Source organism: Crotalus tigris, unplaced genomic scaffold (genome assembly GCF_016545835.1).
Source record: "Crotalus tigris isolate CLP2741 ecotype Arizona unplaced genomic scaffold, ASM1654583v1 scf7180000023599.357617, whole genome shotgun sequence".
Taxonomy (NCBI): domain Eukaryota; kingdom Metazoa; phylum Chordata; class Lepidosauria; order Squamata; family Viperidae; genus Crotalus; species Crotalus tigris.
The window spans coordinates 78,681-222,859 of NW_024100069.1; the positions used below are offsets into that span (position 1 = coordinate 78,681).

Genomic DNA, 144,179 nt, shown 5'->3' on the forward strand with positions numbered 1-144,179 from the left:
CCAGCCAGTAAATTCTTTACTATATCTAAAATTCAGTTCATTAATAATTTGGGATATGCGCTCACCTTAATGGGAACTTGAACAGAACGCATGCTGTGCGAGGCAGTTGGGCTGAGGAAAAGGAAGGGAAAACTTAATATGCTTGTCAGTTGTAGAGATATTAGTTGCGCATCCCACTTTGCCTTCTAGTGAAATGTGCAAATAGAAATATTTCCATATAATTACCTCCTGCCCCCTTTTAGTCAACATCCTCGGTTTGCTAAACAAGGTACCCTTTCAAATTTCAATTCCCATTTCCCTCCGCCCTCCCCACACACCAGTTTTACATTTTGCAACATGATTTTTATTATTTATTTATGCCAGTTCTATTCTCAAATCCACTTTTTAAAAATCCTTTCCATTTCTGGATTTGTATTCCATACTAATGAGGATACTAGACAAAGCAGGCCTCTTAATAACATCTAGTATATAGAGACAGGATGCCTGTGCAGACAGAGGTGGACGGTGTGCTGAATGGGCAGTTCCAAATTTCCAAAGAATTCCTAAAAGCTGGATTTAATGTGCTTCTGATATACCTAGTAGCACCTGGGAGCAAGTTAAGCAAAGATTTCCCCTGCTTCCATTAATTAAGTTGTACGGTATATTCCTGGTTCCATGTCGCTTCTATGTATTTTACTGTTACTCTGTTCTGTTGTATACGATATAATTTGTTCTTAAGCCTTGTCGTATGAACCCCTGAGAACTTGCTGGCAGGCCAGCAGATATCTCTATTAAAAGACAAAAATAAAATAAAAAAAACATTGTGAATTCTGCAACAAATCACTAGTTAGTGCAGTCAAAGCTGGTAAAGGCCCCCAAACCTTTTCTAAAGGAGGGGAAAGATAAGTTGCTATGGGTTCCATGCACAGAGGGGATCCTCTCTCCAAAATATGGTTCAGAATCTGAAAAGGCTAGCTAATTCATTTGTGTTGAAAGCAGCAGAATGAATCTGTTAACCTGAAATAGAAAGAGCTGCTGCAATATTTATTTATTTATTTTATTTATTTATGAGACTTATATACTGCTTTAAGTGCAAGCATTCTCTAAGCGGTGTACACCAGTAAGCAATGTATATATATATTTACATTGCCCCCAACAATCTGGGTCCTCATTTTACCTACCCCAGAAGGATGGAAGGCTGAGTCAACCTTGAGCCGGTGAGATTTGAACCGCTGACCTGCTGAACACAGTCAGCTAAAGTGGCCTGCAGTACTACACTCTAACTGCTGCGCCACCTCGGCTCCTATATTTTTCATCTTCCCACAGGTTTTTGTTTATTGAGCTGGCTGGTGCCGTCAATGGATAAAAACCAGTAGAGGAGGGGGGGAAAAGTCACTGGCATATAGTGGGAAGAAAATATGGGTATGTGTAGAACAAGATTTTAAATGGACATTTTGTCCCCAGAGACTCTGGAGCTTCCTCACAGTGGCAGGGTTCCTCAACTCTTTTGGTAGCAAGGTTTTCCTGCGAAACCTGCAACAGTTCAAGATTGTGCAAAATCTTATGTGCTTTGCAGATTATTCTCTTAATGGGAGAGTCAGATGATCGATAAGGATGGGAACTGGTCAGTTTTGTCTAATGTTTAAGGCACCGACCTAGAGGTGAGTTCTAGCTCTGCTTAGGCCTGAAAGTCAGCTGAGTGACTTAGTCTATGTCACTTCCCCTCAGCTCACCTCATCTCACAGGGTGATTGATGTGGGGAGGAGCAGGGAGTATTAGGTATGTTCTCTGACTTGAATTATTTATAAAAAATGATAAAGGTTGGATACAAGAAATCCAATTTTTAAAAAATTGCCTCTTAGCCACTTCTGGCTAATGTGGACATCCCCTTCTACCCAGCTCTCCAAAACATCTTCCTTTCCTTTTTCCTCTAGATCGGTGTTTTTCAAACTCAGCCATTTAAGACTGTGAACTTAAAGGCCAGCTGGAAGAATTCTGGGAGTTGAAGTCCACTCAAAGTCTGCTGAACAGGTGATTGTCGGGCAAAGGTATCTGCAGGGTAGTCCCAAAAAGTCAAGATGGATATTAAAATCATGTGACTGAAATCCTGCCCTACTGTATATATACATAAAAAGAGGCAGGGTTTTGATTGCATGATTATGGCCACCCTCTGAAATTTTTGATCTCCTCCCTGTAGATCAGTGGTTCTCAACCTTTTTAATGCCGCGACCCCCAACCGGTCGTAAGTCGAGGACTACTCAACCAGTCGTAAGTCGAGGACTACTCAACCAGTCGTAAGTCGAGGACTACTCAACTGGTGCAGCACCGTTTGCAGAATGGGACTTTTGGCAGGCTCAGCAGGGCAGAGACAGCCTGGACAATTCCTATTGGCTTCTAAAAGCCAATAGAATTAGACTCTATTCAAGGGAGTCTATTCTATTGGCTTTCAAAAGCCAATAGAATAAAAGGAAGTAGCACAGCTAAGGAAAAGGGGGAAAAAATGGCGGACTGCATTGTTTGGCGACCCCCGTGAAATGGTCGTTCGACCCCAAATGGGTTCCCGACCCACAGGTTGAGAACCGCTGCTGTAGATACTCCTAGTATCAGCCATGGGATGCTGCCTGGACAGCAATTGGGGCAGCAAATTGGATGCCGCCCTAATGTTCTGCCCACTCAAGGAAGGATGGAGAATATGTTAGGGCAGCAGTTTGGAAAAGCCTATGATACCATCTCATATTAAGATAAATTATTTGAGAAAAAAAACCAAATGCAGTACCGCTTAAATAAAGACTTGCACTTTACAGAACTCCTGCCTGATAGTAAATTGTTACGAAGACCATTTAAAACCACCCCAAAGGCAGCATGGCTGGCTAATCATATTTTTTTTTCAAAGATAATTTTTATTAAATTTTTAAAATTTTACAAAAACAAAAACAAAACAATCTTCCCCCCCACCTCCCCAACCCTCCCATTCTCACCCCCGATCTTCCCAGAGCTGAATATAGGCTTAATTAAAATTTGACCAAAAAATCTTAAGAAAAAAATATAAACCATAAATGAGTCTAGCATTAGTTAAAAATCTAAATACATTAATTAGAAAAGTTATAAAATAATTAACAATAGTGTATATATATAAAAAAACAAACAAAAAATAAATGTTTAACAAAGAAAAGAATAGAGGAAGAGAAAAAAAAGGGAAAAAAGAAGAACAGAAAAAAGAAAAAAAAGAGAAAAAAAGAAATAAAATATTCCATTTTAAATATAAATTATTAAAAAACTAAATAATATTTTTTATATCCAACTTATGTTGTATAAAATCTATCCATTTTTTCCATACCGCAACATACTTCTCTTGCGATTGATCCTTCAAGAAAGCCGAAATCTTTGCCATTTCCGCCAGGTAAGAAACTTTGAGAAACCACTCTTGCAAAGTAGGCAAAGATTCCTTCTTCCAACATTGCCCTACTAACAACCTTGTGGCTAATCATATTTTGAAATAAGTGGAATAGGACTCAGTATTATGTCTCCTCCAATTCTGTAAGGAAAACTAAGTCTGGAGTCTGAAATTATCTAACTATAATACCTAACTATTCCTTTCTTCCTTTCTGCCTGTGTGTGTGTGTGTGTTCGTGTGTGTGTTCGTGTGTGTGTGTGTTAGCCTGGAGGGGGTGGCACATAAATACAAATCAATAGTTCTAGGATTATAGGTTGTCTACTCTACCACATTCTGGTTTATCTATGCTTCAAGATTTCAGGAACTGATCACAGTCAAGCTACCACATCAGCTAACCACTGGACAGCAATAACCACTAGACAGCAACAAACAGCTACAAGTCTCTTTGTTGTCTTGCCATCATCTGGTGGTCAACTGGTTGCCTGCTAATCCAGAACGGGACAGTGCCAAAGTCCAACAATTTGCATCACAATTTCCTGGCACCAAAGCAAGGAAAAGGCTGGAACTATGCATTGTGTGAGGAATCATTGCCTTTCTGGCTCCAGGAAGTGGGTGAGCCTCCAGGCCTGCTAGGAAATGCCTTGTTTTTCAACCACAACAGTCTGTAGCCTACAGCAGTGTTTCCCAAACTTGACAATTTTAAGGCATGTGGACTTCAACTCCCAGAATTCCACAGCCAGCATTGCTGGCTGTGGAATTCTGGGAGTTGAAGTCCTCATGCCTTAAAATTGTCAAGTTTGGGAAACACTGGCCTACAGGATAGACTCTCAAACACCAGACCGACTTTCTGAATTGGACTAAATTGTCCAATTGAATCGGAAGCAGGCAGGTTAATTGGATGATTCAGCAATCCATTTTCCAAAATCAATTTGAAAAATGGACATCTCTGAAAAACCAAACCAAATCAATCTGTTTTGACGATAGGAATTGAAGCGTCAATTCTGATTTTCAGAATGGAACTTGGACTGCTCCGAGTCACCTTGAACTGTGAGATGGGCGGCAAATAAATGTAATAAAAATAAATAAACTGAATGATGAAATGATCCAAATGGATGATGGAGTAAAGCCCACTGAAGTCAAACTGTCCGTCGCCTTGTTTTTAGTGCAATTTCTCCCTGTGGAAAGGCCTCTCCTAAGTGTTTGGCCCTAGGTTATTCCATTACCCCTAGCAAAGTTTAATACTAGCTCAGTCTGACTAACATGGAAAGCCAGGAAGGTGGCCTTGAAAGGAATATTGAAAATCCAATTCATAAACAAAAAGGAAAAAAGTATTTGTTGTGTCCTGGCAAAGGAAAATAGTAGAGACTCGGGCTGACACTGCCTAGACTTCGTGGGTATAAGAGGGAAAGATGGAAAAGCACCGACTGACTTGCAAGATTGTGTTGTTAGAGTCTAGCTCAGTGGTTCTCAACCTTTTTAATGCCGCGACCCCCAACTGGTTGTAAGTCGAGGACTACTCAACCGGTCGTAAGTTGAGGACTACTCAACTGGTGCAGCACCGTTTGCAGAATGGGACTTTTGGCGGGCTCAGCAGGGCAGAGACCGCCTGGACAATTCCTATTGGCTTTTGAAAGCCAATAGAATTAGACTCTATTCAAGAGAGTCTATTCTATTGGCTTTCCAAAGCCAATAGAATAAAAGGGAGTAGCATAGCTAAGGAAAAGGGGAAAAAATGGCGGACTGCGTTGTTTGGCGACCCCCGTGAAATGGTCGTTCGACCCCAAATGGGGTCCCGACCCACTGGTTGAGAACCACTGGTCTAGCTCCATAAAATAAGAGTTCTAACTTTCCTCTGGAGTCAATCTTCTGCTCTGATCTATCTCGTAGGACTTGAAATTGTTCCTTCTACAAGCTTTGGAAATTCATAACTCAGTTTAGCCTGACTGGACAAGCAAGGTTAATGCCTGAAGTATCACCTTTACTGTAACTCACAGTGCTCATTGTGTTAAAAAAAAAAAATGCCACCCTTTGGCCTAATGCAAACTTGATTTCACCCTTACAACCGATGCCCAGTTCTGGTAGGATGAAAGCATGAAGAGAAGCAGCTGGATTCTCCAAGAGCACCTTTTTTCTTTCTCTCTGAGAGATTTGGGTAAGGCTTTCCCCCTCCCCCCTTTATAAATCATTTTATTTTAGTCTCCTCCAACACATTTCTCCAAAGCTGCTTTAGGCTGAGTGCCTTTTAGTCTCCCTTAGCGCTCCTATTTAAACATATGACAATGTTTTTAAAAGCATGCGGATGAGAAGTTGGGCAGGAGGCTTAGTCAGAGCAAATTGGAGATATATTGCACTTGTTACTCACTTACCACCCGACTCAACAGCACAATATATGCGACAGATTAAGATTTCCACTAAAATCTCTCTCTCTTTCTCACTCTGGGTATAAATTACAAAAAAAAAAGTCTTTGCAAAGTGCCGAATCTATTAGTTTAGAACCTTCTGCTTTAGTCTGAAGAAAGTGGCTTTGCACTCCATGAAGTGTGTTAATGCATAGCTAGAAGCCTTCTTATCCTTTTTGCTTTCGCCAGTTCCAATCAGCGGAATGGATTATACTTTTAATAATCTGACATTAGTATTAAAAGTGATATTTAAAGCATTAGTCTGTGTAACTGGTACAGAGTGTCGGGGCGGCTGCTCCCATTTTCTCAGGGGACACAACATATGTTTATGAAACAATGCATTAGCAGCGTCCATCCAGATTCACCAGAAAGATCAACAGAGGACCTGGATTACTTTGCTTCCCCTCCACTCCCAGATAGTAGTGACAAGGGCAAGATCTGAACATTATGAAACTGATTTTGGAAGTCTGGATTAAAGAGGTCCAGGGATGGGATAGGAATACAGGGAGGCTCTTTTATCACTCGTGGACTTCAATTCCCAGAATTCCTGAGCCAGCCATGCTGAGGGGAAAGGGAGAGGTTTCCATGCTTAGCCATGCTGGCTCAGGAATTCTGGGAGTTGAAGTCCACAAGTCATAAAAGAGCCAAGGTTGCCTACCCCTGATTTAGACCGATGTTCTCATTCCTTTCAGCTTTTGTGAATTTATGTATTTTATATACAGTGGTACCTCCATCCTCAGTAATTCATTCTGGAAGACATGACGAATACCAAAACTGATGAGTACCAAGAAAACCATGTGACTTACGATAGGACCCGCTATTTTGGCTGAAGAAATAGCAAGTTACGAGAAAGCCAATGTCAGCAAGTTCTTTCTTGCGCATCAACTATTGGGAGAAAGATGAATGCCAGGACAAGATTTCTGCTTCAAAATGCGTAGAATACTGAATTTGATGAGTTTTGAAGCAGTCGAGTGCTGAAGTATGACTGCATAGTCTAATTTTGAAATAAAACTTTACCAAGGCTATTTCAACACAAACACAGTAAAGGATGATGAACTTGAATAAAGAACTCTGTGATACAAAGCTTAAACGAAACATGGTAAAAGTAGGATGAAAACTAATTAACTCATGGTTAATTGTTCTTAAAAGATCTCAGGAAATCAAAGGAACTTTACATTCTACTCCAGCCCCCAAAAGGATATTATCGGTGCAGAACTATCTTTCTAGAGAGAATATATAGAGACTGAGCTCACCAAGATTTTATTTTCTAAAGGTTGGGGGTACTGAAGAACAATTCCTAATGATGGCCTCAAGGAATACCCTTCTGAAATGCACCATTCACAGCAGTGAACATAAGAAGTCAAAGTGCAATCACAACAATGTAATTAAAAACAAACAAACAAGCGACTGGCACAGAAGAATTTAACCAAGAATAGACAAAAAACAACCAAGCTTGAAAAATCACTTATCACAGACTTCATATTGCACATTCCCCCTCCCCCCCCGATATTATCAGGGTGGTATTAGAAAATTGGCTAAATTAGTTTTCTGAGCCTCTCAGTTCCAATATTAGAGAGGCACAATTGAAGAACAACACATTTTATATATGCTCACCAAGTCTCTCCATCATTTGTCTTGAGTAGAGATTTTCAACTTTGGCAATTTTAATATTTGTGGTCTTCAACTTCCAGAATTCTCTAGCCAGCTTGCTATCTGGGGAATTCTGGGAGCTGAAATCCACACATCTTAAAGTTGCTAAGTCTGAAAAACACTGAGCTTGTCACAACATACATTTTCATGGAGCAAGAACTGTTAGCTGCATAGAAAGGCATGCTAAGTAGTCACTGGAACGTTTTTAAATGTTGATCTAAGAAAGACAACACAAACAGGCCTGTCACATTTGCACTGATGGAGAAATTGTGCTAAAATATCTTAGGGCAAGAGAAGTGAAAATGGAATAGTTTTATTTTGCATATAAAAAGCAGCCCTCCTTTCTTTAGAACAGCAAGTCTTCATCTTGGCAACTTTAAGAAGTGTGGATTTCTGCATGCTGCTTGGGGAATTCTGGGAGTTGAAGTCCATACTTCTTAAAGTTGTTAAGGAACAAAATGTGTTAAATGCTAACCAGTCTTTTATTTCTGTCACACTGAAAATACAGAAAAAAAAGCAATATTAAGTATTTGCAAAGTGCTGTCACTCGGATATGGTGGAGGAAAGCTGTGGGTTTGGTCACCTCACTTAAGCCTCTCATCTGAAAACGGAAACACTTATATTTGGGGTTGCATTTGACTTTTTTTTCTTTTGATTACAATGTGCTAAATAAACAACAATATACCTTTTGCTAGTGGGGGGGAAATAAAGCCTTAGTAAGGCCACACCTGGAATACTGCATCCAGTTTTGGTCACCTTGTTATGTCCTGAGCCTTGCAAGCGGGCTCGGGGCGTTGCAGGCGGTCCTAGGCAGGTGCAAGCTGCCCGGGACCAGACAGGCTGTTGCCAGTGCTTGTGCGCATGCACAAGTGCTGGCGCGCGAAAAGTAACACATTGACCTGGGAAAGTCCTATAAAAGGAGGCTGTGAGGTGTGGGCTTTTGCCACCATATTCCAATGTAAGCTGAACTGAAGAATAAAGGTTTCCTGAGAACTACAACTGCTTCTCGTGTCTTACCATTTCGCGACGGACTCAACACTGGCGACGAGGATGGGATTGCCTTACGGAAAAGAGAAGGTGTAAGCTTACCCGAGTGAGTCCAGAGCGGCAGGAACGGCGTTGACTCGGCAGCTACCTGCCAATCCAGCGTGCATTCGGGGGTAGGCTGGCTGGTAGACCCTTCCTGATACGAAATGGCGAAGATTGGAAGGCTTTCGGAATTCGACGTCTCACACCCAGAGAGGTGGGAGTCCTACGCAGTCAGGGTGGAAAACTACCTCAAAGTGAACCAGGTGAGGGAAGAGAGCTTGAAGGCTGCCACCCTGCTGTGTGTTTGCGGTCAAGACGCATTCGAAATCACTGAGAACCTCGCAGCACCTGTTCCTTTAGAGTCTGTCAGCTATGCAGATCTCAAAAAGTTACTGAAGGAGCACTTCCAACCTAAGATGTCCATCATTGCGTGGCGCCACACCTTCGAGCAGAGGGATCAACGACCCGGAGAATCGGCCAAGGAGTACATCGCCGCACTGAGGAAAGCCGCCAAACATTGCGAGTTCAAGGACCTCAAAGAATGACTGAGGGACCGATTTGTGTGCGGGCTAAGGCATCGAGAGTTGCAACAGAGACTTTTCACCAAGGAGGACTTGTCTTTCCAAGATGCCTTGAGAGAGGTCACCGCAGAAGAAGCAGCGGGCGGCGCCATCAGAAACAGTCCAGATGCTGCATCCGTGCACCAGGAAGAAGTCCAAAGAAACTCCGAGGAGGATCCGGACAAGGAAGTGGACCGTCTCCACCCCACAAAGGAAGGAAAACCAAGAGGAAGGTCTTCAGCTCTCCCCAAGTGCATCGGTTGTGGAGGTCGCCACAAGAGAGCCGACTGCAAGTTCCGCTCCGCTATCTGCCGGGCGTGCGGAAAACAAGGACACATTGCAGCTGTGTGCCTGGGCCGTCAGAAGGTACAACCTCAGGAAGAATTGCGCCTGAAAGGTACCAGGGTCCCCAGCCAGAATAGGGTGGGGTTTTGTGCTTCGCAAAGAAGCATCTACAGGACAGGCACACACAAGCCCATTAAGAAAAAGCTGTCACTTAAGGTGAAGCTACAAGGGGTTCCATTAACTATGGAACTGGACACGGGGTCTGCACTTTCGATCATTTCTATGCACACATTTAGGAAGATTTGTTCCGGCAGCGGAACCCAGGCCAAGTTGAGGCCTTCTGACATTGTGCTAACGGATTTTCAAAACTCCAGAGTGTGTGTTAAGGGGGAGGCCACCCTTAACGTACAGTATAAGGATTTTGAGGGTCCACTAGACCTACTAGTAGTAGAGGGTGAACGAACGAGTCTCATAGGACTCGAGTGGTTTGAGGCCTTGGGGATACACGTCACAGGGCTCAATAGCCTACAAACACTCGACCTACAGGAAGTCTGCAAAGAATTTGCAGACGTTTTCAGCCCCCAGCTGGGCACATACAAAGGACCCCCTGTGTCATTAAAGTTAGACCCCACGGTCACTCCCATTAGAATTAAAGCAAGAAGGGTCCCTTTTGCTTTAAAGAGTAAAATTGACACTGAGTTGGACAAACTGATCCAACAAGGAATTCTAGAACCTGTTGACTCCAGTCCATGGGAGACCCCCATTGTCACGCCTCTTAAGGCAAATGGGGACATTCGCATCTGTGCTGATTACAAATGCACTCTAAATAAGGCATGGCAGCAACATGCCTATCCTGTTCCTGTGGTCAGTCATATCCTGGCCTCCCTCAAGGGGGGGCGCGTTTTTGCAAAGCTTGACCTAGCTCAAGCATATCAACAGCTGCCTGTTGATGATGACGTTGCTATAGCTCAGACTATTGTGACCCACAGAGGGGCTTTCAAGGTAAAGAGACTTCAATTTGGAGTAAATGTCGCTCCTGGGATTTTCCAAAGCGTAATGGAAAACACACTACGGGGTATAGCAGGGGTTTGCCCCTATTTTGATGATGTCTTAATTGCAGGAGACTCCATACACATTCTAACTGAAAGGCTAAGGGCTGTCCTGTTAAGGTTCAGGAAAACGGGACTCAAACTCAAGAAGGACAAATGTAAAATTGGGGTACCTTCTACTGAGTTTCTGGGGTTCAAAATTGATGCTGCTGGGATTCATCCTGCTGAATCCAAACTAAAAGCCATTATGCAAGCCCTAGGCCAAAGTCTAAGGCCGAACTGCAGGCTTTTCTGGGCCTTCTGAATTTCTACAATTCCTTTCTTCCACATAAGGCTAGTGTATCTGAGCCTCTTCACAGGCTATTAGATAAACAGGCAGTGTGGCAGTGGTCACAAACACATGAGGCTAGTTTCAATGAGGTCAAGGCCTTGCTCACTTCTAACAGTGTACTTGCACACTTCAATGAGTGCCTTCCTGTGTGCATTGCTTGTGGTGCTTCCCCTTATGGGGTGGGTGCTGTACTGAGCCACCTCAGGGCTGATGGAACTCAGGTTCCTGTTGCATATTACTCCAGGACATTGTCTGCAGCTGAGCACAACTATGCTCAAATAGACAGGGAGGCCTTAGCTGTTGTTGCTGGAATTAAAAAATTCCATGATTTTTTATATGGTAGGCAATTCACGGTCTTCATTGACCATAAGCCTTTGCTGGACTGTTTACCACACGTAAACAAACTCCCCAAATCATCTCTCCCAGGATGCTCAGGTGGTCTATCTTCTTGTCTGCATATGATTTTTCCCTACTTCACAAGCCTGGGAAGGAAATGGGCCATGCTGATGGCCTCAGTAGATTACCCCTGCCGGTAATAGAGGCTGACCCCGCGCCAGCCATCAATATTCTCTCCATTCAAGCCTTGCCCGAGTCCCCCCTGAATGCCAGGGATGTAGCCGCTGAATCAGGCACAGATCACACACTTTCACGTGTCCTTTCTTGGGTTTTGTCTGGATGGCCTGAGCACTGTCCTAGTCCTGAGTTTCAGAGTTTCTGGTCTAAAAGGAACAAGTTGTCCACCTCTCAGGGTTGTCTGCTTTGGGGAAGCAGGGTTGTCATTCCCACCTCAATGAGGACTAGGGTCTTAGATTCCCTCCACGAGGGTCATCCTGGCATTGTTCGTACGAAGGCTCTTGCACACAGCCACTTGTGGTGGCCAGGGATAGACAAAGACATTGAAGCTAAGGTGCATGCTTGCCACCTTTGTCAACGTTCACGCCCTGAAATGCCCCAAGCTCCTGTGCATAGATGGGAGGAAACACAGTCTCCATGGTCTAGGGTGCACATTGACTACGCTGGGCCCTTTCAGGGTCAATTCTTCTTGGTCCTCGTTGACAGCCATTCAAAATGGCTTGAGGTTGTACCTGTCTCTTCCACCACCACTGCAAAGACTATTCAGGTACTGAGGGGGATTTTTGCTGCATATGGGCTCCCAGACGTCATTGTGTCTGACAACGGCCCTCAATTCACTTCCTCCGAATTCCAAGCTTTCTTGCAGGCTAACATGATTCGTCATGCCACTTCTGCACCTTTCCACCCATCCACCAACGGTATGGCTGAACACATGGTTCGCATCACCAAGGACGCCTTGAAGAGGCTCACCTACAGGGACTGGCATCACAGGTTGGCTGACTTCCTCCTTTCTTATCGCACCACACCGTCCACTTCTACAGGGAGAAGCCCAGATGAACTTCGTTGGGGGCGCAAACTGACTACCAAGCTTGACCGGTTGCATCCGGACAGACTGCCTCCTTCTGTCTCACACCCCAGGACACCTAGGCAACTACTTGTGGGTGCCCCGGTTTGGACTCATAATTACGGGCCTGGTCATACATGGGTCCCCACATCTATATCCAGGGTCACAGGTCCTCTATCCTACGAGGTATTCCTGGACAACGGTCGTGTCCTGCGTCGGCACATTGACCAACTTTGCCCTAGACGGGACCTTCCCGCTGAGACTCCTGGGTCTTTTCCGGGGGGGAGGGGGAGCCCTTTGGGCAAAGGGAGGGGCATGGAATGCTGCCCTGTACCAATGAGGGAGCCACAAACGGCCCGTCCCAAAATTCCGCAATTGCTCCCAACAGGAAGTCATGGAGCCCAACTAGAACTCAGGCATCAATGCCTACTCCAGCCAGGGAGTCACCCCGGGGGCATGATCACTTTTCACCCGCATCACTCAGTACTCCAGTCAGAGAGAATACCTAGGAGCATCCCAACAATCCATTCCCTGCAAGAGAGCTGGCACACACTCCTCCTAGTTAGCCTGACTTCAACCCTGTCCTTAGAAGGGGGCAAACACACAGGGAGGTGGTCGAGGAACCAAATCCCGACTACAACACCTCTGACTACACTCAGGGGACAACTGAGTTTTGGGACAGTACTGAACCCACACAAGCCCGGACACAGAACGGGATTCAGGGGATAGACAGCCTCCTGACAGGTCTTGGACAGACCTAGGAGGTTCTACAGAAACGCCCAACAGTGACAGTCACTTAAAAGGGCCAGAGAGCCTACAGCTAGGCGGGACAACCAGGTCATACACTGAAAGAAGCCCTGGCCTGACGAGCCCGGTGGGCAAGCAAGCAGGCCAGGCATTGGAGCACAGTCCTTGGGAATCACCAAGGCATAATGGAGGGAACAGGCACACGTCACCCCTCAGTCAGGGAGTACTTAGCAAGCACCCAGAGCTTAGGAGGTCACAGAGAGCAAGGAAATCTCCTAAGTACTTAGAGGATTACATAACACTATTGGCTAAACAGAGGCAGTAGAAGGGTAGAAACACTGAGGCAATGGAAACGGGGGAACTCCGAACATGGAGGGGAGCAGAGCATTGTACTAAGAGTGGGTTGTGTATTATTTGGCATTGGTCGTAGTTTTAGCCCGGGGGGAAGGGGTGTTATGTCCTGAGCCTTGCAAGCGGGCTAGGGGCGTTGCAGGCGGTCCCGGGCAGGTGCAAGCTGCCCGGGACCAGACAGGCTGTCGCCAGTGCTTGTGCGCATGCGCAAGTGCTGGCGCGCGAAAAGTAACACATTGACTCGGGAAAGTCCTATAAAAGGAGGCTGCGAGGTGTGGGCTTTTGCCGCCATATTCCAATGTAAGCTGAACTGAAGAATAAAGGTTTCCTGGGAACTACAACTGCTTCTTGTGTCTTACCATTTCGCGACGGACTCAACACACCTCATTACAAAAAAGATGTTGAGACTTTGGGAAAAAGTGCAAAGAAGAGCAACTAAGATGATTAAAGGCCTGGAGACAAAAACATATGAAGAATGAATGGTTGCAGGAATTGGGTATGGCCAGTCTAGAGAAAAGATGGACTAGGGGTGACATGATAGCAGTATTCCAGTATTTGAGGGGCTATCACAAAGAAGAAGGGGTCAACTTATTTTCAAAAGCACCAGAAGGCAAGACAAGAAACAATGGAAGGAAACTAATCAACGAGAAAAGCAACCTGGAATTAAGAAGAAACTTCTTGACAGTTAGAACCATTAACCAGTGGAGCAGCTTGCCTTCAAAAATCATGGGCGGTTTTTAAGAAAAGACTGGACAGTCAGTCTAGGTATAGGGCAGTGATGGTGAACCTTTTAGAGACTGAGTGCCCAAACTGCAACCCAAAACTCACTTATGTATCATCGGGTGCCAGGTGGGTGTGGCCCATGGGTAGGTGTGGCCAATTGGGTGGGCATGGCCTATTGGGTCGGCGTGGCTGCAGTGGTAATGGCAGACTGAGTGGGACTAAAAAGTTCAATCAATCAATTCCAACTTTGCGAGATCTTTTTTTCCCCCTGAGAAGTTGAAATTGATTGAACCTTTTTTTTTTTTGCACATGGAGGCAGAGGCCTAAAGTGAAAAGGTTTTATAAAACCCAGCTGAAGGCCTAGAACTGGGATGATGGCACAAATGCCCACAAAGAGGGCTCTTTGTGCCACCTGTGGCATGCTTGCCATAGATTCGCCACCACAGGTATAGGGTCTTCTGCTTGAGCAGGGGGTTGGACTAGAAGACCTCCAAGGTCTCTTCCAGCTCTATTCTGATTGGGAAAATACCCAGTTTTATCCATTCTCAAGCTATCGCTTGCATACTCAAATGCACGGAAAGGGCACACCTGTTGCACTACCTTGATGTTCCCCAAGAATCCTGAGAAGTATAGTCAGTAAAATGTAAGAAACCCTTGGAAGCTATCCCAGATCTGCCCAGTAAATACCGAAGAGCTATTAAACCTATTTAATTTGGAATATCTTTTGTCTAGTTTTCGAACTGCTGCTGCCTGCCACTGACATTCCACCCTGAAGTGTGGCCTTGAGTGTTTTCCTATTATCCTTATCACGTGAGGGACAAAAGAAAGGGTTTGACAGAAGCTTAGGCCTAATTGGATGGTATTTCTGTATTTTCTTATGTAAAACTGGTTCTGGTCCATTGTTTTTATTTATTTGCAATAACTGTGCTCATTGGAGTTTGTAATGACAACGCCATGGGTGAAAAGAATTTGCTTTAGGCATTATTCTCTCTCTCTCAGTGTTATCTCTAAACTGGGTCTCAGGAGAAAAGCTGCAACAGACTCCGGCTGGAAAGACACCTTGCTGAGTACACACAGCTGCAGTTGTTTGGGGAGATGCCTTCCCCAGCTGGGTTTGAAATTGCTTTACAAATATCTTGTTTACTTCACCCCCACCTCCATTCCACCTGGTGCACTTGCTAATGCAGGCGAGAAAAAAGCAGAGATAAACACTCTTGGCATAACATCAGGGCTTAGGATGTCTGTCTTATCACCTGGGAAGTTCACCTTTTGGAATTTTCTTCTGGCACAAGGCGAAGTGAGAATAAAATGGCGCTCCATATCCAAAGGTGCATTATCCTCATCTCTAGTATTGGGCTATCCTTGAAAACATGATGCTACAATAGTTTAAGGGATACAAGAAATGCTTTATGGCAGCCAGATCTTTCTTCTTTTATGTGTTCATAACTCCTAAAATCTTCTCCGAGTTGTTATTAGTACTATTACTATTATTTCAATATATGTAGCCACTTATCTTAAGTATGTTACAGGTAGTCCTTGACTTACGACCACAATTGAGCCCCAAATTTCTGTTGCTACGTGAGACAGTTGTTAAGTGAATCACTGCAGTTGTTAAGTTAGTAACTCTATTAAGTGAATTTGGCTTGCCCCTTGACTTTGCTTGCCAGAAGGTCACAAAAGGGGATTACATGACCCTGGGACACGCAAAGGTCATAAATATGAGTCAGTGGCCAAGCGCCTGAATTTTGATCATCTGACCATGGGGATGCTGCAATGGTTGTAAGTGTGAAAAGTGGTCATAAGTCACTTTTTTCAGTGCTGTTGCAACTTTTAACGGTCAGTTGTAAATTGAGGATTACCTGTACTCTGGGTGGATTATGACAGCTAAAACACAAGCAAAATGGCAATCAAAATATAATATAAAAACAGATAATGCCTTTATTTTGCTGAATGGCTGAGGAATTCTGGGACTTTCCAAAGTTGTCAAGTTTGAAAAACACAGCTGTATGGTAGAATAACAAAATATTGAATGCCACCAGAGTGACCCTGTAACTCTCCTATAACAAGGAAGATCAAAGGGGCATATGTGTATATTGACTTTCCTTCTCTCGTATTCCATTTTACAGTACCAGGACTGGATTGTCAGTGTTCATTTAGTGCAGTGTTTCTCAACCTTGTGGACTTTAAAATGTATGGACTTCACAAGGTGGAGAAAGACTGCTTTAGGGGCTCATACAGTCCTTCACCAACATTGCCTCCACATTCTCTCATATAATCCCTACATGGCTTCAGTGGTTCCCCATACCTTATCAGCAACAGATAAGATTTGGAATGATATATTTCCCATGGCTGTTGCAAGGATGTAATGACAATTACTACTACTCTTGTCTATATGAAATGCTTCAGAATGATTCCCTAATATTTATTGTATTAATATTAGTCATATTAATAGGATGAATTAAAAAAATCAAAGCCGTTGAAGAGGAGTGATTATGGTGGCCACAATCGCAACTTGATAGACTCTATCAGATAGAGGATGATCCTTTGGTTTAAGAGCAATCTAGCCCTAATCCCATTTAAACATAAAGAGGCATCAGAAAAGAAAATTGATCTGGAAGTTACCCATCAAGAGTTTGCTTTATTTATGTATACAGCAATCTATGTAATGCTCACTTCAAAGACTCTAGGCCAGACATGTCAAACTCACGATGTCACGTGACATCGTGCAACGTATCGGGAGAGTTTTGCCATTGCCGGGAATGGGGTGGGCACAGCTTCCACATGATGCATCTGGCCCACGGGCCGGCAGTTTGACACCCCTGCTGTAGGCATACAATAACCACAAACAGGAAGACTATCTACAGACAAAGAATTAAAATCCCAATCAAAATCCTATAATAATTCATTAAAACAAAATTTGGGATAGAATAAGTCAACCTAACACCACCATTAGCAAGCAAATGTTTCCAGAAAGTTTGTGGGTGGGGGTGGGGGTGGGGTAGAAACAGCAGAAGGCCTATCATTCCACAATGTGAAGCAATCTATTAGGAGGACCCATAGCTATGTAGGCCTCCATCCCCTTCATATTGCATGGATTGGGGACGCCCAGGAAAAACACATCAGAAGGGCAACACCTCACTGGAACAGATGGTTCTGTAGGAAAATCAGCCCTACAAGGCAGTCCAGACCAGGAAACCAAAACTAAGAATACTATCTGCATTATAAGGTGCAGTCATAGAATTCTGCAAGTCTGAAAGCACTTCTCCCCTCCCCTGGCTTTAGGTTCTAGAGAACTTGGGAAGGTCAATTTTGAGGTGCTTTCTCTACCCCCATTCCTGCTTTAGATTCAAATTTCTCTTATCAAATGGGTTTCTAGGTTGTGGCACTTCTTCCTGTTTCTCAAAATTATTCTTACAGCCCTTTAAAACAACCCAGAGACTAAGCCTGCAGAACTAAAGCAGTTGGACCTGGAAACCTATGGACAACCTATTTAATTGGTGTAATAACCGGCATTGCACTAAAGCATTACACTGGTGTAATACTATAACAACAAATCAATTATATGTGCTAGCAAGTAGGATGCTACAGTGGGTTCCATGAGTAGTTTCTGAGTCATATTTAAGAATAGCACACATGTCTTGCATTAGTTTCATTCTCTCAAACTTGGCAACTTTTGGTAAGTGAAGTCCATACATCTTAAAGTAAAGTTCGAGAAACACTGGTCTGATTGCATGGAATAATTAGTGCATCATAATTGGTGCATCAGTCAAAGCTATCCCTGGATTCTATTTACACCTATTTGCTTGAGATGGACCCATGAGTCCAGGCAAGCCCCCAAGTTGCAACTCCATTGTTTTGTGGAAGAGGGAGCTATCAATTGTCTCTGAACAGTTTGGGATTAGGATCCCTTGGAAATAATCTTTCCTGTTTTAATAAGATGGACCATTTCCCCACTTATACAATACTAATGATTTTCATATGTTCATCTCTACATATAAATGAGTATTTGCAATATTTATGCAAATATGCCAGATTTCCTTTGGGAGTTGTAATGCATCTTTCTCCCCCTTTTTGTAGTTAATTGATCATCCTACCAGACATGTTTTTTTTTTACTTACTTTCCAGTTCAACTCTGCTGATTTACCACTAGAGGGTACTCAAATGCTGCAAATTGTAAATTGTTGCAGGAGAAGAAAAAAAAGCTAAAGATTAAAGGCACCTCTTAGGAGCACCCATCTGCACAGAGGACGATGAAGGTGGGAAATCTTAGTTTAGACTCAGCCTTTATTTTTGCAAAGGTTGCTGTAACCAGAGAAAAATATGAAACACTATCATACTCACAATAAATTATACCACTCATACTAATTCGTCAGCACAGTGGAAAAATGGGAATAAAATTAAATATAAAGGACACAAACTAATGACCACAGATACAACAGCCAGCCTTAGAATTGATAGTGGAGACATCAAACTGGTGGGTAGCTTCTTCCATCAACAGTAAAGGAACAAGCAAGCAAGAAATATGCCACTGAGTAGCACTCAGTAGCGTGGCCACGAAGGCCTTGGAAAAGATTCAAATTTTGTGAGCTCTCTAGATTTAGAAAGATTGGAATTGTGCAAGCCATGGAATTCCCTGGGACACTCTATGGAAGCCAAAATTGGATTTTGAAGAAGCAGGCTAGGAAGAATATTAATGCTTTTGGACTTTCAATGTTGGAGAAGATTCCTGAGAAGACCATGGATAACCAAGAAAATAAACAATAGGATCATTAAATAAATCAACCCACTTGAGGCACAAATGACCAAGCTCAAATTATCCTACTTTGGACATATTATGCAAAGACCTAACTCTCTGGAAAAAGATCAAATCCTGGGAAAGACGGAAGAAAAGAAAACATGAGGACAACCAGCAGCAAGCTAGATGGACACATCGTGGCGATGATGCACCATTGAAAGTCTTGAAGAAACAATTAGATCATCATGGGGTTCTATCTATGTGGTCATTAGGAGCTGAAAATGACTTGATGGCACATAATCACACTAATCATATCATATAGCAGTAAACTGAAACACCACCAAAAGCAGTATCAGTAGATCTCATTTCAAGAAGTGATGGGCTTATGTCCATTTCAAAGAAATAAGACCTTCAGTCAAACTACAGTATAAAATAAATCTCTAGCTGTAAATTCAAAACTGGTAGAAAATGATAGAGGCATGCCTTGACGAGTCCAGAAAAATCTTTTAATTTATACCTTATGCAGAGATATAAGAGTTGCCAAGTTTTTAATCAATTTTTGTCATGTGCCTCTAATGAAAGCTCAATCTCAAATATTAGTAGGGTGCATTCATAACATTTACCTCCATGACTTGAAAAGCTGTTTGAAAGGGTGATTTTTTAAAAAAATATATTATTTCTGAGCATGTGACAATTCTACTAAAAGGTTCAGGGAAAATAAATTGTTTGTTGGATGGTTCCAGTGACATCACAGAGCATTAGAAATTTGTATTTTTCAACTTTAATGTGACCATTTAGCAAAGTTGTGCAAAAATGAAGTATGTAAAATGTTTTAAGATAGTCGACATATATTAAAACCTATTAAACAACAATAAGAACATTTTAAATAGCCAGAAGGCAAAATTAAATGAATGCAGTTATTTCCCCAAATATCTCTGATTAAGTGTAACCCAGTGATGGCGAACCTTTTAGAGACCGAGTGCCCAAACTGCAACCCCAAACCCACTTATACATCGTCGGGTGCTGGGTGGGTGTGGCCCATTGGGTGGGCGTGGCTGCGGTGGTAACAGCAGACTGGGTGGGTCTAAAAAGTTCAATCAACCAATTGCAACTTTGCAAGATCTTTTTTTTTTCCCATGAGAAGTTGAAATTGATTGATTGATCCTTTTTTTTTTTGTACACAGTGGCAGAGACCTAAAGCGAAAATATTTTATAAAACCCAGCTGAAAGCCTAGGACTGGGGCGATGGCGCACGTGCCCACAGAGAGGGCTCTGAGTGCCGCCTCTGGCACCTGTGCCATAGGTTCGCCACCACTGGTGTAACCCATTTAGCTGCTTTATCTACCCTAATACTTTCAGCTATGTTCCAAATATTTTTGTTACAGTCCCATGATTTTGCTGTCTCCTACTGTCACCTGTCAAGACTTCTTACAATGCAACTGAAAATCCTCTGTAAGTTTATGCTATGGCAGTTAGAACTGAAGTGGCAACTTCAGATGATCATTAGAGGGCAGTAAATATATTTGGAAAACTTCCTTAGTTGCTCCCCCTAGAGGTCCTTAGGTACCATTAATATGTATTTGCTTGGTTTTTCTATTCCATAAGTCTTTATTTTTTTATTTTTAAAAAGCATGGATTTTTGCTCAAATATGGACTTCATGCATGTGGTTGAATTCCATATATACACACATACATATACCTCATCTTTTGTCCTTACCCTATTTATGAGCCAGCCTCCCCCATAATAACTCAAAGCTGCTAGGTAACCCTGTAAAGCAGGTCAAGCTGAGAAAGATTGACTTAGTTAAGACTATCTGCATATTGCTTGTAGATTTTCCATGTCTAAAATCATTGGCCATTAACCAGTTATTTAACTACCTTATTACCTAAATTGTCTACAGCAATTTACTTGTTTGCAGTTTAGCCTTTTCGGTGAATATGTGGACTTACGACCACAATTGAGCCCAAAATTTATGTTGCTAAGTGAGACATTTGTTAAGTGAGTTTTACCCCATTTTACAACTTTTCTTGCAGCAGTTATTAAGTGAATCATTGCCGTTATTAAGTTAGTAATATAGTTAAGTGAATCTGGCTTCCCCATTGACTTTGCTTGTCAGAAGGTCACAGAAGGAGATCACATGACACTGCAATTGTCATAAATATGAACCAATTCCCTAGCACCCAAATTTTGATTACGTGACCATGGGAATGCTGCAATGATCATAAGTGTGAAAAATGGTCTTAAGTCAGTTTTTTTCAGTGCCGTTGTAACTTTGAACTAAATGTTGTAAGTTGAGGATTACCCGTACAGCCTAAATTGGAAGCAAGCAATGTACAATAGATCTTAGAAGCCTAATGTGTCCAGAAGTGATCTACCATCCAAAGATACAAGAAGTATTTTCAAGTTTATGCAGTATAGAATTTGCATGATTGTGATCTGTTGACAATGAATTTGGGAATAGCTCCCATTTTTTTCCTCTGACTACTCTTGATCTTAAAATGTGAGTGGAGAGGACTTGGGTTTGCTAAATGATATACATCCAATCCATTAAAACAGTAGGTTTGGAGGTGTCTGCAGAATGTGGTGAAAACTGTCAAGATGGCCATTGGTACAATCCATTTTTCATTTATTTTTCACATTTTTGAACTACTCATCTCACTCAGAGGGGAACTCAATCAGTCAAAGCTCAGCCTATTTTTATGTACACTGCTCTGCAGATATCCCTGATGGGACAGAGAGAGGGAGTTTAAGCATTTATCAAGAACTTCTTCAAGGCTCCAGTCTCTTTTGGTGCAATAAAGGAATCTCTTGATTTTCTCTTGTGGCTGGCTAATCAAGAGAGAATAGAATAGAATAGAATAGAATAGAATAGAATAGAATAGAATAGAATAGAATAGAATAGAATGGGACTTTGGAAGTCTTCTAGTCCAGCCCCCTGCTCAAGCAGGAGGACCTACCGTATATGCCGGCGTATAAGGTGACCCGGCGTATAAGATGACCCCCGTCTTCGGCGCCGAGTAGCATGCCTAGAACGTCGTCTTATACGCCAGAAACTACCAGTATTTCCGGCGTATAAGACGACTCAGCGTATAAGACGACCCCCGTCTTCGGCGCTGATTTTAACCCTTGCGAAAGTCATCTTATACGCCAGCATATACGGTATATCATCTCAGACAAGTGACTGTCTAGCCTCTTCTTAAAACTCTCCAGTGATGGAGCACCCACGATTTCTGGAGGCAAGCTGTTCCACTGGTTAATTGTGCTCACTATCAGGAAGTTTCTCCTTAATTCCAGGTTGCTTCTCTCTTTGGTCAATTTCCAACCATTGATTCTTGTCCTGCCCTCTGGTGCTTTGGAGAATAGCTTGACCCCCTCTTCTTGGTGGCAGCCCCTCAAATACTGGAATACTGCTATCATGTCTCCCCTATTTCTTCTTTTGACTAGCCAAACCCAAATCCTGCAGCCGTTCATCATATGTTTTAGTCTCTAGGCCTTTAATCATCTTAGTTACTCTTCTCTGAATTTTTTCCAAACTCTCAAGGTGTGGTCTTACTAGTGAGTTTTATAAAGCGGTACTAATACTTCGTGTGATCTTGATTCTATGCCTGTTTATACAATCCAGGATTGTATTAGCTTTTTTGGCTGCTGCTGCACACTGCTGGCTCATAGTCAACTGATTGTCCACTAGAACTCCAAGGTCCCTCTCACAGTTACTGTTTTAAGCCAGGCCTCATGATTTTCCCTGCATAAATGTAAAACTTTGCTTTTCTCCACACTGAAACTTATTTTGTTCAATAGGGCTTATTGTTCAAGTTTGTCAAGATCTTTTTGGATTCTGAGTTTGTCTTCCGCGGTATTGGCTACTTCTGCCAGTTTGCTGTCATCTGCAAATTTGATGAGTTCTCCTTCAATTCCCTCATCTAAATAATTGATGAAGATATTGAAGAGTACTGGGCCTAAGACGGAACCTTGTGGTACCCCACTGCTTACTTCTCTCCATGTGGATGTAGTGCCATTGAGGACTACTTGTTGAGTACGGTTTGCCAGCCAGCTACAGATCCATCTGGTGGTGGTGTTGTCTATTCCACCTTTTTCTAGCTTACCAAGGAGTAGGTTGTGGTCTACTTTATCAAATGCCTTATTGAAGTCTAAGTATACTACGTCCACAGCATTTTGCTGGTCTACTAGTTTAGTTACTTTATGTGTCCCCCTCAACCAATGAATGACTGTCTGAGGGTAGTCACGGTGAATAAAGATCCAACAGCATCTCTTTCCTGTCTTCTCACTTCATGGTTGGTCTGGAATGGTCCAAGCCACCACTTCACAGCAAAGCAGAGATCATCCTCTAAACAACCTTTTCTTCCAGATTCTAGGAGGTGAAAATTGACTTAGCATAATTGTTGACCCATCTACAATATTATGCCTTTGTTAGGTAAGGCTGGCTGAGAACTATGGATTGGTTGGAAGTAACAAGTTGGTATTAAAACTAATATTTATTTATGTATCACCCAGGAACTCAAACTGGGAATTCAATGTCAATTCAATTCTTCCACAATACCTACTGGGCTTCAGAGACAAGCTGCATTCAATTCTGGAGTCAATTTACCCACCAAAATTAGTAGCATCTGACATCCCACTTTCTCTTTAAATTAAAAGCCATCGTTCCTAAATATGACCAGATGTGCACTTCCGTGGGAAAATACCTTTGGATTTAAATTTTTTTTGACTGGATTTATTATTTCTGTCTATATAGCAGATGAGGGACTCTTTTGCAGCATCACCTTTCAGCCCATATAATGCAATTAAGACTTTTGCAAGAAACAGAAAAGCACTAAGCAATATACTTTGCAGCTGGCTGTTACAGCAAACATGAATAGGTCAAGAACTGTACCACGCTCACCATTCACATACAGTGAGGCGGATGTGTGTAAGTAAGAGTATAAAATTATGCGAATTTCAAGGTTTTTCTACACACTTCTTTCCGTTGCAAAAGCTGTGCGCCTTAAGAACCGGAACTGAATGGGTCACGGAACTTCCTAATAATCCAATTCGGGTTTGAAACAAGATCTTCGAAATAATAAGTCCAACTTTGCGCCTACGTAACGCGTGAAGTGCTCCAGATTTGAAGGTTACAGTGTTGCGTTCCAACGTGTCGACTTCCAACGGGGTTTCGACAAACTGCACGGAAAACAAGATACTTTTAGTCTTATCAAAAGTATTACCTTTTATATAAGATCTGGGTAGGAGGGTGGGGGGGCTACCAACCCAGCCCTCCAATATTCTGCAGCGCTGACCTTCCCCAACCGGGGGAGCGCCTCATGCATAGGCCAGAACGTTTGGACGCAACCACCGTGGAAAGAGAAGGTGCCTCTCTCAGTCCCCGATCTGGGAAATGAAACAATCCAGCATGGCCCCGCCCACTCCCCGCCAAACCCGGAAGTGGTGCCCGCCCGGGGGAGCGGCGTGCGTGAGCGTGTTCTTGCTGCTCCATGGGGGCGTTGAGTGGGGCTGGCGCGATGGGAGCGGCTGTGGCGGCCTTTTACGTGACAGCTGCGCCCCACTCCGCGCTCGGGGGAGATTCTGGTAAAGTATCAAGATCCGGCCTCATGTCCTGCCTGTTTTTTCGCGGATATCCCCCGCCCCTAAGTTGTACTGCATGTTTTTGCATATTCTAATTTATGATAATAATGCAACCCATTGGTTGGAAACCCAAATCGGCTTTTGTGATGCATCTGTTCTAGCAATGAGGTAGTTTGGGATTTTTTTTTAAAAAAAAATAGCACTTGACTTGTTTAAAAAAATAAACATGGATTACTTTTGTAGCAGAATTTTAATCTTTTGGGATACAGTGGACCCATGTTGTGGATTGGGGAGAATCTGAAAATTCAGTTGTCCTTTCTTTCGGATAATCAGCACGTGAAGTTTTTTTACGGGGATGAAATGAAATGTGGACCTCCATGCATTTAATAACTGTCCAAACTTAAATGCTTTGAGTAGATAACTTGGGAGTTATATGAATAAAATGGAAGTGGGGGGAAGTATATTGAAAAGTTTAAATTTCAGCATGTCAGATTTGTGGTGATCTGTTCCTGTAGTCCTAGATGGCATCACACATTAGATTTACATTTGTGCCACTCAATGTTTCTGGGACACGATAATAAAATACCAGAAAAGACTCTGTTTATTTATTGGATGCAGACTTCATGAATGTGATGCAAAAGGAAATTCATTCTTCTTCTTAAACAGCTACGCACAGGGTGCTGCTTTTCCTCTGATGGAGATACAGATGTTTAAAATCATAAAAATATGATTCTGCTATTTATCCCCTACACACAAATGTTATTGTTGTGCACATAGCAGCATCTGGAATGCACCCAAAACAAGTTTTTTATTGGGGAGTATGCAAAAATATTGATTGATATTTGCAGTCCAACCATTCTGTGACATCTGTGGACTATCTTAATGAATAATAATAATACTCGCATGGCAAGATTATAATGGAAAAACCTTCCAGTGTGAGCCAATCTAATGCAAATAAGATGAAGCAGTGGTGGTATTATTAAATAGTTGTGTGTGATTATTAGAATGATGCTTGACTGGCATACTTCTGAAAATGCTCTGGGTGAGAGAGTGCAATTTGCTTATAATATGATAGTGATTTCCCCACAATAGTTGAGAGATTAAGATGTTTCTTTAGGATTGGAGAGACATGGGTTCAAGTCTGTTCTTAGTCGTGGAAGTTCTCTGGTTGACTTCAGGCTAGTTGCTGTGTCTCATCCTACCCGACACTAACCCTAGACACAGAACTTGTGGGGGGGGGGTGAGGAAGAGGAAGGAATGTTATATATGGCATGTTGAGAGCTATACTGAGAAAAAGTAGGATATAATTCAAGGGAGGGAGGAGGGAGGGAAGGAGGGAGGGAGGGAGGGAGGGAGGAAGGAAGGAAGGAAGGAAGGAAGGAAGGAAGGAAGGAAGGAAGGAAGGAAGGAAAGGAAGGGAGGCAGGGAGGGAGGAAGGGAAAGGAAAGGAATCTCTTCTCATAGAGTTTTTCTGTCTACACCATTCACCATTGTCCTTTGCTTGTTGTCTTTTAAATGAGCTGGAATCCAGTTTAAGCCACCATGAAGGATGAGAACATCCAGAGGGCTTTGTTATAGCAGGCTAGACTACCAAACAAGGAAGCTAACTCAGACAAAATGATTAAAAAGCAGCAGAATAACATCAGCAAAATTAAAAATCAATTTGCCCATTGTTCGGAATTAAAAAATAGATTTGTATAGCAGTGGTTAAAATACTGTAAAAGAAAAGCAATACAAAATTGGAAACTCTAGCAAAGTTGTCTCCCACCCTTAATTCTAAGTAGCAGCATTCATTTAAAAGGAGATTTATTTTTTTAAAAAAAATAGCATATTAAAGATTAATGACATTTTCAAGAAACATAGGAATAGGTATTAAGTGGTGCAGCAATTGGAATTAATTCTTTCATACAGCATCCTCCAGATATGTTGCAGAACCTTTCCCCAATTTTCTGGTATGCTTTTGGAGGGTGTACAAGCTGTTGTAGAGGAAGAAAAAGCCCTTTTCCATTAGCAGCATCTGTTTTGTTCGTGGCTAGGGACATGCGGACTGTTAAATATAATCTTATGAGTAAATCTGTATTGAACATGAAAAGGAATATGACTCAGGAAATGCTCTGTAGAGCTTTGACAGTTTTAAGCTAGGGACAGGCAAGCTGCTACGCTCCAGATATTTTGGACACAAATCCCATAATCTCTAACCAGCATGACCAATGGTCGGGGGGGGGGGGAATGGATATGTGTCCTCCAGATCTTTTTGTTTATATGCCCTATATACCCCTATGTGTTTGAAGGTGTTCTCTCCTTGAAAAGCTTTCCAATCAAGACCCATAAAAAAGAGCTGGAATCTTGCGAGTTGTCTCTTAATTTGCAAGCAGGATGTGCAGCAAAACATACAGGTTACTTATAAGTAGGCTATCTTTCTTGTTATAGAATTGATAATATAATGATAATAATGTACCTTTACCAAGGCACAGCACAAAATAAGCAACCCCTCCCCAAATAATGACAAATTGCTCCAATAAAATTTGCTTAGAACTCTGTAAGCAAATATTATCGTTCCAGCAGTATACTTAAAACAGTTGCCTGGGATAAGACTGAGTGTTTCTACATCCATAATTATTTAAAATGGGTGTTAATCTGGACCTGGCAGTGAAATAAGAGTAGATTAGAACAACCAAGACCTACATGAACCTGCTAATCAAATAAAAAAGGTCTTTAACTCTCTATTAAATGCCGTCAGATCTCCCCAAAGGGAAAGGGAGTTGATCCCAGTTTTATGGGGCCAGATCCCTCAAGAAATTGAAGGTGTGCATCTCTACATATGACTCAATATGCAAATTTTATGCAATTGAAATCCTCTTTTATGCCTCTCTTCCCTGTTACTTAACAGTGTAGAAATAGCACTGTATTTTGATTCTTCCCCTGAGCCAATGAAGTAGATTATGATGTTTTGGCTGTGTCTGAGGAGTTACTGATTGATTGTACCAATCCTGCATAACCGTAAAGACCAGAATAATCCTAATAGAGAAAAGTCCTGAAGAACCGCATTGCCTGGTTCCTTCAACAACAGAACAGATTTGGTCTAGAGAAGGGAAAAAAGGACTTGGAGAGAGGGCAGCTGCTGTCTAAAATATTAACACCATGGGAAGTTTTGATATATTATGGGACATTAGACACTAGATGAATTATCAGGCAGGCTGAGCAAGGACATTGGCATTTAAGCCTGTCAACCTGATTTCAAGAAATAATGTAAAGGGGTCAGGGCTGTGGTGGAAAAACTGACAATGACCAGAGAGATCCAATAAAACTGGTGTATTAAGCTAGCAGAAGAATACCATGACCAGCCAAGGCAGGAGTCCTGATGTTAGAGAGCATTGATCCTATATAGGTTCTGTCACATTAGATTATATTCTAAAGGTATTGTAAAGTAATTGCAGTGCTTTTTTTTGTGAAAAATAAAAAAATAAAAAAAAGGTGCCGGAACTCACACACGTCATACAACCTGCCTTGCCTACCCTATAAGGTTCCATCCCAAAAAGGTGCCGGAACTCCGTTCTGGGCGTTCTATGACAAAAAAAGCCCTGAGTAATTGAATACTTATTTTGCAATTATCAAGGCAAGGAAGTAGATGGTGTCATCTTTGGAACATGGGGCTTCTTGCTTAGAGAAGAGGAATCACAACATATAGGCAATAACTTATCAAAGGCACTGATCAAGTTAAATTAGGCTTTTATGCGGTGAGTCTCCATATTCTATAAACATGGGAAACCCTGAACGAGATTATCACTTTTATCCTTGAGTAAATCGGCACAAGTGGAAAACATTTGACATACATCTCAAAGCCTCCTTTATACACACAGAGGATAATACGTAGCAAAAAATGGGGTTTTTGCTAGTATAAAGATGGCAGTTTAACCTTGCTTATATATGAAGTGAGAAGGCTGCATAGCACAGCAAGCAATTTTATTTCAGTCTTCTAAATTCTTACAAAATTATTGTAGGGGGCTGGACTAGAAGACCTCCAAAATACCTTCCAACCTTATTCTTCTATGTTCTATTGCTTCTAATGCTACCATAGGACCTGCCTGCGTTATTACTTTTTTCCTGCTCATAGTTTATCTGTGACTGAATATTTTATCTGTTTCAAATTTCTGACCTTCTTCAATGGATAATTCTTATCAGAAGTTCATGGATTTTATGTTAGCTTGCCTGAGTAATTTATAAATAGTTAATATAGCTGCCCTAAATGGTTGCCTATAGAGTGAAACCTGATCTCTAATCCCTAAAATATTTTTCTATACAGGAAAACCTCTGGGCTCTGTGTAGGCTACACATGATTTTACACAATTAAAATGGAATATGTATATACTGTAGAGCAGAGGTCTCCAACCTTTCCAGACTTGAGGACCGGAAGGAAGGAGAGCAGCTTCAAAATTGGTGTGCATGCATGTGCACGGGGCCATGAGCACTAGCAGTTCATGCATGTGGCATGCGCTGGTGCTCTGCGCATGCACAAGCAGCCATGAACCTCCCACAGCGGCTAGCGGCCCATTCACACATGCACAAACGGGTCACGCAAACCACCTGGGCTAGTGGCGCATGCACAAATGGGGCTGTGGGTGCTTGGTGAGGGGGGGAAATGCACGCCCATGCGAGCGCGCACCAGCCAGCCATTTCTGTGGCCTGCTGGTCAAGAGCCCACGGTCTAGGACCGGGCGGCGGACCATAGATTGGGGACCCCTGCTGTAGAGAGTTGCACCCAGTAGTTTTCCTCTTTTCTTTGGAAAAATACTCAGCTCCCCAGAAATCATTGACTGGGGGGTGGGGGGGGGAGGAGAATGGGATAGGAAAATACTTCATTAGTTTGCCTTCTGAGCATTTTGCAACGTGTCCCATTCTCAGTGATGGTCATTTTAAAAGAATGACCACATATTGATATCATATGATTTCATATTCCCTTTAAAAGTTTCTATGCTCTTGAACCAATTTGGTACTGAATTTAATCTGACTTCATTGTCTTTTTGTATCTATTTGTGACCTATCCCAGTTCAGAGAGCAATGTGATCTATTTTATTTCATTATTTATGAATCAAATTGATATAGAAACTCATTTTGCGGAAAGTGACTCTGGTGATGCACAACAGTCACCCATGATCTGTGTGTGAACTCTGCATTTACTTGTGATTTTTTTTTCTTCCAGTATTTTAAATATATATAAGATAAGATAACCTTTATTGTCATTTTTTTTACTGTGGGCATAACGGCACACATCAAAAATGAAATTTAGTTGCCTGCTCTCAAAGTGAAACACATACATGACACACCCAAACATACTGTATACAACATATGTACAGACCCACACCCCTACATATACATAACAAATAAATATGAAATACTGTCCATCTTGAATATATAACGGAAGGAGGAAGCTTGAGAGTTTACAAGGTTAATGCTGTATGGAATGAAACTATGGCTGAATCTGTTACAGCTAATGCTTTACTTCACATTGCAATTTACTTATTTCCCCTGTATTTTCATTATGCTTCTTATATGTTGCTTCAAGTTTTTTAAATAAGAAATGGAAGTAAAGAAATAGAGCAAACAATAATAAAACAACTTTGAAAGTTGGGCATCTGCCATGGCATGAACTTGTTAAGTAGCATTAGGCATAACGCAGCCTCCTGCCTTCAGCTTCTGAGCTGTGAAATGGGGCTAGGAAACTAGGTTCTGCAAGGGGCCATGCTCCATCCCCACAGGATTCATTTGGTAGAGTTGATGCAACATGATCTGCTCTGCAAAGCAGAGGGAGGGGGGGTGTTCATCTGAAGCTTGGTCTTTAAGCTGGCTTCTAGAGGTACCTGGAAACCACTTGGATTGGAAGGGTGGGTGTTGCACCTTCCCTGCTTTGCAATTTTGTTTTGTTCAAAGCCTCATTGAAGTGAAGGGTCCCTTTGAATCTCCCAATAGTATAGTACTTCTGAGAAAAAAATGGTGAACTGAAGATGGCTCCACAAAAAGTAGATCTGATGACTGCAGTGGAATGAAAAATGGCTCTTTAGTAATTCCTCCCCAGACAAGGAGAGGACTTGAAATAGCCCATAAATTCTCCATATGGTTGCTTCTTGTAAGAAGATCTCAAGGCAGCAGTCTCCAACAGGTTTAAAGCTCTGGAAGATGAGGGAATAACCATCTTGTCAGTAGTCAGTGTTGTAGTCAGTGCCTTTGAAAGGACTTTCTTTTTTAATTGGTTTTGGAAATGGATTGACAGGTTTTACAGCATCAGTTGAGTTTCCTTCAATCCTTAGCAATAGGAGTATTAACTACAAGTTTAAGAATTTAAGAGGGTTTTTTGATGGGGGGGATAAACAAAAAGGGGTGAATAAAACTTTGATTTTAGGAAGTTAGAAACGGACTAAGGATGCAGATAAATTTGAAATGAGATTTTGGAATTCATTATAAAAAATCATTCCCATGGGAAAATGTTTTTGTTTAGATTTTTCTTTTTAAAAACATAAATAGATAAGACTTTAAAAATGGGACACTAGAGGTAACTAGAAGGAACTAAAAATTACAATTAAAGGAGAAGAACATGCAAACTTAATTTATAATTACAAAATGAAGCAAAACATTTTAACATTGGACATATTGGAGAGTATGCCTTTTTGAACAATGGTTCCAGAAGTTATTGTATGCCTTTATAGCTAGACTGTGCCTAAAAATGTTATGGAAGAGGAACAAGTTCTATCTGACATGATTGAGACTGAGCTGAAAGGTGATTTAAAAATAACAGGCTACAAAAATGACATATGAAAAGATGTTATTTGGACATGCAAAAGAAACTGGCTGATGTTTAAGTAATAAAAAAGATTATACAAACAACATACCAAGAGTGTGACTTGGATAATTTTTTTCTGTTGGATTCACAAAAGAGGTTTGTTAAAGTTTCAAAGAATTTTGTGAGAAGGAACAAAGAAGAAATGAAAAGAAATCTATGACATTACTTGATGACACTAAAAATGAAGACTGTTAGAAGTAAAAGGAAGGAATATAAAACTGGTTTATTTGATCAAATAAACCAGTTTTATATTCCTTCCTTTTACTTCTAATAGTCTTCATTTTTAGTGTCATCAAGTAATGTCATAGATTTCTTGCCTAAAATACACATTTTGTTATCTCTGGTAATCCTTAATGGACTTTTGCTGACATCAGGATTGAAATGATGAGGCTTTATGGATGAGTTTATGGATGAAGGATGGGGTATAGGAAAAATAGATCATATGTTGAATTTTAAAAGACAGTGATAAATTACTAAAATTATTTGCACTTGAAGATGGGAAGTTATTTCTTTATATATCTCTTTTTCTTTATTGTTCTTTTTCTTTTCTATTTCTATTTCTTTTTCCTTTTTTTCTTTTTTCCACCTTTTCCTTTTTTTTAGTATTAGTTTTTATTATTGTAAGGACAATTCTTGATAAAATTACTATAAAAGATATCTCCCAGCAGTATGACTGATATGTCTTTGTATAAGTAGGTTGCAATTAGCGCCTGTTCAAATGTAGTTAGTCCTTGCTTAGCGACCTCAATTGGGACCGTCAATTTCATTGCTAAGGGATGTAGTCACCAAAGGAAATATCATGTGTCTGACATACTTACAACATCACTTTGCATTTGGTCGTTTAACAAGTCATTGTTAATCAAAACATTAGGTGACTATAACTCACAGTTGTATTGCTGGCTTCTTCACTCTGGTTGTTTGAAGCTGGTTGGAAGTCTATAAATGGCAACCACATGATCTTGGGATGCTGCAAAGATCACAAATGCCTGCTGGTTGCAAAGCTGTGGCTCACACCCTTTGGAATAGTCTTCACCCTCAGGTGAGATCTGCCCCCACCCTCAGGGCCTTCCAAAAGAGCTTGAAATCTTGGCTTTGTCAATTGGGTTGTGGCCTCGACGGAGGCATCCCATTTTGGAGGTGGCTTGTAGACTAGTACAAGATCTCGCTTTCACTCGGTCTATATATTAGCTTTTTACCCATTTTAATATTAATTTTTAATGTTTTAGCTTTTAACGTCTAATGTTTTACTCCTATAATTGTTTTATTCTGCTATTTATGGTTATTGTAAACTACCCTGAGTTGCTTGGCAGAGAGATGGGCAGCATAAATGTTTAATAAATAAATAAGTCTTGGTCACATGACTATTGGGATGTTGCAACAGTCCTAAGTGTGAGGACTGGACACAAGGTTACTTTTTCAGTGCTGTCATAACTTCAGATAGTCACTAAACAAGGAAATTGTTAAGCAAGGTCTTCTTGTAATGCAATATTCAGTTTAGTGTGATTGTAAATTGATACCAAGTTGCATTTAATCAAAGCCAAAATTCACTTAATTCAATGCTAGTACCTGCACAGTTGAGGCTAGTGCATATAGAGTTGCAGTTTCTATCTGCAAAATGGAGAAAAAGAAGATCCCATCAAAAGAAAACAGTACAAGTTTTAAAACTTATTATGTTCAACCAAAAAGTTGATGATATTGAACTCTATGATCATGGTCATAGCAGTGCTAAAATAGGACTAGATGTTGGAATGCCTAAATATATAGAAGATTGTTTTTTGCTCTCTATAACTATTCTACGACTTTGTTAACCATACATTTAAATTTTATGTTCTTTGTAGAATAGAATAGAATAGAATAGAATAGAATAGAATAGAATATTGGGCAAGTGTGATTAAACATACAAGGAATTTGTCTCTAGTGCATAAGCTCTCAGTGTACATGCAAAACAAAAAAGTAATAATCATAACGAAGGATAATCATAATGATATGAATAGAAAAGGTAGTGAAACAGATGAGAAAGATAAAAGTGATATAGCCTTACTACATGGGTAATAGACTTGACAGAATGTGGAAAAAGAAGTGTTTATTATAACATTTCATTAGTATACATATAACAATTTAAGTTAAAAAAATTCAGTGCCCATTTCCATTGAACTGAAACCAGTTATCATATTTTCCATAGAAATGTCACTTCGAATAGCACAAATTCAAATAATGTGACCATTTTGTATAATTTATGAACTGTATTAATTGAGAACAATTAATAAAGATTGCAAAAATTATCCCTGAATCTTTGGATTCAGTCCTTAAGGATAACAATTTTGTTGTTTTGTGTGGAAACATCAAATTTTGAAAAAAATCTGCTATTTTGGTTAGGCTTTTCTTTAAAAAAAAAAACAACCCACAGAGAGAAGAGTAAATGGCCCTCAAAGGAGGGGAAAAACTCTGTCTCTCCCCGGAAGTTCTTTGCAAAAATGTAACCAAATTTACCTTGGACCATCTGACTTGCATGTTTTGAAGATGCAGTATGCTGAAGAGGATATTAATGAAGCTGAACTGTAACACGTTTGTATTATGTTTGTTTGTTTTTCAAAATGATCAGTGGAAAATTCAGTAGGGCTGCTGATGAGTAAAAGCCTGAAGGCTGGGGAAATTGTAACAGTATAAAATTTGCAAGGTACTTGGGAATAAATATATATCCTTAGTAGGATAATTGTCCTGTTCTAAAATAGAAGTCCACACTGATTTAAAAAAAAACAGTATCAAGAATCCATATACATAGTCGAAGGCTGAGCTGTGAAATCAAATTTTCTCTGTTATTTTGTCTTTTTCATGTGGCCTCTGTCCTTAATTACTCCAAATTTAAAGAATGATGTTGATGTTGTTGTTTTTTGTTGTTGTTATTCATCATTAACAGCTACAACTCACCTTCGCTTTTCTGCTGGTAGGAGAGTCAAGAAAACACGACAAAAGAATACTTTGTGCATTGACATCAGAGGGGAAAGAAAATACTCCTGGAAAATTTCATGCTGCTAAATCTCCACAGATTTACACTTTTATGCAGTCAAATTAATGCAAAACCCCCAACGTAAGGGTTTGCAGTTTGAAAATTTGGGAGGAGTGTCATTCCATAATAGTAATTATTGGTTTTATATTATTTTTTCACAGGGGAACTGATCACAGCTGCCTATGAGCTTGGAGTGAGTATTAGTTGTATTGTTTAATCAATGCTCTCATTAACAGTTTTAGGAATTAAGGAAGTTTAATTAAGCATGGAGTTAAAGTAGATTAATATATTTTCAAACCACAGTTTTTCTAACTTATAAGTATGGCACACGACAATTTACTCCAAGTTTTAAATCCAATTAAACTAAATTATAAAGTAAAGGCTTTACTGTATATACAGTAGCTGGCTTATTATCAATCCAAATTTTGTATAAGCTGGAGAGAATAAAAATAAATCGGGTTAACAATTTTAATAAGTTTTATTATTCAATAAACTTTATTAAGGCGCATGATCCCCTTTAGGCAAAACCTTAAGGACTGTCATCATGGTGGTAATCCGATAGCAGTGTGGTCTTTCAACTTGCTAACCAATAAAATAGTTCAGCATCTGTTTTTTCCCTCTTTTCTCTCTTTTATAATTGTATAATAAAAAGAAACCCAGCATTTTGAATGGCCGGAATACATGCTGAATCCAGACTTCAAGCCATTTAGGGGATAATAGTAATACATGTCTTCACTTTTTAAAGTGATCTGCTCTATCTATATTTTGTGCATCCACATACGTTAAGGCAAATGTTTTGCTGTATTTAAAGTTAGCACTTACAGAAGAGTGTGTTTGTGTATGAGAGAGAGAAAGGGGGGGAGGAAGGGAGGGGGAGGGAGGAAGGGGGAGGGAGGGAGAAGAGTAGCTTTTTAAGGCATAGTACTCTAACTGTTTATGATTAAGCTAATAAGAAAGCCATTTCTCCATTAAATGGCCATTGTGACATCTCAAAACAGAAGTCTTTTGTTGTTCACAGGTTGCTCATCCTCCGGGCTACCCCCTCTTCACTCTTCTGGCTAAACTGGCCATTGAGCTTTTTCCCTGTGGTTCTGCTGCATATCGCGTTAATCTCTTCTGCGCATTGTTGGGGGCAGCTGCAGCATCGCTTTTGTTTTATACAGTTGTCAGGTACAGTAGATCCCTCTCTCTCTCTCTCTCTCTCTCTCTCTCTCTCTCTCTCTCTCTCTCTCTCTCTCTATCTATCTATCTATATATATATATATATATATATATATATTCATATTCTGCAGATTATCATCTTTATGATAAATAAAATCTACCGAGTGAAATATCTTCAAGGTATACTAGAAAGGATATTTTTCTGTGATATAATATTGCAATTAGATGTAAAAGTTCATAATAATTTGATGGCTTTCGCATCTAGTGGGCCATTAAACTAGTTGCTCCTACGGCATTGGCTCCAGACTATTAATTGATTCAACTGCCTACCGTTTACAGAATTTCAGTTGGCCATTTAACATTGAACTTACTGGAAAAAAAGAAAAAGAAAAAAAATACAAAACACCCAGAGCACAAAACTGCCAAACTAATTTATTTCAGGAGAGTGATAACATTGTTCTCTCTTATTATCATACATCAGTGACCAGGTTTATCTAACCAGAAGTAACAAAGTTTGTCATTAAAGAAAGATGCAGATGGCTTTAAAATATTAAACAATACAAGTGTCAACTGTACTGACAAACTGTTTAATTGTTAGTATTACAAAATGGAGGCAGATGCCTCTTGATGATCTTTATTCTGTCTATTTTACCTGTGTTGGGTACCATAAGCAAGAAATAGTGCCGATTGAACTTCACGGAATTAAAGAATTGTGGTGTGAAAAGAAAACCATATATTGCAACTATGTAGCTGTGTGAGCAGGATTGTTGGACATTGTTAACAAAATCTGCCTTTTTCTGCATTGGATGCTGTGTTCTAAGCATGCAAAAATGAGAATATAAAGAATAACTGGTACTTTGTTACTTTTGCCCATCCTTTTGTCTTCCTATCCTCACAATGAGAAGGTTTCTCTGCATACTATTAACAATTTTTGATAAGGATAGCTTTCTCCAGAGTTTGAAGACCTGGCTTATGCTCCTTTCATTTGTATTTGCACCTGTGAGAGATGATTCTCTATGCTTTAATTCAGCAGATCAGATGCAGGGATGATTTTTCCCCTTGTAGATGAGGATGACCTGTGGCATATAGACAGACAAAACTAAAGTTGTTCAAGTTGAGCTCAAATGCCTGGTGACTTTGTGGCTATAGTCACGTGTCTTCCAGGCAGACTTGTTCACAGGCTTCAACTGCATTGCCTGACTATGAATTGTATAGCAGCCCTGCAAACTACAGTTGTGCTCTTATGCCCCTTATTTCAAATGGGGAAACTGAGGCTGGGAGAGACTGCCTTGCCTACTGAATTCTTTGGGAGACGATATTCAAATGGAGGACTATATGACTTTTCAGTGTAATTATCTGTGTGCATTCTGGGACCATATGGATAAACCCAATCATAGTAATCCTGTCTATCCAAAAGTGATTTTTCTTCTCATTTGATTATGGATTGGTTAGGAAAGACGGATAAAATTGAACCCGTGTACAAAGGTTGGGTATTCACATGCAAACCCCAAGTGAGAGAGATTGTCATGTAGAAGAAGAAGCTCCTAATCCTTTGTGATTAACCCATGAAAAGTATGTTTTATTTGATATAGTGAACATTTTAGAACATTTAGTTAGGGGTCTACCAATGAGTTGAGGGCAGTGCCCTTCAATGTTTAGGATACTCCCAAAATTCCACTCCAATCACTTTACTTGTCCCATAATGGAGAACTGGATTGTTTTGCAGATGTTAAAGATTATTACCACGTAAAAGTTATTCTGAAAGCATTCAAAATACAGGAAGCTCCATTGCTTCCCCTTCCTCCCCCTACTCTGTAATGTTGGAAATATTTACTTTTATATAAATACACTGGTCTTAATTAAGGGATTGTAGAAACCTCTTGGGCAGACTTTCTAATCTTATTTAGAAAATACAGTTAATCGTTGCAATAATCCCATTTTATGGGTTGGGAACTGAGGCTGACAGATACTGTGTTGCCCAAGGCCAGTCTGCAAAAAATAAAATGTTTTTGGCCAATTAACGTTACCACTGTCGATATGCCAACACGCTGGGTCACCCTGGCTGTTATAATAGGTTTCTATATTTTTATGAAAAGATGAAAATAATGCCCCATCAATGCTTTGGAATATTTTGAGAGGAGTTAAATTTCTCAATTATTAGGAGGAAAAATATGTATAATAATAATAAAAAAATCCCATGGTGCAAAAGAGATAAGCAGGAATTTCTCAGGAAGGTGAATGCCACCTCTAAATAGAGGAATGGGAAGAGTTAGGAGTCTTTGAATGTTCCTTATTACATACGTCCTTTTCAGTTGAATAAGGATTAGCATCTCCCGTAATGTTAATTTGAAATCCAAACCTGTCCTGTACTTTGCCAAGCACTCTTGTGATCTTTGTTAAAATTAATGCAGGTTGAGCGGGGAAGAAGGCTCGGTGAATTATTTTCTGATTTTCTTTCCTTGGCTGGGTTAAATGCTTTCCATATTGCCTGCAGGGAGAACTCTCTTCAGTCCCTTATTTGCTTAAGTACACTTCCTTAAGATTTTATGAATAGGACTTCCCCTATCAGATAATTCATCCTTAACTAATTTTCAGTGTACTGTAGTGCAAAGAAAGAGGGTTAAAAATAATAAAAGGCCCAAAGCTTTTGAAGGAAAATATTTAAAGCAGAAACTCTCAAGGCAACGATGTTTTTTGTCAGTTAGTAACAGCATTGAGCATATATGTTAGGGAAGAATAAATAATGGCTCACATTCCATTAGTGGGCGTGATGATGGAGAAATCGCATTGAACTCATTTAAATTAATCTTTAATGCTTTCCAACTAATACTGCTTCTTGAAGCAATCCACCTTTGTCCTTCACCTTTTTTAAGTTCACAGGCTGAAACCTTGCAAAGGAATGGCATTGGGAGGGGGTAATTTTTGTTGCATTTCAGTTGGTTCTTGGGAGGTGAAGAAACAGGCAAATTAACTGGTTTTTTTTAAAAAAAAAAATAATGGCATTAATATTTAGTTGTACTTGCATTCTGAATGCAAAGCTGTACAAAATTAGATGCATACTTTAAAGTTGTAGAAGAACATGCTACTTTCCCTCCCTCCCTTCCTTCTGCCAATAACGAAGATAGGTTATTATGCTTAGGTTTAGAGTCCCTCATTTTGGGGTGGCACCATTTGGCTGGCCTGGCTTTGTGTTATGCTCCATCTGTGTGGGTGTATATGTGAGAGAGAGGGGGGAGAGGGAGGGAGGGGGTGGGAGAGAGACTTTTTAAAACCTTCAGAACTAAATATTTGTGCATGCATTTCTGATTTGAGGGCTGGAAATATACCCTTCCAGCAATGTTTGCTGGCTGTACTCTGAATTTCAGTGGTTTATAGATCATGCCAACTCTATGTGCTGCTGCAAAGGAATTTGCATTCACACTATAGATGCTTAAATATTGCTAATATATTTTCAGATTTGGTTGTCAAATCTGCCTTGAGATGGCAGCTGCTGTTTGCATGCACATTGCGATAATCTCTTCTTAAATAACTAAAAATTCAAAGGACCTTCAGGTTCCTTTGGAATGGCTCAACCAGTTTGTTTTCAATGTCTGAAGAGTTGCTTCCTTTCCTCTCTACTTTAATGATTTAGACAGATCATTTTAACTGGAAAAATTCACTGGGGTCTAAATATCCTGGGGCAAACTTATAGACTTCAGACATTCCTAACCTTTACATGAGGTAAATCCCCAAAAAAGACTTGAAAGGGTTCCCCCCCCCCTTGGGGAGATAGGTTGGGTGAGAAAAAAAACCTATCCATTCTGTATCCCGATAGATGCTGTGAATACGGATGGTCTCTCATTTTTTTTTAAGATGCCAAATAATAAAAGGATGCATCCTTCAGGAACAATGCAGTTCAAGTGGGAAATCTGTTGTCTCATCAAGCAATACAACCCCTTGCCATTTCTATGGCAATTTGTGGAGAGGGTGGCCTATTGATTCAGTGGAAGAAGACATTATACAGTGTCACTTTGGGTTGTTACAATTTCATTTGTTGGGTGACCTGAACTTAACCTTCTAAAAACCTTTTCTTCTTTGTACATAACACCGGCCTTGGGGGTTTTCTGCGCCAACAGTGGAGTACAGTGAACAATTACAGTTGTGATTGTTGTGGGTTTTGTTTCTTAAACAAACCACCCCTCCCGACGTACACGTTTTCTTCATTTATACGCTATGTAAATCAGTTCTTGTAATAGAGTTTGTTCCTTTTATTGGCATCTGTTTGGAGTCATCTCTTAAGTTTCATGTTGTTTGCAGAGCACGATAGTTTCATTTTAATGTTTAATTGGGCGACACTCTTGTCGTTTAATTCATTCCTGCTTAGGAGGACATTGTTCTACACGTGGATTAGTGCTAAGTGAATTCTGACACTTTGTTCTTCTAATCAGAATTTCAGTTCTGCCAGGTAGCAAAGCTTTTTTTTCTCCTCCCCTCCTATTTGATGTTTGCAGTTTTTGAAGCCTCCCAATTTTCTTCTATATTTATCTGAAATTGATGATTTTCAAAAGATACTTTTAATCCCCCCCTTTAAAGTTTAATATTTTAATTTCGAATGTGGGAGAATGTTCTGTATTGCTCAGTTTTAAAACTGGATATTTCTTCTCTTCTGTCCTTTGCTTCCCTAAAAATTGGTTGCTTGTAAAAACACGGTTTATATGGCACTGATTTAAGTAGATGCATTGATTATTTTTTTCTTTGTGACAAAGCAGGAAATAAAATTTAAACATTGTTTTGTGTGTTGTGGTTTTAGAAGTTTTGACAAAGCGATGGAGTGTTAATGAAATCTGCAAGTCTTATTTTGCTGACAAAAATGTCATATTTTTATGTAAGAGACATTTTGATTGCTTTCTCTTAGATGGGGAGGATGTGGCTGCTAATTTGTGTTATCACTTTTAGCAGACGAGAAATAGACATTATAACTCAAATAGCAAAAAAAAAAAGTCTTGCCAGCATTTTTCAGAATTAAGTTGTCATTGTTTAATAAATCTCTTGTTAAGGATTTGCAGTTATAGCGGTATATTTAGCATTTTCCAGGGATGCTGAGAAATAGCATTTTCATTCATTCCATGTACATTTGGAATTGCATAACAGATATTAGGTCATCAGAACATTTTCATGTTTGCTTACCAGCATGAAAGGAAGGATACAAGCATAAATTGGAAGTATACGTAACTTTTTGCTGTAACTCAAACTCTGTTATGAAATTCTCTATATTGAAAAAAATGCAGTTGTGTGCTAATATAAAGAGATGGAAAAACAATTTTAAGAAAGCTTGTCTGGCTTTTGTTTTAATTTTTAGTTTCTATTTCTTGCAAAAAGAGTGGAAGACTGAAGACTGAAAATGAAATTTGCTTCATATAATAGCAAGGATTTACAGGGGCAGAATTGATTCTTTTGCCTGTTCACACACACATAGCTGAAATCTGAAGCAAAAGGAATCATAAGCACTCTATTGTGTGCATGTATGTGAATGAAGAAGAATGGAGAAACTCTTAATCTTTAAAGTTTAAAGTTAAGGCAGAACAAAATACGTTATAATTCAGTGTGACTTTAAAGCATTGGCTTTGCACTGTGTTCACTTATTAAATGAAAGTTTGCTTCTCGTTGGGTGCATTCACACATCACTCTAAGCCAAAATAGGTTTTGTACATTTGTAATTAACTGAGTTGTATAAACCCAACCATTGGCATGTAATCAATGAGATATTGTTAAGAAATCATAACTGAGCATATTGTTTGGACCCTGTTGTTACATCTTTGGTTAATTATTTGGCAGGAAGATTCTCATAGGATGAACTTACAATTTATTCTTTTCTGTAACAGTAACAGAGTTGGAAGGGACCTTGGAGATCATCTGATCCAACCCCCTTCTCTTGTAGGAGACCTATGCTATTTCTGATAAATGGCTGTCCAGTCTCTTCTTAAAATTCTCCAGTGATAGGATACCCACAACCTCTAAAGGCAATTTATTCCACTGGTTAATTGTTCTCAGTGTTAGGAATTTTCTCCTTAGTCAGTTCTAGGTTATTTTTTAACCTTAGGAAATTTCAGGTGAGGCTTTATTCTACCATTAGCATTTCTGACTATAGGACTATGGTCTCCCTTTCTTCCTGCTTAGCAGAGAGTTTGTTAGTCAGTGGGCTGGATGAGGCCTCTGTGCCATGCATCTCCCAATTTCCAAGGAAATTGGGAGATGCATGGCACAGAGGCCTCATCTTACTGTGAGGCAAAGTGATTTGTTTACTGTGAGGCAAAGTGATTTGCTTACTGTGAGGCAAAGTGATTGGTCAGGTTTTCAACTGTCCCAGGTGTGTGAGTTTGCACTTCTATTTACCAATACAATTGTCTTCCTTTAGCAAACATGTTAGGGGCCGCAACTTGGTTGGTAAGTGAACAATTGCTAAGAGAAGCCACAAGTTTGCTTCTGATCTTACTTCAACATTCCCTTGCTTTACAGACCTGTGAAGGTCGTAAATGTGAGGCCTGGACACAAAGTTACTTTTTTTGTCATTGTTGTAACTGCAAATGGTCATTAAATGAGGTACTTGCTAAACAAGGATCACCTGTAAGGAGAAGATGAAATCTTTACTCATAAGCAGAGAATTTATTCCTTTCAAAGGTTGCATTTGTGGCCATTATCCCATACCATCAGAAGCAGAAAGCTAAAAATGATGTATCTGAAAAAATTGTAGCATCTTCCAAAGGTTTATTTGGAAACATTTTTTCAGAGATTATTCTAGATAATTATTCTAGATAAAGGTCTTAAGTTTAACAAAGCAAGGATGTGGAATAAAAGACTATAAAAAGCTCTTGTATTAATTTGTCTTTTAGGTGACTATCTACCATGACCTTTTGGCTAATTGATCTCTCTCTCTCTCCCACATTCACACACACACACACACACACAGAGAGAGAGAGAGAGAGAGGGAGGGAGGGAGGGAGGGAAGGAGGGAGGGAGATTTTTGCAACAAATTTGCATTGAATTAGACTTAATAGTTACATTAAATAAATCTTACCCCCACCCATCTTAATTTGCATTTACGGGACTTAAAAAACAGACACAATTTAGGTTTGAGGATATGAGCCTCATTTTGAAAGTGGGCAAGTGGAGGGGAAGGAAAGGGGGAAAAAACCTTATTCCCTTTCTCTCCTTAAAATAAAATTAAAAAAGAAAGACTGAAGAGCCCTTTCATGACAGCTAGTCAGAGTTAGAATTAGTTCAAGGAAATGTTAATAAAGCACTGCCTAGTCTAATCCTCTTGATATCACCAGGTATCCTCCTGTTCATGGGTTAATTGCTTTAAAAGCGGAGGCAGTATTCTGAACGGTGGGCTGCTTCACCTTTTCACAGCTGTTCCCATTGAGTGACAACTAAATCCCATGTGTAAGATGAGGAAGAGCTCAGTCTCCAATTGGGAGAAAATTTATGTAAACCACAATCCCTTCAGAATGTGTGGAAGTCATAGACTTTCTTGATTTACTCTGCTTTTCCCAGAAAGCTCCATTGTTCCCTTCCCTAAGTCCCATCAACCCTTTGTAGCAGAATATCACAGCCTCCGCAGATAGCTTGAAATATATAAATGCTATCATAGCTCTGATTAATAGCACCGCTTATGAGTCAGGTCTGATAACGGAGCTGCTCTCCACTCAATTTCAGATACCGCTAATGGAATCTGTCTTCTGCAATTGTAATGTGAGAAGGTCTAATTTGCTATGGAGCTTGGATCTGTCAGCAGTAGGGGATTGTGGGGTCAGGAGGGAGCTGCCAGGTTTTTGCCCTGAAGCTTGTATCTCTAGCTTTCAATGGAGCAGTCCCCTGCCTGCCAGGGAGCTGATAGGCCCTCTGTGGGGTTTATGCCACTTCTCACAATAGGCCAGGGCTTCCGAGCTCCACTTCATAATTGTGAAGCGAGCTCATATTTCCACAGCTACTCTGCTGCATAATTTCTAATAAGTTGCTGGGGTTTTTTTTTTAACAAATGTCAGATTATGAAAAGTTTCCTCAATTATCGGGAAAAAACCCCACCCCCACTTATAAAACATTTAAATTGCTAAATCTGTTTCCTGCCAAGTTCATCCCCTTCTCCTCTCTTCCTGCCTCCCCGCCTTCACCTTTCTCTTCTGTGACTGGCACCCAAGCTCCGCTTAAAGTGTGCCAGAAAAAAGCCTGCATTTCAAATGTATATGAGAACGTGCGTCTCAGAATGATGGACTGGGTCATAACACCTCCTGGGCTGCCTTGAGAGATCCCTGCCACCTGTAGAGATAGAGGAACCCCCATCCGATGACACAGTTTTCATCACTTCTGCCCAGGAAATAGTGGATTTCACTGCAGTGTCTATTTCGACGGTGCCCTTACTTTACATCAGTGTTTCCCAAACTTGACAATTTTAAGGCATGTGGACTTCAACTCCCAGAATTCCACAGCCAGCATTGCTGGCTGTGGAATTCTGGGAGTTGAAGTCCTCATGCCTTAAAATTGTCAAGTTTGGGAAACACTGCTTTATATAATACTTCTCAGGAGTATCCCACAATGGAACATTCCAAGTGTACTGAATTTTCCCCAAAGCATTTCTGGACTCTGAATTAGCAGCACCTGGTTGGATGATACCAAGAGAGCTGTAACAAGACAAAAAATGCAGAAGGCTAAAACCAAACTTTGTAAACCAGGTTGGAGTTTCCGTTTAGCTTTACCAGGACATTTTCCCAGACTTGAAAGAAAGTGGCTAGGATGTTAACACAGAGCTTTGGGAAGGTGTGGAGCAGGAACTGCTACAAAGGGCTGTATAATGTCAGAGAGATATAAATATACAGCTAGTCCTTGACTTATGTTGCTAAGCAAGACAGTTGTGAGTTTTGGCTCATTTTATGACCTTGCTTGCCACAGTTGTTAAGTGAATCACTGCAGTTGTTAATTATGTCTGAAGGTCGCAAAAGGTGATCACATGTCCCCAGGACACTGCAACCGTCATAAATTCAAGTCAGTTGCCAAGCATCCAAATTTTGATCACCTGACCATAGAGATGCTGCAACAGTCGTAACTGTAAAAAATAGTAATAAGCAGTGCTTTTTTTGTCATAGAATGCACGGAACGGTGTTCCGGCACCTTTTTTTGAACAGAAGAACTGGTTCCTTCTAAGCTGCCAGCACGAGTACAGTAAAGCTCTGGTTCGGTGAAAGGAAACTGCCCGGGGAAATCAGGGGCATCGAAGGTCGACCCAGAAACACTTCCACGGCAGTGAAAGCAGACCCTCTTCTCTGCCTTGGTTCATGAGGCTCCCCCTGCCACCTGTCCTCACCCCTGTGTTGGCCACCAGGGACCAGGACTGACTCCTGGAGCGAATCTCTTTGAGATTGGTCACTCTGGCTCCGGAGGAAGCCCCTGTGTCATCAGAGGTAGAGGAGGACGAGGTAGTAGAAGACATGCCAGCTCTGAACAAGCGCCCCCTCAAAAGCTGCAGCAATGGCGTCAGTCAGCTGATGCTGCTCACGTGATCTGCACCTCGGAAGCTCCCTAAAGTAGTTTCTTTTCCTCATTCCCCCCCTCCCCCGCTCTGTAAAGGGCTTTTGACTGGAGCGGGAGCTGTGCGTGAGTTCCGGCACCTTTTTTTTTTTTTTTTTTACAAAAAAAGCACTGGTAATAAGTCACTCTTTTCAGTGCTGTTGTAACTTCAATTAGTCACTAAAAGATTGGTTGGAAGTTGAGCACTACATTTCAGAAATTTGAAGTCTGACAGTTAATCACCCATGAGTTAGTCCAGATAGTTTTTCTTTTCATGAAGCAAAAATAAGCTAAACCCTCAGCAGATTACCATTATTGGAAAAACAATTTTGTCATTTACATATGGTTAGATATCTGTAATATCTGACTATTACTCCTCTTTGACTTAGGTTGGTAGGGCTGTGCTGATAACTCAGGACTAACCTAAGGAACAGGTCTAAGTAAATCCAACCCAGGAAGATTTCTGAGCAGATGACTTCTGCAAGTTCTTTCAAGGACCTTAAATGTAACCGGTCTGCTCTGGAAGACTGAACTTAGTTAAGACTTCCTCAGCTATCTCTCTACATGTCTTGGGTTGCCGCTTTCTCCTATTGTCAGTTTTTTTGCTTAGTTCATTTGAGCACATTACCACTCTGTGAGTTAGATTGAAATAATATTGGAATTGAGAAGGTTTGTCTTTTTACCTTTATTTATTCTCCCATTTTCTCCCAGTGGGAGACTTAACCCTTCCTTTGACTTTTTTTCTGCTGATGAAACCAAAGAGCCCCTTGTATTGTTTTTATCTTCTCTTGAAAATATAAGATCCCTTTTAATCTTATTAGCTTTCTTTCTATAACCATGTGCTCTCCTTAGTGATTATACTGATTTTATCATGTTCTATTTCTGTCCTTTTTAACTCTTAGCACAGGTGAAAGTTTCCTATGGATTCACAATGATTTTCTAAGCTGCCCGTCTCCCACCTTTCCCCCCCATTGGAATGAGGTTCAGTTGTACTTCATTTAAATTGAGAATATCTGTTCAGAAGATCCCAATTGGTACTTCTCTGGTTTTCAGCAAGCTCTTCTCCATTGGTTGCGATCAGATCTAGGAGAGATGATCCTCTTATCTCTTTTTCAGCTTTTTGGAAAATAAAACAATAAGACCATTTTTGGAGCTTTGTGGTCTTGGCCATGACAGTCATCCATCCCATGTCTGTGTAGTTAAAATTTCCATTATTAATAAGTTTTCTCTCTGAAAATTAATGTCCAGAAGAATATTATCCAGATACTCTTATCTGTTTCAATTATGTATAATACAACCTCATGGTGACACATTTGTTGTTCCCTTCCATTACATTCTTCCTAAATATTGGTCGTTCACGCTCAGATTTCTGGATCTCAGAGCATGGGTACACCTCCTTCAAATGTGACATTCTCTCTTTGTGTGTGGCCTGTTCCTTTCAAATAAATTGTACTCTTCAATTCTTGCATTCCATTTATGAGTTTCCTCTATGTTTCACCATTGCCCACTAAATTCATTTTCCTGCATTAAGACGTCTAGTTCTCCCCATTTGTTCTCTACTTGTGTAATAGAAGATTGTTTCCCTAGGAAAGTTTGCCCTGAGCTATTTGGATTCAGAATAAATACATTTTAAATACTTTTAATAGCTTGAGACTGATGAGGCTTCTGCTCTATTAAGCTTCCTTTCAAGATTTCCTATATGGGCCATCCAGAAACCCTCACAAGAAGAAATATATAGCAATAATACATTTCATGTTTGTTGTTTACTTAGATTGTTAACTGCAGTAAATTTGGCTTATACCAAACTTTCAACCTGAAAAGGCTTTTTTTGGATCTGTTGGTTGGAATCAGATCTAGGAGAGGTGATCCTCTTCTCTCCTCTTCAGCTTTTTTGGAAAATGAAACAGTGTGACCATTTGAGCTTTGCAGTCTTAGCTATGAGGGTTGGCCAACAGAACATCTAGTCCAGATCCTGTCATTAAGAGCAGCCAACTAGATGCATTTAGGAAGCTCATAAATACAAACAGTCTTTAGTGAGTGGTATTCACAATATGCTGCCTGTGTTTCCAAAGATGTAAATGCCATCAAGTAGCCACTGATTATGTGCAACCAGTGGCTGAGTGCTTGTGTCCACGCAGCTCCATTTGCTTGAGCAGCAGGCACATGTGCCCGCCTCTCACGCTGCTCACCAATCACTTGTATGTCCCAGTTCCGAACGGGCCACAGCCTGGAGGTTGGGGAACCCTGGCGTAGAGGTAAGCACATCCTAAATAAAAATACTGTTTATAATACTTGTACACGTTGTAGTTCACAGTATCTAGGCACATTGTGTTGTGGTTCTTACATAAAGGCATTTCATGAGCTCATCAGATTGGTAGTGACCATTGGATCCAACCTCTGCTCAAAGCAAAAATCCAAGTTAGAGCAATTCAAGACAATGACAGTATGTTTGGACATATCCAATGAGTGAGAGCCACCATCACTCTACGTCAATGTTTCTCTACCTCAGCAGCTTCAAAATGTGTATACTTCAACTCCCACAATTCCTCAGCCAATTGAAGTCCACACACCTTAAAGTTGCTGAGGTTGAGAAACACGGATCGAGGTAATTGATCCCACTCCCTGTAACTTAAATCTGTTATTCCATATCCAGCACTCTGAAATATGAAAGAAGAGGTCCTGGCCTTCTCTTGTGATGTCCTTTCAGGCATATTGAGGAACATATTACATTTCTTTCCAAACGTCATTTCTCTCAGCTAAACCCTTGCCATTTCAGTCTCTCCTCCTAGGGATTGGTTTTTACTCCCACATTATCACTTCCATGTTATCTTGACAACATGGATGCGGTTTGCCCTTGCTTATATACAGGGGATTCTTTTCAATTTTCCAGGGCAATCAGCAGCTCTAGGGGTCCCAGGCAATTCCCCCATTCATGAACAAGCCTTGTTCAGTTTCCAGAAAGTGCAGAGCTGACTAGGTCTGCGCTTATGGAGACTCTCCAGATTAGTGTCTCTGAACTTTAGCAGCTTTAAGATATGTGGACTTCAACTCCCAGAATACTTACCCAGCATGCTTGAAGTCCACATAACAGTTGTGAGGTTGAGAAACACTGATCTAGATAGAAGCTAATAAAGGCATGTGCACCACATTGCCTTACGGTGCACCTTGTCTGATAGTATTTTGTAGTTCTAGCATGTGTGAAGCTTCTGTAGTTTTGATTTATCAGTACCTTGGGATGCTGTTCTTCTGTAACAACAACCTAATTAGTTATTAATTTAAAACTCAAGTGTTAAAAAGATGCCAACAGGCTAGGCTTTGGTGGGATCCTGCCAAAAGAAAGATATTTTTTCATGATGCTACAGTATGGGTTTTGGGGTGATAGCAGGAGAAGCACCATGAAGGTGGCATCTGTTTGTTTGTATTTAGTTCTGAGGAGTGGGGACTAGTAATAATGGAGGAAAAGTTGCATTTTCTTGTTATCTGTGTTTGCAGGCTTTCTGGCTCGCAGGCGGCAGGAGTCTTTGCTGTGGGGATGTTTTCGTTTTCCCGTCTAACGTGGCAATGGTCTATCACAGCAGAGGTTTTCAGCTTAAACAATCTGTTTGTGGGGCTGCTGATGGCGCTTTCTGTGCAATTCGAGGAAGCAACAACTGCAAAAGAGAGATCAAAGGTAGCCTACTTAGGATCAAAAGGCTTCAGGAATGGTTTCCCTTCCCCTTAAGCCTCTGGGAACTAGGACCAAACTACATAGGGTGGCTTAAGCCAATTGTTCCTCATGCTTGGATTCTCTGAATATATTGGGGTTGTAACTTGCCAGATACTGGCTGGGAATTGGACAGGTTGTAGCTTTCAATGGCAGCAGCAACAGTTCAAGATCTTGGCCTGAAGTCCTTTCCCTTCACTGATCTTGTTAAATGGAGGTATGTGGGCCTCTTTGTATGAAAAGTGAGCGTATGGTCCTGCCATTGGTGTGAGCCAAAGTAATTTTTCAAGTTGAGCCTGGGTGTAATCAGGAACTCTCTCTTTGCTACAGCTATACTTCTTGAAGTCTTTCTTAATGTATCCTTTTTTTCTTTCTTTTTTTCCTAATATGCAGAAGGGAGCCCAGCTTGGGGGTGGGGGAAGAATGTTCACCTAGATAGGCAACACATGACAGTACATGGCTCCAGAACAAGCTATTTTTTGCAACCTTGCAGCTCTTCAGTCATGATTGTCTCAAATTTGTGGCATAGTTTTGCACTCCTTTCTTCTAAGCTAATTAAAGCAACTGTCATGGTTCCGAAAGAAGATCACACCCACTGCAATTCTTGATCTAACTACTGAGGCCTCAGTTCTCCTTCCCAAATACTGGGTGCAACCTCTGGCCACCTAGGATAATTTCTGGTTGTTTACTAATACCACCCTTAGATTTTCTCATAATCCCAATCAAGTACTTACTGGTGTATCTTTTATGAGACCAGCCAAGGTCACCTTTTGGCTTCCAGGATTGTAAATAGGGAGCCACGTGAACAGATGTGGTCATCCTTCACAGTTCTGGCTGCTTTTTTGTCCAAGGGACAAACACAGCATTGGGCCATTATGCTGCAAGCTCCACCCTTTGGGATGTGCATCTCAACCTTGAACACTCCTGCAAATGCTGCAGTGAGAACAAACTGCTCCGTGCCCCAGAGTTACTGTAAGAACAAAAACAATTTGAAAAACCAATTTAAATCCATGATTAGAATGTATGTTTTCCGTCCTTTCTTTGCAGATCTGTAAAGTGGGTGCCTTCTCTTGTGGACTGAGCATGTGCAACCAACATACCATTGTGATCTACGTGCTTTGCATTGTTTTGTGGGTTTCCTCTCACTTGTTCAGGGAACGTGTGAGTATTTGCAAGTCTAGAAACATGCTTGGACAGCTCTTTCCTACAGTCTGGCCCACTCTGTGAACAATGGGCAGTTCCAAATAACAACAAGCAGCAATAATAACAAACAGAAGAGGATACAGAATTAATAAAAAGCCTGCATCTGTCTGTTTCACATGTAGAGATGAGAAAAATAACTGCAAGGGTGTCCTGTCTTTTTGCATTAAAAGGGCAGAGTTGGAATTTTAAGAATACAAGTACTCCTCGCTTAACAACCAAAATTGAGACTGGCAATCCCATCACTAAGTGATAGGGTTGTTAGACAAGACATCCTTTATGCAAATTTACTGCATAAATTTGCATAAAGCTTCTGCATAAAGTTGCATAAAGCTCTATTGGTTCTGCTTGTTGGAAGCTGGCTGTGAAGCTCACTTATGGAGATCATGTGATGATCATAAGCACCCACAAAGTGCCCAAAACTCAATTATGACACTGTGGGATGCTGCAATAATCATAAATGCAGGCCAGTCATAAGGATACATTTTCCTCACTATTGTAACTGCAAATGGTTGCTAAACGGGGCAGTCATTAAGCGAGAACTATCCATATGTGAGAAAGATGCTGGTTGGAGATTGTTCATTCACAGAATAGCTGTCAATTACTTACTACCCTCTTTGTTTCCTCTACCTGCCTGGACATACCTTGCTTCCCTTTTTTCTTACTTAATAGCAAATTTCCAAACAAAGTGCTGGTCTACAGCTGCCCATTATTTTTATTTCTTAAGGATATTTACATGGAGCTCAAAGACACTATTGAAATAAAGATGCCTTTGTAGCATGTCAGTTTCTGGTTCTTTTAAGGTTTATATGTTGATGTAAAAAAAATGAGATGAAACAAGAAATCTGTCAGTCACTAAAGAAGATATTTGGAGCACATGGACACTTCTGAATACTTTTGGTATTACCGTATTTTTCTGTGTATAAGACACTATTTTTTCCTGCAAACATCCTCTTCAAAAATTTAGTGCGTCTTATACATGGAAAAATAATGGTAACCTCTGGAGCCCAGGGCATGCCTGTGTATGTTGCCATGCTGCCTGGTGCAGGTGTCAAGCCCCCGTGGGCTTGCCTCTAATGGGAGGGGGCAAGATCTTCGGCCGGCCGAACTTGCGGATTTGCCGGCTCAGCTGTTTGGCACTCTGCCAAACAGCTGATCAGCGCGGAGAGCGTCTTATACAAGAGTGCGTCTTATAGACAGAAAAATACAGTATATTATTAATGCTAGAATTGTTATATTTTGAACAACGTACAATATATTTCACTACACTACTTGGTGTTATAATTCTTAGCTGCCACTGTAGCATTTTGGAAGCATCTTTATGCTCAGCCTTAGTTTGAGAGAATCAGCTTCTGTTTTGTCTATGGAGCTTCTCAATCATCCAGGTCATGGTTGTCTCAAGACCTGAAGAAGCTTCTTGGATGAGAAGTGAAACATTTCAAGGAGAAAACCAAGAAAGCCCAGTTGTCTTTTGGGACAAATTCTGTTTTACAACTCAGAAAATGAAAATGAAGAAGGCTCTCAACAAGTCTGCAAGAGAAAAATTGAAAGCCAAGATCACCTTTCTCTTTCCTAAAAAGTTTATTGAGATACTTAGCTTCTTCATCCTCTTGTTGTATATTTAGTGATTCCAAAGATGGTCTTTTTGTTTGAAGTTCAGATCCTCTCTTGAAACCAGGACCGCTGGATTCCCTTTAGCATTATTCTGCAAGTAATGCTTCTTGTAAATTACATTTAATGATTACTCCACTTCCATCCTTTGGTTGATCCCTCTGTTGCTCCACAAGAGTAGTCATGTGCTTACGATGACTTGCCACTGATTTTAACAGAAAAAAGCTGGCTTTCTCCTTTCTACCACCTCAAGAATTCTTTTAAGTATGAATCTCTCAAGAAAGGGGAAGTGAGACCATCATGGTAATATCACTGTAAATTCTACCCTGAACCCATAATATTTAATAATTTAAATTGGCTAACTCAGATTATGTCCCTGTGTAATCCATAGTTCTCAGAAGATTAGTTGCCCCTTTTTGGTACCCCTGAGAGTAGGCCCATGGGCTTCCATGAAAGTGAGAGTGTCAAAATCAGAGTATTGTGATTGTATGTGCATGTGATATCACTGCACATACAAAAGGGGTGAAACATCCATTACAATCTCCCAAAGATGCTTTTTCAAAAGGCAACTGGACTTTATTTTTTCTTCAGATGTTTCGCTTCTCATCCAAGAAGCGTCTTCAGTTCTAACTGAATGTTGGAAGGTGGAAGGATTTATATTCCTTGCAGTCATCTGGCTGTCAGCACTTTTTCAGAGAGTCACTGAGGCCACTTGGAGGTTTATCTGTGCTCTCAGGGTCACCTGAATAGTGCAAATGGATGTGGAACCTTCTTGGAACTGCTGACATTTCTGACAACCATGATCTGGATGACTGAGACTCTCCATGAACATCCATCACAATGCCATTCCTGCCACTTGCTGATTTTGTTCCCCAACTACAGATGCTGCTGAGAAAGTGTCAGCCCTTCTAAATATGGATGTTCCAATTGGTAATGGCCTTTAGAAGATCAGCACTAGACTTTTAAGACATTAGATTTTAATTTAATTGTTGGGGAGGGGAGTGTTGATGAAAAACCATCCAATTTTTTAATCATTGCAAAGTGGTTTATCTCCCCTTTGCAGCCCTTCTGATATCTGGTCCTGTCATGGCTTAACTTCAGTGGCCAAAGGTGCCAGTGATGGGATCCTTGGGAGCCTCAGATACTATTTGTTTCAATTTGAAATTGCATCCTGCCATGCAGAAAGGATCAGGGTGATGTCATCTTCCAAAAGTAATCCACGGAGAATGCCATTTTTAACATCATGTTTTGAGACTCCACATGCAAATTAAGATATTAGCGCTATATGTCAGTATATTACTTGTTTGCTTCCTAATTTAGAAGATTTATGCACTGCAGTCATCCGACTCAAAATATTTGCAGTTCCAGTTAATATATTTCAAAACAATATGGCAAATTTAGACATAACACTATAAAAATGTATAAGTCAATCTTAAGTCCCAGAAGATGGGATCATCTACTACAGGGGTGTCAAACTCGCCATGTCACATGACATGTCACGACATATCACGACTTTTCCCCCATTGCCATAGCTGGGGTGGGCGCAGTTTCAGTATGATGCATCCGGTCTGCGGGCCGGCAGTTTGACACCCCTGATCTACTATCTTGCCCAATACCTGGGGGAAAAGTCATCTTTTTAAAACTTTCCAGAAGATTAGCAGGATTGGCACTAACTGAATCTTAGCTATTACTGATTTCTCTCTTGCTTGCCCTCTTGAAGTTGCAGCAATGTAATGAAAACAGAGGGCTCACGTAGTGTTGCAAAATGTTTTTTGGTGTAGGAGCTGACCCTGAGCAATGTGCTGAAGTTAAGTTTCTGCTTCTTGGCTGGTTGTCTGCCTTATCTCTACTTGCCGATTTCTGCCTACCTCAATAAAGCCCGCTGGACCTGGGGAGACCAGACAACCTTTAAAGGATTTATCACCCACCTTCTCCGGGAAGAGTATGGCACATTCAGTCTGGTAAATTGAGTTCTCCTTTTAAGAACAAAGTTTCTCATAAATACTAAACCTGTGTGATATTGCATCTTTTCAGCTCATAGGTCAGGCTCTGAAAGGCAGAAGGGATTTCAAATTATTGCCATTTTGTTATTTGTCACTTGCAGTTTAATAGTCCTTGCACCTGTCCCTTAGGATAGCTATAATCACTTGGTGACTGGAGAAATAATTTAAATCCCCTCCAGCTGTTCAAGTCACGGCATTTTTCATTTTACATGAAGGTTAATACAACCCAGTGGCAGACTGGAGCTCTCTTCTGGCAGAGGTACGTGAAGGCTGTATAGATCTGTATCATGTCTTTCCTCCTACCCTAGGAATCCACTTTGTATCTCATTGCCAACCCTCTTAGGTGGGCTGAGCCAAGACAGGGCAAATGGTCATCAGGTCGCTTGAAAGATGGACTTGAGCTTCCAATAAACTCCAGTGGTTTATTAAACTGCACTGGCTCCCTGTATGCTAATTGTATAATTCATATTAGATAGGTACATCTTAACTGCTTTTATGTTTTGAGCTCGGTAGCGATATTTTAAACTTACTACAGTACATAATTGAGGTGTAGCTTGTCCTTGAAGTGATCAGAGGAACTCAGGCGTTGGACAGGATTATGTTTGGTATTAGCATTTCCCAAAAGGGGCATTTGTGTGTTAAGGCCAGTCTGATTGCAGCAGTCAAGCCAGCTTCGGGTGTATCTGGGCATGAATATTCAGTGGATCCTCAGTTTTTCTGACTTAGGACTTTTCAGGGAGTAAAAATGACAGCCTTTGGCCATGTGCAGTTGGCAGGGTTTATTCGTATGACAGCCAGAAAGTATTTCAGATAATTTCTGTTTGAACTGGGATGGTGCTTATAAGCAGGAAATGGTTCCATCAATTTTCCTGTCCCCTTATTTGTCTTACTGGTAGAGGTTGCAGTCTTGTACAGTGTTGCATGGAAGTTCATCAGTTTTCATTAACCCTATGTAGCTATATACTTTTATTGACATTAATGAAATCCAAGTAATGAAAATCTAGAACTCATTTTCAACCATGTAGCTGTCCCACAATGATTGGCACATGTGATGTCAGGTCTTCAGGACTATAAATAGGTATATGTTGGGTGGATGGGTAGGAACTAAAGGAGGTGAAAAACAAAATCCTGAAACTGTCGAGTCAGAACTGAGCATGTTCATTATTGACTGTCTGAAAATATAGGGGGTATATAAAGGGGAAAGGCTGAATGGAAGATGGAATGACTGGAGCTCTGAGCAGGAGTCTTTAATTGCAATATTTTGCTGCAGAGTCCTTGATGCTGGTTTGAATAATGCATTGTTTAAGTTAACATTCCATAGTGTGGTTGCAGGCCAGATAGTGACCAAAGCCCTTCTGGCTTAGCTTGGAATTGGTTGTTCCTGATAAAATGCATGGATATTCCAGAATCAAGATCTTGGGCACTGGCTGGGTTAACCAAAATGGACGGTATAGCTAGATTTACACTGTATAAATAATCCTGATTTTCTTCTTTTCTGCGCAGGCAAAATTGGAAAATGGATCCAGTATGACTGATGTATTGGTGTAAGTGAATGCAAAATGTATGGATTATAGTGTAATTATAAGTGTATCTGACACAAACATTTCCTGTTGCATTCAGTGGAGCTTATTTGCAGTAAGTGGGTGCAAGATTGCAGCTTTAATTTGCCCTTTAGGCAGAGGAAAATTTAAAAGACTTTGGGGAGAGTAAAGTCTTGTGATCTTCATCCTATATTCCTTTTTGACATCCCAAATGTTTTAAGATCTTAGCAGAAAGAATAAAACACATTTTAAATGTATGCATTTACAAATAACCATTGTATCTCACTTTCCGTTAAAAAAAATCCCTAAGTGGAGTATAATAAATAAATGCAAATGTACTTATGGATTAAAAAAAGGACAGATGCAATAACAAGTTGGAATGAATTTAAGGATGAACTTGTGAAAATGATATGGATGAAAATGACTATTCTCCTGTGACATTGTGAGTTATTTGAATGTGATAGCTGGTGGAACACAGCCATTCCTGAGTGCCAGATTAAAGCAAATGTGGAAAGAAAGGGAGAACAGGCCTGCTTGGGTGTGCTGTTGGACTGGATCTTAGAATGAGGGCTCAGCACTTCCTATCCAGGCACCCAATCCCTGTCTGATCCAGTTATTTTACTCTGCATTGTGAAAGCATTCATTTGCCAGATGCTCTGACATCTGCTTTTAGCTCTTCCACAAGAGATGATTTTATAGTTGTGGCCCCCTTCATCTTCCCATAAACTTTTGCTATCTTTGGTTGCCAAATACTCTTGTTCTCTGGCTTCCTTGCAGTTTTCAGGTGACCCACATGAAGATGGAACTTTCCTTCGTTGTACAGGCCTTTGCAATTGCGGCATGTGTATGCTGTGCAGTGAGGTACTGGGGTTTATTTCAAGCTTAAGTATTTCCAAATTGGATATTTATCTGGAGACCCAGAAAGTTGGATTGAACTAAGTTTCTCCCTTACATATATTTGTCTGGCTCTGCCTTTTTTAGATGATAGATTTTGGTGGAAGTGTTTACATATGTTTATGCACACATATACGCTTTTATGTGCATACAAGTGTATCAGATAAATTTATTGTAGAAGACAAAGTCTTCAAGATTGGTTTCATATAGAGTTGGTAACCCTAGATTAATAAAGTGAGAGAAGAGTTTGCCCATGCATGCAGATAGATGTAGATTTATCTGTTCTTAGATTGGAGTATGGGATTCATCTTCAATTCAGACTCAATGTTCTTTTTGGTAAATTCAGTAAATTTGTTACATTCAATTTTTTTTTTTCAAAAAATAGCTTTTGAAAAAACTTGTTCATTTATTTACTTTAAATCAATCATTCCCAGCTCGTGTCACTGCCATAGTTGGGAGTAACAGAAATATAGTACAAACATATCTAGAGGGCACTAAGTTGGAGAACAGTTGTGCGTGATTTTTTTTTTTTTATGATTTGTTCCAGTTACTGTCACTGGTGTTCACCTCTCCTTTTAATTTGTGTTATATGTAGAATAATGTAAGTAACAGGCTTTATTCAGTTTGCAGTTTCTTGTTGCATGTTATAAAGTTTTTATAAAGTTTTCAAATTATATTCTTTTCTCCTCTTTAGGCCAAAGATAGGGAAGTCACAGTTGATTTGGCTGTTTGCATCAATGTTATTGACATACTCTTTCTTCTTTGCTTGGAGGGCAAATTTGGATATTTCAAAGCCCCTGTTTAAGGGGGTGGTGAGTTTGCTTCATTAAAAGGGATCATTTTAATTTAAAAACAAAAGTGGGATTCTGGAAGGAGGTACCATGCATTTTAGAAACGTACTTTCATTTTACAGATTCATATTCAATGTTACTGTAAACATCGTTCAAACATTGTTGTTTAGAAGCTGGAAACACATCAATAAAAAGTACTTTTATTCCAAGCTAAGATATTTGCCTGTTTAGCCTCAAATGGCCTCTCCTGGCTCACAACATTTCACTGAGGTCTCTGGCAGAGAATGCTCCTGCTTTTTGGTCCTCTTAGTGGGAGGAAGCTGGAAACCAGTTGGAAAGTGGTGTTGTAAACCACCCAGAATCACTTAGGTTAGATGAGCAATGTAGAAATTTAATAAAAGCACCTGTGCTGCATGACTGAGTTACATCCTCTTCAAAATCCCCTAGAATAATGTTTCTCACCTTGTCAATTTCTGGGTTTGTAGACTTACACTGCCAGAATTCCACTGCCAGGATAGCCATTTATAAGAATTCTGGCAGTTGAAGTCCATATCCCTGGTAATGGCCAAGGTTGGGAAACACTGCCCCAGAAGCACCATATCCTCAAAAGCTGCATTCACAGGCATGGGAAATGTTGGGGAAAGTGCAATAAACCATCACTCTTCCAGAACAGGACAAAACCACAATATTTTCTTCAACAGGTTGAGCGATTCTGGATGCAAAGCAATGCAGTGATTGTCGTTCTAGCTGGCTTTGGCTTCTCTTTACTCTTTTTTCTTGGTGAGATATTTGTCGGAAACAGCAGAAGGATTTACCATTTGGAATGGCTTCTGGCAGCTGTTTTTGTTACTGCTCAAATCTATTCCAATTACAGGTAATTAACAGGGAGGCAGCAGTTAATAATGTTTGGTGGACTGATCACTAATGTCCATATTTTTTTTCTTCTCCATTCCCCCAAGTTGCTCAGAGCAATATCTACGCAGAACATAGAACTTCTGCTATCCTGTTATCTCTATAGGTTGTGGTAGGCAAAATTTTACCCAAAAGTTTCTAGCTGGGGATTTGATTCTTGCACTTCTCTGTCATATTCCTATTTTTTGACAATGGTAAGGACAACCAGTGTAAGGTAACCCACTGAGGTTAGGAAAAAACCAGAATGTTTTGGAACCAAGAATAAATGGAAGTTGTATCTTGGGAAAAAGCAGTTAGTCTTTCTGTTTTGCACTTATAGAAAGAGAGGTTCAAGTCTCATACAGAGAGTTTTCCTTTAAAGAATTGACTCGTCAGTGAAAGCAGGAGGTTTGCTTATTCAGTTTCTGAGAGTCTGCATCCTAAGCCCTTGTATTCTAACATTAGCTCTGATTAATGAAACTTCATGTCAGTCTTACTTTCTTGGTAGTGTTCTAATGCTAGGGGCTTGGCATGGTAGACATTTGGAAGAGCAAGCTGTTGACATCTACTCTAGGAAGGATTCCTAGTCATAAAATGGCTACCATAGGGAGAAAAAAATGTGCACTTTATCAGCAAGCAAGTAGGAGAAATTTCTGTATCTTGGTTATTTTTGTTCCTAAGTAGTTGGGTCTATTTCCAAACAGGATTTTGGACTATCACCATAGCTTTTTAAATCTTTAAAAAATGGATTTTTGGTTTTTGAATTTCATTTTAAAATAAAGTGATGATACAAGAATGTTGGTGCTTTGTTTTCTGCTTGAGAGGGGGATTGAAATCTGATTACACAATGCTTCAGTTTTAGCACTTTATCCATTGCAGCACACCTGAGGTATCTGATGGCCTATTGTTACCATCAAAGTATTTTCAAGTTCTTCCCTTGTGCATAGCATCCTTCCTTTCAAAGGCTGCAGTTGATGTAGCTACCTGGGGATGGACTGAAAACAAAATATTTGCTTGATCGGTTGACAGATCTCTTTCTTTGTTTTCATTTTCCCTTTTGAACCAGTGTCTGTGACCAAAGTAACAACAATGTTGTTGACCGGTTTGCCATGAATCTTTTGTCCTCCATGCCTCCAGATGCCATAATCTTGCTAAGAGGGGACCTGCCTGGGAATTCTCTTCGCTACTTGCATCATTGTGAGGGCATAAGACCTGATATCACCTTAATTGACCAAGAGGTCAGTAGAAAATAACTTGGTATCATGGAATGACTGCAAATCAGAAGTCCACATTTTGGATTTTGCTTTTAAAGTCCCCATGGAAATACTAGATACAAGATAACTCAGTGTGTCTTAGCATCTTTATTCACAACTGAATAGAAATCAGCATAGGATAATGCTGTCTCTTTTGCCAATTTCTATTTTACCATATTGCATCTGTTCTGGGTCATTGGTGAATTGTGTTTTCCTGATTTATGGCTGTGCTTCTTGTTACAAGAACATTATTGTGCAACTAACTGGGTCCTATAGAACTGAATACTTGAAACTAGCCTCTGGGCTAGTTTCTTGCTTCCAAGGGAGGAGGGATGCTGGCAAAAACAGAAGGCAGGTTCAAAAGCTGTCAGTCTTCTTTGAATGCTGCAGTGAAGGAAAGTGGGGATGTTGCACCCTACAGGAAAAAATGTAGAATATTTTTAAAAGAGATTATCAAAACGTTGATAGATGGGGCAAACGCTGGGGAAGAAATGGTTATAGTGGAGGTTGGCTAGCAACAAAGGGAAAGGAGTGTGCCCACACCTCTCAACAGTTCCCAAACTCACCTCCAATCATACCGATAGGTTTTTGCCTTCAAGAAAATGGGTAATAAGGTCTGGTGACAGTTTTGCAGTACTGCAGGCTAACTCTGCCAACAATCTGGAGTTTGATCCTGACAGGGCTCAAGGTTGTCTCAGCCTTCCATCCTTCTGAGGTTGGGAGAATGAGGACCCAGATTGTTGGGGGCAATATGCATTGTTTACATTGTAAACCACTCATGAAGTGATGCATATAAGTCTAAATGCTATTGCTGTTACTATTTTATTCAACTTTTATTTATTAAAATATTAAATATTTCTGTTTATTACTAATAAATGCTACCCACCTGGCGGAGGTGACTCTAGGTCAGGGCTCCCCAACCTTTTGTGTATCAGGGACTGGTTCCATGGAGAGAGGTTTTTCCGTGGACCAGAGGGGGGCGTGGTTTCTCATGCTGCCTGTATTCTGCAGATGGGGCTTTGCTTGTTCTGGCATGTCCCATGATGGTCCACAGACCCAGGGTTGGGGATCCCTGTTCTAGATGACTAGCAGTCATACAATAAAAATATGATATAAAAATTAAAACAATAAATAGACCATAAATTTAAAATTCAGTTTTCATTCAGTTTTAAAATCACCTTGAGACTTTTGTTAGGCAATGTCAGAAAAAGAGGGATAGCATGACTATAACACAAATACATCTTAAAGGGACTTAAGCCTGTTCCATTGGTAGGCTGGAACGAATGAAGAACGTTGCCTTGCGGACAAAGACCATGATCTAGCTAGAGCGTGATCAAGAGAAGACAAGGCTATAATTACAGCTGCCTGTTTGCAACGCCACCACAGTCACTTTTACTAGTTGTTGTTGCACATAGCAATTTGCCGACAACAGGTGCCTGCCCTCAAGGAACTTATCCGTATCTAAGCCACCATTCTCCTTCTTTGTGTAGACTAGAGATCTGTTTGTTGGGACTACAAATCCCATATTCTCTAAGCAACATGGCACAACTATGGCCATTCTGGTTAAGGTGGGGTGGTAGGCAATTATAGCCTAAAATGTCAGGAAGATACCAGATTGGGAAAGACTGTTCTTCTGCTGTGAGTACTTAGGGAGAGACAGATGTGAGAATGTATGTGCATGAATTTCTGTTCCCTATATCTTGTTGTCTTCAGAAAGTCAGGGTGAAGCAACTAATCCTCTGCAGATTATTCAGACTAAGGTTCCCATAGTCCCTTTTTGACCAGTGTGACTTATTAAAGCAACCACACCACTTTTCAGACTTGAGGGGAAACCGAAAGCTGTATGCAGATGTGATAAGCAGCAGAGAGGTGTTTTCTTGTGAATGATCTGAAGTATTTTCAGTACAGTCACAAATAAAACTTACCAATGCATCAAATCTCAGAAAAACAATTACCAAAAAAGTGAAATAAATGGAAGATGACCTTAAACAGTGCAAAGTGATTAAAGTTCACAACTCTGTCCTCTAAAACAGGGCTTTTCAACTGGTGGTACGTGTACCACCTGTGGTACATTAGCACGTAGCAGGTGGTACGCAGTCTTGCCCAGCCAATGTAGTGGGGGAGGGGATGAGCCAGCACAGACAAGGACTTACTATGAGAGAGTCCTCTGGAGCTGCAGAGTGGCTGGGGCGAGGCAAAGGCCCCAGGCTCACTTCCGGCTCACCCGGAAGAGAAAGGAGGAGGAGGGGGTGCAGAGACAGGAGAGGCTATAAAAGGAGGCAGTTTGGAGGGAGAGGGAGAGAGAAAAAAAGCAGCAGCCTTGGAAGGAGGCGGAGTCAGCTCTAGCTGCACTGAAGGGAAGGAAGAAGAGGGAGGAGGGTGGGAGGAGAGGAGATCAAGCAGGCTATGAGCTGATCTACAACTGCTGTGGCAGCCACCTGTGCTAGCGGCAGCAAACAGACAAGAAACATAGCGGGGGAGGGGTCACCCTCCACTAGGAATGAAAAAAGGCAACAATGAAGAAAGGCAGCATTGGCTGGAGGTGAGGCATGGAGGAGGGAGGGAGGGAGATGGAGAGTGGACGGATTCTTATGTGCTTTTTTGACTTTGAAGTTCTGGGATTTGTGCAATGTGGGCTTTGGGTTCTTAAGGAGTCTTTGGCAATTTCTGTTTGGCTGATGGTTGATGTCCCATGTTAGCTTCTATTGTTCTGCTATTGTTAGCTGTAAGTTTTGCTGCAAGGGATTTTGAAGTATTTTTCTCCTGAATGGATTTTGCCTGTAACATTCTTTACTTATGAATGGAGCCTTTTGGGGAGGCTGCCTTAGCCAGCAGCCAGTACTTATTTACATTTTTTTTCTTAAGTGCTGGCTGCGGTCCTTAACTTTCCTTTCTAGCCAGTAGCTAATTCTTAAAGGGGAATGCGCCTTTTAAAGCTAGTTCCCTCAGTGGCTTCTCTTTTCTGTCTCTGGAGGCTTTTCCTTGTTTGATGAATATATGGAAGAGGGAAAATATGGGGGGAGGTTCAAATTCTTCGTTCAGAAGAAATATAAATCACATGACCCTGGGCATGCTGCAATGGTCATAAGTGTGAAAAATGGTCATAAGTCATTTCAGTGCAATTGCAACTTTGAACATGATTTTTTTTTTTGATCATCAAGTTTTGACACCTTGCTAGGTGGTACTCGAATATTGCCATATCCTTAAAGTGGTACAGTCGGTGAAAAGGTTGAAAAGCCCTGCTCTAAAAATCATTAAAGATACTTCGTGCTACACACGAAGTAGTTTTTATGTTCTAAAACCCAGGATCACCTTGCCTTTAAATGTGGTTCACCTCTCCTCCAAAGCAGGCTGGGAATATCAAAAGAAAAACTTTGGGTCATGGTATGTATGAGATGTTATTCTACCTTTTCACAGATGTCCTACAGGAAAGAATTTGTTCTCTGTGTGTGTTTATGTGTGTGTTGGTGTGTGCATCCGTGTGTCTAGAGAGAGCAAGGGAGCGGAGGCATATGTGTGCTGGCTGAGGAATAGTAGAAAGAGTGGTATGTAAATATTTTAAATACATACAATTTCTCCCATGTGCTAGATGATGACTTACCATTGGTATTTGCCAAAGCTGGCTAAACATTTACCTGGTGTCATCTTTCCTGGAGACCACTGGAATCCTGTAGAAGGGCCATTACCTGATGGAACAACCACATTCAACCTTCATCACTTCCTCAAAGTAAATAGACAGTAAGCATTTATTTTCACCTACTAGCATACAGACACACGTGCACGCATGGCTAAATACATACCTGTCTTCTTATTCCCTGCCATGTTAAACAGTGTTATACAGTGTGCGTAAAAAGGAGTAAGTGATGTAAAGTCAAGGATATGAATGGCTTGAGATAAAATTAAAGGAAACATAGCTAGCCTTAATTTATGTTTACTCTCACTTCTGTATAACAGTGAGGGCCATTTTTACATGTAGCCATAGATGGTCATTTTCATTTCTTCACAATAGAATAGAATACACACTATCATCTTTTGTTTCAGTATTTGCATTTAAATGCTTAAACATTCATCCATTCTACCAAGGTATACAAATTCATCTACTTGCTTGTTTATTACCATGTGTGTATAACTTGCAGTGATTCATTCCATTTTCCTTGACAAATGTTGATATAGATAGTCCTTGAAGTAGCAGTCTAAGGCACTAGGCTAAAAACTGGGAGAACATGAGTTCTAATTCTTCAGTAGGCACGAAACCAGCTAGCTGGCTAACTTTGGGCCACTCACACTTTCTTCAGCCCTAGGAAGAAGGGAGTAGCAAACCATTTCCCAAAACTCACCAAGAAAATGCATGGACTTGTCAAGACAAGATATACTAGGTGTCCAGATTGATTCGAAGGACCCCCCCCCCCAAATATTACATAATATTTTTATATTCATTTTTGCACCATCAACTAGGGTGGCGTATGCAGTCAGTGCTCACATAGCCAGAGACAAACAACAAATACGCTTTTGTGGCTACTGGTAGGGCAGGTGTGTCTCTATATACAAGTGAGAAATTTATCGGGATTTTGTTGGAGTGTAGTGCTAATTGCGTGGAGTACCTAGGGTTTTGCTAGAAGCTAATTTGATCTAATGGTTAAGGCACCAGGCTAAAAAGCAGGAAAAGTCTGAGTTCAAGTCCTCCCTTAGCCATGAAAGCCAGCTAGGTGACTTTGGGCCAGTCACTCTCTCTTAGCCCAGCCCACTTCACACAGCTGTTGTTGTGAGGAAAGTAGGAGGAGCAAGATGTGCTGGATTTATTCGCCATCTTCAGTTATTTATAAAAAGAATAAAGATGAGATATAAATAAATAAATAAATAAGGACCATTTTTAATTAGCAGTATCACTATCTTGTGTTTTTTTATGGTAACTTAAAGCAATTGTGAACACATTCTGTCTTATCTTCCACTCAGTAAATTATTCAATTATTGTTCAATTTCTATAGCCACCCATCTCAGTCAATGACTCAGGGTGACTTACAATTAAAAAATAATACATTGGAAATAAAACATTAAAAGCATTTTAAAACAATAAAAACATTAAAATAGAAAGATCCAAATTAAATATAGATAGCAGCCAGAATACTTGGCCAGTTAACAATATAGCCAGGAAACAGGGCCCTTAACACATTCAGCACCCCAGCTGTAGGAACATAACCAGGTTTATAGAGCCTTATGAAAGGCTAACGGGGTAGTTGGAATAACAGGTGGCCCACAGTCAGGTAACATTTCCTGTTCCTAACCTGTTGCTCTCTTGGAACAGATTCAGACAAGGGTAGTAAGGATGAGCAGCAAACTAAAATAAGTTCTGTGAAGGGGCTGGAAATTATTAGTCTTGAATTACTCAATTGGTGGTTGTTTTGAGAGTATGGAAGGATATCACACAGAAAAGGTCTAAGACCTGTTTTCTATCATTTCAGACAAAGAATAATTAATTTAAGTTATAGAAGAAAAAATTCTAGTTGAATATTAGGGAAAATAGTCCCAAATAGTAAGATCACCTTGATCAATTACTCTGAGAGATGGGATATTCTTATCACTGGTGATGTTCAAGTAGAAGATTACTGAGTTGTTGCCTGGAGCAAAGGGTTGGGTTCAGTAGCCTAAATGGCCTCTTCCTGTACTGAACATCTGTGAAGTCTTGAAGTAAACTCTCCAATCCTGCACCTAGCAGCTGGACTATGCACAAGATTAGACAAGTATTTCTAATCAGTTACACAACTGAAACTATTCAACATAAAGCAATCAGCACTCCTAGCTTTCTTCATATTAGTTGCTATTAGTGCTATCATAGGCAAGAACCATTGTACAAGTCCACTTACCTGTTTAATTATTAATTTCTTTGGGTTTTTTTTTTTTTTTTTTGCAATAGCAAAGACACCTTTGTTTGTATTGGACTCCATGAAGGTGACCCTACCTGGAAAAAAGACTATTCCCTTTGGCCCTGGGGCTCTTGTGATAAACTTGTATCTTCAAAAGCTCCCTTTGATCCTGAAATGTGGATTGAGCGTACCCAAAATCTCTATAACTGGACTGAGGAATATGGAAGGTAAGTGACACATAGTTGATAGTAGCTTCTAAAAAGTTGCAAGAAGGGAGTTGGAAGAGTGCAAATGTGAAACCTCCTACCCTTCATTCTTTTTGTCATTAGTGAAGATATAGTGGTAGCATCAAAAGTATATTTGGTATGGATCCAGAGAAGGTTTGGATAGAATCGCCAAGAGCTGGACATGACTGAAGGGATAACATCATCATACTTGTTCCCATTTCCTCAACTGTATCTGGAAAATTTCAGTTATCCTGTTCATGCTCTGTCTTTGGGGGACCTCTATCTGTTTTTGCATATCAACTTACCTGTTTCTTTTTAAGGTTTGACTCATCTTCCTGGGAGTTGGTAGCAAATGAAGAGATGTGGCAAGCCAGGTGAGAGCCTGTTCCCTTCCCATGTTTCAGAAAAGGCTTGAAAGAGAGGATAATCATATCAATCTACATACAAATTAATTATATTGCACATTGTAACACTGAGTAGATAAAGCTCAGAGGAAGCATGGTGAGAATCTAGGAAGCAGAAGCTGGTGTCTAGCAGAAAAATGGAATATTACCTTGAGTTAATAAATTAAGACAATTGGTGCCCTTCAGATGTTCTGGAGTGCAACTTCTAATGCCATACCCAGTAAACACCAGCTTAGTATAGTAAACTGGGATACAATCATCCCATGGGGAAGTAGAATCCTGCCTTCTCCTTTATGGATGTCAGTTGCTGTTTAAAGAATATACAGCTCCCTTCTGTTTTTTTTTTCCCTCCTAGGATGAAAACAGCCTTCTTTCTTTTTGACCTTGCAGAAACTGGTTCCCCCTCTGTGAAAGAGAAAGCAAAGCTTTACACGCTTGCTTATAAGGTGAGCACTTTTCACTTTGGGAGAGAAAAGCTCAAGCTGTCTATATGTTTGTGCACGATAACTCATAAGTCTGGGGCAGGAATCATTAGTAATTTTGCACTATGTAATGAGTGCAGTCAAAAAGTGGATGCAGTAGGAAACTGGCTATTCAAAATGGGTGTCAGGGTAGGTCAATCTTAACGCACCTGTTTAGATTTTTTGATGTGTTTTGATGTGTGAACTTCAACTTCCAGTATTCCCAAGCCAGGTGATGGCTGGGAGTTTCTGGGAGTTGAGACCTACATGTCTGAAAATTGTCAAGGTTGAGAAACACTGTACTAGGTTATTGTGATGCTCCCTTTCATCTGAGTGGGCCAATTACCATGCCCTCAAACATCCCTGAAAGTCATTATTTTGCTAGGGGGCTGAGGCCTTATAGCATACCAGCTTCCTATTTAAATTTTTTTTTGATAAATAAACTGTATAAAATGTCATTTGGGCACCAAGGGATGCGCCTGGGGTCTGGGTGCTATTTATTCCTGTGTTTATATGGTTGATTACTGTTGCCCTTTCCACTGGTTCCAGTCATCAGATCGATTTATATAAAATCGTATAGCCACAACCAGGAGATCTATTTCCATCTGTCTGGCCACTAGGCATAAGGCTGGATTGGTATCTTTTCCTCCCTGCCATCATCTGCTTTAGGGCTCTGAATAGGGCATGATAGCTGCAGGATCCAATCTGGGTCAGTCACAGGGACCCCAGTTTTAGTCTTCCAAACTTTCGGACTCATGCTGAAGCCCATTCTCAGGGAACTTCTCTCTAGCAAAGTGTTCCTACAGAGAGAAGTTCCCTGAAGATGGGCTCCAGCATGAGTCCAAAAGCTCGGAAGACTAAACTGCTGGTCCCCGTGACCGACCCAGATTGGATCTTGCAACATTATCCTCGGATACGTATATTTGCCTTCATTCGTGAGGGCAATGATAGCTGTTTCTACCTCACTGCTCTTGAGTGCTGCCTCTAGATAGCTGGAGAGGTTCTCCTTCAGTTTGCCCCAGAACTATGGGACCTTTTCACTGTCTTGTGATAGCAAGCCAGGTGCCACAGCTAAGCTTACTTGGGAAGGTTAGCAGACTAGTGGGATGGCAACTATGAACGTCCACTTAAGGTAGTGCCTTGATGTTCCTCTACTGGAGTAGGATCTCATTTTACAGTTTGTAGAACCAAGCAGAAGCAGGAAGGTATTTCCAGTGAGCAAAGACAGAGCCAGAGCCTCTTTCATGGGTGATTAGCTAAAGAATAATATCACAGTAAGTTTTCTATGTCTTCCCCCCTCTTGAGAACTTTGGTCATGCTTTGCTACCTGCAGGTCTTGTAACTGTGTGAATATGAAGAAGGACTGGGGTTGCTTCTGTATCAGTAGCAACTCAAGTGCATGTACATGTACATTTTTTCTTTCCACTCTCCCACATTTGAATAATGGTGACCTAGGAATAAAATTGATACAATTTAGAGAAATAACCCAAATTCAGCTCTTTTGCTGTTTTCATAGGCAGAATGGCTCCGCTAGAAATAAAACACATCTTCAATTCATTTTTGCTTATCCTCACCCTTTTGCTCTCTAGCTTCTCTCTGTTACTTCTCTCTTCCAGTTTACCTTTCAGATTTATCCTTGGGATTATTATTCTTTAGTTTCCCCCTGAGAATCCTACATCTTTATTCCTCTTTTCAGTTGGATGACATCAGAGCAGTTTGCCCAATCATCAGCCGCACACATGAAACCTCTTAGCTCAAATCCTATACACACTGACTGGGGAGTGCTTAGCAGGGCTTATTTCTGAATAGAAATGCAGAGAGTTGCATTTCATGGTTTAAAACATATGCTCATAAATGGTGTCCTATTTTTCTTCAGTTGCAGAGACTTTATTTTATGTAGATGCTGTTTATGCCATGCTTGACTATTTTAAAAAAAATGAGGAAATATTTGTAATACGGGGAAATGATATATCTGAGAATTCTCTTCAATCCTGAACTGTCTTCTGTGATTTACAGCTGTACAAGGAAATTGTAAACACGTATAAAACTCATCCAGTGAACTGGCACAAAAATTACGCTATTGCCTGTGAGAGGGTGCTGCATCTTCACCCACCAAGCGAAGACCCAGAAGTGCTACTCTTAGCAATCATCAAACACTTCCACCTTTACTTGGAGAAAGCTGCAGATGATCCCCAGCAGAGCAGTATTTTGCAAGCCATAAAGCATATGAAGAAAGAACTTCGGGAACTGAGAAAAGTGAAAAAGGCAGCGAGGCGACCAGTGTAGGACATGTTGAGCTCAAGGAAAAATCTGTTGGAAAGGAAATGAAGAGTAAGAGAAGGATTCCATAGACGGAAACAAAGCAAGCTTAAATGCAGTGTTTTAGATAGGAGGAAAAGACTAATCAAGAGAAGGGCTTTTGTTGATATAGAGAAGCATAAACATAGGTTGGGGAAAATGAATTGGGATTTTTCTCTCTTTTGATGTTACAATGTGTAGGAGGTCATTAAATGAAGATGAACGTTGGAGATTCTAACTGAAACTTCTTAACACAGTGCATTGATAATTAGAGCACTGGTGGCTCAGAATGAAATATTGCAGGCTAACTGCCCATAGTCTGGAATTCAATCCTGACTGGCTCAAGGTTAATTCGGCATTTTTATTCTTCCGAGGTTGGTAAAACAAGGACCCAGATTGTAGGGGGCAATGTGCTGACATTATAAACTGCCAGAGAGTGCTGTGAAGCACTGTGGAGCAGTATATAAGTCTAAGTGTATTGCTGTTGCTAATTTGCTTCCCTGGTTTATGGCTGCCAACTACAGTCGGGTGAGGTCAGCTCTGATTATAGGATACATTTACATTGTATTGTTTTCTTGTTAACAATATGGAAGCTGTCTTCTTCTGATATGGTCCTTTAACTTTCCAATCAAGTGCACAGTCTTGGCATTTACTTGGTGGTCTCCCTTCACATACTAAGCAAGATTGACCCTGCTTGGTTTTTTTAAGAATCAGGTATGTTTGATTAGGCATTGTCACTTGCTGTAAACATGGCTAACAGATGGGATAAAAGGACACAAGGCAGATTTATATTGACAGAGAGTCATACCAAGCTTGGAGCATCTCAAAAGCGTTCAGTTGAGTACTATTGGGAGTACAGTGTTGGACTTGAGATGTCTCTGATCTGACTAGCAGGATACTCATATGTTCTGTTTGATTTATCCATTTGTATATGTTTATGTGCTACTGTTTAGTGATAACATCAGAGTCAAGATCTTAATAGCAAAAACTGACCTGACAAAATTGGCCTTTGATAATCATAGAATTCATAGAAGTTAATGGAAGTTTTTCCATTGTTTGTGTGCATCACTCAAACATCATGGAGAGTGTTTAATTTAGAAAAACAAATGCTCCTTTTAAAGATCAGGCATGTCTACTTAGGACCAGCTTATCTCTTGAAAGCCAGTGGTCTCTGTACCCCCAACTTATTTTCATAAGATAAAATTTAAACTATTTGCAACTTTTTCTGAATAGATATGATTTGACTAGAATTAGTACTACAGGTAATCCTTATTTAGTGACTGCCTTGTTTAGCAACTGTTCACAGTTACAATGGTGATGAAAAAGTAACTTTGCTATCAGTCCTCACATTTACAATTTTCAGTCTGTAAAGCAAAAGACAGTTGAAATAAGATCATAAGCAGAGATGTGGTTTCATTTACTGACATCTTCACTTAATGACCAAGTTGCTGATCCCAATTGTGGTCATTTAAAAAGGACTACGTGAACTCTAGTCACCTCAGAAGTAGATTACTATAGAAAAATTCAAAATGAATGGACCATATTTTAGAAATTGAATATATATTATGAATATCAAAGGTCTCAACTTCAATCACCTACATTTCTGCAAGAAAAAGCAGAGGTGCAGCTGATAGGAATTATACTGTATTTCTGTCAGATTTTAGAGAGCCATTGATAGTAGTTTCAGGTATTTAAAGTAAGTTGTGAGGGGGCTAGTTCACAAACAATAGTGAAAAATTGGATCACTTCTTACACTTCTGAGAAGAGCTGTACTTTCATACAGTTTTTTCTACTCAAAGTGCTGATTTTGAGCATTAGAATCCTCTACCTCTATCCTTTTTGGACCAGATAACTTTAAGGACTTATAATTTCTATATAAACTTCTCTGATTTCTGAGATCTTCCTTGGATAATGCCTGCCAGTTGAAGTAAGATAGGCTCGAGATGGGTTATATCCAAACTTGGACATCGTGTGTAACAATGTGAAAATGGAACTGTGTATTTCCAGTCATAATGTTGTAGTTCTGCTACAGGAGGGAAGGCAACCCATCAAATAGTTTTCTTACCGTTGTCAAATGTCATTAGTGGCAGAGCTCTGATAAATATCTTTTTATTGTTCCACACATTTTAATTGTAGATTTTTATATTGTTCTGATCCAGCTTTGTTTTATTTAACCTCTTTTGTAGCTTTTGAAGGATGCTCTTGATGTTTATTTATATAATACTGTTCTTTCGGATTTACTAGTTGCACTGAGGGATTTTTATCTGAATAACAACATGAACATACATTTAATAAATAAGTAAATTCTTGTATTTCCAGTCTATCTTGTTGAAGTGCTCTTGTTATACAATACCTGCATTTAATTCCATAACTGAACTGATAGAAAATCAAAAATAGCCTTTTGTGCCTTCACTTGCAATCTCATCAGCTATATATTTTCTCTGGATCATCATATTTTTGCATCAACTCATAAAAGATGGATTTGCATCATAGAACATGAAAATCTTTTATAGAAGGCATTTCTATGTAAACAGGATGAATGAACCTCTCTGGAATATTATGAATTTTTTGCACATGTTAGAGATAGGTTCTTGGGGTGTGACCATCACATCTTGTGTGACCATTTCATCAAGAATATAAAGACCACGTTCTTTTGTTCATTAGAAATTATTCTAATAACCATGGCTCAAACAGGAAAGATGCCTTTTTATTCTTGCTTTAGTTAATTCTCTCATGATAAAAAAACTGTATTTTTTTCTACGTGGATAGCAACTGATGGTAAAAGGAGATAAAGATTTTTTTCTCAGATTCCAAGGAGAATTCCAGTATGCATTCTAAAACTGAAACTATGAAAGGATTTGTTCCCAGAAATCTTGTTTATTACTTGGATATTTATTTTATTCTGTTCTTTTTAATTCAACATGGAGATATTTTCTAAAGCAACTCTAGAAATTCAGTGTAAAGGCACTTCCTCCAACACACTGTGCACATAGAGAGACCTCTTAATAAAAAGCAGTAGATAAAATTTTCAATTGCCTAAAACTATGATAGGCAGCAGAAGTTAATATTTGTGGATTCATCTAATGGTGATCGTAGTATATGAAAGACTGACAAAATGTAAGATGAAAAGATGGTAAAAAGCATAAATTAATAGAGGAAATGAAGAGAAAAGATGCATATTTTGAAAATTAAGAAAAGGAAGGTTTAATAGATGAGAAAGAAGATGTTCTGATCTTAGGGAGTGCGCCATCATTATTCAAGAAAAGATTAAACAGCCATTTGTCCAGGGCAGAATTCCTGCATTGCAAAAAAAAAAAAAAAAGATTGATTAAAAGACCTCAAGGTTCCTTCCAGCCCTAACATTGTACATTTACAGTTCTGTCTTGGGGTTAATACAATAAAGAAGGTTCAATAATACCTGAATAAAAAAAGGACTCTAATGTGATTTATTCCATTTGGATCTTCCATAGCTGCTCAATTTGCTCCCTATAAAAGAAATGACTGTTGTTCAGCTCTGTATACAGTATAACAGAATAGCAGAATAACAGAATTGGAAGGGACCTTGGAAGTCTTCTAGTGACCAGTCCAACCACCTACTCAGGCAGGAACCCTTATACCATTTCAGACAAATGATTGTCCAATCTCTTCTTAAAAACCTCCCGTGTTGGAACACCCACAGCTTCTGGAGGCAAGTTGTTCCACTGATTAATTTTTCTGTCACGAAATTTTTCCTTAGTTCTAGGTTGCTTCTCTCCTTCATTAATTTCCATGCATTGCTTCTTGTCCTGCTTCCAGGTGCTATGGAAAATAAGTTGACCCTCTCTTCTTTGTGGCAGCCCCTTAGCTATTGGAGCACTGTTATCACGTCACCACTGCTCCTTCTTTTCATTAAACTAGTATGTCAGGAACAGGCCGGGGTCTCTGAACAGGAATCATACTTGCAAAATGTAAATTTCTCAGCTGGCCCCCTTTATCTGCAACAAACAGATTGGATCAATGGCCAACCTGGTTTGGTACGTGTTTGAAAGAGACCAAACCATCCTGCCAGCAGACTGAGAGCTGTTAATTCCATATGGAATGTCTAGATGAGCAGAAACCTTCAGAAGCACTGCCCTAAATAATCAAGGAGAGATAGGGGCTATTTGACAGAAATTTAATTTTGATTGCTCTCATGTAGCATCGCTCTGCTAAAGAGGATCAAATGAAAGGTGAGGAGAGAGAAAGAAAGAGACTATTCCACTAGGCTCAGTTGCAGAAACCGGTTGCCAAGTAAAGGCATTTTTGCATTCTTCCTCATTACTTTCCTATTTGTGTTTTCACCTCCCTGTTTGTTCACTTGTAGATCTGGTCCTGTAATTAGCTGCAGAACCTACAGCTTACATTTTGAAAGGGGGGCTTTTCATGGCAAGCTTCCCCCCCTTTTTTCCCCTTCTCCCCACCTTCTTTTTCGTGTGTGTGTGTGTGTGTGTGTGTGTGTGTGTGTGTGTGTGTGTGTGTGCGTGTGTTTATTCCAGCCTTCAATTCGTTTTTTTTTTTGTTACAAGAATCTTTCCCTCCTTACCCCACCTCCGCACATGAACTAAAAGGGAACAACGTTAAGAAATGCAAATAATGGCTCTTTCTTTGATTATGACAGTTAATTAATAGCAACCTGTTTTAATGAATTAAGTCACTCATGGCCCTTCAGCACTTCCTAAGGAGTAGCCAGAATCTGTAGGGATTCTTTTCCCCTTCCAATTGTATAGCGCCTAGACTCCCGAGCTCTATGTAGGCCCCTGTATAGAAATGTCCGCTTAATGATGAGGGAGGGTTTTCCAGCTTGCCTGCATTCAAAGATCACTGGTGAGCTATTCAGAAGCAGAAAAGGCCCCTTCTCCCCTGGCGAGGAGTAGTCACAGTTCCGCACCATTGTGTTAGCCGAAGTCCTTGATCAAAGGCCTCCTAGTGAACTCAACTGGGCTCTCTTTCAGACGACGGCCATAATTAAAGCCACTAATTCTCTTTTAAAAGTGCTGCAGGATGCCATGTAGGCATCTGTTTGGAGTGCCCTTTGTGATGTCATAAGCTGTTAAGGGCTGGGGAGGGGGCAGGGAGGGAGCTTTTCTGAGCCAGATGCCAGTCAGTGAGGTGCTTCATGACAAGGGTCCCTGTGAAGACCTTGACAAGGTCCTGACTGCACAATTCCCAGCCCTGAATTTTTTCCTTCTTAGCTGCTGGGAACCAACCCTCGAAAGAGATCTGGACTTTTTAGGAGATGGGGGTGGAGAAGTGCCAGTTGTGGTGGTGGAGGTGGCATCAAGGGCAGCAAAGAGCTCCATTTTCATCACCCCATCTTGTAGGTCTTGATTGGTTTGGGCGGGTCATCCAGGGAAGTCCTCTTGCCCTCCCATCCTCCATGGGCTGAAGGTGCCCAGCGGAGTTTGCAGAGTGCAGGGAAGAGCCTTTGAAGAGCATCAATGGATGTAACAGTTCAGCTGTTAAGGAGACAAATACGTGGAGGAGGCTCATTAATTCCTTTTGGCTGTCTCTGTGCCTTTTGCCCTTTTATCGCAGCCTTATTAGTCTCCTACTCATCTTGAATGGGGAGGGGCTGGTGGGGAAATGAATGGGAGCTGTTGAGTGCTAATTGGAAAAGGCTTTTAATCACAGGCTAAAGACTTTACAGTGACTTGAAAGTTACTTCTGCCTGGGAAGGGGCCCTCCCTACATACACAGAGACAGACAGTCATTTTAATCTATCTACCAAGGCATTAAAAAAGAAAACTCCATTGACTTTAAAGGAATCTGTTGGTCTTTAAGGTAACACAAAACTGCTGTTTTGCTTTTAATTGGGTATTTTATGATAATAAGTACATTTATAAAAAATGAAGTGTGTGTGTGTGTATGACTGATTCAGAAGCTGCTTCAGTTGAGGTCAAGAGTAGGGTGTATATGTGTGTGTGTGTGTATTTTCTGAGGTTTTCACGGGTGTTTGTATGTAGGTCTTTGGTTATTCGGGTTTTCTCCCGCGTCAAATTGGAAGTGTCTTGGCAACGTTTCGACGAAGTCTCATTCGTCATCTTCAGGCTGGTGTTTTTGGCTTTGTGCTTCTAGGAGCAAAGAAGCACGAAGCCGAAAACACCAGCCTGAAGATGACGAATGAGACTTCGTCGAAACGTCGCCAAGACACTTCCAATTTGATGTGGAAGAAAACCCGAATAACCAAAGACATACATACATACATACATACATACATACATACATACATACATACATACTGTATACACACATACACACACACACACACACACATACTGATTCAGAAGCTGCTTCAAGAGTAGGGTGTACAATAGAAAGAATGGGAGTAAGGTGAAAGAGGTATATTTCCAATTTGGCTTCTATATCCTGTCTTCCCTGCATTTATTGGAAAAGTAAGAGGCCTGTATGGCCTCAGCTGACTCAATATGTTCAAACTACTGTGAGATGAGAAACTAACCATGACTAGCTACAAATCTTCAGTAATTATATGTAGATTTAGATGGATTTTGCATATGTATAAGAAAACTGTCTTTCTTGTAATCCACCAGGAGATTAATAGGGATCTAGTAAGAAATAAGATTGTGGGTCTTGTGAAATTTAAGTTTGATTATTTTTCCTGCAGGTTATCAGATTCAGGATCATCAAGCTTCGGTTATCTTGACATTCAAATATTCTTCTCTCTCCTGCATTGGTTCTTTTCTATCACTGTTATTTTTACCTGCAATAGGTAGACAGTAGCTACTTCAATCCTGAGAGCTTTCTAGCAAACAAGGATCTTGATTAATGTTATCCATTACTGGATCACAATTAATGTTATCCATTACTAGTGCAGTGTAGTGAATAATAGACTTCTTCCTTTGGGGGGAAAATCACAGAGTTTCAACTAGAGCATCATCTGTAATAAAAGGACTGTCCAATTACCATGATTTTGCCAGGCACAAAAAATCAGGAACCAGAATTATTTAAATGAGTACAAGTTTATTCCATGCCATTCCTAAACAAGAATCTGAACTACTGAAGGTCAAGGCGAATTAGCGGTAGATAAGAGTCAATGGAATTCAAGGGGGGCTGGACTTAGATCTCTTGTGGGCACGAAGGGATTCCAAATGGATGATGCACTTGACACCCTCCCTCTTGCAGATTTATCCAGAAACTATGAAAACTATGAAACTATGAGAATGTCTCAACAATAATTTCTTGTTTTTGGTTTTCTTCTTCAATTTTCACAGTTCCTTGTAAATCTAAACTTGTACAGGAAATGACACAATCCATGATAAAGTATTAGATAATTTCCCTTTTGTCTTTGAGACCTGTAGATTTGCCATCCATGAAGCTGTCTCATTTGCCTTAGCTGAGGAATCTTCAACTATGAAGATCTAGATGCCTTCAATGGTTTGTATAGAAAACAATATCCTGAAATACTCCTGTATCTCCAGTGTGTCCCATATTTCAAAATTTCTCATTGATATTTCACAAATTGTTCAGATGACTGGTCTGCATCTTATCACTCAGCCAATTTGAAAGGTGGCTAAAACCTCTATGCCAGGCGCCCACAGGCACTTGCTTAGCTCTTCCCTTCCTAGATGCAGAAGAATTGATGGCTGCTTTTTTCAACAGCAGGTAGTGGAAAGGGAAATGAATCTGAGGGAATCCATCATTTATTTTCCTTCACTTGACACACATTAAAAGTGTAAGGATAATGTTACTTACCAGCCTTGTTAGGGAGACATAGTAAGATTTGACCACAGGAATAGCACAATTTATGCTTGCATACTTTTCAGGGACTGAAAGATACTGTGTTAAAATAGCCACAAAGAAGACCTTCACTTCTTTAAGAATCCAGAAGGCTGGAGGGGAAAAGATTATGTTAGGAAGATTGCAGAAAGATGGCTTGTGGCTTTCTTATACAGTATTACAGGAAATGTCACCAAGATACGTAATTTGGGGGAGAAACAGTGATGGATTTCCAACAAGCAAACTTTCATTTAAAAATGAGCAGAGGGACAATGAGGGAACAGAAATGTGGAATGCTTTGCAATGAAAATGGAATTTCTAATTGGGCACAGTACCTATAGCTTGGAAAGTTGGTTAGCATCAATCAAATTATGAAATCATTCTAATGCACAGTCATTATATATTATTATTATTATTTATTTATAAGTCACTAGCTGGATTACACTGCAGGTATCCAGGATCCTTTTTAAATTTGAAAAATGGAATGACTCCTATTTAATTGGGGTTAATTCAAGCTCTTGATAAGCATGGATTGCTTACCCATTTCTCATTAAATAACCCCCAGTGATTCATGCATCATGCTAAGCCATAAAGCATGATTTCCCAGCACTGTGGGTAGATCCATCCAACGTACTGAAACGTCATCAAACAACATAATATGGCTTTGCTGTTGTTAATTGCGAAGTTGTGTCTGACCCATTGTGACCCCATTAACAACGTTCCTCCAGGTCTTCCTGTCCTCTACCATCTTCTGGAGTCCATTTAAGTTCACACCTACTGCTTCAGTGACTCCATCCAGCCATCTCATTCTCTGTCGTCCCCTTCTTCTATTGCCCTCAATCTTTCCCAGCATTAGGCCCTTCTCCAGTGAGTCCTTCCTTCTCATTAGGTGGCCAAAGTATTTGAGTTTCAACTTCAGGATCTGGCCTTCTAAAGAGCAGTCGGGATTGATCTCTTCTAGGACTGACCGGTTTGAATGCCTTGCAGTCCAAGGGACTCGCAGGAGTCTTCTCCAGCACCATAGTTCAAAGACCTCAATTCTTTGGCGCTCAGCCTTTCTTATGGTCCAACTTTCACAGCCATACATTGCAACTGGGAAAACCATGGCCTGGACTATACGATAATATGGCTTACTGTAATGTATAAAACCACCAGTTTTAAGGAGCTAAAACTTCAATATATAACAGATGTTTGTGTGTACAAGGTTTCCAGTCCAGTTTCTGGCATAGTCAGTTGGGAAAGTTTCTGCTTAGAAAGAAATCTTCTGTTCATCTCAGAAGATAAGAGTTAACTAGGAAAGCCAAAAGGATGACTCAGTTAAAGCCATTTTTAATGTCTCTCTGTGTCTTTTTGAATGTTTCTTTGCCTTGTCCTTTTACATATGCCTCAATAAGCAAACAATATAAATCTGGCTACATATCAGCAAACATAAAGGGGTGTCATATGTGGATTGCAAAGAAGTGAAAATTTTATTAAATTCCTGGACCACCATATTAGCCATACATTATCAATGCAAAGAAAGAAAAATTGTAGGTTACCATAAATCTTTTTCAAGTTCATGAATGTGTATGCAAAGTGTGACATCAGCAGTATTCAAATAAGAGCACGCTTTTTAAGCGATAATATGCTAAAAAGTAAGTTGTACTATGTGGGAAATTATTGCATGAAATTATTCCTGACATGTATTTATTTTGGTGACAGATAGTTGGGTGCAAAGAGAACAAAGTACAGAGACTAATAGCCTTCCTCCAAGATTCTACCTTAAGTAAGTCCTTGTTGCATTTTTTTTAGGAGGGGGTGCAGTTCGAGCATTGAACCAAATTTTACATGAAAGCAGATGAAGCCAGATGTTAGCAGGAGATGCCAATAATTAATTGGAGGTGCGGGAACCTGCTTTGGGTCCCTGCGTCCAGCAGAGGGCACACCAGAGAGGAATCAGGCAAAGGGGCCAGCCTTGTAATTGTTTCCATCAAAATATGTAGCTCCATGCTTGTGTGTGCATATTTACATTCTGGAATGTGGTTCAGAATGCAGGAATCAGATTTAAAACTTTGTTTCTACTTATCGACACACTGGAGACGCTGGTTGATTTGCAAGCTGCTCTATTTACAGATGCAAGCTGTTAAATGGTTGGATTTAATTGTCATACTAGAGTGGGCATGTTACTTATTTATTTATTGCTCCTTTGCCTTCTTTTCAAATGTAAAACACTGAGTTGTAAAAAACAAATAGAGAACGGAAACTGGCATTTTTTGGGGGGGGGACAATATTTGTTGAATACTATGAAACATACTACATATTTAGAAATATGTATTTGAAATTTATATGATTAATATTTCTGCTAGAAATATTAAGTTTGGCATTTCTCCCATGTGAGAATGTTTAAGATGACTTCATGTACTTGAACTTCACAACGAGACACCAAGGCAACAATCTTGCAAGCTTGACTAGCATTACTTGGAGAAAGTAGGTATTTTTTTTTCCTGAAAGATTTGGATATGCCATTGAAAAAAGGATTACTACTTGTAGGAGGTGCATTCATTCTTTTCTCTCTTCAGTATATTGTTTTAGCAAATTTCATATTATCCAGAAATCACAACAGTTTACTCAAAGGCCACAGTGGGTCAAAAGAAAGGTATGTTTATTGCCAGAGTTTTCCTCAAACCTTTTCCAGATCTCTTTTAGACCCATTTTGCAGATAAGGATTAAAAAAAAAGGCTGAAAGATGAGATCTATGAATTCCAGACTGAGATTAGATCAGAACTGAAAATGCCCGGTTCAATCCCTCATACTGACTGAGATGAAAATCTGCATTTTTACCAATTCAGGTGTTAAATGGAGGCTCACTAAAAGAAAACACCATTACACATGGAAAGCTACAATTTAATGGGAAAAAAATTACTACCGTGATGGTGATTGTTGCTTTCTTTCTGGCATAAAGAAAAATTTGACATGCCCCAGATTGCTGTCTGAAGGGATAGGGACCTAACACAGTACAAAACAATAGAAGCTATCTATGAACAAACCGGCTTTTGTTGATGTGTGTATGTACACTATATTTAAATTTTTCCAGATGGCAGCAGAGTACAGAATTTGCTAGAGCACAATTCTTCATATATTTTTTTCAAAAAGTGAGCCCAACTGAGTTCATTCAACTTTAATTTCAGGTAAGCAAGTAGGGAGTTGGTATCTGCACTGCTGATTAGTTTTTCAAGAGCTAGATTGTGCAATCTGCCCATCATCAGAAGAAGGGGCATTCAAATTCATTTGCTCCAAAATGGAGACACCTTATATCACAATTCTGAGCATTTGCCAACACAAAGTTGTTTACTTTGGTGGAGATTATGTCTTCAGAGTCTCAGGAAGTGAAAAATTGCTTGCCATCACTTGCACTCTTTGAACTGTTTTTCATGCATGCACTGGATAAAAGTGTCATCTCTATTATTTTTTCTCTCAAAATGACACTGTCAGGTCCATAAATTACAAAAAAGACTACAGGTAGTACTCAACTTACAACGGTTGATTTAGTGACCAAAGTTATAACGGCCCTGAAAAAAGTTACTTATGATCATTTTTCACATTTATGACCGTTGCGCCATCCCTGTAGTCACATGATCAGAATTCAGATGCTTGGCAACTGACTCATGTTCATGACATTTGCAGTATTCCAGGGTCATGGGATCAGTTTCTGCGACTTTCTGGCAAGCAAAGTCAATGGAGAAACCAAATTCACTTAACAACCGTGTCACTAACTTAACAACTGCAGAGATTCACTTAACGACTGTGGCAAGAAAGGTCATAAAATGGGTCAAAATTCATTAAGAAATGTCTCACTTAACAAAAGAAATTTTGGATTCAATTCTGGTCGTAAGTCGAGGACTACCTGTATTTGCACCCTCTGTTGTCAAGGAACCAGTTTCCTAAATTTGGTCTCCATTTTTTACTTTTGATAGCCACCCTGACTCTCTTTTAAATTTCATCAGCTTAACAGCAACAACAGCAATATAATATTTCCATTTAAATTAGACTGGATCAGTTCTAAATAAGGTAGTAAAAGAATTCAGGTACAGGATTTGGCTCATGATGGAATCACCAGGACAACACAAAGATTTGCTTTTAGCACCAATAGACATGGAGTGGCCTTTCAGGACTTCCCTGGAATGACCTAGAATATGCCGAAGAAGATAAAAAATTATTCTGGTGTCAAGTTTTTAAAGGTGAAAAGATATTTGAAAAAACCCTTCAGCTGCACATTTTCAGACATGGAGGCATGAACTCCATTCATTCAAACTGGCAAATATTTCTGTTTCTACTTGTAATCTAAATCAGTGTTTCTCAACCTTCTCAAGTTGAAGATGGGTTGACTTCAGCTCCCAGAATTCTCCAGCCAACTTTGGGAATTCTGGGAGTTGAAGTCCACCCATCTTTAACATGACAAGATTGAGAAACACTGATCTCAATGGTCCTGCATAGCAAACCTGATGGTAAATTTTAGCTCTGATGCAATGCTGGCTGGAAATTATGGAAATTGAAGTCCAGCACACCTGAACAAAACCCTGTAGGCAAAGACTATCTTAGACACCCCAAAGGCAGGATTTGTTGTCTTTCTGTAATTGCAAAGAGAATGATATCTTTGGAGGAAAAGTCAGACTAGGGCTTACATTATGCTTGGGTGGTGAGAAAATCTCTGACAAAATGCATTTCTCTAGGGCTGAAAATACGGTAATTGGACCCCACTGCAGAACCAGGGTTAGCTCATAAAATTAGGAATAATTATTTTCCCTGTTAAAGGCAAGCAGCACTATTTCCTCCCTAGAAATTCTCTTAAGAGCCAAGGTAGTGCTGTGATGAAGATTAAGAGGCTGAGCTAGAATCAAGAAGAGCCAGGATCAAGTCTGTCTGCATCCATGATAGCTTTCTGCATACATTGGGCTGATCATTAGCTTTTGACCTACTTCATTGAGCTTTTGCTGTGATAAAGAAATGAAGTTTAGAAGGATATACTATAGTGATTTCTCAAGCAATGGACAGATAGTAATCTAACATCAAATCCTGCTAAGGATGTCGCTTTCACAGAAACATTTAATCCAGTGTTTTTCAACCTCAGGAACTTTAAGAAGAGTGGACATCAACTCCCCAGCTAAGCTGGGGAATTCTGGGAGTTGAAGTCCACACATCTTAAGGTTGCTGAAGTTGAGAAACACTGATCTAATCAACTGGAAGGAAGAAGGACAGCTTTTGGTTTCAAGAATCAGGTTCACTGTCAGGGACAGAATTCAAATAAACTAGATGTTTTCTGTAGTACCCCAGAGGAATTTAATGTACTCTTTATAACATTAGAGTGACAGTTATGTTTCCAGATTCATGCTAAGCAATATCAATTCTAATAGAGCAGAACATGAGGTTGGGTTGCCATGCTTTGCAGAAGTTCTAGCTTCAGAAACATGATCTGGATAAAAGACCTGGTTGTCTTTTACAGATGAGCTGCATTGATAAGAAAACAGCCTTCATAAAGTGCAACTTAGAGCCACTTTGCTCTAGTGATGAAGACACCAGGCTAGAAAACCAGGAAGCCATGAGTTGAAGTCATCTTAGGCAAGAAGCTAACTGCTTTCCTTGGGCTAGTCACACTCTCTCAGTCCCAGGAAGGAGGTAATTGCCAACCACTTCCAAAATCTTGCCAAGAAAACTGCAGGGACTTGTCTAGGCAGTCTCCAGGCATCAAGAATGATTTGAAGGCACACACACACACATGCACACATATACACAAACTATTTCTATTTTGTGACTTGATGAACCCATGCCAGGGTGTGGAAGAGTCTGTGCTCACTAGATAGACTCGCTGTGCCTCATTTCATTTCTTTTAAGAAGCTTTCTGGGAAGAGAACGTGTGATTGCAGCCAGACCTTTCTGCCAGTTGGCAAGGAACAGTTTCTACCTAGAGTATTTTACTTTCATCCCTTATTGTAGAGGGCAACACAACTACTCACTAGGATTCTTCCTACTTCCCATTGGCTGGGGACCTTGAATCTGCTGGTAACTACAGTTGTTTTCTTGGCTCAGCACAAATTTTGCAGATTGTCCAAGCTTCCTTTCAAAGTCTTCTTTTTATGCTGGGGCAGCTTTCAAATGTATCTGTCTCCCTCCGAAGAGCCAACATGTTTATCTTCTGCATTTGTGTATAAACACCATATGCTTGGTGATGATTCTTGATATGGCTGGAAATTTAATAAAGCTGCTCAAATATTGTTGCAGTTTCAGCTTTTCCTTTCTTCTTGCCAAAAAGGAGGACTCTTCTGGTTTCATAGGCATCTTTCAACAACTTTAATTTCATTTGTAGATTAAGAATGGAAGTAGTATTTCCACTTGGTTGGCTGCTGGGGTTGAAGGAAACAAAAACATTCATTGTTTGCAAGATTTTGAAATGTCTTTCTTTCTTTCTTTCTTTCTTTCTTTCTTTCTTTCTTTCTTTCATTTCATTTCATTTTTCTAACATGGGATATTAAGCTGTAGGTGGCATTATATCTGATGTTTGGAGCACTCTTGTCAGGTGTTGAGTTGACAGGATTACTTTAACCTTATTTTAGATTTGGGAAGCGTTGAAAGGGGGAAAGTGCTGTTTGTTCATAAGGATGAATGCAGAAAGCATAAGAACGATTGAGCAAAACTACTTGGGTAACTAATTTTCCCACAGCGAAATGGCAGATATTTAGGGGAAATCCACTGACCAATCATAGCACCAGAACACAGTGGGTGATCAAAATAGTAGATGCAATCTTCTCATACATCACTTGGGGTTTTCCTGGCTTGTTAATGAGAGAGAGAGATTATGGAGTAATATTGTGACTGACAGTTTGGTGGATTCTATGCTCCAGGGACTTAAAAAAAATATCACACTAGGGGACAAATAGCTGAGCCCAAATTCTTCCTAAAGATAGAAGCAAAGGGGAAGAAAGAATACCAAATAGTCCCTTTCATTGTTTCCTCCCTCTTTGTTCCCAGAATAAAGACAAGACTGGAAGAAGTAAGATCCATTCTCCAAGATCCAACAAAGTAATAACATCAGAGATAATGCAACTAATTTCAGAGGAATCTTGGAATGTTCTGTTACTCATTCGCTCAGTATCCTGGATGGTTTTAGTCAGTGTTTTTGAACCATGATAACTTTAAGATGTGTGGATTTCAACTGCCAGCATGGTGGCTTAGGAATTCTGGGAAATGAAATCCACACTTCTTAAAGTTGCTAGGTTTTAAAAAAATGCTTTAGAATGGACTGATGCCAAACTCAATAAGACAGCCACAAACAAGGAGCAAAATAACCCCCCCATCAAACAAAATTGAGAAATATACCAGAGGTCCTAATAGACAGGTGATACATTTGTATGCTAATTGTCAACCATAATGATTCTCTAAGCAGCTTAATATCAGCTTTAGAGGACGTTGATACTATCCTGCAAAGAGTGGACCTGAATGCCAGGTGCAGTTAGTGGAATCCAACAATATTTTCATGTTCAGAATTTCTTCTCCAGCCAAGAGTCCTGAAAAATGAAAAGCTTTTAATTGGAAGCAATTATAATGATTGATAGAGGCAATTCATTTCAGATCCCATGCAAGAAAAAAAATTCTGTATTAAAATATACTGCTCAAAAAAATAAAGGGAACACATCCTATAGGATTTCTTATAGAATGTGTTCCCTTTATTTTTTTGAGCAGTATATAATAAATGCATACCAAGATATTTATCTCTAGTGCCTATATTCACAGGAGATGAGAAGATTTATTTCCTGCATCATCACCAGAGTAGTTGGTTAACACTGATTGTAAGCTGGTTCGAAAGACTTGGGATGCATAGTTTTAACAGATATGTGGGAGTGAAAGTATTGCAAAATACATCCAAGGGCAGTTTCAAGATCCTTCAGTGAGGAAATTAAAATGAATCTTTGTGATTTACCTAGCAAAGACTTCTTGCAGACTCACACTAGGGCTGCTTCCAGTATGTTCTGTTTGGTTAATGCTACAATTTCCTTGGGCTGTTAGGTATGTCAAGCTAATGGGTGTCCACTACAGTTTCTATTTTGTTTTGTCTTGTTTGCATTAATTGACAGATGACATTTTGTCTCAAGAGCAGCAGGAACACTTTATTGTGTCACATAAAGTGTGAAAATATGATACATATCTGTACATCTTGACATTTCATCTACTTCAAAGGAGTGCCAATTGAAAAACTAGAGTAGAAGCCAAGGATGAATCCGAGTGGTGAATCAACAGAGAAATGAGACCAGCAACTTTTGATAGTCTATGTGACAAGTCTAGTTAAATTTTCTGTGATATCAAATATAATTTGTATAATGTATGCACTGTATGTATCTGATCTGCCTTTTTTCTATTCTCTCTGTTTGGCTGGACTTTTTTTTTTTTTTTAACTTCTGAGCCAAACAAAGTTTGCAAATATGCTTTTTCAATTTCTCAGCTAATTGTGACCATATAGCTTTGGCTATGAATTATGATGGTGCTGTATTTGCTAAAAACGCAGAAATTGAGAATTCATTTGGATACCTTACATACAATCCCTCTTTCTTTCTTTTTGATATTATCATTCAAAGCAATATTTTAATTCTAAAATTCACCTGCTAATCCATAAGCTGCTGATATTCCAGAATCAATAGGATGGGATTTTGTGATTGTTGTTGTTATTGTTATTATTATTTTGTTTTTACTGGGTTTTCCATTTTAATATTTATAAGCATTGGGAGAATCTTATATATGGAATTTATATGAATAGAAATGAGAAGGAAGCCATTGCAATTGCTGTATTGAAATATCATATCTAATATAATTGATAGCATTTTTGGACCATAGCAACAAATGGAGATGAACTGCTTTGCTGAACAATCCATTTGATGCTCATTGGAGCCTGTTGTTTTGTTCACAAATCAAATATTGCAGATGTGTTGTTAGCAGTTGCCTCTCTTCAGATGATTACTGAAGTTCAAATCCCAAAGCTCCAACATATAAAGTCAATTAGAAAGGTTAGTTATGAGGAATATATTTCAACAAGTATTTGGAGGGCCACAGGTTCTCCATACTTATATTAGGATATTACTACTTTTTAATGGATCATTTCAAAGTGTTATAAAAATATCAGTCTGCCTTGCCTCTTGAATGTCTTGAATGTCTCTGTGGTGTAAAGTAAAATGAGCAGACTTGGCCAATTGGTGTTCTTCAGTCATTCTGGATTTCAGTTCCCCTCAGCCCCTGCTAGCATGGGCCATGTCAAGGGGCTTTTGTCCAAAACTTGGACAAAAGACACTACATGGCTTTCTGTTGATGGGGAGCCACCACCTGAATGAGTCTGAGGAAAGGGCAAGAAGAATGACACAATAGACAAGGCAATGGACTATTGCAATATTCTTTCTTTTAGCTGATATCTGTTGTTATTCCCTCATCTCTGAAGTTATTGGAGATTGAGATTTTCAGAAAGGCCTTTGAGGAATGGCTGTTTACCATCAGGATTTGGATGTTTAGTTATTCATTTTTGCAAATTATTTTTTTATCCATGCATTATTATTTTTTAATTTACTATGGATGTTTTATCCTATTTTGGTATGGTATTGATATGAACATTTAAATCATCATCATCACCATCACCATCATCATCATCATCATCTCTCAGTCTAGGTCTTCTGCCAGAATAGTCTACTTCTCACTGCTCTAACCACATGGCTCAAAATCCAATATAAGCTTTTAGTCCATACTGTATATTTAAGCAGTCCACAACTTCAGCATATATTTAATTGGTAGGTCTCTTATCCCACTATTCTGCCTGGCCAGATTTCTACTCAAGTGGGCAGGAATGGGAAGAATGACTGGAGGCAGCAAGTTGAAAAAGCTGCTTTCCATCCAGCTTTTGTATGAAGATCTTGATTCAGTCCCTGCCCTCTTTCCAACCTTTATTGCAAGAGTAACCTTTCTTTTATAGAACCATAGGCTGGAAAAGATTTCAGAGGTCTTTTAGTCTGACCCCTTCTCAAGGCAGGAGACCTTATACTATCCTGGTCAAATGGTTGTCCAGTCTATTTTTGAAAACCTGCAGTGATGGAGTACCCAGAATTCCAGGAGGTAACCTATTCCATTCCATTGTTCCCACTGTCAGAAAAAAAAAATCTCTTCTAGGTCTCTAACAAGCTTCCACCCATTACTTCTTATCCTGCCCTCTGGTTCTTTGGAGAATAAATCAATCCCTTCTTCTCTGTGAGAGCCTCTTAAGTATTAGAAGACAGTTGTCATGTCTCCCCAATCCTCTTCGATAGGGATTCATTTCAAATTCTGATGATGTTATAAGTACTCTCTGTGAAAAAAAGAGAGAAAGCCTAGGGAAACAGAGCCAGTTACAAAGAACAGACTTACTGTTGATCTACCTTCTTCAGATCATCTGACAGTTCCTTCTCTCCTCTTTTCCCCTTTTCCTGGATAGGTAGACATACTTCCAAATGGGACTGAAGCCATCTGTTATTTTCTTTTCAAAGAAACTTTATGGGTCTCAAATGGAATTAGTGGAAGGAATGGTAATATTGGAGGCTGCTGTATTTTTCTATAACATATTAGCTTCTTATTTAAGTTTATTTTTTAAGTGGAGCAGGAAAACTGTAGGCAATAAGGGAGATATTTGCACTGGCATACCCAAGTGCTATGTTGGAAACCCAAGTTTTATTCTAATTATATGTAACCCAATTGTATACTTTTGTCTGTTCCATTTTTCCTGGTGCCCTTTTGCTTTTCCTATTTCCTATTTTACATTGTCAGTTCTTTGGAACTCAGAGTAATACGCTCTTGAATTGTGTTAAATAAAATACACAAGAAATGAGAAAAAGCTTTGCACAGATCCCATGGACATAACTTTCATTATGTTCCTATTGTCAGGATTTACTTGCTAGAGAAAGTATAGAAACTGTAAACCTGTGTAGCCACAATGACAACAACCACTTCTAAAAAAGAATATGTGAATTGTGCATAATGCTTTCAGCTAACCAGATAAAGATGAGCTGTAGTCTGTAAAGTTGTTGTTGTTGTTCAGGGCACATTTCCCTCACAAGGGAGATACAAAAATCATAAGAAAATATAATATTTTTAAAAGCACAGATTACCATCAAATAACATCATTTTTATTATTTTCAAATCAACAGCATACAGGAAAAAAATTATGTCAAGTGGCTTAGAAGAACTGTATCAGAGAATAATACTTCAAAACTTGAACATAATGGGGCCAAATTTGATAGAAGGGGAACAAAAGAAAAAATGGAGTCAAAAATCTTTTCTGTGTCCCTCCCTCCCTCAGTATCAAGCTGAATCCAAATGATTTTTGACTCCAACCAGAATGTCCATATGGAGAAACAGTTGGGCCATGGTTCATAATACTGCCAACTGCATCATTCTAAACACAACTCCCTTCTGGTCATATGGTCTACAGCAGTGTTTCCCAAACTTGACAATTTTAAGGCATGTGGACTTCAACTCCCAGAATTCCACAGCCAGCGTTGCTGGCTGTGGAATTCTGGGAGTTGAAGTCCTCATGCCTTAAAATTGTCAAGTTTGGGAAACACTGTTCTACAGTAAAGAATGTGTAACTAACCCTGTGCTTCTGTGCACACATGTGCATACAAACACACAAGAGGGGAAAGTAGAAACATCCTCTACCATTATTTCATTACATAGAATAAAATATGGTTTTCTCTACGGCACCTAGGCTCTGCATACTTTCCCTCAGCTGCATTTACATAGTTTTGTATGTAAATAGGTTTATGTTTATTTAACTTATGTAACACCAAATTCAATAAATTGATTACCAGTTCATGGTAAAAATATAAAACATCTAAACTTAAAGCATCACAACATCTACAGTAGGTTTAAAAGTATAATATTTAAACATTTAAGATGTGAAACAAAACATTATAACAAACTTGATGGCATCCGTACACTAAATATATATATTAAATGTATTATTACATTAATTATTCTTAAACTACTCTTACAACTCAACAGAATGTTGGAAAGAAATTAGCAAAAGACTTTAGAGCCCCATTAGCAGGATATTTCCAGAAGAGAATGGGAAAAAGTTTGGTGAGATGGTAGAAACTAACAACAACAAAAAAAGACTCTCTGAAAAATAGCTCAAATCCAGCTGGCAGCTTTAGAAAAAAAATCAGAAGAAAACTCCCCCCAATATTTCTTAATGGGAGAAGCAGTTGGACAGTGGCTCTACATATTGCTAACTGCTCCATTCTAGGCCATCTCCCTCAATCCTGGACACATGACCCAGAGTGGGGCCCCTTAAGGGGGCGAAAAGAATCTGAGAAGCAGTACTCTTCTTGCTTTCCCCACCTTGCAGAGAGAACATTAATCAAAACATGGCATTTAATTTCATCACAGTGAATTGATAATGTCTTAAGAGCAATTTTGAAAGTTGCTGATGTGTATGGTAGTTGAAAAAGACTCCTGAGAATGTGGCAGTCACGAAAGCAAATAAATAGATTGTTGAACAAATCAAACCAGAGTTCTCACTTGAGGCGCAAATGGCCAGGCTGAAATTATCCTTCTTTAAACACATTATGCAAAGACTCAACTCTCTGGAAAAGGCTCTGATGCTGGGAAAGGTGGAAGCAAAGAGAGGAAGAGGATGACCAGCAGTAAGTTGCATAGTTGCATTAGCAATGGAGGCACCATTGGAAGAGTTGAAGGATTAGAATAATAGAGTTGGAAGAGACATTGGCAGTCTTCTAGTCCAACCTTCTGCTCAAGCGGGGGACCCTATACCAGAGGTCCCCAATCTTTTGGGCACCAGGGACCGGTTCTGTGGAGAAAGGTTTTTCCACTGACCGGAGAGTGCGTGGTTTTGTGTGCTGACTGCATCCCATGGATGTGGCTTTGCTTGTTTGTGGAGATCAGTTGCTGGCATGTCACAGCCTGGTACCTGTCCATGGACTGGGGGTTGAGGACCCCTGCCCTATACCATTCCAGGCTCTTTTTAAAAGCCTCCAGTGATGAAGGACCACAACTTCTGAAGGCAAGCTGTTCCATTGCTTAATTGTTCTCACTGTTAGAAAAAAATTCCTTAGTTCTAGGTTGCTTCTCTCCTTGATTAGTTTCCATCTGTTATATATTCCTATCATTCATGTTAAGAAAAGGTCATCATGAACCTGGTGAATTAGTAATGTCTTAAGGGCATGTACCTGGTTGCTAAGAGTTGATAATAAATTGTGGTACATAAAAAATCATATTGTTGAGGTGAAGCACAGCTGTCTTCTTGAAGACACAAACATTCATTAGCATTTTACCAATGAGCTAAGAAAACATCTTATTTCATTTTATTCTGGCTTTTTTAACTCACCCTGAAGTTTTGGGATGGAAGGGTTATGAATCTAAATCAATAAACTTTGAGCCGTTCTTTAATCCTATGATAATGATGGTCTCTTTGTGAACATTTGGAAAACTATCTGTTTTTTTTTCTATTGTGGCTATGTCTGCAAATAATCAGAAAAGAAACTGAATTTCTATCCAAAGCACCTGACTACAAGTAAGTAAGAGAATAGTTGAACAGTTTAAGCAATAATACGCAAAATGGGATTTGTTTTACAGTCTTGTCACCACCACAAGAGCTGTTAATCTGAAATGATTTTATCCCAAAGAAAATGGAGTTTACTGACAGCTTTGGCCAAAAGCCCATGATAGCAAAATCCACTCCTCTGAAGGGGGAAACAACTGGGGGGAGGGGGGGGAGGAGAGTAATTAACTGCCTGAGTGAGTTTTGTCCTCTTCTATGAATATTTTTGTTTTTGGGTGTTGTCTTTTTTAGAGGTAAAATTACACAGAAAAACAATAACATACTAAAAGAAGCATTTATATTCAAATGCCATGTTTGTTTGGTTTTCCCATATGGTGGCATGTACACGATGAGCTTTTATTTCAAGTCTTTCGTGGTTTTCCCCCCTGGCTCTGCATAGCAGGAGCTGCTCACTGAATCAGAAAACTGGGTAATCAGAGCTGAAGTCCTGCCCTCCAGCATTAACCAATACCTGATACTTTAGAAGAGAAACATGTCCACTTATCAATAAAGTGCCCAATGATGAGGTCTCTCAGTGGGAGAATCAGTTTACTCCCTGAAGCAAAGGAGCTGATTGCCTTCATTAGCCTGCTTTTTCTAGCTGCAAAGATTGCTGGCCATTACTTCCAAACAAATCTCCATTTTTGTATTGAAAGCAAATTTGAGATAGGTGTGCTAAATTAGTCTTCATCATCCTAACAAACTGTTAAAAGAAATATTGTGTGAAGAATTGCATCTTGGAGGAAAAACAAAAATGCAAGCCTACTGAACAGCTATTTAGTTTATAAATTGTATCTTTCTTCAGATCTTGTTCCTTTTTTATGATACTAAAGCTAGAACAACCTGTAATACAAATTCCGAAGTGAAAAAGCAATGTGTTCTGTGTAGAGATATGTAAGGACAAGTAATGTATCCAACTTTGGTGAAAGTCTGGTGAATCTTGGGTTAAATTCAATAAAAGCATATATTTAATATCTGGTTGTTTCTCAGAACAAATAACTTCATCTGATACCTCTTAATTTTGTTGGTATTTTAAAAATACAAATGTTTTAAACTCCACTCTACAATATTTTTAAAGATGAGTGGGCAAGCTAATAAGTAACTTATAAGGAAATCTTGCATGGAACCCCTTTCTGTGATTCATATAGCCATCTTCAAAATACAGTACTTCAGTTTCTGACTTAAGTCTTCTCCCTATTTTGAGCAACATGCAAAACTATAGTTTAACCCTCTCATTGGCTTCATATAATCTAAAATAATAAATAAGCCCCTTGATTGATTGATTGATTATGTGCCTTTTTAGTGACCATATAGATTTTTTTCCATGAAATAATCCTGTACACATCTATTCCTCTCCAAAGGGAAATATCCAAGATACATCCATTTGAGGGGTCCTTAGTGCTCTGCAAACTTGGTTTTTTTCTTGCAGACATTTCATTATGCAAACTAGGTAACGTCATCAGTGATGTTATCTAGTTTGGGTAATGAAACATTACAAGAAAGAATGTAAGAAAATGCAAGAAAATAACTAAGCTCATAGAGCACTAAGAACCCCCCCCCCATTTCAAGCTTGAGCTACAAATATTCTCCTTCATTGGTATTCATCAATATATAAGACATAGCTATACCCATTTTGCATCAGTTAAATGTGGGCCAAATGCATTCCAACAATTGAAACAAGCCTTCCCAGCCTACCATTTTATGAAATTGGTATTATTTCAGGTTCTTCAATGTGCTTATGAAGGGTTTTAGTTCTGCCCTTATAATTTAAATTATGGTGAGCTTATAATGCTTGCAGTTTGTATTTTTCATCATTTACTAATATGGTGAGGGGAATGATATTCCCCATCTCATTCTATTTTATTAGTTGCTACATGGAAACAGTAACGTGGAAAAGCACTTATGATCTGTTTACACTGTTTATCTTAAATCTGAATTGCTTTTTTACAGTTTGTATACATTTTACAGAAGAATACATCATGTAAAATCATGAATCAGATCACAAGTCAGTATCATTCCTTTTCGGAGAGTATTCAGAGAGTGACTATCCAGGAGTGCATGCAATGAGTGGAAAAAGAGAAAAAAAGATCAAGACGGCTGCCCCAACAGGGTGATCAAAACTTGGCCCATATGTGACAAACATATAAAAGTTACATAACAACAACAATAATAATAATAACAACAAAACAACAACAAAAACAACAAAAACAGCAGCAGCAACAACAACAACAACAATAATAATAATAATAAAGTTGGAAGGGACCTTGGAGGTCATCTAGTTCAACCCCCTGCTCAGGCAGGAAACCCTATACCATTTCGGACAAATGGCTGTCCAGTCTTTTCTTTAAAACTTCCAGTGTTGGAACATTCACAGCTTCTGGAGGCAGATTGTTCCACTGGTTAATTGTTCTGTCAGGAAGTTTCTCCTTAGTTCTAGGTTGCTTCTCTCCTTGATTAGTTTGTTGATGACAAGTCTTCAAAACAGTATTTTAAAAAGTTATGACAAAATGAAGGTAATAATATTATATGCAATGCATATTACCTTACAAAAATATTGTAATAATTATTGTTAATTATTATAAAACAATAATAATGTAAATATCCATTACATAAATAAAAATAATATAATATTAAAATCAGTGACTGATAAAAGAGTTTTTGTCACAAGTGTAAAATTAAGGGCCAACTTGGGGATGAAGAAAAGGCTCATCTTAATAACTGCAAGACTTTCCTAATGTTTGTAGTAGAATACACTCTGTAATATATTCTACTTTTCTTGGCCTCCCAGTTTCCTCATATTTCAGGTGGAAATCTTTACCTGCTTTGACCTTTGTGATCTTCTCAACTGCAGATCTTGGGTAGTGAAGAAGGCATCTTGGGTTCACCAAACATTACTTTAGGACTCAGCTATATCTCTAATGATGCCTTTTCTAAACTGCTGTATTAAATGAATTTGAAATAAACCCATTTCAAACATACACATAGAGAGAAACAGGTTTCATCTTGGCTTTACACATGCCTGTACAGCCATCACAATCTCCCTTGAAATTATAAACCAAAAACAGATAAGCTCTGAATTAAAACTGAAATGAAATGGTGCTACGGGCAAACATCCCCCCCCCCACTCCTTTAGTTCAGTCCCTCATGGCTGAGGACACATCAAAGGTCAACGAGGTTAGACAGTAATAATAGCTAGAATGGCAGTGCTAAGGAATGGGGAGGGGACGGTACAAGGGTCGCTCTGAATAGCAGGCTGCAGGTCTTTTCATCTCTTCATTGAGAAAATGATGCTTTGGGTGGGACAATTTTTCTTCCCGCTTTCTGTATTGCCTATCTAATGTTCCTCCTACCCCTGCAAGCTATTCATAAAAGAGGGTGAAGGAAACAGAAGACTTGTATTCCCCACTGGCCCCAGTAATGAGAGGGGTGTGTCCACGACCGACAGTGTGTCTCAGATGTTGCAGAGATGAATTTGCAATGTGAATATCTGGCTTGGCTGGAGAGTAGTTGGGCGGCTGGGAACGTGAAATGAGAAGCGGAAGAAACAGTTTCTTCTGGGAACAGGAAGCTAGAAGATGATAAACTGAGACCGTGAAAAGAGGAACAAAAGCAATTTTTTCTGTTATCAATGGGTTCCTTTTATCAATATACCTAAACTGCAAATAGTATCTTCCAGGTTTTTTATTTAAAAAAAAAGATAGTTTGCACTGCAACTAAATGAGAACTGCCAAAATCATCCAGATCAGAAACAGCTTCTCCATAAGAGATAGGCAGGGGCAATGAACAGGCTGCACTCTGGTTTTCTTTACAAGTCCCTCCATGGGGCTCGTAGAAGACTTCTTAACCTGAATTAATTAACCTCAGCTAATCAGAGAAAGATAGTTTTGAACCATTGCTATGGGAAAGCTCTGGGGTAGGTGGTTTCCATTGCATAGATCATCTGATTAGCTTTGACTTGCCTTGTGTCCATTTCCTCACAGTTCCCCTGAAGTAAAGAAGCTGTTGCATCAAACACCATCTCTCCCAGTTCTGCCAAGAAAAGCTTTTGATGGATGTTGTTTCTCCTTGCTATGACAAGAAGGCCTGGGACAGAAGAATGGCATGGAATTGCCCCATAAGTACTTTTTTTTGGGGGGGGGCAATTCCCTATTAACTAGCTAAGGACTATTGGTCTACCATGGGACCTTAGTAACTACAGATAATTGTCTGGCAAAGTGGTTGCAATAATAAAAGTTAAAATAGCAGGTATATGGAAGAGCGTGTGAGCAGGAATCTTTAGGAGACCTTTTTTCAACCTTACAGCCTAGACAGATTAATACTACATTGACTCTTGGCAACCACATAGACAGATTTTCTCCAGAATGATCTGTCTCCCAGCTTGGTCTTCAGGTCTTCCAACAGAGCATCTATCGTTGTAATTAAGCCCATCTACCTAGTGGCTGATGGTTTTCCTTTCCCAGTATTACAGAATTCTCAAGGGAGCTAGATTTTTGCACAACGTGTCCCAAGTATGGTAATATTTTTACCCTGGTCATTGGTGTCTCAAGTAATAACTCTGTGTTTGATGTTTCATTTGTTTGTCATCTTGGCTATCCGTGGTATTTTCAGAAGATCTCTTTCACCAAAGTTCAAAACATCAATATTCTATCTTGCTTCTTCAAAATCCAGTTTTTGCTTCCATAGAGTTAAACAGGGAAAACCATTTACTGCACAATTTGGATCTTTGAAGATATAGACATTTCGGGATATTTGAATATCTTTTCCTTTATGGAAGGCTTTTAAGGGTATTTAGCCAAGTATTAGCCTGTAGCATATTTCCTACCTGATCACTGGCTCCTTTGCTATTGAAAATCCAGGAACTGTCTATCACTGCAGTATCTTCATTGTCAATTCTACATATTAATCTGTGATTAATATGGTCTTCTTTATGTATAATCGCAGACTACTTTTTTTAACTCTGCTCCTTGACTTTCAGCACAAGAGCCTCCAGATCATTAGTCTGCTTAGTCATTGAAATAATGTTATCAGAATTTCCTAGCCAGCTCTTCCCACTCTATATGCAGCATATAGTTTGAATAAATAAGGGTTAGGATATACAGCCTTATCCTACTCCTTTGCTGATCTGGAGCCAGTCCGCTTCGTCACATTCTGTTTGGCCTGTAGCTTTCAGTCTTGTGTGTATAGTTTGCATGAAGACATTAAGATGTTCTAGGATTTCCACTCTTTGTTTCTTCTTGTCATTATGGTTGATTTAGTGCATTATTCACTGGATCTTTTCTCTCTAAATTTCAATTTAACTAGGATTATATATATACATCTAGAATTGGAGCATAACTTCGGTTTCTTCATTTGCACTTTTCCTTATCCTCAGAACTGCATTAACAAAATATGCAAAACAAACAATTCTAACAAGATAATAAGCACAATTACATTTTTTTTAAAAAGGTGCCCATATGCTCTGGAATATTAATAAAACCAATCCCAAATGAATCATGATATAAGCCAGATAGGCAATCATACTGGTTTGCACTTTTGCAATGTATTGAAAAAGAAATGAAGGAAGGCAGGCAGAAAAAGAAAAAAAAAGAAAAGAAAGAAAAAGAAAGAAAAAGAAAGAAAGAAAGAAAGAAAGAAAGAAAGAAAGAAAGAAAGAAAGAAAGAAAGATCAATGGAAATACTGTTTGCACAATACTGTTAGCTATACTAAGAAACCCAAAACAAAATAGTAGAAACTACTCAACAGGTCACTTCCATTTTAGAAACGGCAATATTACTTTTGTGTTACAATGAAATATTTTCAAAAAAGAACTTTTGAAAACTCCCTTCTAGCATGTTTGTCAAAAAACACTCTTACCACAATTTTTGGAGGGCTTCTCTGCTTAGTTAATTACTCATCACACAGAACTAGGAGGTGGTGAAAAGCAGAGTGGATTGTGTTATGTCCTGAGCTGTGCAAGCAGGCTCGGGGCATTGCAAACGGTTCCGGCAGGTGCAGGCTGCCCAGGACCAGACAGGCTGTCGCCAGTACTTGTGCGCATGCGCAAGTGCTGGCGCGCCAAAAGTTGCAGATTTACCCGGGGATGGCCTATATAAGAGGCCAGGAGTTTTGGGCGTTGCCGGCGTATTCTAACTGTAAGCTGAACACATGAATAAAGAAGTTTCCTGAGAACTACAACTGCTTCTTGTGTCTTGCCATTTCGCGATGGACTCAACACTGGCGACGAGGATGGGATTGCCTTACATCAACAAAAAGGTGTAAGCTTACCCGAGTGAGTCCTGAGTGGCAGGAACGGCGTTGACTCGGCAGCTACCCGCCAATCCAGCGTGCATTCGGGGGTAGGCTGGCTGATAGACCCTTCCTGATACAAAAATGGCAAAGATTGGAAGGCTTTCGGAATTCGATGTCTCACATCCAGAGAGGTGGGAGTCCTACGCAGCCAGGGTGGAAAACTACCTCAAAGTGAACCAAGTGAGGGAAGAGAGTTTGAAGGCTGCCACCCTGCTGTGCGTTTGCGGTCAAGACGCATTCGAAATCGCTGAGAACCTTGCAGCACCTGTTCCTTTAGACTCTGTCAGCTACACAGATCTAAAAAAGCTACTGAGGGAGCACTTCCAGCCTAAGATGTCCGTCATCGCGTGGCACCACACCTTTGAGCAGAGGGATCAACGACCCGGAGAATCGGCCAAGGAGTACATCGCCGCATTAAGGAAAGCCGCCAAACATTGCGAGTTCAAGGACCTTGAAGAACGACTGAGGGACAGATTCGTATGCGGGGTAAGGCATCGTGAGTTACAACAGAGACTTTTTGCTAAGGAGGACTTGTCTTTCCAAGATGCCTTGAGAGAGGTCACCGCAGAGGAAGCAGCGGGCGGCACCATCAAGAACATGCGGCCGATCAGGAACAGTCCAGATGCTGCTTCCGTGCACCAGGAAAAAGTCCAAAGAAACTCTGAGGAGGATCCAGACGAGGAAGTCGACCATCTTCACTCCACAAAGGAAGGGAAACAAAAAGGAAGCTCTTCAGCTCTCCCCAAGTACATCGGCTGTGGAGGTCGCCACAGGAGAACCGACTGCAAGTTCCGCTCCGCTATCTGCAGGGAGTGAGGAAAACAAGGACACATTGCAGCTGTGTGCCTGGGCCGTCTGAAGGTACAGCCTCAGGAAGAATTGCGCCTGAAAGGTACCAGGGTCTCCAGCCAGAATAGGGTGGGGTTTTGCGCTTCGCGAAGAAGCATCTACAGGACAGGCACACACAAGCCAATTAAGAAAAAGCTGTCACTTAAGGTGAAGCTACAAGGGGTTCCATTAGCTATGGAACTGGATACGGAGTCCACCCTTTCAATCATTTCCATGCAAATGTTTAGGAAGATTTGTTCCAGTAGTGGAACTCAGGCCAAGCTGAGGCCTTCTGACATTGTGTTAACAGACTTTCAAAACTCCAGAGTGTGTGTTAAGGGGGAGGCCACCCTTAACGTACAGTATAAGGATTTTGAAGGTCCACTAGACTTATTAGTAGTAGGGGGTGAACGAACAAGTCTCATAGGACTCGAGTGGTTTGAGGCCTTGGGAATACACGTCACAGGGCTCAACAGCCTACAAACACTCGACCTACAGGAAGTCTGCAAAGAATTTGCAGATGTTTTCAGCCCCCAGCTGGGCACATTCAAAGGACCCCCTGTGTCATTAAAGTTAGACCCCACTGTCACTCCCATTAGAATTAAAGCAAGAAGGGTCCCTTTTGCTTTAAAGACTAAAATTGACACTGAGTTGGATAAACTGATCCAACAAGGAATTCTGGAACCTGTTGACTCCAGTCCCTGGGAAACCCCCATTGTCACGCCTCTCAAGGCAAATGGGGACATTCGCATCTGTGCTGATTACAAATGCACTCTGAATAAGGCATTGCAGCAACATGCCTATCCTGTTCCTGTGGTCAGTCATATTCTGGCCTCCCTCAAGGGGGGGCGTGTTTTTGCAAAGCTTGACCTAGCTCAAGCATATCAACAGCTGCCTGTTGATGATGATGCTGTTATAGCTCAGACTATTGTGACCCACAGAGGGGCTTTCAAGGTAAAGAGACTTCAATTTGGAGTAAATGTCGCTCCTGGGATTTTCCAAAGCGTAATGGAAAACACACTACAGGGTATACCAGGGGTTTGCCCCTATTTTGATGATGTCTTAATTGCAGGAGACTCCATACACATTCTAGCTGAAAGGCTAAGGGCTGTCCTGTTAAGGTTCAGGAAAACGGGACTCAAACTCAAGAAGGACAAATGTAAAATTGGGGTGCCTTCCACAGAGTTTCTGGGGTTCAAAATTGATGCTGCTGGGATTCACCCTGCTGAATCCAAACTAAAAGCCATTATGCAAGCCCCTAGGCCAAAGTCTAAGGCCGAACTACAGGCTTTCCTGGGCCTTCTGAATTTCTACAATTCCTTTCTCCCACATAAGGCTAGTGTAGCTGAGCCTCTTCACAGGCTATTAGATAAACAGGCAGTGTGGCAGTGGTCACAAACACATGAGGCAAGTTTCAATGAGGTCAAGGCCTTGCTCACTTCTAACAGTGTACTTGCACACTTCAATGAGTCCCTTCCTGTGTGCATCGCTTGTGATGCTTCCCCTTATGGGGTAGGAGCTGTACTGAGCCACCTCAGGTCTGATGGAACTCAGGTTCCTGTTGCATATTACTCCAGGACATTGTCTTCAGCTGAGCGCAACTATGCTCAAATAGACAGGGAGGCCTTAGCTGTTGTTGCTGGAATTAAAAAATTCCATGATTTTTTATATGGTAGGCATTTCACAGTCTTCACTGACCATAAGCCTTTGTTGGGACTGTTTACCACACGTAAACAAACCCCCCAAATCATCTCCCCTAGGATGCTCAGGTGGTCTATCTTTTTGTCTGCATATGATTTTTCCCTACTTCACAAGCCTGGGAAGGAAATGGGCCATGCTGATGGCCTCAGTAGATTACCCTTGCCGGTAATAGAAGCTGACCCTGCGCCAGCTATCAATATTCTCTCTATCCAAGCCTTGCCCGAGTCTCCCCTGAATGCCAGGGATGTAGCCACTAAATCGGGCACAGATCACACACTTTCACGTGTCCTTTCTTGGGTTTTGTCTGGATGGCCTGAGCACTGTCCTAGCCCTGAGTTTCAGAGTTTCTGGTCTAAAAGGAACGAGTTGTCCACCTCTCAGGGTTGTCTGCTTTGGGGAAGCAGAGTTGTCATTCCCTCCTCAATGAGGACTAGGGTCTTAGGTTCCCTCCACGAGGGTCATCCTGGCATTGTACGAATGATGGCTCTTGCGCACAGCCACTTGTGGTGGCCTGGCCTAGACAAAGACATTGAAGCTAAGGTGCATGCATGCCACCTTTGTCAACGCTCGCGCCCTGAAATGCCCCAAGCTGCTGTGCATAGATGGGAGGAAACACAATCTCCATGGACTAGGGTGCACATTGACTACGCTGGGCCCTTTCAGGGTCAATTCTTCTTGGTCCTCGTTGACAGCCATTCGAAATGGCTTGAGGTTGTACCTGTCTCATCCACCACCGCTGCAAAGACTATTCAGGTACTGAGGGGGATTTTTGCTGCACACGGGCTCCCAGACGTCATTGTGTCTGACAACGGCCCTCAATTCACTTCCTCCGAATTCCAAGCTTTCTTGCAGGCTAACATGATTCGTCATGCCACCTCTGCACCCTTCCACCCGTCCACCAACGGTATGGCTGAACGCATGGTGTGCATCACCAAGGACGCCTTGAAGAAACTCACCTACGGAGATTGGCATCACAGGTTGGCTGGCTTCCTCCTTTCTTATCGCACCACACCGTCCACTTCTACAGGGAGAAGCCCAGCTGAACTTCGTTGGGGGCGCAAACTGACTACAAGCTTGACCGGTTGCACCTGGACAGACTGCCTCCTTCTGTCTCACACCCCAGGGCACCTAGGCAACTACTTGTGGGTGCCCCGGGTTGGACTCGTAATTACGGGCCTGGTCATACATGGGTCCCCGCATCCATATCCAGGGTCACAGGTCCTCTATCCTACGAGGTATCCCTGGACAACGGTCGTGTCCTGCATCGGCACATTGACCAACTTCGCCCTCGACGGGACCTTCCCGCTGAGACTCCTGGGTCTTTTCCAGGGGGGGAGGGGGAGCCCTTTGGGCAAAGGGAGGGGCATGGAATGATGCCCATTATCAATGGGGAAGCCACAACCAGCCCATCTCAAGATTCCGCGAGTGCTCCAAACAAGAATTCAAGGAGCCCAACTAGATACCAGGCATCAATGCCTACTCCAGCCAGGGAGTTACCCCGGGGGCATAATCACTACTCACCCGCACCACTCAATACTCCAGTCAGGGAGAATACCCGGGAGCATCCCAATAAACCATTCCCCGCAAGAGAGCTGGCACACACTTCTTCGAGTTGGCCCGACACTACCCCTGTCCCTAGAAGGGGGCAAACACACAGGGAGGTGATCGAGGAACCAAATCCCGACTACAACACCTCTGACTCCACTCAGGGGACAACTGAGTTTTGGGACAATACTGAAACCCACACAAGCCCGGGCACAGAACGGGATTCAGGGGACAGACAGCCTCCTGACAGGTCATGGACGGACCTAGGAGGTTCTACAGAAACGCCCAACAGTGACAGTCACTTAGAAGGGCCAGAGAGCCTACAGCTAGGCGGGACAACCAGGTCACATAGTGAAAGAAGCCCTGGCCTGACGAGCCCGGTGGGCAAGCAAGCAGGCCAGGCATTGGAGCACAGTCTTCGGGAATCACCAAGGCAAAACAAGGGGGACAGGCACGCATCACCCCTCAATCAGAGGGTACTTGGCAAGCACCCTGAACTTAGGAGGTCACAGAGAGCAAGGAAATCTCCTAAGTATTTGGAGGATTTTGTAACCCTCTTGGCCAAACAGAGCTAGTAGAAAAGTAGAGCATTGAGGCTGATGGAAGTCCAGGAATACCTGGTATTGGGGAGCATGGCACTACACTACAGAAATGAGTTATGTGTCATTATGGTATAAGGAATAGTTTTAGCCCGGGGGGAAGGGGTGTTATGTCCTGAGCCTGTGCAAGCAGGCTCGGGGCATTGCAAACGGTTCCGGCAGGTGCAGGCTGCCCGGGACCAGACAGGCTGTCGCCAGTACTTGTGCATATGCGCAAGTGCTGGTGCGCCAAAAGTTGCAGATTTACCCGGGGATGGCCTATATAAGAGGCCAGGAGTTTTGGGCATTGTCGGCGTATTCTAACTGTAAGCTGAACACATGAATAAAGAAGTTTCCTGAGAACTACAACTGCTTCTTGTGTCTTGCCATTTCGCAAAGGACTCAACAGATTGCATGTGGGGAGTTTCTGTAGTTATCAATATCCTTTCCTGCCTCCCAAGAGCAGAGAGTGCCAGGTTGTCACAGGTTTGCTGACCTCTTTGTTTCTCTGTAGCACCAAAGTGTGGTAATAGCAACTACTGTGTTAGTCTTTGGAAGAGGCAAACTATGGCATTCAAGAGTTGGCCAGAAAATCTCTCCTCAAACAAACAGATCAACTTCTTATTAGCAAGGTATAGGAAGAAAAGGAAGTCAATGAGCTGTATAATGTAGACAGCAGATTAGCAATTATTCTAAAACAATCTGGTTTGGTGTATCTTTAACTCTTTTCAAGATAAAAATCTGAAACTCATTCTGCCCTCTTTATGAAACCCAAATGCCTGCATATCTTGAAAGTGACATTTGGCCTGCTGATATTTTTATTCACCTCACACTCCAAGGAGCTCACTGACTGGAATTCAATAGAAACTGTTCTCTGTGTGAAAGTAATTTCAGAAAGTAATCTAGTTTATGGAAATGAAAGGCATCAAAACACACACAAAAAAGCCCACTCTTTCTGCAGAAGTGCTCTGCTTCAAATATTTGACATGGAAATTTATCTAATCCCTCTGGGGCACATGGGTTTCACAAGTGTTAACGTCTTTCAAAATGGATTTCACAAATGTTTGTTTGGGATTCCCAGGCATACAAATAATGGAGAATATCAAGGCATCCTATGAATCAGTCTTAACGACAGAGATCTTGGCTATTTCAGAAGGTTAAAGGGTATGAATTTTAATTCGGGATGATGGAAGAAACCATTCCCCTGTCCATTTATTTAGTGTGCAGGCTGAGGGTAAACACCATTCAGTACTCCTGCATCCTAGACACCATTTTTCTCTGGTTCCTCAAGAAAGATCTGAAAAAAAATAGTCTCATTTTATGAAAGGAAGTGAGAGTGTAGAAAGGAGAACAGGTCAGCTGAAAAGCAAAAAGGATTGCTAGAAGAAGGAAGAGGAGGAGAAGAAAAATCTTGTAATTGACATGAAAAAGGCCTTTAGTTAGATGCCACAGGAGGTTAGAGGAAAGGAGCAAATCAATTTATGAAATTAGAAAATGGAAAGCTCAGCTCAGAGACAGCTAATGAAGCATCCATAGATACCCAGGGCTACTTATAAAACAGAATTTATTTTTTCTTTTAAATGAGAAGTTGATATGTTTCAAACCAAAGTCCTTTACTCTAGCAGCATCTTCATTTCAACAGAAGATTGCTAGCTCAGGGTTGAAATGAGGGGTCCTTGGTCCTCTCTGAGGGAGAACCAACTAGATTACATCAGCAGGTGATCCTAGCACTACTGAAGTTACCTCGTTGGATAACATCCAGGCTCAGAGAGAACCAAGGACCCCACATCTTTATTTTTAATACACAGTAGTCTCTGTTGCCACATACAAGCAGAAGCATTCTTGTAAAATGAAAATGTGTGGGTGCTTTACCTGATGCTATGCTCATGAATCCCACAAAAAAAAAAAAAAATGAAACTGGGATGATAGAACATCCTGATGCTAGAATGGAGGACAGGGAACAACTTTTTTCAATTTGCTTTCTGAAAATTAGTGATGTATTATAATCAACTGTACTTGCCATTTGTGAATACACCATATTTATTATATTTGGCTATACTGGCCATCTGTGAACACCCTCAATAGCTGATATTTTATATGAGCATTCCATGTATGCTTATCATGATCAAAAAGTTGCCTACTCCTGATTTGATGGTTCAGGCTATTTTTATCCAGCATTGTTTCTGCTGGCCGCCAACCAGGTTTCTTCCAAAAAATTCACAAGCAGGACAAAAAGGGAGTAGAACGTCCTCTAGTCCATGCTTTTTCAAAAGAGCAGAACAGAAACAAATCAAAGATTATGGTGAAGGACAACTAAGCCAAGGAATTATATTGCTAAAAACAGGAGATATTTTTTTACTGAAAAAGCAAATATGTTTACATAAAATATGCATATGGTGATGTATATGTATTGTTATAAAGTTAGTGGGATTTATAGTACAATACATTTCACTGCATTGGAAGTGGCTACAATTAAATGAACTTATGTTCTTACTGCTGAGTCCACTTATGTATTTATCTGTGATGAAGCCAGTTTGTTTTCTTATGGAAAAACCATGAACTGGACTTGGGCTTGACATATGTATCTAAGCAGAGTCTCAGGTGTGAAGAATCAAGATCACACGTTATGTTCTAGTCAAACTGATTTATTGCCCAAGCCTATGCACAAGAATCTAGTCAACTAACAGTCAGCACTAAATTGGAGCCAAACAAGAGTTAATAGAATTGTAGAAAACTCTAAAACAGCTTAATGCCAGACTGTCTAAAGAACTACCTTTCCCAATTGGAACTTGGGAACTTTTAAATACTGGTAGGAGAGGCCCTTTCAAAGATACCACTGTTGTAAGAAGCTCATCCTTCTATCACAGGGGAAGGGTCTCAACTTCCTCAGGAGTAGCAGTTAGTCATACCCTGTCAATCTTTAGGAAATCTGTAAAGATACATCTCTTTCACCAAGTTCTTAACCTGTTATTTGATTCAAGTATTTATTTTACTGCTAATTTTCATTTGTACTTTTAACTTCCTATATTATATATTTTTATTTTCATTGGTTTTTTAGCTGCCTTTTGTGCTCATTGGAACATTTATAAAATAAATGAATAAGCCAGATGAACTGCTCCATCCCTGGGCCCTGACATCATGGCAGGCACGATGCAATAGTTTATTCTCTTCAGCTGAAGTCATCCCTTGACCCCGAAAGCCATGGTGAAGCAAAACTGGTAAGGGCCCTCACGTCAATAACATAAATCAAGGGTGTCCAACCTTGGCAACTTTAAGACTTTTGGATGTCAAATCCCAACATTTTGAGGAATGCTGGCTGGGGAATTCTGGGAGTTGAAGTCCACAAGTCTTAAAGTTACCAAGGTTGGACATAAGGGTTTGTGAAGAGTAATAATTGTACACTACACAGTGCTACATGGTGCTACTTCCTTGTTCCTCATATCTAGCTATGTATCAGGAGCATCCATGAGGAGGCTATTGAAGAAGACAAGATATGGGCCACAATTGTGTGATTAAAGCCCTGCCCTTTGCCACTCTTGCCAGATAAATAAATAAATGGGTTGGGCTTTAATTGAACCCACACCCACCATCTTGACTTTTTTATATATATCTCCTCCCCCTCCACATTTACCACTGTTCTCCCAGCCTTGCCTTAATGGAAAACATATGGTGGACTAAAGCCATAATTGCACACAGCTCAGGAAAATGGCCTTATTCCAATGCCTATTTCCAAAATAGTACTTCATTCAACTATTCCATTTTAAACTGCAAAATTAGAAATTAAGGATTAACTTTCTAGGGCCATCAGCTATATACATCTTGGATTCCAAACCCCTCCCCTAGGTCCATTTATCTCTGTCAATAATCAGTTAATTTTCAAAATTAACTGATAAAAATTAAGTGACAGATCACTTAATTAAAGGTCCTAGTTTAAATAATGCCACAGCCAGTTGGTTTATTGTGTATCAAATTACCTTATCTTCCTGCCCAAATGAAGAAATGTATGTATAGTGCTTACAAGGATCCTATTTGTACTTAACTTTTTTTTAAGAGAGCAAAACTCTGATGAAAGGTTTCTTAGTATGGAATGGCACCTACAAAACAAAACCAGTCAAATAACTTAGAAGAATTAACACTGAAATTATGAATTGTACCAATGAATTTTTATACTATTTTATACTGTCTTTGGGGAATCGAACATTTTCTGTTTCTCATTTTCCTATTCTTAAATTCACTCACTCAATCAGTTTAAGTTGTTTAAATATTTTCCCAAAGGTAAGCACAATTTTGTCTATTAACTCACTGAAATATACATCTCATTTTAATACTATATTATAGTAAGTATAGATTTTTGTTAGGGTAAAAGAAATAAAAATCACAGCAGTGCAGATTTCAAAGAAAAATAGCATTCCAATTTATACATTACTTCGAAAAGATCAAATTAGTCAACTTGCAAAAAATGTAAACCAAATCAATCTATTCATCATTTTCCTGTTTAACTTAGCTCATTGTATTCAGTCTTGAGTTATATAGAATCCATTAGATATTCCCTTATCCCTTTGCCCTTCCTTAGATTTATATTTAGTTGTGTTTTTACCTTACTTGTGTTTATTATTATTGTTTTTCACACATGTATTACACAAAAGATGCAGTTACTATGAAAATTGCATTTTTGCATTTTTTTGTCATGGATGTGGATGCATTAGTAACATAGCAATGATTTGAATGCACTGATTGCTGTTGCAAATAACTCATGTTTTAGGACTGCAATTATTTTTAGAACTTCTTTTATGTATATTGATTGAGGAGGCGTAGAACTCTTAAGGCACAATAAACTGTAATAATATAGAAAGGAAAGGGATATGGGGGGGGGGTTTGGATCTCTCATCCCTACTGTAGATTTCACATAAACATTTCTTGCCAAGCTCTTAATCTAGGAAAGACTTGATTTCCAACTTCAAATTATTCTGACCTCTTAAATGCAATATATGCATATCTAGCCAGATATGCAGGCTTTGTATGTTTGGTTTATTTCTAGTACTTGTGGATTTAAATGTTGGGATTCATAAACAGAAGCTCCAGCTTGATTTCCTCTGATCTCCATGCTTTCTGTCCAACTGGCTGTTCCACTTAGATCTGATCCTTACCCCCTGCAGACAGTGTGCTCAAATAATCTTCTGATAAAGAAGCACTTATTGGAGGAGGATGAAGTTGGCCTGTTCAACGCTGAGTGGAGCTCTAATTATGAATTAAACAAAAAACAAAAAAGGTGGCTGGTGGTTGCCACTAATGATATGTTTGGTAAACCTGTTTAAAACAATACAGCGTGTGTCCTTCCCCCATATGCAAATTGGCAGTTTAATGGTATGTCCCCTGTTGAACAGCAATTAGAAATAATTTGGTCCTAAGATTTCGGCATTTGTCTTTATGTCACCAAGTTTACGATTAAAACCCCTTCATGTTGATTCAGGGTGTGACTTAGTTGCTTAAGCCTTCTGCATGCAATCAAGCCATTCACAAGCGCAGCGGCGTGGAGACACGGCGGATCAAAACATTGCAAGCCTTCCATAGTTAGTTGCTTAATGGCCCAATCTTAGGCTTTCCATATTAGGACCCAGAAAAAGAAATGAAACAAGAAGCAATGTTTCTTCCTAAACCAGAAGGCTCTCTACTTCACTAGGGTACAAGGGACAGGCAACCATTAAAATAAAAAAGGAATATCAATTATATGTTTAAACGTTATCTTCCCGGGTACATTACATTGGAATGGAAACATCTACTTTTGTTGTAGTATTCATGGACAGTGAAAAAAGAAGTACATCAGCTAATGGAGGTGAGCACCTTTTGTAGTTGAATCTGCACTTTGCTTGTGTTTTTCCCAGCATTAGGGCTGTGGGCCAATAATTATCCTTATTCCTTTTCCAAATCATAATTCACATTTTCACTTAGATGTGCCAAAGCAGGTTAAGCCATGAGACACAGCAATGTGCAACTTGTATTCTGGCCCCAGTCCATTGCAAAAAATGAACAGAATGAGCTAACTAAAGAATAATTCATTTTGTAGCATTGTCCCAGGCAGTAATCTATAGGAGAAACTGCAGCTTTTTTGCTATTTCCTTTTTTCCAGATGTTGTTATGATCTTATGCTAAGTCATTGTTCTCTTTGCAGTTTTAGGCATCTTGGTTTGCTGGCAAAGATACATGTAGGAATCAGTCATGAATACTGATAAATTTGAACATTGGAGAGCAGGACTGATATTTAAGTTCTGCTTACACAAGATTTGAGCAATATGGCGACCTCAAAGCTCTCTGTTGTTACAGTGGATTATACGGTTTACTTCATCTTTTAATTCATTTCAGGAGTGTGGTGCTTTCACTGGTTTTCAACTTCCATAAGAATGTGAGCTGAAATATGTATAAATGTTGTAAGCAAAAGATCACCTACATATTACTAAATTACTCTGAGAAGATCTAAAAATAATTTCTGGTTCTGGAGAATTCCATTGGGAGACAAGGTTTTCAGGTTTTTACTTTCATCTGAATTCTCTATTTTCTGAATATGTGACATATTTCTCTTTCCAATTTTCAGGCATAAGATTTTTTTTGGGGGGGGTTGTGTATGCTAATAATATGTAGTTGAACAATCTGTTTCCAACATTAGACAAGAGTATTAATAATTTCCAATCACTGAATTCCAAACACCAAAATTAAATTAGGTATCATTTCAAATAACAATGCCACACATTTACTTTAAATAAATTTAGTGTCATTTCAGTGTTCAATGTGCAGTGGCTGGAAATATGACTCCAGTAAGAAGTGTCAACATCTGCTTTATTAATTTTATTGAAGCAGTACATAGAGTTACATGGACCATTTCTCTGTATGTTTGGTTAATATTTTTAGTAGAAAATTGGTATTAGCTTCAAGTTAGGTAAACTTACATTTGCCTTACAAAAGATGGTGTAGGATTGGAAAGTCAATTTTACAACTCAATAACTAGTCAACCTTGATCAGAGTCAGATTCATCTTTCAGTTACACAGATAATCAAGAAGGTCATATCAAAGCCAAATTCTGTCAAAGAAGATCTAATCTGTTGTCTGTATGCAAATGAGAAACAGTTATATCGCATGCATAAACTTTAATTTTAATACCATGTTCAGATGTTGTTGCATGATTTGAAGTCTTTAATTTTTTGATTAAAAAAATGCTACTCCATTTTTTTCTTTTAAAAAAGCATATATTATTCTGGGTGCCTAAGAAGCAGAGTGTGTGAAATTTACTGCATATGTTAAAAACCAGTTGTTATCATTTTGCAATTTGTCTTGATTATGATATAGGAAAAAGACTGTTCCGAAGTTACAGGATACAATAATTTAGCTTTGTTGGAGGTCAACAAATCTGTATCTGCCCATAGTCTGGGTCGGAAGTCTGAAAACATAGTGGATTCCAGGTGATACACTTTACAAATAAAAGGATTAAAGAAGTGTCTCTTTAAAGGCCGGTGTTCTGACAGAGGAGCACAATTCAAAGTGCACTGACGATGTCTCCTCCAATGGTGACGAAACATTTGCAACCAAATTGCCAAGCTCGGTGTTCAGATCAACAGCTACAATATAGCTATCAATATTCAAACACATTTCAGAAGTGTCTCTACTTGCCTCTAATCCAGTTCAACCATTCTGCCTGTCAATTTTATTTTAGCAAGCATTTCTTATATATCAGATCATTGCTATTTTCTTAATAGAGATTTGTAGTGTCTTATAGTGGCATCACTGTGCTCAAATGAAGACGAGCTTTACATCACCATAAAAACAGCTAGTGGCAGTAAAAAGCACTATAAATCAATAGTGAGGAAAACAACCTATATTGATATTAAACTAAGTTGGCAACAGATGAAATTTTCCACTACTATCATCTGTGTGTGTAGATAGTGAAAGAAGTAAAGAAATTCCTCCTGCTGTAGCATTGAGAAGTTACTAGATCTACATAAATGTAACCTTGGGGCCATCATTGTGGTTTCTCTGCCTTTTGACTAGGTCCTCCTTGTCCAACAGAAACAACACTCAGATTTTCCACCAGTTTTCTCTGCCTTGTCCTCTTTCTGTCTTTCTAATCCTATAAGTTTGCACTGTGTGCATATTTAGGCACTTATGAGAAAGAGGTGTACATATATCTTTAGGGTTTTTTTCTGAAAAGAGGTTTGGAAAGCTGCTTGTGTGAGAGAGACAGAGAGTGATGATGATGATGATGATTGATCAGCTAGCAAAAAAGTGGTCAGATACATTCATAATTGGTGGTCAGGTGCAGTATCTTAGAATGTTTTGTGTTACTGTGCTGCATATTAATGTTTTAAAATGTTTCAATTAATTCTACATATTTAGTAATCATATTGCATGGGGAAGGGGAATCAGTCATGAAAAAAATCTGGATCCACACTAAAAATAGGAATGGGAGTGAAATTTAGTATTTAAACATTCAGTTTTGCATCAGATGTGAGGAGGGATAATGGGGTAGTGGTATCTACTTTTATAAAGTTAATAAATCTTTTAATTTTTCCATGGAGAGTTGTCTCTAAACATTTAGAATTCATAGTTTGATTTCAAGAAAGAGAGAGAGAGAGAGAGAGAGAGAGAGAGAGAGAGAGAGAGAGAGAGAGAGAGAGAGAGAGAGAGAGAGATAATGGATGTGTTGGACTAGAATGGGGTAAAACCAGTTTCTAGTTTTCCCTTAGAGATGGAAGTTAGCTGGTGGCTTTTGGCCAATCATTGTCTCTCTCAGGTCTTGACTAGAAACTGAAAAGCATCTATCTGCACAAGACCCGCATGGTAGATCATGGTCCAGGATCTTCAAAAGAAAGGGGTTATCAGAAGCACTTCACTGTTGTAGCAAGTTCACAGGTTTAATTGCTGAAATTCCAGATACAGCTGTATGAAATTCAAATACAGCTGTATGAAATCTAGGAGGACATCAAGGGTAAATCTGGGAAATACACCACCTTTAAGTCACAACCCAAGTCCAAATTATCATCATTCATCATCATCATCCTGAAATAGATTGTTCAGCTACATATTATTAGCATACACAAACTTTCTCAAAAAATCTGATGTCTGAAAACTGGAAAGAGAAATATCAGTCACATTTTTAATCCAAGTCCCAACTGTCATCATCATCATCATTTATCATCATCATCAAAATCCTGAATCAATACACTGTAGTACAACTATATTCCTTCTCTCTTTATTGATTGCCTCCATAACATCTTCTTTACCACTTTTGAAAAATAAATATTCAAAACAAAGCCTAAGAAGTTGTCAGCTTGATTTGAAAAGCATTTAGTTTGAGAAAGATTGGATGAATCGATTATATTGGACTATTTGCATAAAATTTATGCAACCCAGTTCAAAGCAGAGCAGAATGAAGACTCTGAATCCGAGGTCATGTCAGGAATAAAGTGCTTGCATCATTTGATGGAAAAGATATGATTGACATGTTTTTGCAATGTTTATGTTTAGTTTGACGGTCAACGGGGTCTCATCTATTAATCTTAAAGTAAAGAATATACATGATTTGCAGGGAGCCTTCAAAAGTGACTCTTTCTGTGTGTGTTTTCTTCATAGAATTCTAATCAAAATAAGTATTCACACACACACGCACACACACACAAACACTCATCTCAGAGACTAGAGGGATGTTTATGATAGTCTTTCCCATGGCACTCTTCACATGCATTTGGGGCTCTACATTGTACCTCATCTCCCTTTTCCATCCATTCACACTGGGCATAACCACTTTTATGAACTTTGTTTTACCTTTTATAGTTTGTACTTTAAAAAGACAATTGTTTTTATTATGACATTATTATTTAAGAATGGGTTGTATTTTTTCTTTTAAAATTGCATTAGGTTATCTTGGAAGAAAGTGTTAGTACAGAAAATAATGATGCTAATCTATAACAATAACAATAACAACAATAACAATAAAATATACTGAGTCCTGAGGAGACCAAAATGACCTACAAGAAAGATCAAATGAAGAAAAAAGAGGCATGGGAGGACAAAGCATTACATGGCCAGTACATTAAAATAATAGTAGGCCAAATAGATAATAATAAGACCTATCAAGTTTTGCTTAACTTCCAAACCTTTCTTGATGGTTTTTGTTAAGGAGACCCTCTCATCCCAATTGGACTGGGCATCATGGCCATCCACATGCTCACTTTCTCTGGCAGTGTCAGTTGAGTCAAAACCTGGCAATGGCTAAAAGCAGGAAAGTTGAAGAAAGAGGGGACAATTCTGTCTACATAACACCAAACCTTAAGAACAAATACATAGCCAGAATTGAGAAGACAGCAACAAACAGAAACTGCCATCTCTGAAGAAACTGAAGATGCTGAAGCAGCTGAAGAAACAGTGGATCACCTGGTTAGCTGCTGCAAGAAGATCACACAGACTGACTACAAACAACTCATGACAAAGTAGCAATAATGGTGCATTGGAAAAATATCATTTGCCTGCAAGCGGGAAATGGTGAGGCCATTAAAGAGAGAAAATAATAGAAAAAGAAGCTAAATTGCTCGGAGACTTTAGAATTCAAAGAGACAGGCACATGCCACATAACAGATTTAACAATTGTTGAAAAGAAAGCCAAAAAAGTCTGGATAGTGGACATGGCAGTAGCTGGAGAAAACAGAATAGAAGAGAAAGAACCAGAGAAAATAACAAAATATAAAATCCCACAAATAGAAATAGAATGTTCAAAAGAAAGCAAAATAATAAGAGCCTTGGGTGCAATCCCAAGACAACTGGAGCACCACTTGAACACCATCAGCATTGACAAATTCACAATCAGTCAATTGCAAAAGACAGCTTTACTCAAGATACCTTATATTCTGTGACAATATTTGTAACACCATTAAACCTCCACATCTGCCCATCCAGATTCTTTCGAAGGACTTGGTAAGAAGATAAAAATATCAAATCCAGTCTGAACATCTGGCTGACAATGTGATGAATTATAAAAATAAATACAAGAAACTGGAGAAAATCATAAAACACAAAGACCTGCAAAATCCAATCTAAACATCTGGCTGACTGTGTGACTAATCATAATAATTATATAAATATAAAGTAATTATAACTGGTAAGTCACCCAGAGTCACCTTATAGGGGAGATGGGTGGCATAAAATTTAATAATAATAATAAAATAAATTGCCTGGCATCTCCAATGGCAAGCAGATGTTTGGATGTATCAAAATGCAAATAAAGATGAGCAAAAAATGTTACCTAGAGAATGGGAGGAATCAAAGCTTCCTGGGTCTATCTTGTTTTAATTTTTAACAGAACCTAATGTTCTCTTTCCAGCAGTCCCTTACTTACAAAAAGCTTCTTAGAAAACATTTATTTCAGAAATTGAATATAACTGGAACTCAGCAGCTATGAATTAGCTCTTCTTGTTGCAAATGAATTCCCAGCCCTTTCACATAAAACAGCAGATGGCAGCAACTAGCCAACCTTGGTTGACCTAGAAAAAGCTGAGCAGGGAGGGACTTGGCTTGTATCTGGAGGAGAGCCCATCAGCTGCCTTGGGAGCAAGCAATGGTCAGCCATTTCTGTACTTGCTGCCAGGACAAGGATATATTGACATAGTCACCAGGAGTTAAGCTTGACTCAAAGGAGTCCTTGCCATTTTATTTCACACATGAAATCTATTCCAGATCTTTCACTTCCTAACACATTTCCTAATTTCAATATCTGAGAATCAAAAATACTTTCAGTTTTGTCACTCTTTCATATTTGCGCATCAGGAACCTTTTGCAGATTCACTTAGTTGTTTAGCTATAGAACTTGTTTGAACTTCTGTCTGTTCTCATCCTATAGCTTTGAAAAAGTTCATCTCAAGAAGGAACTCTCTCTTTGGGGTTTGAATTGAGCTGCCTACTCAAATGTGTAAATTAGTTGTTAGTGTTATTTGTCTGCAAGACCGGCTACTTTCTTCCCCACTTTGCGTATCCACAGTATTTACTACCATTATCAATTTATCCAGAGTGCCTTCCTGTAGCAGGGCTTGACAAATTCCTGGCTAACTCCATCTGTCTACTCTCTAATAATAATAATAAAGTTGGAAGAGACCATGGAGATCATCTAGTCCACCCCCCTGCTCAGGCAGGAGACCCTCTATTGTATTATCTTGGCTCCTGCTAAGAGGACCTCATACATGCAGAAACACCCACATAATTTCTTTTGTTACCTTGAGCAACAAGCAAACAAAACATAAAAATAATAAAGCTCTAGCCTGCTTATCTATCTATCTATCTATCTATCTATCTATCTATCTATCTATCATCATCATCATTTTAGTTAGTTAGTTAGGTTAGTTATTCAACTTGTATAGTTGTATACTCAATAAGACTCTGGGCAACAAACAATATAAAATAAAAACAAAAATAATTAAAACCATAAATATGAAAAGTAAAGTGAATAGCAGCCTGGGAAAGCATCATAATCAACAATGCAAATAAGAGCCAGGTGATAGGTCATTTAACTCGGAGCGCCAGATCTATCAAACTGAAATACAAATTCTTACTTTCATGTGACTTTAATTTGCATTGTGTAATGTAGAGTACAACAATTGGGATCCACTTCTAATAATAATAATGCACCATTCTGTATGTTATTAAAATAATGAAAAGACAATTTCATGTGAAAGAAAAGGGAAAATACAAAAATGCAGTTGTCATCATACTGTATGTGCTATAAAAATAACTTCAAATATAATATGTTTTTGTAGGGAAAACTGTCTCCATGAAGTAGAGAGGTGTTGTACGTTGGCAACTTGAAGACTTGTGGACTTCACTTCCCAGAATTCTGGCGAATGCTGGCTGGGGAATTCTGGGAGTTGAAGTTCACAAGTCTTCAAGTTGCCAAAGTTGGACACCCCTGATCTAGTAATTATTATTAATAAGACTAATCATCATGATCAGTTTGATTTGTAAATTATACCATTATACCCTGTGCATCTGTGCTATTTCTTGGCATATTTTACAACATCTTAGGGCAGTGGTGGCGAACCTATAGCACATGTGCCAGAGGCAGCACTCAGAGCCCTCTCTGTGGGCATGGGGGCCGTTGCCCCAGCAGAGTTCGCCAGAGTAGCGAGCACATGGCATTTGAAAGCGACAGGGCAGGAAGTGAGCAAGCAAGCAGCATTTGCCCCCCGGGAATGCCCCGGAGATGGTGAGAGACTGGCCCTGGCCAAGCTCACACAGTCTGCCATGACCATTACAGCCACGCCCACCCAGTGCACCATGCCCCCCTGCCCCCCCTGAGGGCACCACAATGCTGATGCAGCCCTGGCACTTTGCGATAAATAAGTGGGTTTTGAGTTGCAGTTTGGGCACTCAGTCTCTAAAAGGTTCTCCATCACTGTCTTAGGGGGAAGCTGGCTTCACTTCCCCAAATTTCTTCACACAAACAGGTGCAGGATATTTTGGTGCAATAAGACAGAGACTTTCTCCTCCTCCTTTGCCATCCTTAGATTCCAAATAGTCATCCTTAATGACTATTTAGGACAGTGTTTCTCAACCTTGGTAACTTGGTAAAAGTAAATAGCTGGAATTCTGGGGGTTGAAGTCCACTCATCTTCAGGCTACCAAGGTTGAGAAACACTGACTTAAGGCTACTTATGCTGAGTAAGGAATTCCCTCATGAGAAGATATGCCCCAAATCATTGCCATCTTTGATAAACTGTACAAGTAGAGATATCTGGCAATCTCTAAAATCCCAAAGAGAGTAAATTGGTTTTCTTAAAGCAGCAGCATCAGGAGCAGCAGAAGTGGGAGTGCCAGTTTAGTTAGAATAGAACCACTTAAATCAGACATGTCAAACACAAGGCCCGGGGGCTGGATGCGGCCCACAAAGTGGTTTCATGTGGCCCACGAAGCCATCCTGGAAACAGTGAGGGAATGGCCCCCGCTGCCTTGGCCCTGGCCCAGGCCGGCCGGGAGCCAATGTACAATTTTGTGGTGGCCATCTATGCTGAAATGCATTCAGTCTTAGCTCCACAAGGCCATCTGGAAACAGCATGGAACCAGCCCCTGCTGTGTCGCCCCCGCCCCCTGGATGCATGCTGGGGAGGTGTCACCCTTTGTGAGGAATGACGAAATGGACCATGCCTTGGCACTTGCCCTGGTCCCACCCCCTTCTACCAGAGACCCTCAGATCTATCCCACTCCTGCCCAGGCCCCCACAGGCACCCTTGACACGAACGATGTAGAGCTGGCCATGCCCACCCAGTAGGCCACACCCACTCCATCCACACCCACCCAGTAGGCTGCACCCACCCTGGCCACACACCCCGCCCCCCCCCGAGGGCAACCGCAATGCTGATGCGGCCCTCAATGAAATTGAGTTTGACACCTCTGACTTAAATAAAAGAGATGTGGCTGAGCCCTGCCTATTTTAAACTGCAGTGGATTTTGGGGGCGGGGGGCGGGAGCGCGTCTGAATCAAAGTGAAGCTCCTCCAGATCAGATCAAATTGAACTTGACATTTTGTAGATCTCCAAGTGGTATCATAAAGTAAGACAGCGTGCCTGCCCAAACTGGCACATTTCTTCTCATATAAGGAAAAGGTGAGGCGAGGAAAGGAGAAGAAAGAAGAGAGGGCATAGTGAATGTTTTTGCTTTTTTTCAGCCACTGGTGCTTTAGAGGGGATGCTTAAGTAATGTCCTGTGGGACTCCACCAACATTTGACTCACCTTGGTAACCTTTACTCTCCCAGGTGTACAAGAGTGTCTCCTGGGTAAATCATGATAGTGGCTACAGCAATATGATACATCTGTTTTAAAGATGTATTCATACATTATTTTATGTATATTTCAGAATGACAGAGTTGGGAGGAACCTTGGAGATCTTCTAATCCCCCTGCGCCAGCAGGAGACCCTAAACATGTCTATGGAGATTCTCAATCATCCAGGTCATGGTAGTCCCAAAGGTGCTGTTTTCACCAGGCAACTGGACTTTCTTGTTTTTTCTTTGAAGACGTTTCGCTTTTCATCCAAGAAGCTTCTTCAGCTCTGACTGGAGGGTAGGGAATGGAAGGATTTATATTCCTTGCAGACAGTTCATTATTTGCATCCTTTTAGAGAGTTGTTGAGGCCACTGGGAGGTTCATCTGTGTCCTCAAGGTCACCTGAGTGGTGCAAATGGTGTGGAGCTTTCTTGGAACTGCTGAAAGGAAATCCTTTCTTCTCCTGACCTTTTCCTTATGTGAGAAGAAATGTGCCAGTTTAAGCTGGCATACTGTCTTACTTTATGACACTTGGAGATCTACAAAATGTCAAGTTCAGTTCCCCACCATCCAGTCAGAGCTGAAGAAGCTTCCTGGATGAGAAGTGAAACGTGTTCAAAGAAAAACAAGAAAGTCCAGTTGCCTCTTGAAAAAGCACCTTTGGGAGACCTTAAAATAATTTCAGACAAATGGTTGTGTAATCTCTTCCTTAAAACCTAGAGTGTTGGTGCATCCACAACCTCTGGAGGCAAGTCAGGTTCAGAGCTGCTTTTCAAAATATCATGTTTCCTAAAATGGGGGCACAAATAATCATATGCCCTATCCTATTAATCTAATGCTCTAAGACTGATAAGTATTATTCAGTGTAGTCAAGCTTTAATGGTGCATTTAAAATTTAGTTTAAATTGTTTCCTATATGCAACATAGTTTTATTGTTACATTTTATATTTATTTATATTTTATTGTTTACTGTTGCCTTTTCTCTTCTGTTTTCCCTTTTTTCTTGACATCTTAATTATTTATTAAAATCATAATTAAATACTATCAAAATTATTTTTCAAACAAGAAAGTGTTCATATCAGCCATTTCATCCTAAGTTCTTAAAATGTTAGAGACCAAAGCATCATCTTTATGACCACATATAATAGACAATCCTGTTTACAGATAAAACCATGCAAATCCACATGATTTGGTGCCTAATTATGGAATTCTCTCCAAGGGACATATGGCTCTCCCCCTTCCCCCCCACCCTGAAGTTGCCTAGTTAAAGAGGCTTTGTAAAAAGCACCTGTAAAGTAACAACTCTGCAGGAATATAGTGCTTTAAAAATGGATTTTATTTTCACTGTTGTGATTTTATTGGCAGATTGCTTTATTGTTTTACCAAATCTTTGTATTGAATATTGTTTGATTTTACTTATTTGTTTAATTTACAGGCTGCTCAGCTCCACTGAGACTCTGATCAATGTAAAATAATTACCAAAAACAAACAAAAAATAAATATCTTTGGGGGTGGGGGGAGACATCAATGCTAAAAAGAGTCCACATAAGGACTATCATCCACTGTAGCTCACGACCTGGGGGAAGAACCAGGTTTTAAAACCTCCTGAACAAGGTTTGGATGGGAACCAAACAAATCTCTGGAAGTTATGTTGTTCTAGAGCAGGGCTCCCCAATCCCCAGTACTGGGCTGCAGCATGCCAGCAACTGGGCCACACAAACAAGCAAAACCCCATCGGCAGGATGCAGGCAGCACACAAAACCACGCCCCCTCCGGTCCACAGAAAAACCTCTCTCCACATAATCGGTCCCTGGTGCCCAAAAGTTTGGGGACCTCTGTTCTAGAGGGCAGGTGCTGTGACAGAGAAGACACATTTCCTAGGTCCAGACTGTGGGGGGCAATATGCTGACTCTGTAAACCACTTAGAGAAGGCTTTAAAGCACTGTGAAGTGTTATATAAGTCTAAGTGCTATCGCTATTTTATAGACCACAGGTGTCAAACTCGAACATGTCACGTGAGGTACCATGACGTATTGTGATGCTTTTTGCCTTTGGGGAGCTGGGGTGGGCGTGGCCTCTGCATGACGCATCCGGCCCGCAGGCCGCCAGTTTGACATCCCTGCTGTAGACCAAAAGAAACAATGGAAGATACTCCATTTTTTAAGATAACCAGGCCCTACATGAATTGCACCTAGATGCCTACTGGAAACAAGTGCAGATATCTGTTCTCCCCATCCAGGCCCCACAGCTTCCAGACATTGGGACATGTTTTTCTCAATGTTATCTGGTTGACCTGTTTTTGAGATATACAAATATGTACCATCAGCAGTCTGATACTACTTGACCCCAAACCAACAGATGATCTCAAAGCAATCACTTGACCCCAATGACATTGTGTCAGGAGAAGCAAAAATATTGAGCTCTGCGGTACCCACACATCAGAGGAAAACAGGTTTGTTTGTTTCCCCACTGGCAATGCTTGTCCAACCACAGAGGAAGGAAGAGAAAGCTGCAATATAATATCCCTGCTCCTAATCCTGGCAGGTGATCCAGAATGATCCTAATGTTGATGATATCAAAAGTCATTGAGAAATATAGGAGAACCAAAATAGTTGCACTACTGCTGTTTTAGCTCCAACAGAAGTCATCAACAAGTTCTACCTCAATACTATGTCTTATCCTGCAATCCAATTGAAAGGGGTCTAGATAAGTTTTCTCCAAGGCCTCTGAAGCTGCAGCTCAACCAACTTCTATAAAAGGAAAAACCTTGGGTCCAATGATAGCTTATTAAGGAGGGGGTGTCCCATCACCTCTTTCAAAGCAATCAGAAGCACTCAACACAGCAGATCCTCCTGCATGGACCCATGTCTTCATCACCCAGGAGGAGGATGGATGTAATATATGGCTAGGTTATCAGACATAAAGATCCTGTGTATCTTCTCATGAATTACAGGTTCAAATTCATCCCAGCTAACCATGTAGGATGTTGCTTCCAACATCTCCATAGGAGTTGTCCAATCAAAAATGTACCAATGAAAGAGAACATTTGTAGCTCAGGGTTGAAATGAAGGGTCCTTGGTGTTCTCTGAGCTTGCTTGTTTTCTTGCAGATGTTTCATTACGCTAACTAGGCAACATCATCAGTGCTAATCAAAGATGTTGTGGTAGGTGGAAATGACCTTGGGAGACAGGACAATGAGACACAACCAAGGGAGCAATCAGATCAAAGGCAGCTAACAGAAATGTGGGAAGGGCAAGAGGCTCATTTTCTGGTTCTGGGACTGTAATAGGGATGGAGGAATAGAAGGACCTTTTGACTTGCAAGATTGATGTCAGCCTTATGATAGGAAATGCAATTAGGTGAGATAATTCTATTTTACTGTAAAGCTACATTATTGTAAGTTTTCATTGATAGGACTTCTAGTCTAATCCCTGCTCAGAGCAAAAATCCTCACATCGTCCCAGGCAAATGGCTGCCCAGGCTTTGTTTGAAAACCTCTAGTGATGAAGTATCTATGACTTCAGCCAGACAGCTGTTCTTAATACCTCTCATGGTCAAACTTATTTCAAGTTTGAATCTCCTTCTGTAAAGCTTCCACCTGTTGGTCTTTGTTCTACTTTTGATTGCTACCAGCTTCTCATTCTCTATCTTTATACTGATGTGCTAAGCCTGACATCTATTTTACCCCACATTGTGGAACAATCTGTCTGCCTTCTTCACAGAGTTGCACATATACTGTTAGACTAACCCAAGACTCAGTGTTAAAAATCACTGAAGCTATTCAACAGGGTTTCCAAGTTTCCTAGGGCAGAAGAAGACCCATCAGAGAACATTTTGGCAAGATTTCCCTGAAACCTGGAAGCAAATATTTCTAACTGAAAAACAGATGGCATTTATTACATATGGGAACACACATTGCAATTTTATTTATTTATTTACTTATTTTAAAATTTAATCTGCTTTGCATTAAAAGTACTCCCAAAGTGGGATGTGGATTTATTTGCTAACTTGCTCCATCTTGATTCTTTTTTTTAAGAAATTAAACAAATAGCAACATTTCATCATGGACATGAAGGTCAATAATTGTAAAAGAAAAAGTCAAAGTAAACTAAAATAAATGATCCCCTGCATAGGTACTTTTAAATATAGCACATCTTGGAAATAATACACACAAAGGAATTTTTTTTAAAGAACAATAAAATTGCATAATCATATTTGATAATCTAGATCAGTGCTGCTCAACTTCGACAACTCTAAGATGTGTGAACTTCAACTTTAAGAAGTTCACACCCTTAAAGTCAAGACACAGTGATCTAGATCTCTTGTAGAATGTAACTTTGCCTATATTTATAAAACAACTTTTGAAATTCTTTTTGGACCTGTCCAGGTATGTGAAAATGATCCTACCTTTCTATTTTGGCCAAATTCCATGCTTACTAATCCATAGAGATCTTCTGAGGATATAATTATTACCTGCCTAGTTTGAAAACATTAAGAATATTTGCAAGTATCAAAGATTCCAGCTATATAACTAAAAGCCCCCCCCCCCTTTCAGATTTCATGGTTCTACAAAAAGAACAATTCTGAACAATAAAACCCAATAATAGATTTAAAGAACACATGATATTCCAACCATTCTGGGTGCTACAGATAATAAAAACAATTAAAGAAGAAGAAACAGGTGATATGCTTATCCACTTTCAACACCTCCCAGATCACCATCAGGATGGCAGTCATATGGATCTCAGGGTGGTGAGGTTTCTATCTCAAAGCACAGGCACTGTAACAGAATAATAGAGTTGGAAGAGACCTTGGAGGTTGTTGCGTCCTTGGCGGGAAAACAGACACGAGAAGCAGCTGGAGTTCTCAGTTTCTTTTATTCAGCGTTCAGCTTACAGGAAGATGGCTTCAGCCTCGCCCAAACGCCTCGCAGCCTCTTATATAGGCAACTCCCGGGTAAATGGGTTACTTTTCCCGCGCCAGCACCCGCGCATGCGCACGGCGCTGGCGACAGCCTGTCTGGTCCCGGGCAGCTTTGCACCTGCCCGGGACTGCCTGCAAACGCCCGAGCCGTTTGCAAAGGCTCGGGACATAACACCCCTTTCCCCCGGGCTAAAACTACTACCAACATACAACATTTATTTTATATGACATTTTGCTCCCCAGTGCTCCCACTGTTTACTGGCCTTTGCCTTGCCAGCAATGTTATGTAGTCTTCTAGGTACTTGGGAGATTTCTTTGCTCTCTGTGACCTTCTTAGCTCTGGGTTACTGGCATAAGTCCCCTGACTGGAGGGAGGCGTGAGCCTGTTCTCTCTATTGTGTCCTGGTGTCTTCCAAGGACTGTGCCCCGATGCCTTAGCCCGCACACGAATCGGTCCCTCAGTCGTTCCTCGAGGTCCTTGAACTCGCAGGGCTTGGCGGCCTTCCGTAGCGCGGCGATGTATTCCTTGGCTGTTTCACCGGACCGTTGATCCCTCTGCTCGAAGGTGTGGCGCCATGAGATAACGGACACCTTGGGGTGGAAGTGCTCTTTCAGCAGCTTCTTCAGGTCTGCGTAGCTTACAGACTCTACTGGAACAGGTGCTACAAGATTTTCTGCGATTTCGAAGGCGTCTTGGCCGCAAACGCAAAGCAGGGTGGCCGCCTTCAAGCTATCTTCCCTCACTTGGTTTGCCTTGAAGTAGTTCTCCATTCTGGATACGTAGGACTCCCACCGCTCTGGATGTGAGACGTCGAATTCCGAAAGCCTTCCGATTTTCGCCATCTTCGGATCTTCAGGAGACGGGTCTATCAGCCAGCCTACCCCCGAATGCGCACCGGATTGGCGGGCAGCTGCCGAGTCGACGCCGTTCCTCTTCCGCCGCTCAGGACTCCTTGGGTAAGCTTACACTTTTCCTTTCCAGGTAGTGCAAGGCATCCCACCTTCGTCGCCAGTGTTGCGTCCTTGGCGGGAAAACAGACACGAGAAGCAGCTGGAGTTCTCAGTTTCTTTTATTCAGCGTTCAGCTTACAGGAAGATGGCTTCAGCCTCGCCCAAACGCCTCGCAGCCTCTTATATAGGCAACTCCCGGGTAAATGGGTTACTTTTCCCGCGCCAGCACCCGCGCATGCGCACGGCGCTGGCGACAGCCTGTCTGGTCCCGGGCAGCTTTGCACCTGCCCGGGACTGCCTGCAAACGCCCGAGCCGTTTGCAAAGGCTCGGGACATAACAGAGGTCTTCTAGTCTGACCCACTGTTGAAGCAGGAGACCTTATACCATTCCAGACAAATGGCTGTCCAATCTCTTCTTAAAACTGTGACATGGCCCACTGAGGTTAGGTTAATAGGCAACCAGTGAATTGCCAGCTCCACTTGACTATAGTTTTTTTAAAAAATCTTCTTTTAATAATAATAATAAGAGATAGGAAGTTAGTATATCACAAAGCAAAGCTGCCCAGAGTCACTCTAGATAGTAAAATGGATGTTATATACATTTGATTATAAATAAATAAATAAATAGACCAACTTAGTAAATAAATAAATAAATAAACTTCTCACATCCTTTTTTACAATAATAATATAGATCATGTAAAATAACAAAGAGCTTTGAGACATCCTAAAGACTAACATGTATATTATTTCATAAGATTTTGTGGATCAGTGTCTAGGGTGATCAGTGCCTGCTTATATGTTAGACTTCAAGAGCAACAAGCCTCTTTGTTGATTTTATTTCAAATAATAGCACCGAAGTTCCTGTGAGAATATTCTCCATAGGGATTATTAAAGAAAGAAAAATGATGAGTAGCTTCAGCATAGTGCTTTGTTCATAAGAAGGCCTGCTTGGCCAAAAGACGGGTGCTTGCTCAGTCTATCAATAGATTTTTCCAAACAAGGTTTATTCCATCTATGTGAGTGTAACCTCATTCATCTAGGTATAATTTCCTTTGATATAAAAAGGGGCTTATTTCTAAGTAGATACAAACAAAAACACAGTCTTCATTTGGCTACCAAGCTTAGAAAACAAAACGTTCCTCTTTGTTCAAAACAAAACAAAACACACACACACATACAAAGCGACACAAAATAAAAATCCTGGATCATATGTTGGTGCCAGTTGTGGGCATACGTGCATAACCCCATTACAGTTTTTTAGACCTGTCCTAGATTTAATGTGGACCCCTTTGGAGCTATTTGTGAACAATTTCATTTGTTGGTGTAGGTTGCTAGATGCAACAGGTGGACTGCTGCGTGCTAGTTTTATTTTTAGGCACAATTTCATTTTGATATAAAAGTGAGCCCACCCTCCACTCTCAAGAAATGACACAATCAAAAGCAATTTCTTCTTCAGAGTAATTTCCAGTAACCTCTGGAGCAGTTCCTTTTTTTTTAATTAAATAAACTTCATCCCATCTAGCTTTGTGGTCAGCATTTTGAACCCCCTGCAGATGGGTCTAGAGGATTAACTGCAAATCCTTCTTGACCCCAGCTCTAGCAGATGGGCGGCATGTGTCTGATAAATACTAGGACAAGGTCTGCTTCCTCTGGTTTCTGAGAGATACAGCAGCATCAACCATGCAAATTACTTTTGTTTTTTTTAAAAAGTAGTAGCCCTTTAGAACTGCATAGGGCACAAATGAGATTTCACCTGTTTACCCACACTGTCAGTCCACAGCATTTGTACCCAACTTCTCCTTTGGGGAAAATGTGACTCCAGGGATGGCTTTGGGAATGCTGAATTTTTTTTCTCAAGACCAGGCTACAGCCAGCATGCACGTTTGCATAGAAGCCTAGAATTCAGTCGTGCAGAATCCAAGCACTTTGTGTCTGTTTGATGTAAACAGTTGCTTAATACCTGTTTATACTCTTCCCAAAAAGGAGAATATTTGTAGCTCAGTGTTGACATGAGAGGTCCTTGGGGTTCACTGAGCTTGCATGTTTTCCTGCAGACCTTTCACTACCCAAAATAGGCAACATCATCAGTGTAAGTCCTGCTGACTAGCACTGATGATGTTACCTAGTTTGGGTAATGAAACGTCTGCAAGAAAACAAGGAAGTTCAGAAAGCACCAAGGACCCCCCACTGTTCCTGAAAGGATGAAATTAGAACTTATTTCACTTTGAGTCTTTGCCTTCTTGTACCTGAAACAGCAATAAACCTTTATTTTGAAATATTTTAGCAGATCAAAGGACAAGTGTAGGAGAAGTAGCCACATAGTCCATTGGGAGAACTTCTTTCTGTTTCATGGTGAAGCTTGACCCCCACCCCTTGTTCTGGTCATCTAGACAAAACCTAAGCACATTTTGACCAATGGCTAAACCTGTCAGTCTAGTCATATGTCAGAACTTGCCTAATCATCCCCATCCCATATGAGAGAGAATGATTTGCAGATGTTTTCTGATAGCTGGTGAAATAGAGGGAGAGGGAGCCAGAGGAATCAATCAGTCTCTTTCATTAATATACTTTGCACGCAGTAATTAATGCAATGGCTGAAGCTGATAAGATACAAAAGATGGCCATGTAAGCATTTGAGTAGATGGACTCAGTCTTGGGGATAACCAAACCTGATGACTCAAAAAATGGGAGGAAAAGGACTAGAATTTAAACCTGGTGCAAGACATTTAGAATAAAGCTTAATTTCTATATTTTACAGGAGGTTTATCTTCTGTATATAAATGACTTCTGTCTTGTTTACAATAAGGAAACTTATATAGCTTCTGCTGGGACCAGGTCCCTAAATCTCAGCTTATAGCTGAGATTTATTGTTGAGTATGCCATGTAGCCTGACAAACAAGGACACCATTATTTTTAAGCATTATACCTGTGGCTGGATAGAGATCAAGCAGTGTGGTCAGCAAATTTTATGCCAGTTATAAATTTCTACCAACTGATGGCAGCATTCTAAATAAACTTTAAGAAAGAGACTTTAGTTTGGACGGTGTCTTCCATCATCATTCTGTATTTTGATAGATTGATTATGTGCCATCAGTGTTGACTATTAGTGACCATAGAGATCAATTTTCTCCATGACAATCTATCCCTAATCTGATATTTCAGGTCTTCCAGCACATTTTATATTTTAGCTTCTTCTATTCCTCTAAACAGTTTTCAGAATGTGTAAGCTGCTGTCAAAATATAAGAATGATTACCAACAGTTCTAAATGAAGTATGCATAAAAAACCAACAGCTGAAGTGTTAGAAAAAGTAATAGCAAGAGCAATTGGATGTATCTCACTTATGCTGAGTGAGATCTGGCTCATGTGCCCCTGTATTTTTTTTTCTACCTGGCAACAGTTCTGCGGGTCTGGTTCTTTTATATTGAGTCCTTTTACTTGCAGATTAATCTTCCAGATGCAAAAATCTCTGTCCCATTAGCCAAGTGTTGGCACTTCATTTCTGTTGAATAATATATTCCCATAGGAATGCAAACGTGTTACTTTTTACAGTGCCACAATGCCCATTGTTATTAATATCCCCAAGTATTTGTCGTGAAACAACTCTCATGTTAAAATGATTGGAGGACTGAAGAAAGGACTGGCATGGATCTACCATTCTCTCTCTGCTTCTCCTTCTCTAGCACTCCCTTCCCAGCCCCCATTTCACCCCCAACAGGATCGCAGTTTTTCTCCCTGTTTCTCCTCCAAGGAAGCGTTTGCTCATACCAAATGTCTGAACTGGTTGCTGGCAATGAGCTTTTGAAGTTGGGTCAAGAATGGTTCAGTATATAGGCAGTGGGCCACATTAGTATTAGTTCTTTTATATATATGTGTGTGTGTGTGTGTGTCTTTGGTTGTTCACGTTTTCTCCCGCGTAAAATTGGAAGTGTCTTGGCGACGTTTCGACGAAGTCCCATTCGTCATCTTCAGGCTGGTGTTTTCAGCTTCATGCTGAATTGCTGCTCGAAGCACGAAGCTGAAAACACCAGCCTGAAGATGACGAATGGGACTTCGTCGAAACGTCGCCAAGACACTTCCAATTTTACGCGGGAGAAAACCCGAACAACCAAAGACCTACATACAAACACCCGCGAAAACCTCAGAAAACATATATATTATTGGGTTTTATAGGGATAGGAAAGGGATGGGATCAGTAGGGGTATAGGAAAGGGTAAACGTAAGGGAATTGGGAAAGGGTACAGTGATGGGGTTACCCCCAGCAAAAAATCCACGCTTAACAAGCAAGTTACCGTCCGGGTGTCAAAAACAAATAAACATCACTTATATAATACTAAACAATTAAAATAAAATGGGTTAACAATAATCATAAGAATAAAAGATAGTAAATAAATATTATTCATCTTACTAAATAACCATAATTAATAAAATATTAGTTATAATCACTAATGTTTAAAATCACATTCATCCAAATTGATTTCAAAATCTTTTCTCATTCTATTATATTGCTAGCCATTGATAAAAAATTTCCCATGTTTTAAAGTGGATAGAGTCTTCTTTCTCTTTGATCTCCAAAGTTAATCTATCCATTTCTGCACATTCTAAAATTTTAGTAATAAAAGTCTGATCAGATGGTAAATCTTCATTTTTCCAAAATTGGGCAAAGGGCCACATTAGTTCTTGATGCCACCAGTTGCCTGTCTCAACACACAATGATACCATGATTCAACAGATAATGCAAGCATTTGGACCAGTTCTATTTGTCCCAGCCTCCTACTTCTCATGGAAAAAGGTTACCCAATGTAGTTTAAAACTATAGCTATCCTTCCCTATTCCTAGAAACATAAAAACCTGACCACAGAAAAAGATCTAATGGTCCATCCTTTGAGTTTGTTTTTGTTTTCTTATTGATTTATTATATTTTATTCAGTTTTATTTTATTTTCATTTTTTAAAAATTTTGTAGGATGTTGGATGAGTGTATATCCCAAGCATGGTTAAACTCAGTTACTGATGACTGACCCACCACCTCCATTGGAAGTTGATTCCTAGCTTCCACTATTCTTTCAGTGAAGTAATACTTTCTAACATCAGTTTAAGGTTATGCCCCTGTATTCTTCATTTTTGCTTAATATTGAAAATACAGCCTTCTAGAACCTTATTCCCCAGCCATTTCCTTAACTGGCTGGAGAACACATACTGCAACATTAAATTAAATAGAGTGGTTTTGATTTTGGATTAGTTGGAAGAGGGTAGATGGGGGAAAGAAATGAACAAGTGAAGTTTAATAATTTTTTTAAATAATCTGGATATATTTCCTATTTTGACCATTCCATTGACAGCCAGATTCCCAATACATTTACCAGACCCATGTATGACCTTTGAGACAAAAAAGGTTCTGCACCCAATTTCTAAGTGATAAAAGTGACTGAAACCTATTTCTGTGAAGATACTACATTGTCTCTGTCACCAGCATGATATCTAATGCAACATTTACTGTACCTTTTTATACGTATTCAGACAATCTGATTCCAAGCACAATGCCTGAAACAAGTCAATGAAGGGAATGCTACAATAGACTCAAATAGAACCCTTTCTTTCTTCCTTCCTTCCTTCCTTCCTTCCTTCCTTCCTTCCTTCCTTCCTTCCTTCCTTCCTTCCTTTCTTTCTTTCTTTCTTTCTTTTAGCAACTGGGAAATATTTGTTTGAATAGAAAGTGATAACAAAAATAAACATAGCATTTAGGCTTTACTAGCAAAAATAAGTACTAAAATAGAAAAAGCACTCAGCTTAATCTTTAAAAAAATGATCAGGAACTAACATGCATGAATGTCTCTATAGTTACAAACACACAGCACAATTTTTGTGTTTGCTTAGAACGCTGGGGATATCTTATAAAATCAATACTTGAAAAAGACAGAACAGTTTGTCCACTGAACCCAAGTAGTCTAATACATGCCCACTAAAAACAAGATGCCTGGATGAATTAAATTGAAACCCTCCCAATATTGCTTACATTTGATTAGTAAATTTCAACTCAAAGATCCATAATTTAATTTTACAATTTTTCCAGAATGAATATAGTCAAGTTCAGGATTTGGTAAAAGTAATTTCTTCAATACCCAAACCAACAAGTAGCTCACCAACAAGATTCTCACTTGAGACACAAATGACCCAGCTCAAATTATCTTACTTTGGACACTTTATGTACTATAAAGACCCAGTCCTCTGGAGAAGGCTCTGATGTTGGAAAAATTGGAAAGAAAGTGAAGACAACAACCAGCAGCAAGGTGGGTGGACTCAGTTACAGTGGCAAGGGCTACTCCATTGGAAGGCTTGAAAGAACAAATTTAAGGCCAGAACATCAAGAAAAAAAACCTGTCTTTGTAGTTGCTAAGAATTGATACAGTCTTCATGGCACATAATCAATTGGTGAGTTTCATCACTGGGTAAATAGATTTGATTCTCTATTTTCCTCGGCTGTCAATTTCCTCCCTAAACTATAAAAACAAAAATTATATGGTTGCTTGGCATTTTTTCCCCAATTTTGAAACCATTTGATGGGAATTGTGTTGCCAAATCCCTCTGAGAATTCTTTACCATTAAGATAATTAAGAAAAATGAAAAAGATCATCTGCATCTACCTGTTATAGCATGCATGCTAAGAACATTCTCTACATGTCAAATGACTTCTTTCAGATAATCTTATCCCTTTGAGTTAGAAAGAATGGTTACTTGAAAAGAATTACAGGATCTCACCCTAAATCCTAAGTAGCTGCCTTTGGCCACATTCACTGGGAATGATGAGAGAGGTACTTTGACACATCTGGAGAACTTCAGGGTGGGAAATTGCAAGCACAATGCTGGAAGTGCTTGAGCAATGAATTAATTGATATTCTACACCCATGCCATTATCAATTTAAAATAAGAGCTTTCTAGATCCTTATTCTTGGTCTGTTAGGACTCTCATTTCTTCAACTGAAGCTTAGGGAGTTAGACTTATATACTGCTTCATAGTGCTTTACAGCCTCATTAAGTAGTTTACAGCATCAGCATATTGCCCCCCAACAATCTGGGTCGTCATTTTACCAACCTCAGAAGAATGGAATGTTGAGTCAATCTTGAGCTGGTCAGGATCCAACTGCTAGCAGTTGGCAGAATTAGCCAGCATTCTAGCCACTGCACCACCACAGTTCATCAATGCTAACAACATGTAGCCCATAGATACACAAACTAAAGACCTCCTCCTCTACTTCCCCACCCTCTGCCACCAACTCCTCTTTCCTTGCAGGTAGCTCAATTCCCAGATTCTCTTGAAAAGTTGTTTCAATATGTAAAGTTAATAATACAAAACAGAAATTGATTTGAGTACACAGAGTGTAATCATTTTAATTGTATTCAATTAATTCTGGTTAATTTAATCACATTTCACTTTAATCAGAGTGGTGCTGTTGCTCAGTGGTTAAGACGCTGGGCTTGTTGGCTAGAAAGCCGGCAGCCCAGGTTCAAGACCTGAGCTGCATATGATGGGGTGAGCTCCTATCCCCGCCCCAGCTCTTGCCAACCTAGCAATTCAAAATCATGCAATTGCAAATAGATAAATAGGTACCACTTTGATGTCCCACTTCATGACATCAGGTGGGCCACATGACCACAGAAATGTCTTTGAACAGTGCTGGCTCAATAGCCTTGAAATGGAGATGAGTACTGCCCCCTATAATCAGCAGTGACTAGCAGAGTAAAAATCTGCAGGGACGCCTTTACCTTTACTTCAGTTTAATCGTTGTCTTCTTTTTGCCCCATCCATTTCTTTGTCCAGGGTTTGTTGACTTTTGTTTTTGAGTGCAACCTTCTCCGTGTTAAAAAAGATTGCACATCCTTTTTTAGTGATCCATTCCTTTCAGATGATATGTTAAAGCTTTATGACATTTATTTGAACTATGCCTTTATACTCCTTAGCTATTTGAACCTGGCTTCTTAATTTGAATTAATTAATTGAATTGAATTGATCTTTATTAATATCTTTCTTCCTGATTACCACATGTCTACAACACTTAAAACAAATTCTTCAAACATAATTTATTCAAAATAATTAATGAGGATAACTCTTGAAATTTTGACCAAAAATTATAGACTTTGCTATGTAGTTGCTTTTTTTTTGTTCATATGTGAGTGGAACCAGACTAGGGGACTTTGTGGAGATAGGAATGTTTAACTACCTAAATGCATTCCTCTTTGCAGACAAAATGCACCTGTGGTTCCCTCCATCTTTTAATTGAGCATTATTGTGTGAGAAAGTATCTAGAGAACCTTAGCAGATTAAATTAATAGCTAGAGTTAAAATATGCTGAATAGAATATTATAATTAGTTTAATTGAAGAAAGGCTTGAACTGGAGGAATTGGGGATGGGTGGGGGGGACTGCATGATCATAAGTAAGATATGCAAATCAAATATACCACCATATTCAAATATTGTACTTCCAGAGAAACAAGGAACCCAAGTGTTTTAATGCTTACAACCACAGCACTGAAGTTAAAATTGTTTCCGCTTTAATTATTTTTGCACTCATGTTAGAAGCACCAAGTGCTTCCAGGTTGAAAGGATTAGCTGGTGACATCATCACTGTTGAGGGGATGCACAGTTGGAGGCTCCTTTCATGTCTCTGGCAGAAGCTGGAGCAAAGGAGGAGAACTCACCCCACTCCATGGCAGGGTCTCAAACACAGGTTTACTAACATCCAACCCAGCATCCTAACCACCTGACCCATTGTGCTTCTATTCTAAGTTATAACTCAAGCTCATATGTCCACATTTCTTCCTTCTTACATTAAAGATCAAATCACAGAAACAAAAAAAAGATGTCTGGTGCCCATTTGGGATTGTGGCAGATGGAAATTCAATTTATATAGCTTTCAATCATTTTTTTAGTGACCATTTGAAGTTACAACTGTACTGAAAAATGTGACTACACACGACCATCACAGCATCCCCAGAATTGTGGGATCAAAATTTGTAAACATCTATTTACAACAAGTTGCTGTGTTCTGAGACTGTCCAACAAGCAAAGTCAAAGGAGAAATCCTTATTCACTTAATGACTGCAAACATGGCAAAAAGATCATAAAATTGGATGCAACTCATTTAATAATTACCTTGCTTAGCAACGGAAAGTCTGATCCCAATTTTGGTGGTACGTCGAAACGATCTGTATCTAACATATAAATTCTGATGTCCTCATTGATTAGGGATGATGCCCTTTTGCACTGAGTTAGGAAAAGTGCAGGATAGGGATCACAACAAAAAGGATCAAGAATTATGTTTTTTTAGATTTCTTCCAACTCAAGGAAAGTAGATAGTAGATAGCATTGAGGTAAGGTCCTGTAACTCTTCCACAGTCAACTAGCAACAACTTGGTTGTAGGCAAAGGTCAAAGCTATTATGGCGGGAGCTTAAACAGAAGACTTTAATTACATATTCTGTTGCTGCAACTACATTTATTAATATAGTATACAACCTGACTGGGGCTAAACAAGCAGGCCTGATTAATTTGCAAAGGCATGTAGATAGCAGATTGTGATCAAACTGGGAGGGAAAGAAGAGATGAAAAGAAAAACTGCTCCAATCCGAATGCATTGTGCTTTGTGAAGGACACCAAGTCGTCTGGTTTATCTTTATCAGTGTTTCACTCTGAAGGGAAGGAACAAGATTGCATATATTAATCAAGGCTAAAGCAATGCCTGGCAGTGAATTACCTATCATCTTTGAAGAATTGTACAAGTAAGCCCCCAGTCCCCAAAGTCTACTGGGGATATTTCTGCCTCTGTTGTATATCTCAGGCATCTATGTTTTAGCTATTAAATTCTGCATATCTGCAAAGTGATTCATAGGTTGACAATTAGGTTGACATTGATTTCCTTCTGTCTTGGTTTGTGCATTATTCTTCTCACGCTCAAGGTGCTCAAGATTTATTTACCTTATTTATTTGCTTTATGTACTTGATATATATCTCAGTCTCCCATTTGCAGAACACCTAGGATAACCAGCATTAAAAAAACAGACACAGTTAAAAAGAAGAAACCCAATCAATAAAAATGTTTTAAAAGAACAGGTACCTAAAAGAATTACTATTTAAAGCTAAAATTCCCACCTGTCTCTGGGCTACCCAGTGATTTCTGTATAACTTTGAAAAACCATACAATATTGAAAACTTAGCAAAAGTGTCTGTGTGTAGTTGTTTATGAAGGGAAGATGAATACATTATATAAATTCTGAAATGAATTTATTTAATGTTTGTTTGTTTGCAAATATTCAAATGTGCATTCTCCTAATTTCAAGGTTCTGTACAATTTTATTTCACTGAGAAACAAACCAACATAACTCACTAAATCAGTTTTATATATGTATTTAGTAATACTCCACTTAAAAAAACAGTTGAAGTTTTTTGAATATCTCCCACACTTGTGAATTGGTGTTTAATCAAGCATTGTACATTAAATGCATAATTGTCCACAATATTAATAACATTATGACTATATTGCACAATTATGTGTATAACATCCATTTGATTTTGTTATCTTAGAATACCTTATCACGTCACATTTTACGATCATAAATCCTTGATTTATCAATCAGATTTTTTTAAAAATCCATGTTGTACTTTCAATATAAGAATTTATCAAGATGGCAAAGCTGATTAGTTTGGTCAGAGAAAAACAACAAATACTTTTCTGAAAGATGAAAATCTTGTACAGACATTTTGCCAAAAGAAGGAAAAAAAGGATATAATGATGTGTGTGTTTGAGGATTAAAAAAGAGGTAGACTAAGTGAGGAGCTGAAGGGATTTGTATAATAACTAAGGGTAAGGGAGGATGTGACATTGTAATTATCTGTTGAAGAGAGGGTCAGAAGTCATTATAAGTCATAACTTAGATTTCCTGTTTTCTTTCCTTTCACCTTCTTTTTCTTTAGATTTATTTTTTCTATGTAAAATTCTCAATAAATATAATTTAAAAAATGAAATTCTTTTATTCACTTGTTACTCCAGGTCCACTTCTCCAGAAACTACCATCTTGAATCTCAAGCTTTTATAAGTAACTATCTGCAAGCATCATCTCTGTCCAGTCAGAAGCCACCTGGGATCACATGACTCTGGGACATTGCAGCCATTGTATATACATGCCAGTTGCCAAATACAGCAAATAACTGTAAGTCAAGGATTATCTGTAAAGGGCAGGGCTTTGACTCTATGGTCATTTCCATCATTTTATCTTGCCTTGCCTTGCCTTGCCTTGCCTTGCCTTGCCTTGCCTTTTCTTTCTTTCTTTCTTTCTTTCTTTCTTTCTTTCTTTCTTTCTTTCTTTCTTTCTTTCTTTCTTTCTTCTGCAGATGCATCTGTTGTTGGACAACCGATAGACTGCATTAACATAAAATATTTAGCACAATTATTAAATTTGCCAATATTCTGCATTTGCACAATACACTGAATCATGAATAACCAAATGAGCAGATGATAGAAATGCTAAGCCACAAAAACTCAGAATAGCATACTATGCAAACAAGCTGTTCAGACTTTAACTGACCTGGTTGTGTATGTCATGTGAATCCATCTTCAGTATAAGTTGGTGGCATACTCAAATTTAAAAATATAGAAAGAAGGGTCACTGGCTACCAAGAGAGGGCAAAGAGTTCAGGGATTCATTTAGAGCAGTGGTTCTAAAACTATGAACAACAGGAGGGTCCATGAAGAAAGAAGATAATGTAATAATAATTATCATTAGGATAATGCTATCTTTCCACACTGATTGGCATATTCAGGAGAATAGAATGTGATGAATGCAATATCTTCTGAGAGAGCATAGTAAATTATTAGAAATACCTGAGGTTTTAATGCCCTTTGATATATAAATAACCTCCATCAGCCACAGGCTATGTTTAAAACAGCTTGCTTGCATGGAAGTCAGCAAAAGCTTTCAATGATGATGTAGTGGTCTGCATAAAGGAAAGGTTGGAAACTGCTGATTTGGAAGCTGCAATGGGTTATTCCTGTTGTAAATTATTTACTACAAGCTGCTTTAAATCTGTATAAGAAAAAGAACTGAAGTACTGTTCTAAAGAAATCATTGCTTTTAGAGTAAAAACTGATTTTTTTTTCTCTCTGAATAAACTTTTGTATCCTGTTTGCACTATAATTGGTAATTAAAAAGAACTTTAAAATGTGAATTGTTGGCTGGTAGAACAACTTGGTGTTTTTCTAATATTTTGAGGAAGAGACTTCTGAAAGTTCAATAAAAATGGGGCAAAATTTTTTATTAGGAAAGTGGATGAATGATAAAGAAATAAACTATGATAAGGATCAGTTATAAGTCAATTTTTTTGCACATTCCTGAACTGGTGTGATTTCAATAAACACAAATTAGTTGGTTTAAGATCTGAACTAAGCCAGTAACAGATGAACCAGTTCACCTGCAACAGCTGTCTTGAACCTGATGTCCTTAACGTGATTTCACTGTAACTTCCATTTCTCTGGCTAGCCCAACTAACAATAACTGTGCTAGTTAGGATTTATAATAGCCTGAATACATCTGGAAGACCTCAACCTGGGGTCATGATATTTGACATGGAAGTCTTGTCAGCATAATTAGGATCAATCAATAGTTCTTTTTTATATTCTTGTTGGAAGAATGTGCATTATAAATTTGATGAATAATCAAGTACTTTAAAGTATGATTTTGTTGTTGATTTCAGTAGATGGCAGCACTTGGTTGATTTGGGCAAGGCTGCAAAGCTAAGAAGGGTTCAGCTTGTTTCCTGCTTGGGTGGGAGACTTGCAGGAAAGTCTAGAGCTATAAAATTAAATTGGGAAGTCTTAAAAACATCCAGGAAAATAGCCAACTGCTTCAGCACTGTTGCCAAGAAACAATAATGGTTGTGTCCCTGCAATCACCAGGAACTGAATTTAATGTGAAAGAGATGTTATGTTTAGGCCAGTTTTAGTTTGTTTAAATAATTTGTTTCTCTTCTAACAGCACAGAAAATGTTGAGGGGTAAATCCCATGGGACTACTGTATGTACATATATGTGTGTTAGAAAAACAAAAGAAATCGAGCACCAGGATAAAAGTATAAACAAAACTGTTTAATATAAAACCACTTAGCTTTCACTGGCTAAACTGCCGACATTGTCAGAGTGAAAGTAAAGGATCTGGGAGTTTACTTATACAGCCAGCTTTTGTTTTTTTAACATGCACACACCCAGGATTTGCATTTTTAATGCAATTAAAGACAATATATGTGTGTATTATACATACATACATACATACATACATACATAAATACATACATACATAATATACACATATATGCAGTGTTGGGATTCAAATATGTGAACAACCAGTTCTCTGTGTGGATGCTGCTTCTGGAAGTCTATTCTGGGCCTGGGCAACAAAAAATTAGCTACCGGTTCTGCTGAAGTGGTGTGAACTGGCTGAATCCCACCACTGCATATATGTACATACAGTAGTCCTATGGGACTTACCCCTCAACATTTTCTGTGCTGTTATTACATATATGACACAATCACAAACCTTAGAGGGAAGTTGAAAATCACTTTGCAGGGACTGGGGGTACAAAGTGGCTACAGAAATGCTTGAAAGAGGAAAAAAACTGGAGGGGAAATAGGGTATAAAGTAGCTGGAATCTTATGCAGAAACACTATAGATCAGGGGTGTCAAACTGCTGGCTTGCAGGCTGGTTGCATCATGCGGAGGCCGTGCCCACCTCAGCTCCAGCAATACAAAAAAAGGTGTGATACATTGCGACCTGTCATGTGACACGTCAGGTTTGACACCGTGCTATACAGCAATGTTTCCAACTGTGTGGGTTTCAACTCTCAGAATTCCCCAACCAGCAGAGGAAAAGTTATCAAGGTTGACAACTCTGCTATAGAATACTATTACAGATGGTCCTCAATTTACAACTGGGAATTGAAGTCCACACAATTTAAAACCGCTATTTAAATGTTCCATGAACCACTTCTCCATGTATGTATTTCACAGTACAACTTAAGAATTTACAGGCAGTTTTCATTTACCATCTACTTGTTCAGCATCTATTCAGAATTATGATGGTCCTGAAAAAGAAGATTTACAACCAGTTCTTGATCATGTGGCTGTTGCAGTGTCCCTATGATCATGTGAATGCCATTTGAGTGCCTGGCAACTGGAGCACAGTTATGATGGTCACAATGTCCCACAGTTGCATGACTGCCATTTGCAACCTTCACTGATGGCATCCAGTAAGCAAAGTTAATGGAGAAGCCAGCAGGAAGTGATACGAGTTGCAATGACATGAGTTCTGCTTAACAATTGGCTTAAAGCAGGCATGTCCAACCCAAGCCCACAGGCCACATGCATAGTACTGCAGCTATACAAAATCATAAACCTTTAACAGTGTTATGAGATTCATATATTATATATTTATATTAAACTATATTATATATATTTATATACAGTCTGAGACAATTCTTCTTCACTCAGTGCAGCCCAGGCAAGCTGAAAGATTGGACAACTATGGCTGCAGTTGGAACTTACAAATTGCCATTCAATGATTTTCACTTTATGTCCATGTTGCTTAGTGATGGAGATGCGGGTCCTAATTGTGGTCATTAAGTGAGAATGATCTGTATACATCAATCAGGCATGAACTGAAAAGAATATCTTCGGCATATTATGTTGCTGAATGCACACTGGTACAAGAAGCTACAAGCTGCAAGAAATGTGAAACGTGACTTGGTCAGTTAAATACACATTGGTTATGCTCACAGCCACAATACATTGTATCTGCTTCTCTCTCTTTTTAATTACAATACCAGATAGTATATTGTTTTACATTTTGGATTAAATCAGGTCTTTCACAAGAAGCAGAAATCTTCCACAAAATATTCTCACTGAAACAGCAATAGCATTTAGCATTTGTCCCCAGCAATCTGGGTCCTCAGTTTACTGACCTCAGAAAGATGGAAGCTGAGTCAACCTTGACCCAGTCAGAATTGAACTCCTGGCAGTGGGCAGAGTTAACCTACCATTACTGCACCACCATGGCTCACCAGGGCTCCCTCTTTTCCCCTATTCTAATTAGAACTGCTACCTGTTTCTTGGATTAATCAGTTGTGGGATCTTACGCAATCAATACTGATTGCAGACTGAGCTACATGATGGCATGATTGAGGACAAAATCAGTTCAGAATAAGGGGCTAAAACATATGAAGAACAGTTGCAGAAATTGGGAATGTCTAGTTTAATGAAAAGAAGGCCCAGGGGTGACATGACAGTAGTGTTCCAATATCTCAGGGGCTGCCACAAAGAAGAGGGAGTCAAGCTATTTTCCAGAGCACCTGAAGGCAGGACAAGAAGCAACGGGTGGAAACTAACCAAAGAGAGAAGCAACCTAGAACTAAGGAGAAACTTCCTGACAGTTAGAACAATTAACCAGCGGAACAACCTGCCTCCAGAAGTGGTGAATGCTCCAACACTGGAAGTTTTTAAGAAGAGACTGGACAGTCATTTGTCTGAAATGGTATAGGGTCTCCTGCTTGAGCAGGGGGTTGGTCCAAAGTCCCTTCTAACTCTGTTATTCTGTTATTATCTTGGAGGGCAGTGCTTCCTGAATAGGCACTTCAAATCCATTCCTGAAAAATCTAAATGTATGTTAATATGGTTTTCACTCAATAAAGTATCTGCAGAGACATGATGAGTGTTAAACTCAGTCATATCTAAAGAATGTTTGAAATCCCAAGTCAATAAACATGAACTGGTTTTCCTATTCCTGAGACATTCCTTTCTGCCACTTTTCCCACACAATCATCCTGGAAGTTTTTTGTTTAATTTTACTATTAGATGTCGTGGTTGAGGGATATCAGTAAGTGGTATAGTGGTTTATTTAGTGTTCCTCTTGGATAAAGTTGCACATCTTGCATTTGGTGCATTCATGCCAAGATTCCATCTGTTGTCTTTGAATAATGTACCAAACAGGCACACATTACAATCTCTTCTTCTGTATAAAAAATCAGTATACTTTTTGTTTGATCCACAGAATTATTTTTGAAAGCTTCACTTTCCATCCCTTCCCTAGATTTCAGGCTTTGCAAATACCTATTTATGATATTAGTTCTATACATTTCTTGGCTAGATCTTCAGGTACTTGTCAAGACACCATTCCTTGGGAATCTTCAAAGTCCTAGTTGCAACCCAGCAAATGTTTTATGGATCTGTTGGGGACTGAGGTGCAAATTAGCTTGTGGCACAAACTAGCACTTATGACGTTATCTTCATGATGTTGTAACATGGGGATTCTTACATTTTTCAAAGCCATGACTTCCTCAAATGATAAGTGAATTTCTGCAATAATTAAAAATGTTATTGGGGTTATGCAGATGAGAAATAATACACCACTTATTTTGTAATAATTCATTTTAATTTATGTATTGCAGTTTCTCAAACTCTGTAGCACCAAAACTACCCACTATAGTGTTCTGCAAGGAAATTGTGGTGAATAAACTAGGTCAAGATTCACCACTACTCAAGCTTTGTCAGCAAGCTGGGGGTAGCAAATTTTTTCACACTCCTTCTTTGCTCATATGTCTGATCAGGTTTTTTTTTAAAAAAATAAAATAGAATCCTCTCAAACTGCTTGTGACCTCTGGGGAGATCTTGAGTCACAGCTTGAGAATTCCCTGCTGTAACATCTTTCCTCTTAACCTTTTTTGATGAATTTCTATCTATATGGTCCACATGTTTTAAAATACTTTTTGCCTGCATTCAGATTTTCAGAAATATGCTTAAAACTTTTAATGGAATGACCTAGAACTCGATGACTAAGCATCAGTTTTGTATGGAGAGCATTCTAGGTTTATGCTCTGGTTTCTCCAGTTAAAGCAGCCTTTTATTGGTATCTTTGAGATATATTGGTACTACAACACCAGAAATTCCCAGTCATCATTTTGCAGTTCCCATCCATTTGGAAGACAGCAGATTAAGTAAGGCCAGGTTACAGGCATCAGTGTAAGACTCAGTATAAGACAGCTTGATTCATTTGCTGGTGTATCATTAGGAAACTAGAAGTGTTAAGAGACTAAAGTAGTTGGTACCATTTAGACTTGAAAAGATTTGGGTGGATTATACTGTAATTGCACACTGCAAATACATAAAAGGATATTTCACAGAAGAGACAGAGATTGCTTTTCTCCCATTTGTTTCAAAGTGCAGAATGAGGAATAATAGGGTCAAAGTACAAAATAATTCCAGGAAAAAACCTAAACTCAGTAAGAGCAGTTCAGTAATGAATCAAATTATCCAGGCAAACCTCCTTCAATACATATGTTCAGGGGGAAGCTAGACTGTTCCTGATGGCAATGAATGGACTTCTGCATGGGGCAAGGGATGGATCTTGATGACCTAAATAAGAACCTCTGGCTCTGATTCTGTATAATCCTCAGTAATAATGTTTGAATAGGTTCTAGATTCTCAGTAATCATAGGCCATTACTGTTGCGACATATGAAGAAAAACAAATCCAAGGCCTGGTTTATATAGTAGAGAATCCCATATTAAGCCATATCTCTGTGATGGCATATTTTGCTCTGTAGTAGCAGATCTTGCTAAATGATTCACCCTACTAAATTATTCTAGCAGACTGTCAATCTGTTATACAAACTATTGGATCTATTCTACATTCTTCCAATATCTCAGGGGCTGCCACAAAGAAGAGGGAGTCAAGCTATTCTCCAAAGCACCTGAAGGCAGGACAAGGAGCAACGGGTGGAAACTAACCAAAGAGAGAAGCAACCTAGAACTAAGGAGAAACTTCCTGACAGTTAGAACAATTAACCAATGGAACAACCTGCCTCCAGAAGTGGTGAATGCGCCAACACTGGAAGTTTTTAAGAAGAAACTGGACAGCCATTTGTCCAAAATGGTATAGGGTTTCCTGTCTGAGCAGGGGGTTGGACTAGATGACCTCCAAGGTCCCAGATTCTTGGGCGCAATATGCTGACATTGTAAACCACTCAGAGAGTGCTGTAAAGCCCTGTGGAGTGGTGCATAAGTCTAAATGCTATTGCTATGAGAGTCTCACAAGTATGTTTACTTTTTCTACCAGTTCATTTTTCAGCTTGTTTCAGCAGTTTTGGAACTCATGGTCTTCTTTCAAACAACATAATGTATATGATACTGGCTACTTAGTACCTAAACATGTGAACACCTAATTCTCTTGAGAAGGCCCTAAGACTGGGAAATTGGAAGGAAAGAAAAGAAGAGAATGGTCAGCCACAAGAAGGATGGACTGAGTTAAAGAGATGATGGGTGCTCTATTGAAAAACCAGGTTGGAGACAGATCATCATGGAGAAAATCTATTTATGTGATCATTAAGAGTAAAAAACAACTTAATAATCAACCGATCAGTCAATATCTAAAAAAGCAGATGGTTGTTAAGAATCAATAGTTCTCTGAATGTAGAGACTTAAGAATCTGACATCCATACACATCATTTTAAAATATCTGCTGGTCTCCTAATGAGTTGTCACTGCCCAGCTTTCCATACCAGGTGGCTGTGAAGCCATTATTTTTATACTATTATAATGTCCAAAAATAGACTATTGTTCCAGGGAAGTATAAATGATAACTCCTCAATGCCTGGCATTCATATAGAGACTCTGCCATACAAACATGGCTGCCAGGGGTCTCCTTACACCTTCCACAACCCTTATGAAGAGGATAGATGATTAAACTGAGTGAAATAGATGTTCTCTAAACTGATCTTAATCCCTCTCAGCCACTGAACTTATTATAGACTTCCCCTTATCTATTACTTTCAATAATTCAGGAAGCATTGGATGATCTGCCTCCTCTAAATGCAGTATACCAAAATTTACATTAGCAAACTTCATCATTAATAGGAATAGGATGGAAGGAACTTGATGTAATTTTAATAAGAGAGGAACTTACAAGGATAGATTTGTCCATCTGGCAGAGATGACATTCCATGCATAGTTCTTAAGGTTCTAACTTTGAATCTTGGTGTAGCTGACCATATTTACACTGCTGAATGAAAATAACTACTTTTCCTCCCCACTTCTCTTTTCTTTAGAACTACATGGCAGACAAGTACAATATGACCACACACAATTGACTGAATCAGTCAACTTCATTTTAGCTTGCCATGTAGCCAACCTCTGAATTCAGTTTGTATTCATGATGCTATGAGAACCTAGAAAACTGGAAAACCATAATCACAGATTAATCCTATTATGCAAACATAGTCTTTGATTTTTCTAGGCTGTAGCTATTGAAGTACAGCCACACCAGATGTTAATTGTTGATGGCTAAGAATGTGCTTCAGTTTATGTTTTGATAAGAACTTCCCAAACATTATATCATTCTTCATTAATGTGACAAAACTTGAATTCTTTTATTTTAATGCTAGAGAATATAAAAACTGAGAGATCTGACCATACTCCTTCAACAGCTGCAGATTTATTACATGCCTTTTCTCCAGGAGCGGTAAAATAGGTGGTCAGATGCCAAACTCCAATGGGTCATTGTTAATGTAAGCAAGTGATGGGAACTCAAGTGACATATTATATGATGCTTTGCTATGCCTTGTACAAAGTTGCTCAGGACTGCATCTAGTTTCATTATCTCATTTTATTTTCACAGCCACCTTATGATATAGGCTAGGTGGATAGAAAGTGACTGGGCCAAAGTTTTCCCATGGCTCAGATCAGGGATGAGCAACTATGACCCCTTTATGACCATGCTGGCTCAGGAATTATGGGAGTTGAAGCCCACAGGTTGTAAAGAAACCAGTGTTGCCCACCCTTAGTTCAGATGGTAATGTTTGGTGTCCACTTCAACCAGCAGCTCCTCGGAGGCCTTCTTGAAGTGCCTATGAGATAAATAGCTTTAAATGACCAATTCTTACTATCACATCAAACCATTGGCAGACTCTGACAAAAGAGGGGAGAGTTGGAAACTCAAAAGCTGTAATGTTGTTCTGCAATAATCCCCTGCTTTTCAAAAGTTTGCATTGGCGAGAGAATCAACTGTCAGGGAGGCAGCATTATCTTATGGATACATTTCTAGCCAATGTGTACTTTGCTTTGCAATTAACAGCTTTTCAAAAGCTCTTTGATTAAGCTGCCTTTTTATTTATTTATTTAGGTGGCAGGGGGAACCCTGCTATTCACTGCCCATGCCAGCTGAGGTTACTCATCTCCCAACAGCTACCAAATAGGTTTGTAATTGTAAGGCTTGGCATTTAATTACACTCATTCTAAATACTTACATTTTTATCAATTAGTTAACAGGCGAGGGAGGGACTTATTGCTGGGGCCAGATCATTTGGAAGTTACTGTAGCTTTTGTGAGAGCAAGAAGCTGGGTTGAGGGGGGAGCAATGTTAATATCTGTAATTAACCTCATGAGTCCTGGGCTGTTCAATTAGACTGAATCCCTTCCACCAGCCGCATCGTCCATATGTCTTTTGTCAGGTAAGCTTTTTAATGTAAAATAATAGTTTGGAAAATGAATAAATATTAGCATTAAAAATATTATAGATATGCCGTGGAACGCCCTCACTCCAAGAGAGCTGTCAGGCTCATGTCTACCAGGCTATTTATTAATACAAATAATTAATTCATAGTTTCTATCCACACTTCTATTATACTACGTTTCCTCTATAAGGTTTTTAAACTCTAAAAAAAGCTTTCACATTAAAAAAATGTTCATATATTATAAGACACCCAGTTTGCTTATCTGCATTTCGTTAAATAAAATGTAGCTGTGGGGTATGTGCAATTTGTTAAGCCATACATGAACCATGGTTTTCAAATCACAATTGTCTGGGTTCACACAAAAGATTAAATCAAAGCTAGTGACCAGAATGCATTTTGACCTTTTTTGGGGGGTAGGGGTCAGTGTTATCTGAACCTTGTCAGAATGTGAAAATTTTCCTAAAACATCATCTAAAATGGACAATCCCATTTAAAGTACATTTTCTAGCTATTACTATATTAATATATAACACGTGACCTGAAGACCTAAAATACATGTGTAGATCATGTGCAGTTGTCACAAGACCCTTGAACAGATTATCTTTAAAAGAGCCACAAAGTTATTCCGAATATTTTACCCGCATTCATACAACACACTTAATCTAATCACTAGATTAATTTAATGTTTGAGTTGGGACATTGCACTGAGCCATAAACTAAATTGCTAACCCTGTAACACAAATGGTGTCTAGTTAAGCATGTTGTGGGAATACAACCCTTGAGCACTAATGATTTATAACAGTAGCATCAAGAGTTATAACATGCAAACCACATATAACATAAACAAATTTGCATCCTCAAAGAAACAAATGTCTTTGAGGTTCACAGGTGGCTTCTTGTCTGAGAGTTTCAAAAGTCACCTGAGTTAGAGTGGGGAACGTGTGACTTATAGGCAAATATCCCATGTAAGTCACTTGGACTGCAGAGAAATTGGTTCTTGATTGTCCTTCTCACCCTGGGCAACGGCATCAGCCTTCATGACTCCAGCATGTTCTGCTTTGATCTTCATTCTGATTTAAAAATCTCTGAGATGTCTTAGTGTTCCTTGGAATGGTACTGACAGCTGTCTCTCCTTCTGTAGCTCTCCATCTATTCATTCTTTGCTGTCCTCCTACTCTTGTTATCCAGCTAACTAGTATGGAGTGCCATACTGCCTCTGAACATAAACGTCACCTTGACCCTTCTAACCAATCTCAACTCCTCTTCCTAGCTATGCTTCCATTTCAATTATGATGAAGCAGGGAGAAACCTGACAGAGATTATATGAACATAACAAGTCAATTACATGAGATATTTCCTCCCATGCTAATCCAGGCTTCCCTCCACAGTGATGGATGAAGATGTTTCTATTTTCTCCTGGGGCATTTGGATGACTCCATAGCCCTAGACTAATCATAGACAGAAAATCCCAGATGATTGGACTTTTGTTTTTCTTTCTTAGTTTTAGAGCCATTGTGATGACAAGAGAGATGTGACTGAAACAACAGACCCTGCTGTCTGCTAGGATGGCTTTGAATCCCACTTTATTAACTGACCAATCCCAATCTCTCTCCCATGATCAGAGATTCTTATTATATAAATCACAATAATTATTGCCCCATCTGTGGCTATAGAAAAATATATTCAAATTTTAATGCAAATCCTTAAGCCATTTGTTTTCTTTGTGGATGATATCTCTCACAGTGTTTCCATCCACAGTATGCTCACTCCTAGATGCTCTGTTGAAGCACTGCATCCCATTTGGAGCACACTGCTGAGAGATTGGGAAATTGTTCAGTTGACGAGGCTTCTCTTGCCAGTTTTTGGTCTTCAGGTGCCTATATTCTGGCATTGTGACATAGAAGAACAGAAGAAAGCATCTTCAGTTTGCCTGTGCATTTGGACAATTATTCTGCTCATACAATATTATATTAGGGTAGCAAAGTGGTAGACCAAAACAGCAATGTTTACACTGGGAATTCAGATTCAGTAATGCAATGCGTTACTCCTTCTAGCAAACCCACATGAACATTTGCCTCTGAAATATATGTTGGCCTGTATTTTGAGTAAACTGAAAAGCTATCAACAATTCATTAGAAATTAAACCTATGCCTAATGTGAAGTTCCACAATGAGTTTTAGCAACAGAGGTTTCAGACAGTCCCAGACACTCTGCTTAATTAGCCTACAAGTGCAGTAATGGCCTCTCTCCTCTCTTGTATCCCAATGAGAAAAAGTTTAACTTTAGACTAAGTCTAAGCAGAAAAACAATTTAACCTCGCCTTACTACAATCTCTTCTACAACTTTCCAACTTCAGACCTAGCCAACCTCAGAAGCTGGCAGCCTATAATAGGACCTGTTCTTCTAAAGTTAGAAGTTCCCCTTCATTTACCAGAATCCATTTGGTAATTTTGACACTACTCCATAGGCTAGAACTTTGTACTCTAACTTTTTAAAGATGTTTTGATCTTTTCTCTAGAGAGGTTTTGCGCCAAACATTTATTTGATAAACTGGAGTACTAGTGGCTATAGCACCAGGGTGTACATACTGTTGATCCAGAGTTTTAGATATCCATTGTACATGGTTCTTCAAGAATAGTCTTCTGGAATTCAGTTCTGTTTCAGTAAGCAACAGACAAAGACAGACTGGGTCTAAATAAATTAGTTGAGAAATTGGGATACCTAATGAGATAAAAGACAGAAAACTCCAAAACAGAGTAAAAGAAAAACATGG

The 144,179-nt window shown here is 39.7% G+C and overlaps 1 protein-coding gene and 3 long non-coding RNA genes across 6 annotated transcripts; 2 read left to right on the forward strand and 2 right to left on the reverse strand.

Moving 5' to 3' along the window:
• Positions 1-23,124: 23,124 nt before the first annotated feature.
• Positions 23,125-24,067, reverse strand: LOC120297209. Its single transcript, XR_005553727.1, has 2 exons — positions 23,945-24,067; positions 23,125-23,828 (listed from the first exon to the last, which is right to left on the reverse strand). It is a non-coding gene; the product is annotated as an uncharacterized LOC120297209 (long non-coding RNA).
• Positions 24,068-24,094: 27 nt separating this feature from the next.
• On the forward strand, positions 24,095-70,223 carry TMEM260 (transmembrane protein 260). Its single transcript, XM_039319569.1, has 16 exons — positions 24,095-24,233; positions 34,234-34,265; positions 35,091-35,242; positions 48,266-48,443; positions 49,524-49,637; positions 53,069-53,248; positions 54,794-54,834; positions 55,609-55,692; positions 56,420-56,537; positions 57,218-57,390; positions 58,474-58,645; positions 62,250-62,398; positions 64,572-64,748; positions 65,069-65,122; positions 65,508-65,598; positions 67,630-70,223. Exons 1-16 carry the CDS (start codon positions 24,140-24,142, stop codon positions 67,897-67,899), a joined length of 2,079 nt encoding a protein of 692 aa, XP_039175503.1. The 5' UTR covers positions 24,095-24,139; the 3' UTR covers positions 67,900-70,223.
• LOC120297210 lies at positions 68,276-72,900 on the reverse strand. 2 transcript variants are annotated; one of them, XR_005553729.1, is made up of 3 exons: positions 72,818-72,900; positions 71,330-71,397; positions 70,114-71,208 (listed from the first exon to the last, which is right to left on the reverse strand). It is a non-coding gene; the product is annotated as an uncharacterized LOC120297210 (long non-coding RNA). The 2 variants fall into 2 exon arrangements; XR_005553728.1 differs by having other exon boundaries at positions 68,276-71,397.
• A 551-nt stretch (positions 72,901-73,451) lies between these two features.
• Positions 73,452-82,711, forward strand: LOC120297215. 2 transcript variants are annotated; one of them, XR_005553734.1, is made up of 5 exons: positions 73,452-73,710; positions 75,238-75,321; positions 77,365-77,428; positions 78,737-78,830; positions 82,666-82,711. It is a non-coding gene; the product is annotated as an uncharacterized LOC120297215 (long non-coding RNA). The 2 variants fall into 2 exon arrangements; XR_005553733.1 differs by lacking the exon at positions 82,666-82,711 and adding an exon at positions 81,143-81,795.
• The last annotated feature ends 61,468 nt before the right edge of the window (positions 82,712-144,179 follow it).

Coding starts and splice junctions, on each gene's coding strand:
- TMEM260 (XM_039319569.1), top strand. CDS start 24,140: ATGGGGGCGTTGAGTGGGGCTGGCGCGATGGGAGCGGCTGTGGCGGCC. Junction 48,444..49,523: donor CTGCAAAAGAGAGATCAAAG/GTAGCCTACTTA, acceptor CTTTCTTTGCAG/ATCTGTAAAGTGGGTGCCTT. Junction 53,249..54,793: donor AGTATGGCACATTCAGTCTG/GTAAATTGAGTT, acceptor TTTTCTGCGCAG/GCAAAATTGGAAAATGGATC.